This window comes from Tenrec ecaudatus, chromosome 4, assembly GCF_050624435.1.
Source record: "Tenrec ecaudatus isolate mTenEca1 chromosome 4, mTenEca1.hap1, whole genome shotgun sequence".
Classification (NCBI taxonomy): domain Eukaryota; kingdom Metazoa; phylum Chordata; class Mammalia; order Afrosoricida; family Tenrecidae; genus Tenrec; species Tenrec ecaudatus.
This window is the reverse complement of record NC_134533.1, coordinates 198581395-198724366: the sequence shown is the minus strand read 5'-3', so window position 1 is coordinate 198724366 and position 142972 is coordinate 198581395. Positions and strand designations below refer to the sequence as shown.

The 142972-nt window shown below is 51.2% G+C and overlaps 2 protein-coding genes, 1 non-coding gene and 1 pseudogene across 3 annotated transcripts; all 4 read left to right on the top strand.

The window, feature by feature from the left end:
• The first annotated feature begins 9677 nt into the window (after positions 1-9677).
• On the top strand, positions 9678-11461 carry TMEM158 (transmembrane protein 158). The gene has a single exon (XM_075548959.1). It carries the CDS (start codon positions 9835-9837, stop codon positions 10714-10716), a length of 882 nt encoding a protein of 293 aa, XP_075405074.1. The 5' UTR covers positions 9678-9834; the 3' UTR covers positions 10717-11461.
• Positions 11462-81391: 69930 nt separating this feature from the next.
• Positions 81392-139991, top strand: CDCP1 (CUB domain containing protein 1). The gene is made up of 9 exons (XM_075547220.1): positions 81392-81575; positions 111074-111283; positions 115711-116073; positions 117686-118054; positions 126733-126957; positions 128251-128631; positions 130136-130501; positions 133023-133110; positions 136022-139991. The coding sequence occupies exons 1-9, from the start codon at positions 81509-81511 to the stop codon at positions 136446-136448; spliced, it is 2496 nt and encodes an 831-aa protein (XP_075403335.1). The 5' UTR covers positions 81392-81508; the 3' UTR covers positions 136449-139991.
• LOC142447754 (small nucleolar RNA SNORA40) lies at positions 98449-98546 on the top strand (annotated as a pseudogene).
• A 1192-nt stretch (positions 139992-141183) lies between the features above and the next one.
• Positions 141184-141347, top strand: LOC142447325 (U1 spliceosomal RNA). The gene has a single exon (XR_012784066.1). It is a non-coding gene; the product is annotated as a U1 spliceosomal RNA (small nuclear RNA).
• Positions 141348-142972: the final 1625 nt, after the last annotated feature.

Below are 142972 nucleotides of genomic sequence, written 5' to 3'. Positions count from 1 at the left end.
AGGAGCACCTTAGTCCTCAAAGTAACATCCTTGCTTTTCAATGCCTTAAATAGACTTTTTGTAGCAGATGGACCTAATGCCATGTGTCACTTGAGCTCTTGACTGCTGCTTCCATGAGTACTGATTGTGGATTCAAGCAAGAGGAAGCCCTCGACAACTATCTTGTCTCCATGGAGCACGCTGTTACCTATTGCTTCGGCTGTGAGGACTGGGTCTTAAACCACAGTGAAGGATGCAGCCTTTGGTCTTCATCAGCAAGGCCTTCAAGTCCTCCTCACTTTCTGCAAGCAAGGCAGGTTGCTAAGAAACCTCCCTCCAATCCTGGTGCTGGGGTTCTTCATATTATCCAGTTCCTCTGATGATTTGCTCAGAATTCAGGTTAAATAAGTATGATGACAGGACACAACCCTGACGCATATCTTTCTGGGTGTTATAGCATGCAGCATCCCCCTCCCCCCGGCCTGCTCTGTCACACACTGCCTCGTGATCCGTATACAGGTTCTGCATGAGCACGGGGCAGTATTCTAGGATCCCCATTCTTCCCAAGGCTGTCCACATTTTGTTATGATCCGCACAGCCGAGGCCTTTGCATAGTCAATGAAACACACTCTTTTTGGTATTCTCTCTCTTTCAGCCTAGATCCATCTGATGTCAGCAAGGATATCCCTTGTTCCACGTCCTCTTCTGAATCTGGCCTGGACTTCTGGCAGCTCCTAGGGGAGAAGCTCAAAATCCGTAGCTAAAACCAAGCCAGGGGGTGACTGCGGAACAACCCATCAATTGCTTATACATAAGTGCAGGTTGAAGTGGAAGAAAATGAACACAAGTCCACAAAAGCCAAAACATGACCTTGAATCTACCCCACGCGAATTTCAAGAACATCTCAAGAGCAGAATCGATGCATTAAGTACTAAAGACACAGGACCTGATGAGCTGTGGGATGACATCAGGAACATCATACATGAAAGAAGCTGAAGGTCATTAACAAGGCAAGAAAGAAAGACTCTGAGACAAGCTCTTAATCACAGAGTAGCTAGGGCACCTGGAAGAAATGAGGGAATGAAAGAGCTGAACAGAAAAATTCAACAGGCAACTCAAGAAGACAAAGTCAAATATTATCATGAAATGCGCAAAGACCTAGAGTTAGAAAACCAAAGGGAAGATCACACTCAGCAAATCTTAAACCGCAAGAACTCAAGAAAAAAGATTCGAGCCTAGAGTTGCAATATTGAAAGATTCTATGGGCAAGATATTGAATGGTGCATGAAGCATCCACAGAAGATGGAAGGAATACATAGAGTCGCTTTATCTCCCCACCCCCACCAAAAAAATACTTGATATTCAGACGTTTCACGAGCTGGCATATGGGCAAGATCCAATTATGCTGACGGAAGAAGGCCCAGCTGCTCGGAAAGCATTAGCCAAAAACAAGGCTCCAGGAATTGATGGAACACCAATTGAAATGTTTCAACAAGACAAAGAGTCACTCATTCATCTGTGCCAAGAAATGTGGCCCATGGACTGGAGGAGATCCACATTTGTACCCATTCCAAAGGAAAAACGGCTTTAGGGTCCTTGGCCAATGTGCTCTTGACTCTCCACAGGGGCCTCTGACGACCCCCCGTGCTTTCCCTCCCCTGCAAATGAATGCCAAGTCTCCCTCCCCAGCACATGAATGCCAACTCTCCCGTTGCATGGCACTGGTTAGTGGCATCTGGATACCCTGACTTTGATGACCCAGCTTTATTTGCTGTAGTAAACCCCCAGAATGGACAATTATTAATGTTAAATGATATTTTAATTTTTTATAAGGGAAGTATAAAACCCACAAAATACCATTTGCTTAGAGGGTCATCATTACTAAAAGAATTGCTTTAACACTCTGGGGTTATGGAAATGTACATTATTGTAGGCCCACTCAACCTCCCCAACATACACAAAAGGGAATGTGGTTGCGCTTATCTGACTGATTCTAATAAGCATGTACGAGCAGGTGTTTTATGAAAACCACTTTGCTGCCCCATAGTGGGGTTTCAGCTATATCCCTGGCCCCGCTTTATTTTGTCTTCAAAATGTCTCCAAGTCATTTGTGAAATAGAAAAGAACTTCCAAAATTTGTGGGGGAAATGCTGTAATCTTTTAGTTGCTTTTCCCAAGAACTTTTGCAAAATTCCTTGTGCATTATTTTAGAACGGGGTATGATTGAAGCTCCCAGGTATAAGGGAGCTCGGAACTGTGAATCCCAGACTCAGCAAAGCACTTACTGAGTGCCAGCTTTGTACCGGGAGCCCTGCTGGAGCCAGGAGTGCAGTAATGTCAGAACTCAGGCCCAGCCCACCAGTGACACTGCCCCTGGAGCTTCTCACATACACCATTGTACACACAGAGAAGCAGGAAACCCCAAGCCGGAAGGTACCACCCAGAAAGATATGCATCATGGTTGTGTCCGCAGTAAGGGCACATCTGATTGGTAAAGCAATCGCAGGTATGCCAGTGTTGGTCGAAACTATGGGCTGGAGACCAAGGGCAGGGTAGGATGCAGCTGGAAGGCTGCAGAGAGGCTGGGGACCCAGCCTGTGCGTGTGGCCCAGGCATACTGTCCCTGTTTCTTGTGTCAGGCCTTTTAGCAGGATGGAGGTTCACAAAGAGGTGGTGGGGCAAGGTTGCCTCCTTGTATGACTTTGTCCCAGTGACTTAATCCTGCCTACGCCTCATTTCACCTCATGGGTCAAATGGCTGTAATAAGCTCTTCCTCATGGGTCTCTATGAGGATGCATTTCGTGCATGAAGATGGAGGTGACCCCACCCCTTTCCGTCATATCCCACAGGCACTGTTTTCCTCCCCGTGCACCGCAGACTCCTGCCATTGGGTTGAAACCACACAGGCTACTGGTTTTCCCCCAAAGTCTTCGCTGAAGTCCCACCAGACATCCAACCTGATGTTCAGGTCTCCACGCCCTCACAACGCAGGGCGTCCACAGGAAAGCAATTGAGGGAGCAGATAGAATGAAACTGGAGCAGCAATTTAACGCTGGCAACAGTAGCCACATCCCTAGGGGGGCTGTAATTAATTGCCAGATACATTGTATCAGCTCTAATTGCTGCCAGAACTCTGTGAGCAGGTCTCCCTTCTGGCCACAGTGGTGGGCGGGCCAGGGGAACGCACCCCTGGGAGAGCAGGTGCAGACAGTCTGGGGAAACGCGGAGCTACGCAGAAGCAGAAGGCGAGGGGTGGCCAGGGTGTGTGGCCGTTGTTCAAGCCCATAGAGGGGATTCGAATCCCGGCATTGCCGTTTGTAGAGTAGAACTGCTCCTTTTTTTTTTTTTTTAAAGCCATCTGCAGGTCTTGCTTCAGAGATGCCCCGGGTCAGCTTGAAAGGGCAGCCCCGTGGCAAAGCAGTCCACCTCTTCACAGTTTGCACTGTCCGGGGATGCCTTCTTGGTGCAGTGGCTGTTCCCAGACTGCCCCACCCCCACCCCAGCAGAGACCCTGCTCTCAGGTGCGTCTGAGGGTGTCCTAGGCAGGTGCTGCCAAGCTGCCTCTGCCTCTTAGCGACCCTCTCTGTACAGAAACCAGAAGGAAACATTCCCGCCCCTCCCTCTCAATTGTTCTTGTGTCTGAGCCAATGGTGGCGGCCACCGTGTCCATTGTTCCTCTTTCCCGCTGTCCTTCCACTTTACCAAGGAGGATGGCCTTCTCCTGGGACTGGCTTCTCCAGACAACAACCTGTCCAAAGCACTTGAGACACCATCTTGCCATCCTTGCCCCTGAAGAGCATTCTGTCTGTACTTCGTCCAAGAGAGATGTTTCTTCTTTTGACTTCTGTGGTACTTTCGGGATTCTTCTCCAACACCACAATTCAGATGCATGGATTCTTCCCGCGTCTTCCTTATTCAATGTCCAGCTTTCCCACGCAGAAGAGGCGACTGAAAATACCATGGCTCAGGTCAGGCGCGCCTTAGTCCTCAAAAGCAACGGCCCTGCTTTTCAAGCCGCTAGAGAGGTCTTGTGCAGCAGGGACTGTTCTCCGTTTTCCCATGTGGGGAAAGGAACTTCACAGGGAGGAAAGCATGGAAATGATTTGCTAACCATCACCCCTCCCGCAGACACAGCCTGCCCGACAGTCACCACTACCACCAGGGACTCCGATGCAGTGATCAGGTCCTCCCTTTCTCTGCCCTCTGGTTCTTGCTTGTTTCTCAGTCTGCAAAGCAGGGTAATCACAGCCCAATCGCACCTGCATCATCCGAGTAGTCTAACACCTGACTGTCGATGTGGCATTCTGGGGTCATTGCTGAGAGGGATTCAAAGAACCCAGAGAGCCCATCCTTTTTGAAAGTCCTTACTTCAATAGGCACTATAAGGGGGAAGTGAGCTAGTCCTAGCAAGAGACGTAGGAGCTGAAGAGGACAGGCATTTGTTGCTGTTTCCTTTGCAGTCCTCCCTCAACGATCATCTTCTCCCTACACCATCCAAGTAGAAACCACCCTCCACCCCCATCTGAGTTGCAGACACCACATTGGGATTTTGTCAAAGACTTGCATTGATTTGATTAAAAAAAAATCACAAGATGTGGGGAAATGGTCCCAAACGACTGTCATCCGGTTGATTCTGAAGCCCAGCGACCCTGGAGAACAGAATAGAACTTACCTGTGGGGTTCTGAGGCAGTGAGTCTCCAGAGGACCAGAAAGCCTCATCTTTGTCTCTCGGAGCTGCTGAGGGCTTTGAACAGCTGATCGTGTGGTTAGTCACCCAAGGCCTAACTCACTACACTACTTGGGGAATTGGCCTGGGGGGAGGGGTGTAGTGCGGGCCTTATTTGCTTTTCTTTCTTACCATCAACATAAGGAAACCCTGGGTTCATGGGGAGCATAGCAATCCTTCATAGCAATTCAGCCACGGCCGGCTCAGTCCTCAGTGCTGCCGGGCAGCAGAGTCGGTGAGACCAAGTCAGACCGCCACGCCGAATTCTGCCAGGTCACATGGCTCCCCAGTGGGGCCGGGCTCCTCAGCTAACCCTGGGCAGGGCAGAGTCAGACGGCAGCCACTGACCACCGGCTGGTAGGAGTGGCTTTTGTCTCGTTGCTGTGGAGCTGGTGTGACTCTGCCCATAGCTGCTGTCTACATCAAGGCAGTCGGTCGGCCCAGCCTATTGAAAGCACTCAATCCTGTGTCAACTGTGATTGAGCCCCTCCTGTGTGTCATGTACAGCAGCTCCACTCGCAGCGTAGATCCAGGCCTGATTTCAGGGACCAGACATTCCAATGCAGTAAGATAAACAGCCCATGAGAGGTGTCCAGAAGCAAACAAAGCAGTGTGAGGATGGAGAAGGAGGGAGGGGGATGGGGATGATGGGAAAGGGTCTGTGTGCAGAAGGTGATCAGGGAAAGGCTCTCTGAGGGAGGGGGCTGGGGGGGAGCAGAGATCTGAAGGACCAGAGGAAGCAAGCCAGGTATCTGAATAAAGAGCAGTCGACCGGAGGAAACAGCCAAGATAGAGATCTCCAAGTTGGAGTAGCTCTGAGTGGGAGGAAGTCAGTGTGCTTGGACCAGAAGGGGGGGACAGAGGGGAGAGGAGATGGAGCCATATCTGACAAAGACGTCTGTAGCTCAGAGTTCCTAAGCAGTAAGGCTGACTTACTTCTTGGACAACTTCATGCTGAGCAGCCTGTGACCCAGTGGCTCTCTGGGACCCCAGTGAGCAGAAGAGAAAAGCAGCAGGCAGTCTGGTAGCCAAAGGCTGCCACTGCTGCCTGCTAGTTCCTGCTGAGTCCTGGCCAATTCCCAGCAGCTCTGCCGGCAAAGGGCCCCTTGCATTTACTTGATAAAATACAACTTCTAGCTGAAAGGTTAGTAGTTCAAATTCCCTCAGAGGCATCTCAGAAAGCAGTCCTGGAGGGCTGCTCCCCAAAGGTCACTGTCTTGGAATCCCGTGCAGCAGTTCTCCCCTGCAGCTGGAGGAGAGAGCAAGAGTGAGAGTGAGAGCGAGAGAGCGAGAGTGAGATGGAGAGAGAGAGAGCTATTAACACCATTCTTTTTGAAATACAGATCATAGTCCATGCACATTTTAGAGCCCATAGAAAATGCAAACGAAAATGACAATGGAAATGTAGAAAACTAAGGGACCAGATCCTTAGGATCAGAATTTTCTCCTGTTTTCTAATCTTTTTCTAATCTTGTTATATATATATATATATATATATATATATATATATATATATATATATATATATATATACATATATATGCAACACCGTGGATAGGTTATTCTCTCAAAAATAAAGTAGGGTTTCTATGAGATACTCCTTTAATGTCTGCACAGGCTTTGAGACCCAATCCCCATGAGGTGAGACCCCACGATCCCTTTAATAAGCACAACTGGCGCTGACTATGGGAGACTGGACTAGCATTCTAGTTTTGCCATTAACTGCTGTCGGGCCTCAGGCAGGTGACGCACCCTCTCTGAGTCTCACTTTTCTTATTGTCCCGTGGGCAGCAAGTCCATCCGATTGTAGAAGAGTCGAGATCATGTGTGCTAAACATGTACCACATGGAAAGCAATACATAGTAACCACTAGGCAGACTTGCTTCATGTTTGCTTCATCAGAAAATATTTGCTGAACCCCCATCCTGAATCAAACGAGACCCCTTAAAAGTGAAAAGCAAGGTGTTACTTGGAAGACTAAGGTGTGCCTGATCTGAGCCATGGTCTTGTCAATCGCCTCATCTGTATGTGAAAGTGGAAGACCAAAGCCACATCCATGCATTTGAGCTGTGGTGTTGGAGAAGATTATTGAAAGTACCATGGACAAGCAAATCTACTTTGTTAGAAGTACAACCAGAATGCTCCTTAGAAGCAAGAATGGTGAGACTTCATCTCAAGTACTTTGGGCACGTTGTCAGGAGAGACCAGTCCCCGGAGAAGACCACTATGCTGGTTAATGTGGGCGGGGCAGCGAAAAAAGGAGGGCTTTCCAGGCGATGGCTTGTCACGTGGCTGCCACAGTGGTTCAAACGGAAGAGCCATTATGAGGATGGTGCAGGACTGGGCAGTGCTTCCTTTTGTTGTGGGTAGGGTCACGACGAAGCAGAACGGATTCAGTGGCGCCTGACAACAACAACGACAACAACAACATCTGGAACCCTTGGATTGGACAGGTGGTTAACAGAGAGACCCATGGTTCAAACCCATCCACCTGCACCTCGGAAGAGAAGGCTGGCCATCTGCTCTTGGTAGGTCACAGCGATGAAAAGCCAATGGGGCAGTTCTACTCACCCCAGTCAACTCAACTCAATGCCAACTGGTATGAGGTCCTTTTCCCGTGGATGGTGAACACGGTGTACACGAGACAGGATCTAATGGAGTTGTTACTTTCTCCTCTCACACTCCAATTGCCCAAAAGGACAGCAAATCTGTCTGGAAAATATAGGAGCCCTGTGATGAAAGACCCCTGAATGAGGACGCGGTGGCTGAGTCCTGGCACCAGCAGAGACAGTTGGCAGAATCCAGGTGGCTGAGGCACAGGTGAGTCGGGCACCAACTCTCAGCCAACTATTTGGTTCCTTGAATCCAGCCCTATCCTCGCCCTCTCAGTGGAGTGGTTCCCTGCTACAAAGACCAGGCAGGCAAGCCCTGCAGGGGCTCCGGAAGCCCTGGCTTTCGGGATAAAACCTCAGAGAGTACCTCCCCACGTGGATGGCAAGGACAGTGCCCTGGCTCAAAATGAGCCCTTTGAAGACTGGGCATCTCTCAGCCACCCCTCCCAAGACCACCAGACACACCACCACCCAGGTCCCCATCTGTGATCCTCCCTCCCCCCTCAATCTTCAACTCTTCGTCAGCCACAGAGCTCAGACTACACACACTGTGAACCAAACCCGGAACAGACTCCGTCCCTCCCCAGCAAGCTTGAAAGGAGATGTCGTTTTTAATCAAAGCCTGAAAATCTACAGTCCTTTCTTGTAGCACCACTTTCAGGGTTTTTTTTTAAGAGTTAGAGGTGTAAATCAAAGAGGAGCGAGCCCATGCCCTCCTAGGGGGAAAGGAGCCCTTTCTGTAGAAACCAAGGACCAGGCAAAGCAGCCAGCATAGGCTGGACCCACAGTAACTCCACAGGGCAGCCACCAAGTGAGCCCCCTGTGGACGGCTGGCATGCAGGCATTTAATATCACAGCATGCCAGCCTGGCACCTACCACCCACCCCAGTTCAGACCACACAGCTGGAAAGGGGCCTGTAGATTTGGGATCCGCCATTGTGAGGTGCTTTTTTTTTTTTTTTTTAAGCAAAAGGGAAGAAATTTATTGGAGTACATCATACGGGAAACCCTGGGGGGGGGGGCAGCATACCCTACTGTGTAGGCTTGCCCAGCAAAGAGTCATACCATTCACTGTACCCACATGTCCCAGCGGGACTCCCCTTGAGCCAAGCCCCAAAGCTCTGAGACTGGCTGGGGGTGGGGACTGTGTGAGGTGGTTTTAACACCATCCTTCACCTAGGTGTTATGCTTCTTGTTAGAAAACAATGGAGACAAGCTTCTGAAAACCCAGTCAGCCTCCACTCAGCCTGTCCTCTCACAGACCCCCTGTCGCGGGCCGGCGGAGACGATGGCTTTTCAACTCCCTTAGAAAGGGCTTCTTTCCCCTATAAGCGAAGAGGTCAAAGTACTACAGTGTTTTTTAAGCCAGAGCCTGGTGCCTCACTTGCTGGCAGTCCTCCTGCCACTTTAATAGCCTAACGGGAATGGATGGTCCCTGCCTACGGAGTCCAGAACAATTCCTTCATAAACATATTGATCAGTCTCCCCTTCCCCCGCTCCCCGCTGGGCACCCTTTGAGCACACCCATGAGAACGGAGTTTCCTGAGAGTGAAATTCTCTATCAGGCCCTCAAGGGGCAAGGGGCTGCCGCTTCCTCCTGCTACTCCACCCAAACTCCAGCGAGTGACTGGAATTTTCCTCTCTCTCTCTCTCTGCGCGCGCTGGCTAAATGGAGAATAATAGCAATGAGCCACAGGTACTTGGTGCTTCCCACCAGCCAAGCTCTCCGAAGAGATCTTGTGGCTCGGACTTCTGGCTGCGACTCCTGGGGTGGTCTTGGGAAGACTCCTTCCCTGGGTCTGTTTCCCCTTCTATGAATCGAGGGCAGAGTGGGCGAGGTGAGCGCGAAGGCGAGCCCTGAGGGAAGGAATCGTCTTTCCTGGTCCATTCACACCTTTGCAGACGGTCCTCCGAGGACGCAGTCCGCTCGGAGAGTCTTCTTCCCTCGGATCCCCACTCGCAGCCTTTCCCGCACCCAGACATTTCGCGGCTTCCCCCTCCCACCTCCCCACCCCCTGGCCCGGCGATTTCCAGCTCCGCCCCGGCTGGCTGGGCCCACACGCCGGCTTCGGCTTTGGAGTCCCACCCCCGCGCGCCGCCCAGCACCCCGCCGGGTCCCCCTTCTCCCCGCCCTCCCGCGAGTCCCGGAGCCCCGGCCCGGGGAAGGCGGGGCGCGGCGGGGCGGGGCGCGCGGAGGGCGGAGTCGAGCCGGGGAATCCTGCTTGGGGCGGACGCGGAGCCAGCAGAGCTGCCCGGCCGTCCGTGGGCCCCGGCGCCGGGGGCGGCGGGGAACCCCCAGAGGCAGCGCGGGTCGGGAAGGGAGCTGCTCGCTGCGTTGAGCCTTCGCCGCCGCGCCGACCTCGCGGGCTGACGGCGCCCCTCGAGCCCGCCCTCGGCGCGGCCGCCAGCTCCCGCGGCCCCGCGGCTCCGCCGCCCAGCCTCCGGCCGCTGGCCGGCCCCCCGTCCGCGCGCCATGCAGCCGCCAGCCCCGCGCGCGTAGGCGCCCGCCGCAGGCCATGCTGCCCCTGCTCGCCGCGCTGCTGGCCGCCGCCTGCCCGCTGCTGCCCGCCCGCGGCGGGGCCGCGGACGCGCCGGGCCTCTTCGGGGCGCCCCTCAACGCCTCCGCCAACGGGTCGTCCCCGGACGAAGCCCCGGCGCCGCGGCTGCTGGCCTCGGCGGCCCCGGGACCCCCGGCGCCCCCCGGCCCGGAGGCAGCGGAGACGGCGGCGCCGTGCAACATCAGCGTGCAGCGGCAGATGGTGAGCTCGCTGCTCGTGCGCTGGGGCCGCCCGCGGGGCTTCCAGTGCGACCTGCTGCTCTTCTCCACCAACGCGCACGGCCGCGCCTTCTTCGCCACCGCCTTCCACCGCGTCGGGCCGCCGCTGGTCATCGAGCACCAGGGGCTGGCGGCCGGGGGCGCGCAGCAGGACCTGCGCCTCTGCGTGGGCTGCAGCTGGGTGCGCGGCCGCCGCCCCGGGCCCCTCCGGCCGGCCGCCGCGGGGCCCACGGCGCTGCCCGCCTACCCCGGGGCGCCCGAGAGCGCGGGGCAGCTGTGGCTGCAGGGCGAGCCGCTCCATTTCTGCTGCCTGGACTTCAGTCTGGAGGAGCTGCAGGGCGAGCCCGGCTGGCGGCTCAATCGCAAGCCCATCGAATCCACGCTGGTGGCCTGCTTCATGACCCTGGTCATCGTCGTGTGGAGCGTGGCCGCCCTCATCTGGCCGGTGCCCATCATCGCCGGCTTCCTTCCCAACGGCATGGAGCAGCGGCGGACCACCGCCAGCGCCGCCGCCGCCGCCGCCCCCGCGCCAGTGCCGGCGGGGACCACCGCGGCCGCCGCCGCCGCCGCTGCCGCAGCCGCCGCCGCCGCGGCGGTCACCTCGGGGGCGGCCACCCAGTGACCCGCCCCGTCTCCCCCCGCCAGCGCCCGCCCGCCCACCCCGTGTGCGCGCTCTCGGGTGCCTTGCCCACCCGCCGCCCGCGGGGACCCTGGGCCGGTGTGCTTCGTGCCCTGGTGACCGTCCGCTCCTCCGGGTAGGGGGCCGCCCGGAAGGCCCCAGCGGGTTTGAAAAGCAAAGTCTGCGCCGCGCTTCTAGCTCCGAAAAAAAGCTTAGACGTGAGTGAGCCCTGAGACTGGACGGTGGGACCCTCAGCTTTGAAGCCCGAAGAGGGAAAACAGGGGGGTGGGGGTGTGTGGGGCTTTCCAACTTCTGTTGCAACCCCCCCCCCCACCGTCCCCTGTTCTTCCCCGCACCCACGTGCCCCATATTCATGGCAGAAAACGACCAAATCCTGTGTATTTGTTTTATATATTTAATAACCGTTTTAAATGAAAGTTTTAGTAAAAAACAAGAATAAAACAAACAAAAAATATCAAGTTGCTTATTGCAGTAGTAAGAGAAACCCTTTGTACCCGAATCAGTTGTAGTTGAAGTTGATTGCTTTTTTCCTCTCTTTTTAAAAAAGATTTATTTAAGGGGAGGTGGGAGGCATGGGCAAGATTTAACACCGATAGACTATAATTGCTGAAAATGAACTTTATGAACCTTTATCCAAGTTGATCTACCCAGTGATGTGGTCTGGTGGGCGTTCTTTCTTGTACTAATGTGGTTTTCTGGCTTTTAATACAGACTTTTTTTTCCTCCAGCAATGCATATGCAGTTTTTGTCTGTCTCTTGATCTGACTTACTAAAAAGAATCCTAAGAAGGACTGTGTGTACCCCTGAGGCAGAGAATCTCCCCAAAAGTTCCCAAAGGGCTAATTCTGTCTCCCACACCTGGCTGGGAGAGGTGCCCATGCAAAACCCTCACCCCTACCCTGTCATTCACTCCAATAGAGGTGATTTTACCGCTCACTGCTCCCTAACACCCAGCACCTTATCACAGTGCCAACGAAGGTTTTATGTGGTTTGCATTATGGTCCACTGGCTCCAGACTCCTCAGAAATTTGCCACTCAAGTGGCATAAACGGTGAAAGTCAATAGTTGCCCTAAACTGGGTGTCTGCCATAGAAATGACTCGTTTTAAATGGCATATGGATTTTTATTTTACTTTCAAAGGCATACACTTAGCAGATTAGCTCATTTCCAACTTGAGTTACTATTTGGACATTAGTGAGAATCTTTTTCTCATGTGGACTCTTGGGGGCTAAGTGGTTAACGATCACAAGGCCGCCAATGGGGCCTTGCTGCAGTAATTTCAGATCTTTCTCCATTTTCAGAAGAGTTAAGGGTTGTCAACCCTGGTGGCATCAGGTGGGGGAATCGTTGGACTGGCCACCACAAGGTCAGCAGTTTGAAACCACCAGCTGCTGAACCTAGGAAAGGTGGAACTTTCTACTCTTGGAAAAGAGTCACAGTCTTGGAAGCCCACAGAGCAGTTCTTCCCTGACTTGTGGGCTCCTCGTGAGTTAGAACTGACCAGATGGCAGCGAGTCAGTGCAGGGACATTATGAGTTGGAATACACTCCATGACACGGGGTCTAAACCAGGGTGCATTCATCAAACTTTTGCACTCGTACACACACGACCTTGTTTATAGTCTCCCTAACAGTATGTCATTTTACAGACAGGGCAAATGGAGGCCCGAGAAGTTAAGGAACTTGTCTCAGGGTCACAAAGCTGATAGGTTGACAATGCTGGTAGGTGGTAGAATTCTATACCTAGCTCATCTGACTCGATGTCCACTTCCTTCGCCTTTCCGTGGACCCTCCCACGCTGGTCAATCAGTGGTTCCCACTTTGCAAATGGTCAGATTCTCCACTACTAGCTGAAAGGTTGACTGTTCAAACCTACCCAGAGGCACCTAAGAAGAAAGGCTTGGCTATTGCCCTAGTTTCCTGTGACATACATACAGCCTCAGGATAAATCATTCAGGTCAGTTAATCTCACTTCTCACAAGAGAAAGTTTACTCCTGGGCTGGAGCACTGCCTATCCCTCATCCCTGAGCTGAGCTCTCTGGTTTCATTGTACAAGCTGCCTCCCGTCCCAGAGAAGACTGACTTTCATTTGGGGATTGCCTCAGCTGAAAAGAGCCACATTGCGTGAAGCCACACATCACTCCTGGGGCCCCAGTGGGCATGGATTACCCAGAGAACAAGGTGCATATGGATTGAATGGTGCTTATTTACGAATGCATCGAATGCATCGTGCACAACTTGGCCGTAAACTGGCGCCGTGTGTAGTGGTTCGACCATCATCAGCCACGCTGCATCTAGTGACTTGTGGGGATATAAACTCAGCCCTCTTGCCCTGACTTGAGCCAGCCCTGAAACCTACTCCTACTTTCAGAACTCCTCCCTTGCATACCCCACCGGTGTTGATCCAAGAATTCCAGCCCACCTCTTGGGCTCTCTCTGCTGCCCTAGCTACTCCAGAGTCCCAGCACGCTTCACGCTCCATAATGATGGTGAATGTTGGCTGCCTTATCATCATACCTTGGGGATCTTATTTTAGAATCATGTTTGATCGTCAGGAGTTCCTAGGCTCAAGTGAAATTCTAGATGGTTTTGCTTTGTTTTCCTGGTGAGAGAGATGCTGAGTCTCTTGCTCTGGTTTATTAGCAGATCCTCCCCCGCCTCTTATGTTTCCAGATCACTCTGCCGTGTGCGGCTACAGGCTACGGAGGACCACACTGACAAAAACATTCCCCGCTCACTTAATTTTTATTTTTTATCATTTTATTGGGAGCTCTCCAGGCATCATAACGTTCCCTGGCTCAGTCACATCAAGCCCCTGCTCATTTTCATCATAATGAACCTGACTGATTTACTGTGGTTTTTGCACTGCATTGGGAAGGAGAGCCAGAAGAAAGAGGAACGCCGATCCCAGAGAGAGAAGGATGAGAAAACGGAAAGCATCGTCTTAAGAGCAGAAAGGAGACGCCCTTCCTGCCTGCTCCCCACAAAGACACCCCCACGAAGGCACAGAGGCTTATGGGCAGGTGATCTGGAATCACAGCCTGAGAGTTGGGTGAAGGACATGAAATCCCAACTCATTGCCATTGAGTCAACACCGACTCATAGCGACCCCGTGGGACGGGCTAGAACTACTGTGGAGAAGCTGGTGGTTTTGAACAGCTGACCCTGAGCTCAGAAGTCCATTACTGTAGTAACCACTACACCACCAGGGCGCCTTGGGTGAAGGAGGCAGAGGAGAAAGCGCAGCCCAGGCGCAGGGAGCAGGAAAGCCTAGTGGCATGAGCCACAGGGGAGTGCAGTTGGGGTGGTGCTGCTGGCTGCCCTTTTATAAGAGCCACCCCTCCTCTGTCCTGGAAAAGGTCTCTCCTTGGAGCCAGGAGCCCTTCAGCCCGGCCTTCCCAACTGTGTCTTCCCTGGCTGTCACTGTGTCCCCAACAGGTACCCGGTGTCCACTAACTCAGTGCACATCCGCCAGAGGCTCGGGAAAAAGGCACTTTGCTGTTGAGCATCATCCTTGTACTCGTATTTCAACCCAGATAATAGATAGTCACCATAGGAGGCCTGGTTGCATAGTGCTTCCATGTTGAGCTGCCAATCACAGGTCAGCAGTTCGAAACCACCAACTGCTCTGTGGGAGAAAGACGTGACTTGCGTCCCTGTCAGGAGTGACAGTGTCAGGAACCCACAGCAGCAGGTACCCTGTCCTAGAGAGACGCTCTGAGTCGAATGGCTGCCGTGGCAGTGAGTTGGATTTGGTTTGACTAAAAGTCATGGAGTCCTACTGGGGCTGGGGCTTAAACGCTGGGCTGCTAACTCCCATGGACTTTCCACTACCCCAAAATGAGCTCTGATAACATTGTGGTGAATAGGCGCCCAGTCTTTTTTTCCTATCTAGGTACAAGGGAGGTTTCTGGAAATTCCACGATAGTTTAACGCCATTTACGGCACTCGGTGGGCTCCACAAGGGATTGCTTGTAGCAGTGACAACCATGCTGTGGCTCTTCGTTGCTCGACCCTTGTAATGGGGATAAATGTGTGAGAACACCTGCCATTTCTATGACCCACAGAGGGGCAGGTCAGCGACACTTGTGGTGGTTATTATGCTGTGCAGCTGTCCCCATCAACCAGCTCCAAATTTCCCCAACACCCCTAATAGAAGCCAGTGTCCTCTAAGCATTATGTCACCATGTGTTAGTCTGGGTAGACTAGAGAACAAATTCATAGACACTCATATGTGTACAGAAAAAGCTTTATCTAAAGAGCAAGTCTACATTAAGAAAACATCCCAGCCCAGTCCAGATTAAGTCCACAAGTCCGGTATTAGCCCATATGTCCAGTACCAGTCTGTAAATTCCTCTTCAGACTCACGCAACACACACAACAATACTGAGTGTGGGAAGATCACAGGCCAGTGGATGGAAAGTCTTGTGGATCCAGTGGCGATGGAAGCATCTTAGCACTGGTGTGAGCCTCCATGTGGCTCCTCCAGCTCCAAGGCTCTGGCTGCATCAGCATAACTCCATGTGGCTTGTCCACAGGAATGTCTCCAACGGAGTGAGTGTGTGCTCGTCTGCAGCAAGCTATTTATCTCCTTTGAGCCTCCAAATGAGGTCATCCAGCTGCTACTTGATTGACAGGCTGGACTCCACCCCTCCACAAGTTGACACCAAATTATGTAACTACCAAACGCCACATAACTGCTTTCAAAATTTTTATTTCTTTATCAGTCACATGCGATATCATTAAGACACGAGAAAAGGGCCACTCAGAAAATCCGCAATTGACCTAAAAGGAGCCTGGTGGTGAAGTGGTGTGTTAGACAGGGTTCTCTAAAGAAACAAAACCAGAATGCTAATAAGTTTATATATATTTATACAGATAGATAGATAACATAAAATAAACAATTAAATTAGAAAGCAGTACAAATGGCTCAGTGCAACTCACTCCCATGAGACAGCTGTGAGACACTGACAGTCCTTCAAGTCTTGAGGGACGCTGGGTAATCCTCTGTGGAGCAATTCAGGCTATCCGGGCACAGGCAGCCAACAGCAAGGCAGGTCACCAACAGTCAGCCAGATGACAGGGTCGAATAGTCCCCAGCTCAAGAGATGTAAATTCCAGTGGTGTGGCGAAGCAGGTCTTGAAGGAACCTCAAATTATAGCGACACAGTCCATGGGTTGGGTGTCCCACAGGTAGTGTAGCTTGCAAATTGAGGCACAGAACATGCAAGGCAGCTGCACAGTGGTCTGATCATCAAAGAATAAGAGACCAGAAAGGTGAGGCTCACCAAGCCATTTATCTCTCCGCCCTTCAATTCATCCCACATGTGTTTATTGGCCAGGTTGGCACAGTAAACTAACTACCTCAAGTGGTTTTTGTGTCTGGCTGCTAACAGAAAAGCCAGTGGTTTAAACTCACTAGCCACTCTGGGAGGATGCTGTGGTAGTCTGCTGTCACAAAAACCACGCTCATGCGGACCCTATGGGGCAGTTCTACTATGACCTACATGCTCACTGTGAGCCGGAATCTGCTGCCGGGCAAGGGGCTTGGTGTTTTGGAATGAATATCTGCCCATGAATATTCAAATGTGCTGCTTCTACACAGCGCAGCCTAGCAATGACCGTGAAGACGCCTCAGGACCGGCCAGTGTTTGGCTCTGTTGTGTATGGGGCTGTTCTGAGCTGCAGTCAACTTGATGATACCTGAAAACAACCTTGTGGGGACCTTCCAGCACCTTCCCAGAGGAAAAGGAACCCAGAGGGAGGGAAACAGGGCTGCTTAGGAGTGGGTGCCCACCGGGGTTAAACAATGTATAAAAACTGCATGTGAATATGCGTGACCAGATATGAACTGTTTGGAAAAGAGCTGTGTCTGTACCCATTCCAAAGAAAGGTGACCCAACACAACGCGCAAATTCTAGAACAGTAGCATTGACGTCACATGCCAGGAACAGGCTGCTGACGATCCTGCAACAACAGTTGCAGCAGGACTTTGGCAGGGAGCCGTCAGGAGTTCAGGCCAGCTTCAGAAGAGGACGTGGTACAAGGGGGATCATTCCTGATGGCCGTGGTGGCTGAAAGAGAGGCTACCAGAAAGACTGTTGACTGTGTTCATTGGCTGCGCAGAGGCATCGACTGTATGGATCGTCATAAAGTGTGGGTTACTTTGAGCAGGATGGGAATTCCAGAACACTTCATTGTGCTCATGCCCATGGATCAAGAGGCAGTTGTGTAAACAGAACAAGGAAATACTCTGCGGTGAAAATCGGGACAGATGTGCACTGGCACTGTAGCCTTCCACCACAGTTTTTTCCGTCTGTATGCTGTGAACTTCCTCAGAGAAGCTGGATTCCATGAAGAACGATGTGGCCTCGGGATTGGAGGAAGGTTTATAACAACCGGTGATATGCAGGTGACATCACCTTGTTTGATGAAAGTGGGGGTGGGGGGGACTTGAACTCTTGCTGATGAAGATCCAGGACTGCAGCCGTCAGGGTAGAGTACAACTTACTGTAAAGAAAACCCAAATCCTCACCACTGGGCCAATAAGTAGCCTCATGATCAATGGGGAAATGATGGAAGTTGTCAAGGGTTTCCTCTTGCTTGGGTCCACAATCAATACCTGTGGAAGCAATACTCAAGAGAGCAAATGGTAAATCACTGAGTAAATGTGCAGCAAAAGATCTCTTTAAAGGTTGAAAAGCAAGGGTGTGACTTTGAGGTCTCCGGTGCACCTGACCCAAACCATGTCTTTCAGTGGCCTCATATGCCCATGAAAGTTGGACATTGAATGAGAAAGATCAAAGAATTATGGATGCATTTGAATTGTGCTGGAGGATATGGAAGGTACAGTGGACGTCCAAAAGAGCAAACATCTGCCCTGAAAGAAGTACAGTCAGAATGCTACCTACAGGCAAGATTGGGAAGACTTTTTCTCTCATACTTTGGACATGCTATCAAGAGAGACCAATCCCTGGGAAAGGGCATCATGTTTGGTAATGCAGAGGAGCACCAGAAACTAGGAAGCCCCTGGACAGAATTGAGTGGCACAGTGGCCACGGCAAGAGACTGCGACATAAAACCAGTTGTGAGTGTGGTGCAGGGCCTGACAGTTTCATTCTGGTGTGCATATGGTAGCTAGAGTTAGAACTGACTCACGGTACCTAAGAACAACACCAGTCCTGATGTGTTCTTCATGTCATCTAGCTTCTGGAACTATTTGCTCAGCACACAGACTGAACGAGTACGATGAAAGGATGCAAGCCTGATGTGCACCATCCCTGATTTCCAATCATGTAACATGCCCTGTTTGAAGGCCTGCCTTAGTCCTTGGTCTACACAGAGATTCTGAAGGAGCATAATTAAGTGCTCTAGAATGACCATTTTTCACAATGCTATCTTTAATATGAACCATACAGTTGAATGCCTTCACACAATCAATAAAACACACATACACATATTTCTGGTATTCTCTGCTTTCAGCCACGATCCAGCTGCTATCGGTATTGACACCCCTTGCACCACACTGTATTCCAGCATGAACTTCAGGCGGTTTCCTGATGATGCATGGAAGACATGACTGAAGTCATGCATGAAGACACGCCTCAGAGATCTCTGCATTCTGTGGATTGGGCACATATGTGCATCTCTTTTAGTTGGCTGGCCAGACAGCTGTCTTTCAAATTTCTTGACCCAGACAAATGAGTGTTTCCAATACTGTGGCCATTTGGTAGTCCATCAGTTCAAGCGGCAGCCAGCCCATCAGTCCTGACGCTTTCTTTTTGCCAGTGCCCTTCAGTGCAGCTCAGACTTCTTCCTTCAATTCCAGCAGTTCTTGACCATATGCTAACCCTTCAAATGGTTGCACCTTGACCCGTTTTCTGAGGGGTTGGGTGGCCGGGAGTATATGACTCTGGGCATTCCTCTCATCTTTTTTTTGATGCTTTCTGTGTCGGTCAATATTTGGGGACAAGAATCCGTCAACATTACAGCTCAAGGCTTGATTATTTCTTCTTCTTCGTCTTCTTCTTCTCCTTCTCCTCCTCCTCCTCCTCCTCCTCCTCCTTCTCCTTCTTCTGCTCTTTCAGTGTACGATATGCTGAGCACGTGCTTCCCTTCTGACTTTCTGACTCCAGGTCTTTGCACCTTTCATTGGCATACTGCACTTGACTTCTCAGCAGCCCTTTGGAATCTTCTGTTTGGCTCTTTCACTTCACCTTTTCTTCCATTTGGTTTACCTACTCAACGTTGAAGAGCATGTTCCAGAATTTTCTGATAGCACTCTCTGAAACCTGCATTCCTGGCCTGGGGGCCAGAGACCAGCCTCACAACATATTGAAGTCATGAGTCAATGTAAGTGGAAGTTGGGAGTGGGGGGGGGGGGCAGTGGGGGATCTGCTCTCTCTCCCATCCCGGTTCATCATGTTCAGACACTTAGCAAATCCTTGTGCACCTGCTGCCAGAGATGTCCCCATTCTCATGGAGGACTCGATGAGGCCGATAAGGAACGGAACCTCCCAGGTTAACTCCTCCAGCCATCAGTACCTGCCTGCCTCGTATTGTTCGCCTTTATTTGATGTCTGCAGGGCCCACATGAATTCTGAGCTTCAATAAGCAGAAAGGATATTGCTTCTGTCTGCTGCTGTCTGCGGAGCCGCTGCAGCTCCACGTGAGGGTGAGGGCTGATGACAGGGCGTGCAGAGACCCGCACTCAAGAGGGACGCAATCATACCAGAGTCCGGGCAACCAGCCGAGGATAAGAAACATCGGCTGCAGGCAACCACTCCCAAAAGATGGCCTGCGTTGAGATTTCTAGAATGGCTCGTATCTTACATGAAGTACCCTGAAGCAGAGCCCAAGATGGCTGTTCTCAAACCCGAACCCAAACCAAACCAGCCGCCGTCATGTGGAGTCTGAGGCACGGTGACCGTGTGTCCAGAGTTGAACTTGGCTAAATATGGCTTTTTCAAACACAGATCACCAGGCCTCTCTGCCGAGGCCGGGCTGGGTGGACTTGACCCACTAACCGTCTGTTAGTAATCGAGTATGTAATGTTTTGTGCTGCTCGGGGACGCTTGGCGATTCTCATCCCAGTGATTTATTAAGGGGGCTCTTCCAGGATACGGGAGCAAGGGGTGCGGGGCTGAGTAGGGAATTGGGGGGCGGGAAGCAAAGACATGTGCTTAGTCAGAGTCACCCTCGGCCTGGTCCCCTAGGGCACTCAGGGGCAGGACATGCATTGTGGCATTGTCCCCACTCTGAGACAAAGGACCCCGCTTTCATTCTATTGTCTTAGTCTATCACTAACCAAGGTCTGCGTCCACCCTGACAGGGTGGCTGCCATTTAGCTGGGCCTTGTGCCCCAGAGCAGGAAGCAGCTATGACCTTTTAGCAGCTATTAGCTATGAGCAGCTGGGGGTGGGTGCAGCAGAGAGTACGAGTGGATCATCCTCAGACCTCATACTATTACTGCTTGTGAGCCTGTTTCTGGTTGGAGGTCAGCGCATGATGGCCAAGGAGCTCAAAGGTGCCCGTGGAAGGTTAAACCCCAGCCTGGCTCCAGGAGCTGACCTCCCTCCAGCCTTAGTCAGGCTCAGGGACTCTGGCTGGCTGGTGCCCTGCCCCAGTGCCTTCTGAAGTGACTGGCACAGCTGTGCTGGCCCTCACAGATGGAGTCAGAAGGCCATGCCATGAGGCCTTTGTAATGTATGTTCCTAACATGCCCCGCATGCAGCAGACCCCCTGACGCCCCTCTCTGTTGCGCCTGCTCTAGGAGTAAGAGGGTTTTCACATACAAAGAGATGAAGAGTAAGCCGTCTGGGCCTCCTAGACCAGAGCCGGTCTTTTCGCTCTACTTTTTCATCCCTCTAGACAGGAAACATTACACCCACCTTACAGCAGGCAAGTTGTGAAGATGCATTACAGCCAACCCCTCAGACACTGCCGGACACAGAGGTAAGCTTTTATTTATTTTTTGTTAATTCCTGATATTTGGCACCATCTAGACCAGGGGTCCTCAAACTTTTTAAACCGGGAGCCAGTTCACTGGCCCTCAGACCTGTTGGAGGGCTGGACTATAGTTAAAAACAAACAAACAAACAAAAAAACTATGAACAAATTCCTATGCACACTGCACATATCTTATTTTAAAGTAAAAAAAACAAATGGGGCAAAAACACCCAGTGGGCTGGAAAAATGTCCTTGGCGGGTCGCATGTGGCCCCCGGGCTGTAGTTTGAGGACATCTGATCTAGACCAACTGTTAGGAGCCTTGGTGATGTAGTGGCTTATGCATTGGGCTGCAAATTACAGAGTCAGCAGTCTGAAACCAGCAGCTGCTCCTTGGGAGAAAGATGAGGCTTTCTACTCTCATGAAGAATATAGCTTCCGAACCCACTTAGGGCCATTCTACTTTGCCACTGAGTCAGGATGGACTCGATAGGATTGGGGTTTATTGCTTCTGTTCTTGTTTTTTTGAGTTTAGAGTAGTGGATTGGTTATTCCTGGCCTGTGGAAGCCCCCTCTCCCACTTGCTGGAGTCTGGCTCACACTGGGGGCCTTAGAGTGTAGAGAGGGACCTTTTTGGGAGACTTTTGCCTGGGCCTTGACAATCCTACTAAGTCTGGTAGGACCTCAGGACACTACCTGTACTGCCTCTGTCACTGCTCCGGAGCAACTGCCTGCAAAGTGGTTCCAAATTCTTAAGCAGGTAGGGTGGGGGTCCTTCCGGCTCTGCAGGTACTCTTCTCCTTGAAGTCTCCCCTCCCCCAGGGAAGTAGCCTGTCAATCCCAGGGAGGCCCCAACTTGGGTTACAGGTTTCGGAATCTCCCTGACAAAACACATGTTAGAATACGCACCCCTCTACCTGTGAGTTGGGAATAGGCTTCCTTTGTGATGTTCAGGAGGCTGTGTCCCAAAGGGAAGCCTTCAGTGGGAGAAAGCCAGGGCTCTCCGGGGAATGCTGCCAGAGCAGAGGCAGAGAAGGGAAGGGAAGGATGTGTCCCAGAGTGGAGAGTGGAGAGAAGGAGGCTCCCCCTGGAGCTCGGGCTGGAATCCAGGCTTGGAGCCTCGCGGACAGACAGACAGACAGAAGGACAGACGGAGAGAGAACAAATCTCTGTTCTCTCCAACCCCCTACTTGTGTCCCAGCGGCACCGAGGCAGGCGGCTTTACCACAGCAGCACTCAGACACCAAGGCGCCACCCAAACATACCTCTTGACTCACCTGGCCACGGGGTTCAAAAGAGCCCACAGTCCTTAGGATTCATATCCATCTCATCCAGGAGTCCCTGGAGAGCACTTCATCAATCCACCAAGAAGGGCTCCGGCCTCAGCCTGGCAGCGGCATTCACATGGGAGCTGGAGAGCCAGCAACGTCTGACATTTCAGCTTATGTCCTGGTCCAGCAGAGAGGACTGAGGAATAGAACCAGCCGAGAGGGGCAGCAGCTCTGCCCTAGTAGGACCAGACTGTCCAGGTTCACATACTGGCTGTGCCATCTGCCAGCTGCTTTCCAGACCTGAGTTTTCCTCTCTGTACAATGGAAAGAGCAACACTCACCCCATCGGGATGGTTGTACAGATTTTTAACCATTTCATGGACAGATTAGTCTCTGCTTGGGGTTTGTTTTCATTGTTATTGGTGGGGATACCGCGTGTTTCTGGTAATGGGAGGAACAGTTTTGAGGTAATAGAGGATTTCATCTAATTATGTGGGACACCGCATATGTCCCAAGTGGTTTCTGCTGGTAGGATGGGTGGGGTGGGGCATGTCTTCAGATTCTTGCAGTTAGGCAGCTCCCCCACCAGGAAGCAACATGAACTGCAGTTAGCAGTGCTAATTGCTTAGAGGCTGAAAATGTAAGTGGGCGGCATACATCCCACAGGTCACAGAAGCGTTAAAGATAGTACACCAAAGGGTTTTATTCCCCTTCCTGGTGATATTAGTTGCTGTTGAGCCAATTCCAATTCATGGTGACCTTCCCCATCCCAGCACCGAGTGGAACTGCTCCACAGGGGTTCTCAGGCTGTACCCTTTCAGAAGCAGACCTCCAGGCTTTCCTTCTGAGGCACCTCAGGTGGATTTACACCAGCAGCCTCTCAGGAAGTAGCCGAGGGCTTAACTCTTCGTGCTACCTGGAGGGGCCTGCCATGTGCCGCCTTCGGTGAAATACACAGCCTCCGTGTTGTGGTCATTAGAATGGGCGTAAAGGCTGTCCCCGCAGGGCTATGGAGAGGAACAGTTGAATGCCTGTGGATCCTGCTTACATGCACTCTCAAAGCCCCAGCTAGCTCACTGTTATCGAGTCAGTTCCGACTCAGAGCAGCCTTAGAGGGCAGGTTCGGACGACCCCTCTGGGTTTCCGAGACTGTGACTCGGTAACAGGGGTGGAAAGCCACAGCTGTCTCCCCAAGGAGCGGCCGGTGGGATCAAACTGCTCGCTGTGCGGTTAGCAGCAGGACGCGTAACCACAGGGACCCATCACATGGTACTGATGGTACTCTTACACCTGCAGACCTGTGGGCTCATTCCAGATTCAGAAAATACCCCTGAGGCATCTGCTCTATTCGAGAAGTCACCAAATCATGGGAATGGTGAACGCCTTGGGCTATTGGCTGAAAGGTCGGTGGTTCAAATTCACATAGAGGTGCCTTGGGAGAAAGGCTTGGTGAACTTCTCCCAAGAAACCAGCCACTGAAAAACCCAACAGAGTATAGTTTTACTCTGACACACATGGGTCCCCATCAATCTAGGTCAACTTGAAGACAATGGTTGGCCTTCTGGAAGGTCCTGGTTTCTATGCCAGGTGGACCTGCGGTGAACTATGGGTACAGAGTGGAGACGCATGGACCCTGACCTCCTCCGTGTGGAACACAGAGCCTATCCTAGTTCCCCTGAGTAATATTCCCCAAAAATTACATAACCAAAGTTAAATTCACCCAATTCATCTCTGTTCTCAGAGGTATCTTATTGCCAAAAGGCATCAGTGACCATGGGCATTGCCAGTGGTCTGGGCAGGCCCTACCCAAGCCAGCCCCCAGACCTGGGCTGGTCAGTGAGCCCAGCCTGAGAGTCAGCCTGCCAGAGGTAAGCGTGTGTACCATCTCCTTTGTGAAGGATGTTGGAGGTTCTAGATGACAAAGAAAGGCTTATCTGTCTCCAGCAGAGAAGGGGACATGAGCCAGAAAGGGTGGCTTTCATAGCCTTCCAGAGAGGACCAGAAACCGCTCCATGCCCTCCCCCCACCATGCCCTGGGTTTTCTGCCAGCTACGCAAGCAGAATGGGCCAGGACAGAGGGGAGTAGGACATCTCTTTTCTGTCACCAGCACGGTTGGCAGTGGTGGTGGCATTCCACAATGAGGGCTGTCCAGACCCTCCATAGCCATCGTGCTGTAGGGGAGGACTCTCTGGAGGTCTCAAGCAGCCCCTGTGGTTGGATGAGCTCCGGGATTGCATTTGGTCTGGCTGGCAGTGTGTCCGTCAAGAGGCAAGGTTTTCCTGTTTCTGACAGTTCCCTTGCTGGGCACAGAAAGAAGGATGAAGCCATTGCTTTGCTCCCTCCCGCCTGCCAGGAAGAATTGCTTGGTGGGGATATTCCCTTTGTTCCAATGTACTTCGGGGGTTGGAGGCAGCCGAAGGGCTTGGATCCAGTTCATTATTGGGCTCCGACCCAGAGCAGAACATAAAAGATTCAGCCTTGACATTTTACAGATGGAAACAAATTTCTGCACAGTCACGGCTGGACTCGGGGAGAGAGTGTTTCATTTGGGCACCAGATGAAAACTTTATACCTCTGGTTATAACTCTGTGTACTGGCAGCAGCCCCCACCTACAGGAAACTGTGGCAGATGTGATCTAACCAGGTCCTTGGGCCTCTTGCCCCATGAGCGCACCTATGAGCATCTATCTCTTTATCTATAAAATAGGGGGCAGGAGGGTGGACTCATTAAACACCTACTTGGTAGGGCTATTGGCACTTCTAGGACACACTGGTGAATGCTCCCTCCTTCTCGGTCAGCTCTGTTGTACTTGGGTGATGTCTCCTGTTACAACTGATGCTGTTAGCGATGGTTGAGCCGGCCCCAGGCTCCTGGCCATCCCATGCACAAAATGACACAATGCTGCTCAGCCCAGTTACAGAGGGGGGCTATTAGAATCCATAGGGTTTTCCCTGGCTGGCGTTCAGAAGTAAATCACCAGTCCTTTCTACCTAGTCCTCCCCTGTCTGGAAGTTCTGCTGAAACTCGCTCAGCATCATAGGCACGCAGTCAAGCGGACGGGTGGTGACTGCACACGAGGAGCATCAGCTGGGACTTGAACCTGGGGCTCTGACACGGAAGGTGAGAGTGTGACCCGGAAAGCTCTGCTGCCCTTTCTTTTTATTACTCACTGTTGCCCATTGAGATGAGACTGGGAGTCCACTCTGCTCCACGAACTTTTAAAGGTGCCTAGAGAAGACTTGGGGGGTAGGGGGGGTGCCTTCCCCCAAGGACCTTTGCCATGCACATTGGCCCCATTCCCACATGTCCTATCCCTGGAACTCTCAGACCGTCCTGGGACTCTCCTGGCTGCCAGAGCCCTCTCCGCCCAAGTGCTGCATAGACTGCAGCCATGGAGAAATTGGATGCCCTCCAGGGCCAGCCATCTAACGGGGGCTGCTGGGAACTGGTGCACCCAGGCCCAGCTCTGGCACCCCTCTGGTGAGTTCACATGGGGAAGGAGTGCGTGCTGGGGCCCACCGTGGCAGCACTGTGGATACTGCCAATCCTCTCCTGTCCCCAGTGCCCTCTCCCCAGCTGAAGTTTCCCCGGCATCACCATTCAAGGGACACCTTGCCTCTGAACCTCCCTGGGCCTGCTTTGGGGGAAGCCACCCTGGGGCAGCACCCACTCTCAGGGAGGCAGGGGCTTCCATCTCCCTCTACAGGTGACCAAATGGGGGCTTCAAGACAGTCTGTCACTCGGCTGAGGTCCCTCGGGGGGGGGGTGAGGCTGGGGTTCAAATCCCAGTGTCCCAGCGGTCCTGAAGCTCAAGGGGCCAGCAGATGGGACAGAAGGCTAAACCCCACTTGGGACACACGGTCAGGAGAGACCAGTCCCTGGAGAAGGATGTCACGCTTGGTTAGATAGAGGGGCAGCTCAAAGGAGGCAGGTCTTCGATGAGACGGATGGGCTCCCGCATGAGAACCGGCGGGCGGCTGGCGAGAGCCCAGTGTGTGATGTTGGTTCTGTTGTACAGAGGGTCGCTCTGAGTGGGAGCCACCCGATGGCATCTGATCACAAGTCCCCTCCTCCATTCCCTCACCCCTCCGTCCCCCAGCCCAAGGGGAGGGGGAGAGATCCCCAAAGGCACTACCCCAGAGAATTCCCGCCACCAGGTGGCACCTGTATGGGAGGCTCAGGTCGGCTCATCAGAAAACCCAGACAAACTTGGTGTTTGTTCGGTGCGGCAGACCTCCTTTAAGGAAATGAGAATCATCTCATTTTTATTTTTCTGAGGGAGGCTGGTGTCTAAGTAGGCAAAGCCCTAGTGAGGCAGTTTCTCAGAGCTCCAGTTTCTCAGAGCTCCCAGGGAGCTGTTACACACACCACCACCACCACCACCACCACCACCACCACCACCACCACCACCACCACCACCACCACCACCACCACCACCACCACCACCACCACCACCACCACCACCACCACCCCCAACCCCGCCCTCCCTTCAGCTGCCAGCACAGTGCTCTTCTGTCTGAAGCTGTCGGGGAGGTGCTGGGTTCCAGAAGCCCCTTCTGGGGTCCCTCAGAGCAGCAGACCACATTCCTTTGCCAGTTCAACCCCCTGCGCTGAAGGAAAGGGACTGCCCTTACCTCCTGCTCTGGTCCTCCTTCCCCGGCCTCGGTGGGTGACACCGGGGCCTGCGCAGAGGAGTCAGACTCAGCAGGGCAGTTAGTTCAGAGGTGCTGCCCACTGCTCTGGCTGCTGGGTTCACCTGTGGACGTGGAAACCGTGGAAGCGTGGCAGGATGGGAGCATAGAAGAAGCCCCTTTTTGGAGGGGTTTCAAGCTTTGCAAGACGTTCCCCAGGACCTGGCAGCAGGGTCGCCCCAAAAGTGAAAAGTGGCCAGCCATGGAGGAGGTTAATGTTCTGACTCCCGAATGACATGTCCAGGAAATGAATCTGACTTTATTTTTCATTTAATAAGCTATAAAAACCAGCTACAAATTCTTGGGCACACCCACGGAGCCTCTTTCTATTTCCCCTCCCAATTTATTTGGACATTTAAAAAATGTGTCCTCAGCTGTCTTGGGTCACAGTTCCCAGGAGCAGATGTGAGAGGAGCTTGTGTGTGTGCTGTGCTGGTGACTCATGGGGGGGGCGGGCGGGGGGAAGGCTCGCAGGACAGGCAAGCCGGCAAGATACTGCAGGCAACGTCCCCAAGAGGAGGGCTCTGGGGTTTAAAGGGGCACCTCGGAATGCCCCCTTCCCATCCCAGTGCACTTCCACAGAGCTTCCGTATTCTCACATCCCCCCAGGCAATGGTTAAAAATCACCCGCAGGCGGACACAGGTTCTCAGGCAACGTCTCCTCCAAAATCCAGACCTTTAAAGTAGAGGCGCTGGCTGTTGGCAGTGGTGGTGGAGTGCGCATGTGTGTGGTCGGTGGGGTGGGGGTGCGCACGCACACACCCTCAGGGAGCTAAAGAACCCAGGAAGCGCATCAGTAGTGTCCTGCAAGCCAGCCTCATTTAAAAAAAATCATTTTATTGGGGGCTCATACTATTCTTACCACAATCCACACATACATCCATTGTGTCAAGCACATTTGTACCTTTGCTGCCCTCATCAGTCTTAAAACATTTGCTTTCTTCTTGAGCCCTTGGTTAGTATCAGCTCCTCATTTTCTCCTGCCCCAGTGAACCCTTGATAATTTATAAATTATTATTATTTTGTCATATCTTACACTGTCCGATGTCTCCCTTCACCCACTTTTCTGTTGTACATCACCCAGGGAGGGGGTTATATGTAGATCCTTGTAATCCGACCTTCCTTCCACCCTCCCAGTATCGCCACTCTCACCACTGGTCCTGAAGGGTTCATCTGTCCTGGGTTCCCTGTGTTTCTGGTTCCTATCTGGACCAGTGTACATCCTCTGGTCTAGCCAGATTTGTAAGGCAGAATTGGGAGCATGATAGTTGGGGGAGGAAGCATTTAAGAACTAGAGGAAAGTTGTATGTTTCATCATTGCTACACTGCACCCTGACTGGCTCATCTCCTCCCTGAGACCCTTCTGTAAGGGGATGTCCAGTTGCCTACAGATGGGCTTTGAGTCCACAATCTGCACTCCCCCTCATTCACATTGATATGATTTTTTGTTCTTTGATGCCTGATACCTGGTCCTTTGACACCTCGTGATCACACATGCTTCTTCCATGTGGACTTTGTTGCTTTTGAGCTAGATGGCCATTTGTTTACATTCGATCCTTTAAGACTCCAGATGCTATATCTTTTGATAGCTGGGCACCATCAGCTTTCTTCACCATATTTGCTTATGCACGCATTTGTCTTCAGCGATTATGTCGGGAAGGTGAGCATCATAGAATACCAGTTCAATAGAACAAAGTATTCTTGCATTGAGGGAGTACTTGAGTGGAGGCCCAATGTCCACCTGCTACCTTAATACTAAACCTATAAATATGTGTACATAGATCTATTTCCCCACCATCATATATAAATATAATTATACAAATGTCCATGCCTGTATTTAGACCTCTATAAATGTCTTTTTCCTCCTACTTCTTTCCTCTATTTCCTTTTCCTTTCCTCTTGTTCCACCATCATGCTCAGCCTTCATTTGGGTTTCAGCATTTCCTCTTGGCTACATTGCCCTTGATCAAGCCCTACCAGGCCTCCTACACCCTCCTCACCAATGGTTTTGGATCACTTGTTGTTCCCTTGTCCCTGGGTTTGTTAACACCACTTCCTTTCCCCTATCTCCCCCTCTCCAATGGAACCCCACCGGAGCCGTCGGTCCCATTGTTTTCTCCTCCAGATTGTTTATCCAGTCTATGTTATCTAGATAGATCTACAGAGATAATAATATGCACAAACACCAAGACAGAGCAAAACAAAGCAACAAAACAAAACAACAACAAGAACAAACCAATGGCAAGAAAGAAAGAGAGAGAGAGAGAGAGAGAGAGAGAGAGAGAGAGAGAGAGAGAGAGAGAGAGAGAAAGAAACACCTGTAAATAGTTCAAGGTCTGTTTGTTGACCTTTAGGAGTGTTTTCTGGTGGAGTCTGATGGGGTGCCATGCCCTGGCCCCACAGTCTATTTTTGGTGTTCCCTTGGGCCTTCCTTGCTCTGCTGCCCTTGCTGTTCTATTGCTCACCTTTAGTGTTTTGCCTCGGTGTGGTGGGATCAGATAGGGCGCCATTCCCACACTGTATCTCCAGTCTTGTCCGCTGTAGGGCTATGGGTCAGAGTCTCATAGTGGGGCCGGCCATACGGTCCTCTGTGCATTGGGCCAGCCTTACTCTATAGAGAATTCAAATTAAAATATATACATGAGTAGTATGAAAAGAAAAAAGATTAATTGTGAGAGTCCAGGAAACCCGTCCAGAAGGCAGTTTAATAGATGAAAATGTTTCTAGATAAGTCGGCAACATTTGCACTGCGCTTCCCAGCAGCCAACGTGAGAAAGGGAGAACTAACTGAGTGTATGACTTACGGCACCCACAGGCTTAGGTCTTGGTCTAGCCGGTCCTAGGGTTAAGACTTTTCTAAAAACCAACCCCCTGCATTGTCAAATAGGATATAATGCATGCCATAAGTATAAATTGAAAAATTCCAGGAGCTATAATTTAGAAAGTAACCACTTTGTAAAAACCCACAGTGTCCAGGTAGGTTGAAAAGACACAGGAGTGACCTGAAAGAAGCTCTCATGGCATGCATGGGAGAACTTGAGTGATAAACAAGCAGCGTTTAATTATAACCCAAAGAATACAATTAATATCCACGAATCCATACTAATATTAAAATTGGTTGAATAAGTAGACAGGGGCTTCAAAATATCTGTGGAAAAATATCTTTTAATTCCATGATCCCACGAAACTTTTAAAGCCTCCTCATACACAGCTGAGGGAGTGAGATAGTTTATTGTGCCAGCCTTGCCGATAAACACAAGTGGGATTAATTGAAGGGCAGAGAGGTAAATGGCTTGGTGAGCCTCGCCTTTCTTGTCTCTCACTCTTTAATCATTGGACCAGCGTGCGGCTGCCTTGCTTGTTCTGCGCCTCAATTTAAAGGGCACACTACCTGTGGGACGCCTAGCCTGTGGACGGTGTTGAGGTCCCTTTAAGACCACACAATTGAAATTTACTTCTCCTGAGCTCAGGACCGACAGTTGGCGACCTGGCTGATGGTTGGTGACCTGCCTTGCTGTTTGCTACCTGTGCTGGGATAGCCTAGTTCTCTCTCTCTACGGAGGACTACCTGATGGCCCTCAAGACTTGAAGGACTGCCAGTGTCTCCCAACTCTCCCACGGGAGTGAGTCGCATGGAGCCATTTGTACTGCTTTATAATTAACTGTTAATTTCTTGTATTATATATCGATCTGTTTATGACTTAACTGTTCATTTCTTGTATTCTATATCTATCTGTTTATAATGTAACTGTTCATTTCTTGTGTTATCAGCAATCTGGTTCTAGCTCTCTAGAGAACCCTGTCTAACACAGGAAGCATAGATCCACCTCCCATAAAGAAGAATTCCAATAGTTTGTGGTGTTGCTGCTTGGCCCCAAGGAAGTAACTTAGGCCCCACTCCCTCAGGGCAGGCTTGGTATGCTGACTGCCCTCCAGCGAGAATAGCATGGACAGGGAAACGCCTGTCCTGTACGTGTAGCAGAGAAGCCTGACACACAGTCTCAACCAGCTCATCCAGGTCAACTTCCACAGGGACGTGACATGGCCCGAGTGTGTGCCCTTGATAGGATCTGAGGAGATGGAGCTTTCCCTCCGTGATTGCCCTCCCCCAAACCCATAGCCCCAGGCTAGTAATGAGAGTCATCACATAAGTATCCCAATTGAGGGATTCTTTACAAAATAGCTGCCAGCGATGCTCAAAGCCAGCCAGGTGCTCAGGAAGGAGGAGACAAAAATGGATCCCGGATGAGATCGCAGATCAGAAAAAGACATGGGGTGAAAATGGAGGGAATCTGAATCCAGTGCGGACTTTGCTGAATATGAATGCATCAATAGTGATTCATGATGATGAGTAATCTCACTGATGTTAGGATGTTCATCATAGGGAAAGCTGGGTGAGGAATGGATGGTCCTGGCAGCTCTGTGGGAGCCCTGGTGGCGTCTTGGTCATGTGCTGTGCTGCGGTCTGCATGGTGCGCAGTTCGAAACCACCAGCAGCTCCAAGAGAGAAAGACTGGGCTTTCTACTCCCGTCCACAGTTGCAGAATCAGAAACCCACAGCAGGTCAGCATGGACTCTGGTTTCTGGGTAGTGCTGTGGGTTAGACATTGGACTGCTTTCCACAAGGTTGGCAGTTCAAGTCCACTGCATGCACTGCCAAAGAAAGATGAGACTGTCTGCTCATGAATCTGAATCAACTTGATGGCAAGGACTTTGGTTTGGGGGTTCCCTATACTATCCCCATCATTTCCCCCCATAACTCTAAAAGGTTTTTTTCCCCTTGGTTCTCATAATTCAAATCTTCCCCCCCCAACACTTTTATACGTACATGTATAATTGACATATCACACAATTCAGTCATCCAATCACATCAAGAAGACTTGTACAATCTTCACCACCATGTGTTTTAGGGCATTTTCTTCATTATTAGCTCCCCATTTCCCCCTAAAGTCCCCTGTCACACCCTCAAGGAACCTTGAATCCAGGTATTGTCTCGATAGATTTACCTAATCTGGATTTCAAACATATCTAACAATGCTATTTTAAAATAAGTTTTTTAAAAAAAGAGTAAGTGAAATTATTTTAACAATATTTTATTTAACCCAATAACCCAATTTATCCAAAGTATTCTCCTTGCAACATGTCCTCTATATAAAACATCCATTAATGAGGTATCTTATCATCTTTGCTTCATTGTAAACCTTCAGAACCCCACTGTGTCCTTCACATGTACAGTACATCTAGTGTAGCCATTAACTTCCCACCAGAAACACGGATCTGTGTTCAAACTAAAACAAACCCTCTGCTCTGCAGTCATTTCCGGCTCCGACGGCCCCGTCCAACGGCGTGGAACAGCCCCACCTGGTTTCCAAGGCTCTAAATCTTTACCGAAGCAGACGGCCCCAGCGTTCTCCTGAGAAGCAGATGATTCATTTGAACCACCAGCCTTCTGGTTAGCAGCCAAGCCTTTTAATCATTCTGCTACCAGGGGCACTTTGATCTGTACTAAGTTTTCCCAAAACTTCCAGTCCCCAAAAGCAGATTCGTGCATCCATGTTGTGCCAAACACACTCCCCAAACTCAGTAGGCAAATCAAACATCAGTTTTGAGTGGCAATGAACGCCAATGAAAGTAAATCTAAGAGTCCTTCCTGGATCCCGTGAGTTCAAAAGTTACAGGCGACTCATGGCTGCCATGTGGGACGGTATAGGCAGGAATACCTGATCACATGTCCCAGCTCTTTTGGACCAGTCTTGATTCTATCTGTTCTTTCCCACTGCGCCCTGGGCATGCCACGCGGCTTTGTTAGGCTGGGCCTGGGCTGCCAGTGTGTAGAGTCACGGGGGTGGGGGAGCAAAAGGGGAAACTTGGGGTATGAACTTTCCTTCACCGGAGCCCGCATGTTGACCTCCCTCTCAGATAGCTGGTTCTGCCATGCCTTGGTTTGCCTGGCTCCTAGGTAACATCTGAATACTTTCTCCTCTCCTGTGTGAGACCGCAGCACAACCATGAGATGGTCAGGATCATTCCAGAAGGCAAGTTGGCATTACTTATTAAACATCTTCAATACCGTTCTAAATACCTGACCCCGGAGTTTAACCCGAGGAATCTAGAAAGGTGCACAGAAATTCAGGAGCAAGCAGTTGGCATCACAGAGATGGGCTCACTGGAAAACCAACGGAACATAACGGGAATGCCCAGCAACGATATAAACAGGGCGAACAAACAAAGGTGCCTCCGCCCCAGTGAATGGCAGGCAGTTGTTAAGAAAATGGAAAGATTCGCAAAATGCTCCCGAAATAAACTTAAGTGAAAAAGGAACTCCCCCCTCCCGCAAAAAAGTCAACATAGTCAAAGGGAGAGCGATGTAATTGCAGCGTGACCAAATCTTATCCGTCCCACCCTCCAGCGTGAGCCACAAATGCCCAGAACAAGCATTGCTGAGGGAAGCGCTTCTCCACCTGTGGGTCATGACCCCTTTGGATCCAGCACCCAGAAGCACCCAAGCTCCCCTCGCAGTCACCACCCCAAGCCAGATGTCCCCCTTTCTGTATATATCATGCACCTCAATGACTACCCCCCAAGTCAGAAGTCCCTCTTTCCGTACATATGTATGTCTCTCAGTGAAAGCTTCAGGCAGCATAAACTCGCCCTGCCTGTTCCTGAGCTTGATAAAGCAGACGGTCTGCATTCGCTCCTGCCTGGCTCCTTTGGAGCAATATTGTCAGTGGAATCCATCCCGGTGGTGAGAGCCATGGCGCGGTTCCCGCTTTCTCATTCCTGTGGAGTCTCTCACGGCGCTGACGCTCACATGTTTCCCCTTCTACTGCAGGCGGGCGGGTTCTGCAGGGGCAATTGCACACAGGGCTGTTGTGAACCGACGTCTCCTCCTTTTCTTCTCTTTAATTTCTGCGCCCCGTTAGGGTCAATGTATACCTAGGAGTGGAGTTTCTGGGCCACGGGACCTGGAGATAGTCCGTTTTGGTAAACAAACAAACAAAACCCTAAGTAGATTTTGATTCGTGGCGACCTTACCTGCGTGAGGGCTGAGCGATGCTCCGCAGGGCTTTCAGTGGCTGGGTTTTCAGAAGCAGCTCACCAGGCCTTTCTTTGGCGGCACGGCCGGATGGACTCGCCCTCCACCCTGTGGTCAGCAGCTGAGTAAGTGCGGTGGCTGTTGGCACCACCCGGGAGGCCAGCTTTCGCAGATGCAGCCAAACTGAACAGTTACCCAGAGCAGCTGCGCCGACACGCTCTCCAAGCAGCGGTGCATGAGAGCAGCGGCTATCCCGGGTCGTCTCCAACACCTAGGATTGCCAGCCTTTTCATTCCAGCCATCCTGAGAACGTCTGCTGTTAGCTCATTGGGTTAAACACTGAGCATCTTTCTTTCTATTGGGCATTTTGTATATTTTGTTGGATGAAGTACCTGTTGGGTCATTTGCCCATTTTCCTGTTGAACGATCAGTCTTGTCATGGCTAGGTAGGAGGGTTTTGATGCCTTCTGAATCCCTTGTTGGATATATTTGTTGCAACTGCAACCTTTTAAAAGAACCCTGGTGGTGTAGTGGTTATGCATTGGGCTGTGATCCTCTTGGTCAGCAGTTCAAAACCATGAGCAGCTCCTTGGGAGAAAGACCGGGGGCTCCACTCTGGTAAATGTTTACAGTCTTAGAAACCCATAGGATGTTGATGTGAGTCAGCACTGACTCGGTGGCAGTGAGTTTGGTTGTTGTTGTTTTTAATATAAAACTTCCTTTTCATACTCCAGAGGGTACCTTTTGATGCTAAGAAGTTGGACGTATTACTGTCATCTGATTTTAATGTAGTCCGATGTACTGCTTTCTGCATTCTCTTTAAGAAACGTGGTCAGTGTCTTCAAGGCTCTTTAAGAAACCTTTGGCTACTGCAGGGACTTACTTTCAGAGCCACATTTAAAAGCAAAGAGAGGAGGGAGGGGCAGAAATGAGGAGCTGATGCGGCGGGGCTTACATGGAGAGCAAAAGTTTTGAGAATGATGAGGGTAACCAGTGTACAAATATGCTTGATACAATTGATGTATGTTTGGATAGTGATGAGACTTGTATGAGGCCCCAATAAAATGATTAAAAAAACAAAAGCAAAGAGAAGGGGGCTCAGAGGAGGATGGAGAAGAGAAAGTAAGCAACATTTCCCTGTACCTCGGAGTGGTGACGGGACATTTGCAGTACCACAACACATATCTCACAGACCCCATCGGACTCGGGAAGCAAAGTCTACCTGGTGTTGTGTCCCACCCCAACACACGCCCTTTCTCGCATTAATTAGTCATGAGACGTCAGGCTTGCCAGAATCTTAAAAGCTTTGCCTTTAAGTCGTTTGAATCCTTCAACAAAACATTCACTGGGCTTCCCCTGGGCCAAGCTGGTTGCTGGGAAGCGGGGATGTGTCAGGAGTGGGAAGTGAGTCCTGGGCCCAGGTGCTTGTGGCCCAGCAGGAAAGCCGGGCTTCACTCAAGCCATTGGGAGGCCGAGATGGGGGTCCTCTCTGGGGGAGACCGGTCCTGGATGTTGAAACCACGCACCAGCTCACAGGACCCATGTGAGTCCTGTAGAGCTGGGCTCCAGAGGCTCCTCAAGGCTGTGACTTCTCAGACGCAGATCGCCCGGCTTCTCTTCCAAGATCCTCCAGTTGGTGAGAACTGCCAACCCTCCTGTTCGTGATGAAGTGTGCTTGAACACTTGAGTCTCCCTGGGTCTTCATACTGGGTACACACGGCCCCTAGGAACAGGGGACATCTGCGTGGGAAGGAAGGTTGTACAGATTTAATTGTGTCCCCCCAAAATATGTGTTGACATCTCAACCTCTCCTCTTGTCAATAGGACTTATTTGGGAATAAGTGTTTTCTTTTGTTGTGTTCATGAAGCTATGCCAGAGTAGGGTGGGTCTCAGAACCCTTCTGAGTTGTGAAAGGGCTGAGGGGACCCACCCAGGGGAAACCACACAGGTGAAGGAATTCCAAGGAACTCCCAGGGCTGCTGACAGGGAAGGACTCCCTCTAAACACCTGTGCCCTGATTTGAACTCACAGCCTGCCACACTGTGAGAGAATCGATTGCTGTTCCCTTCGGTCACTCACTTGAATTGTATCTTGTTGCTGCAGTCCCGGAGCATTAAAAAGAGAACTGCTTAGGGATTGCATCTTGTTCTGCGGTGGGAGAGTTTTCAGGGTGAACACAGAGGGTCTTAACTCCGGGGGGCAATACATAACCAGGGTGTATATTCATAAAGAGCCGTCCTGGAATGGGGCATTGCGAGCCTGCCTTATGAGACCCTCTGTGTGTTTCACCAGCCTAGATGCCACAGCCAAACCACAGACCTCTCTGTCCTAAACCTGTCGTGGCTATAAGTATCTTGCTAGGAGGCCTGGGATCCTGGAACCCAGCAAGAGAGCATTTCCTCCTAACTGGGCGAGCTCAGGGTGCTGGCCTAGCTGCACCCCTCCTTGCCAAGGGCACGTCGTCTTGCTCGTATCTTCTCTTTTTCGGGAGCGGATGGTTGGGTTAGGCTGGGTGGTCTAGAGAAACAAACAGTGACACTCATCTAAGCAAGCGTTATATAGCAAGAAGACATCCCCGTCCTGTCCAACTCACGTCTGTAAGTCCCATGCTAGCCCATAGGTCCCTCTTCAGACTCGCATAGCTGCAGAAAAGTGAAGCAGGAAGATCACGGGCCGGTGGGTGGAGATTCTCATGAATCCAAGGTTAATGGAAACAGGTGGGCACAGGCAGCTCTCAGGTTGGGCAGCCTACATGGGGCCACCTGTGGAGATAAGCAGAATTCCAACTGGCAGGAAGGCAAGGGGGAGGCGGTGGGGGGAGGCTCCCAATTTCTTCTTATAAGAAGGTCACACCTCTAAGACGGCATCATCCTGCCGTGACCTGGTTGACAGCTTGGATTCTATCCCTACACTTTCATAGCAATTCAAGTTGAAGTAAAATCCCCTAACCACCACAATGGTTTTCCAATTCACCCGGAGAAAGGCCCCTTTGCAGAAAGCCCACGCTGAAAGGAAGCCACGGACAGGGTGGCTGGATTCAGGACTGAATCCTCCGGAGAGATCATGATTATGCCTGTATTCTAACTAGGTTTGGATTCTCCATGCCTTGCTTTGCACAGACACGCATGCCTGGAGACAGAGAGCAAAAGAAAGGAGCGGTGCCCCACAGGCACCGAATAGGAAGAGAAAAGGGGACAGGCGTGATTGAGCACTGGCTGTAACACGCGATCTCATTTTAGCAAGACACAAAGGTGGGGTATCACAATTCCCGTTTACAGTTTCCACAAGCAAACAGAGATTCAGAGAGGTTTTGTGACTTGCCCAAGAACACACAGCTGGATGGTGGCGGTCAGAACTCACCTTTGAATTTAACCTTCTCTCACTAGAATCTCTGCCAAGAAATCAGCAAGGATGAGGCATGGGCGCTAGTTGGTCCCCAGCCTCCTACTTCCTACAGATTCCCCAGAAGAGGAGGGTGCCTGGTGATAAAGTCTCCAAAGGGTTTAGACTTCATGTGATTTCAGGGGAGTGAGACAGTTCCATTAGCAGGTTGGCACCTGACCAGAAGCTCCTCATTCCCCTATCCTTCCTAGGGGCCACCTACTGACCCCCCCCCCCAGTGCGTCCACCCTGGCCTGCCCTTTTAGATCTTCTCCAAATGCCTACATTCATTCTCTTTACTGCCGTTTGTTAAGAATTAAGGCTTATGATTATCCTTAGCCAGGCTGGGTGCATGTGTGGATGATTTGGGAGTGCCCTGGTGTGCCCGAGGGCTGGAAGCTAACGCCCTGAGAGCCTTCCCCATCAATATGCCCTGATGGCATTCTCTCCAGCCTTTGCACCCCCTCGGCCCTCCCCCTCCGCCCACCCCTCGGTGACTGAGCCTCTCCCTGAAGCTTGCCAGTTTCGCTGACCCCCCCACAGACACAGTCCCTGCATCTTAGTCAGTGTTCTGATGGATTTCCTCGTGCTCTGCGCCCAAGGGAACGGTGAGTTTAATGCCTTTTTAGGGAAAGATCACCCAGCAGAAGAGTTATCGAAGTTTTCCTCCAAGGAGTTGCATATTAAACAATCTCCAGGAGATGAGCCACATGATGGAGGAGCTGGGCTGGGGGAAGGGCTGAGAAGAAAGAGGGGGCCGACTGCCAGACTCGGAGGAGAGCTGGGGAGCATACCCTTGCTCCGTAAGGCAAAGGGCATCGTGGGTGGCTCCATTTCCCTAAGATGACAACAGCCAGTCGTGTTGTCCCTCGGCCAGTCTAGACCCTCCCCGGTCTCCCACCACGGGGTGGAGTCTGCCTTTGCCATGAGACCGGGACAAATGAAGGTGTTTGATGATCACCACAGATCATAGATGGATCTTGATCAAAACGAGGAGAAACACTCGCTGTGGAACAGAGCTTCAGATTCTTTTTGGAAACCAGGCTTACGGGATATTTTGAAACTGGAAGAATGCCCAAATCTATCTCCTGGAAACAGCTTTTAAGCCTTGAATTAAAACGACTCCATAAAATCCTCTTTAAGGGAAGTCACAGGGATCACTGAATAAGGAACGCCCACCTTGTGCCTTGTGCCCTTTTAAAGAATTATTCTATATGAGATTGGATGGGCAACATCAACCCAAACCTGTTGGCATTGAGTTGATTCCAACTCACAGCGATGCTATAGGACAAGTAGAACTAGCCCATCAGGCGCTTAGGACTGGGACTCCTCATGGAAGCACACTAGCGCATCCCTTCCCAGAGGGGCTGGTGGGTTTGAGCCAGCAGCCTTTGGGTTAGCAGCTGGGTGCTTAACCACCGTACCACCAGGGCTCCTTCAATGGACAACAGTAACTGTAAAACCCAGATGAGAGCAGTGAGGGAGGTAAAGTCGAAGTTAGGAGTGAAGTGTTGAAATAACATGGGCAAGAGAGAACGATGGAGAGAATGAAGATGTCATGTGAAGTCAATGCACTGTTCATGGAAGTATTGTTGAACGGGTGTGTGTTTCCTTGTGCATGTTTTTACCAAAAATATATATAGATGGATAGATAAGCAAGGAGAGAAAGAGACAGAGAGACAGAGAGAAGTAGGAGTGATCTAGGTACAGAACTAAAAACTTATACATCAGTGTTCATGGCAGTATTATTGACAATACCCCAAAGAGTAGCACCACGCCAAATATCCATTGTCTCCCCAGATGGACAAACAAACTGTAGAATATCCACACAGTGGGATATTATTCAGCCAAGGGAACAAATGAAGTACTGGCATGTGTTCTAACACGGAGGAACCTTGAGAACATTATGCCGAACCCTATACAAACCATGGACTATAGTTAATAATAATGCACTTGTGTTAGACAGAGTTCTCTAGAGAAACAAAATCAGAACACTTATGATTATCTATCTATCTACATAGATATAGATAGATAGATAGATAGACAGCACAAAGGAATATAACAGCTAATTAGTCCACACAGCAGTACAGAGGGCTCAGTTCAACTCACTTCCATGAAACAGTTAATATACTGGAGTCCTTCAACTCATGAGGGCTGCTGGGTCCAAGGTCGAGGAAGCAGACAGCTGAGTCTTCCATACAGCAATGCAGGCAGTCTGGCTACAGGCAGTAAACAGCAGGGTGGTCACCAACAGTCAGCCAGATGACAGCATCTGACAGTCCCAAGCTCAAGTGATGTATAATACACCAGCAGCATGGCGAAGCAGTTCTCAAAGGAACCTCAAGTTTTAACGATGCAATCCACGGGTTGGGTGTCCCACAGGTAGTGTAGCTCATGAGTTGAGGCAGAGAACTCGCTAAGGTAGTCACAGGTTTGTTCCATCACAAGAGAGCAAGAAAGAGAGGTGGGGCTCGCTGAGCCATTTATCTCTTTGCCTCCAATCAAATTGCGACCTTATTAATCCCACATGTTCTTATTGGCCAGGTTGGCACAATAAACCTATCACAGCACCAGTACTGGTTTGTCCAATGGGGGGAGTGCACTGCATGAGTGTCTCGTATTAGAGACAACCAAACAGACACCTTGCCGTTGTGCTGACTCCCACTCGTGGCAACTGATGCCTGTATTACAGAGTAGAGACGATGGTCCACAGGATTTCCTCCTGTATCTTTACAGAAGCAGGTCGGCAGGCCTTTCTTCTGAAGTGTCACGGGATGGATTTGCACCTCCAACCTATACATTAGCCATCAAGCATCAGCTACTTAGGCTACCAGTGACCTTTGCATTCTCTTAATAATAGAAACTGCATGCAGGAGGAAGGGAATATGCAATAGCTTCGTACTTTCTCCACAGTTTTCCTCTAAAGCTGAAATCCCCCAGGATAAGTGACCCAAGACGATGGCTTCCTCAGCCCTACCAGAGCGTATCCCTACAGCAGAGACCCAGGGAGCTAAGTGAAGCAGATACAGGTGACAACCCTGCAGCTCTGAGCATCAAGGGAAGGATGTAGAATTAGATGAAAGACAGACTGGAAGAAGAGCCTGTACACAAACACTGACCAGGGAGAGATGTGGAACGCTGCCAGCCAGCCCTGTACAGCCAGACTGAGCGAGCCTGAGTGAGGAGCAGAGAAAGGCAGCTTCATAGGATTCTCAACAGGAGACCATCCAACTGTGCAGATGCAGACATCCTCAGCATGCAACCAGGCGAGCAAAGGGACCGATGCAAGGAGGGAAAGGACAGAAAGAGAGCAGAACTCCAAGAGTCCTGGTGTCACCGAGCAGGAAGAGAACTGGGAACAACATTCGGGGCCACTCATCAGCCTGACCATCCTGGTGGGTGGAACCCAAGATGTCAAAGAGTCATACATGGCTATCAGAAGGTCCCCCACCCAGGCAGACACTTCCTCGCCCTTGGTCAGGGCCAGGCCCCAATTGCTAACTTCGGTCAACAGAAAATGCTCACACAACCCTGTCCAGTCACGAAGGAGCTTGATGGCTCCTGGTGATTTATCACACGGACCCCTGGACATCTTGCCCACCCAGAGACAATGACAACTTCAAACCAGTGGAAATAAAAGATGTACTTCTAGGGCTTCCATAAGGGGGGAGAAAACCAAGACAATTTCAGAGTGTAACTGACAGTTTTATTTTAAGAGGATAAAGGTAAACTTCAGGGTGACCGCAAAGAAAACAAACACATCTCACCAAAATAAATTAAAAACCCCCAAAAGGCTAGGTAAACACACAAACAATGGTGATTGGAAAAAGTGTCTATATGCTAAAAGAAGTCAGCACAGACAATTGAGAGGAAAAGAACAATCATTAACATACAAAAAAGTACAACAAAATGACAACAATGAATCCATACCTGTTATTTTTTAAACTGGTTCATTGGAATATAATTAATCTATCATATGATTTAATCATTCAATCGTATTAATAAGAGTTGTGCAGTCATCACCACGATCACTTTCAGCACATTTTCTTTTTTTTCTTCATTGCAAATGCTATTTTTTCTTTCTTTTTAAAAAAAATAATTAAATCATTTTATTGGGGCTCTTATCACAATCCATACATACATCAACTGTATAAAGCACATTTGTACATTCGTTACCTTCATCATTCTCAAAACATTTGCTTTCTACTTGAGTCCTTGGTATCAGCTCTTCACACCCCCCTGTCCCTCTTCCTCTCCCTTCCCCCCTCCCCCATAAACACTTGATAATTTATAAATTATTATTATTTTGTCATATCTTACACTGTCCGACGTCTCCCTTCACCCACTTCTCCACTGTCCATTCCTCAGGGAGGAAGTTATATGTAGATCCTTGTAATCTGTTTTCCCTTTCCCCCTCATCTTCCCTCCACCCTTCCAGTACCGGCACTCTCACCAATGGTCCTGAGGGGTCCATCTGTCCTGGATTCCCTGTGTTTCCAGTTCCTATCAGTACCAGTGTACATCCTCCGGTCCAGCTGGATTTGTAAGGTATAATTGGGATCATGATAGTGGGTGGAGGAAGTAATCAAGAACCAGAGGAAAATTACATGTCTTATCATTGCTACACTGTACCCTGACTGGCTTGTCTCCTCCCTGTGACCCTTCTGCAACGGGATGTCAAATTGCCCACAGATTGTCCCTGAGTCCCCACTCTGCACTCCCCCTCGTTCACAATGCTATGATTTTTTTTGTCTTTGATGCCTGATACTGGATGCCTTCAATGCCTCATGATCTCAGGATGGTGTGCTTCTTCCATGTGGGCTTTGTTGTCTCTCAGCTAGATGGCCGCATGTTTATCTTCAGGCCTTTAAGACCCCAGGCTATCTTTTGATAGCTTGGCACCATCAGCTTTCTTCACCACATTAGCTTATGCATCTGTTGTCTTCAGCAATCGTGCCAGGAAGGTGAGTATTTCAGACTGCTGAATTGTTAGAACAAAGTGTTCCTGTGTTGAGGGAGTACTTGAGGAGGGGCCCACTGTCCATCTGTTTCCTGAATACTAAATCTATAAATATATGTACATAGCTCTATTTCCCCCTTGTCATATATAAATATATTTGCTTCATCTTTCCCCTCAGCCTCTCCTGCCACATCCAGGTAATTATTAATCCAGTTACTGTCTCTATAGAGTTACCTATCTGGATTTCATATACAGAAAACCAAACAAATAAAAACAAGTAACAAATTTTTAAAATCCCAACAACTATGACAAAACAAGGAGAAAAACCTCAATCAAAAGAAAGCAGAAAATATTGAAAACCAAACAACTTCAAAGTGGGTCAAAAGGGAGATCAAATAACGAGTTACATCTGCCACCGCTAACTGCATCAGGCAGTTAGTGCACTTTACGATGCTCCCTGTCTCATAGTAAGACTGTTCCCATCTCTGGACGATGCTCAAAAGGGATCACCAGAGGCTTAATCCATGTGGGGCCATGCAAGTGGATTTGGGGTTTCCGTTGTCATCAGGAACCGCTTTGTTACCAGGTGTTCACAAGTTAAGCTGCTCTGATACTATTCCCTCCTTCGGATTTGGGTTTTATTATTTACAATCCTTGGATCACACAGACTGGTGTGTTTCTGCCATACGGACTTAGGAGACATCTCACTTAGATGTAATAAGAAAGCAAGGAAGGCATTAAGATAAATAGATGGTTGTCCCAGGCCACCGTTCACTGGGCACCCTTAAAGCAAGAGAACAGAACCAAAGTCCGGTGACCACCAATTCCATAACCTTGGGATAGCAGTCATCTGCTTCTTCTCACACTAGGGGATTTCAGCCTTTCAGAGAATGTCAGTTACAGAAATCTGGTCCAGGTGAGTTTGTGATAGAGCTTACTTCACGTAGTGGGGTCTCCACATCGAGTCCTTCTGGTGTGGCCCATCAAGGATGTTGTGCATCCTTTAGAACAGAGTCTGAAGTCCCAGTAGTCTAGAACACATGGGCTAGATATAGTCTAGGTTGCCTAGACTAGATATAATCTAGATAGAAGCTAGGTTATAAGTTTCTAATTAGGAGCATAGTACCAGGCATATTTTAAATGCCCCCCCCTACCCCATTGGATGGTTTCTCCACCTAGTTTACCCACCAAACAGAAGGGCAATCACCTTTTCTGAGACATGCACATCTCCTCCTCCTATCTGGACTTGAATTTCCAACAAGGTTTACTTATCACTCTTGTAGGAATAATGTCTGTGGCTTTTCAATGACCTTAGCCCAATATTGTATGGGATCAAGGGAGTGGTCTTCTTCCTCTTCCTCTATCTTGAGAAACTGACCCCAGCTGAGGTGAGGACTCTTTGACAGAAGTGGTTTTTATGATGTGCATATAAATGGGGAGCTGTATAGCTCATGGCCTCCAGGCAGGCTCTCAATCTCATTGGTTGGGGGACCAGTAGAAGATTGCCTGAGCCGAGAGCAAAAGCCTGCGGCATCTTGGTGTTCTTATAGTAGTGGATTCATACAATATTTGTCCTTTAGTGATTGACTAACTTCACTCAGCCTAACAGTCTCCAAGTTGTGTCAGTTCTATAATCTCCTGTGAACTTGACCAATCAGGTCATTGGCTCTCCAGTGAGGTCTCTGTGTGGGCATAGCATTCTCTTGAGGATTCTGGGAACTCCTGCTTTCCTCCCTGGAGGCAGGACACACTCTCTGCTTCTGTTCTTCCTGCTGACAAGACAACACACATGCAGCCATGCTGATGGAGCCAGAGCGCTGGAGCTAGAGGAGCCACATGGAGACCCACACCAGTGCAGAGATGCTTCCACCGACACTGGATACATATGACTTTCTACCCACTGGCCTGTGATCTTCCTGCATTCGGCATCATTGAATGTGTTTCATGAGTCTGAAGAGGAATTCATTGGCTGGTATTGGTGATATAGCTAATATCGGACTTATGGACTTGATCTGGACTGGGCTGGGATTTTTTTTATAGCTACTCTTTGATATAAAGCTCTCTCTTCCATACATATGAGTGTCTCTGGATTTGTTGCTCTAGTCAACTCAGACTAACACTCAAGTCCATCCATATCACGAGTTGTTTCATGGTCTTGGCTGTTTTTTTAGGGATGTACATACAGTGTGTGTATGTGCCAGAGTTTCTTTGCTCATTCTTCTACTGTTGGGCATTTGGGCTGTTTTCAGCTTCTTGCTATTGTGAAATGCACGGCAACGACCATGGGAGACCATATACTGTTAGCAGTCCAACACACAACCCACGACACCAACAAGCTTCAGCAAAGTGGCAGAGGATGAGATGCGCATACCAAATCAGTTAGATGCCTCTACACAAGGAAAGAGAACTCCAAAAAAGGAAATCAGGAAAACAATACTGTTTATGTACCCAAAAGCAAACTCACTGCTACAGAGTAGATTCTGACTCATGGCAACCCTACCGGACAGGGTAGAATTTTCACAACTCTATGGGAATAGAAATCTTTGTCTTTCTTCTACAGAGAAGATGGTGTCTTTGAACTGCTGACCTTGTGTTTAGCAGCCCAATGTGTAACCCACTACACCACCATGTCTCTGAGTTTTGTACAAAAATCCCCCAAAGAATGAAATACCTAAGAATAAAATCAGGTAAACAATTTATACAAGGAAAACTACAAAATACTACTGCAAGAAACCAAATGAGACCTATATAAATGGGAAAAAAGCATACTTTGCACATGGATTGGAAGACTTAACATTGTGAAAATGTCATTACTATCTAAAGCAATCTACAAATAGAACACATTTTCGATCTGAATCCCAACAAGATTCTTTAATAAAATGGAAAACGAACTCTAACATTATACAGAAAGGAAAAGAGGCGCTGGTATAACTAAAGTATTCCTGAAGAACAACAACAAAGAAGGATACCTCACACCTCCTTATCTCAGATGTTACTATGCAACCATGGTAGTCAAAACAGTCTGGTGCTAGTATAACAGACATGTAGATCAGTAGAACAGAACTGGGAACTCAGAAGTGAAGCCATCCATATGTGGACAACTGATCTCGAGAAAGAGTCAAAGTTCAAAAATAGGGAAGAGAGAGCCTCTTTAACACATGGGCGCTGGCAAAACTAGATAATCATTGCAGAAAAATGAAACGAGACCCATATCTCACACCAAACACAAAAACCAACTCAAGATGAACCGAAGACCTACATGTTCAACCTAAAGCTATAAAATTTCTGGAAGATAATAAAGAGACAAAGCTAATATTCTAATTTATATTTGTGGTATACATAAGTTTATGGTATACATAAACTTTGAGGTATAAGTAAAAATACACAAATAACACAAGATAAAAACTAGACAACTGGAATCCCCTAAAAATTAAATACTTATGCTCATCAAAAGATATTTCCAAAAGAGGTGAAAGAGAACCAAAGACTGGGAAAACACCTTTTGGCACTGAATTATCTGACAAGTATCTAATGTACCAAAAAAAAAAAAGGAAACTTCAGTACCTCAACAACAAAAAGACAAATAAGCCAATCAAAATATGGACAAAGAGCATGATCAGGCACTTCCCCAAAGAGGCAGCTAATAAACCCTTAAAGAGATGCTCTTGATCATCCGCCATTCCTGCTACCATCACTGAGCCAATTCCAACTCACCAACACCCTACAAGACAGAGACCAACTGCAAATATTTAGGACAGACAACCTCATGTGCATCAAAATTTACATCGAATACATCTCATCTCTGCAACAATAGCAATGATTCAAGAAAAACCCCATAAAACAACAAATGTTGGTCCGATAGTTAAGTTTTCTGTGCCAACTAGGCTCCTGTAGGAACATGTAGACAGAGTTTAGCCTGACAATCAGGTGGCAGCTTGATTGGAGGGCAACCGAGATGAATGGCTTTTTGACGCCCGTCTCCCCTCTCTTTCTTCCGCGATGCTCTCTGAGCTAGTCCTTTGCCTTGGCCATGTGCTGGGCTACCTGTTCACATGCCTTACAGAGCTAGCGCCTGAGGCTCCATCAGGACCTGCTTCTCTAGCTCCTGTGCTACTGGCCTCTGCTGCACCTCGACTTCTCATCTTCCTGCTGTTGCCACCCCATTCTTCCGTGCCTCTTCATCTTGCCTGAGGGCAGATTCTGCTCTCTGCTTCCTTGACCTTGGACTAGCAGCAGGCTAAGTTGAAGGACCATCAGTATATTAACTGTTTCACGAAAGTGAGTTGAGCTGAGCCCTCTGTACTGCTGTATGGGATAATTAGCTGTTGTATTCTTGCTTGTGTGTATGTATATATATTCATAAGTGCCCTTGTTTTGTTTCTCTAGAGAACCCTGCCTAACACTGTCGTTTAGGTCGTAGGGAGATTGGAATCTTATACATGGCTGGCAGGATTATCAAATGATACCTCTATGGTGCTTCCTTAAAAAGCTAGAAAGAGAAATGCCATGTAATCCAGCCATCTCACTCCTAAATATAAGTGTACCCTAGGGAAATGAGAGAAGTGACAGAGTGGATAGATGCACACCCTTGGCCATCACTCAGAGTAGAGAGGGCAAGAAAAATAAAAGAACCCACCTAAGTGTCTATGGGTGAATGGGCACCCAAATGAGGTGCACACGGAGGATGAACAGCAGAGAGCGAGGAGTCTGAAAACATCTTACAGTGTGAATGCTTGTGGAGAGGACGGTGTGATGAGTGAAGGAGTCCAGCACAAAAAAGCACATTTTCTAGGAGGCCATTTTAATTAGGAAGCAAGACAGATTTGTTTATAGAAAGCAAGCTTCTTGGGTGGTTACCAGGGGGGTAGGAGGCGGGTGGAGGGAGAATCACTTAGTAAATGATAGACACCTGTTAATTCTGGCAAAGGCAGAGGAGGAACGCTGGATGCAGAAAGCACAATCCCAGCCTGCAGGTGAAAGAAGACGCTGAAATGCATACAAGAAAACGGGAAAACTACAGTAAGTGCTGGAGCACATACGCTTTTTCCATAATACAAATAACCAAACCCAACAAACACACTGCTGTCAAGTCCAGTCCATCTTCCAGTGACCCACCCCCAGGACAGAGAGGAGCCCCAGTGGTATAATGAGTGTTGCATCGAGCTGCGAAATGAAAGGGCCAAACCCACCAGGCACCCCGGGGAGAACGGTTCGGCTGCCTGCCTCCGAGACTGAACGTCTTGGAAACCCAGAGGGACAGTTCTACTCCGTCCTGTAGGGTCACTATGAGTCAGGCTCAGTCACTGGCCCTGATTTGTTTTGGGTATAGGATTGACTAGAACAGGGTTTCTAAGACCATACACCTTTATGTAACAGGGTTTCTAAGACCATACACCTTTATGTAATCAGACAGCCACATCTTTCTCTCCTGGAGCAGCAGATGGATTTGAACGGACAAAGTTTTCAGCTAGCAGCTGAGCACTGGGGCATCAGTACTTCTTTTTTTTTTTTTTTTAACAATTTATTGGGGCTGATACAATTCTTTTCACAGTTCATACATATACATACATCAATTGTATAAAACATATCTGTACAGTCTTTGCCCTAATCATTTTTTTCTCTTTTCTTCTTTTACATTTTATTAGGGACTCCAACAACTCTTACCACAATCCATACATATACATACATCAATTGTATAAAGCACACCCATACATTCCCTGTCCCAATCATTCTCAAGGCATTTGCTCTCCACTTAAGCCCCTTGCATCAGGTCCTCTTTTTTTTCCCCCCCTCCCTCCCTTTTCCCCCCTCCCTCATATGCCCTTGGTAATTTATACCTCGTTATTTTGTCATATTTTGCCCTATTCGGGGTCTCCCTTCCCCCCTTCTCTGCTGTCCCTCTCCCAGGGAAGAGGTCACATGTGGCTCCTTGTAATCAGTTCCCCAGTACTTCTTAACAACAGTAAGAGCAGCCAAAAGTTTGTAAGTGGTTACCCAGGTAGATGTAGATGTTACAGAGTTAGGAGAGGGCATATAGGAGTACATGCAGGAATATATATATTATATATAATTGTGGACATTTGAATATACACATGTGCATATGTAGCCCTATATATAAGAGAGCAACGGGGGCAAAGTTATGGAAGCCTCCTAGACATGTGAAAACACCGTGAAGGATTGAGTTATTAGGCTTGAAGGCTAAGGATCATAGTCTTGGGGGACACCTAGGTCAGTTGTCATAGCCTGATTTAAAAGATAAGGCTTGACATCCTAGATTTTCTGAGTAGCATCTGAGAACTGAACAGCTTGTGAGACACCACTCCATCTAAGATACAACTATCGCTCTCCTCCCATCTGGAGCAAAGGAATGTGAAGGGAACCAATGGCTCAAGGAAGCAATAGGAGCCAGAACGAATGGTTCACAAGGCCTCGGCCTTCTCTAGCCCAAGACCAGAAGAACTAGATGGTGCCCAGCTACTGTTCCCAACTACTCTGACCAGGGACACAACAAAAGATCCCGACTAGGGAGGGAAATGGAAAACAAACGCAAATTTCCAAAAAGAATAAATTGGCTTAGAAAATAAACAATACAAAAAATGTCCTCCTTAGAAGAAGCAACCAGCAACAAGCTGAGACCAGAGGAGCAGCATGGCCCCAGAGCAAAGACAGAAGGCAAGGAGGGCAGGGCACCTGGGGGGAAGGGAACCAGGAAGAGGGCTGGCTTGCCTGCAGGGAAGTAACCATGGTCACGGAACAATTTGCATATGGATTGTTGCATGGGAAATTCACTTGCTTTGTATACTTTCCCTTAAAACACAATATAACGTTCAAAACAAAGGGGAAAAAAAACTACTCTAAAAAATAAAATCTATTAAAAAAATAGGGTGAGTGGAAAACACACATACACACACACACACACACAGAGCGATCTAACTTCCTTCTTGACCTCGGGTGGATTTTTTGTGTTTTTTGTGTGTGTGTGTGTGTGTGTGTGAAAGTCATGCCTTGTGACCTCAGAGGCTAGACCATGAACAAGGACATGGACACGGTCCACCTTGTTCCCTGTCATTCTCACTCTTGACGCTGTCAGTCCTAGCTCATCAGTTTGGCTGCCCTGAGGCCCCATGCAATGAGACAGCCTACACTAATCCTCAGGAAGGGCCACAGGGCTGTCCCAATCCACAGGAAGAGATGGGATGCCAGCTCCCCATCCCCTGCTCACGGTGGCCAGGACTCACCCCCTCACTGGGGCCCCTCATCATCAAGCACAGGGCGGGGGTTGGGGACAGACCCAGGTGTAGCACCCATAGGATTCCAGCCCCCACACCCACGGTGTGTTCTGGGCCCTGGAGCAGCTAGTCTTGAGCTCACAGTCTCAAAACATCTCAGCGCAGCACCTTCTGCCTCTGATCCCTCTCTCCTTCTGGGATCCAGGAACAGATCTTTAGCCCTTCCCCTGTCTCCTCCAGGCCCCTCCACCATCCTCCATGCCCAAAGCTGCCGCCACTTGTTACAGATCAAAAGCTCCTACATCCACAAGGGGATGCTGGGTGGGAGCAGACTCCAGTTGACATATCAGGCTCCTGCCCAGCCGGCCGGGGATCGGTGCACTAGAATCCTGTGGGCCAATGCCCCAGGGGTCCACCAGGAGCTTCCAACCTTTGAGGAGACAGAAATTAAGGAAAGGCCCCATTAAATGACATTTCAGGGGAGATCTAGAACAGGCAAAGGTACAGAGACTGAAGTCATATTAGGGGGTCCCCGGGGTGGCGGGGAAAGGGAAAAGGGAGAGGCCTTGTTAGGGAAGCCGGGAGTCTCCATCCGTTCCATGGCGCTGGAAAATATGGCAGCAGGTGAATGCAATGGAGGCCACCAGGTAAATTGTACATGCGGCAAATCTCAATTGGCAAATGTTGCATTGCATAGAAGTACATAGGTATATGCACCTGTATATATGTGCACACACATGCATGCATATGTGTACACCTACATACATGCACACACGTGTACTTACTTGCACACATGTGCATGCACATGCATGCATATATATGTGTATCTATCTTCATAACAACAAAAAGACTTCCACACAAGATAAGCAGCATGTACATTTCAGGGATATGGGGTGATAGGGGTCAGAGAATGGAGATACAAAACCTGCTGGCAGGAAGGTCTTTCCAATGGGACCTCCCCTCACAGAAAGGTCACAAGGAAGAGACGAGTCAGCCAGGGTGCAGTACAGCACAGATGAAACACACAACTTTTCCTCTACTTCTTTCATGCTTCCCTCCCCCCCACTATCATGATCCCAGTTCTGCCTCACAAACCCAACTAGACCAGCACATGCACACGGGTACAGATAAGAGCTCTCGACACACGGAATCCAGGACAGATGAACGCCCCCAGGAACAGTAATGGGAGTAGTGATATCATGAGGGTATGGGGCTGTATCAGCAGGAGGGTATTTCCAGCAGGGCACCCTGGGGCCTGAAAGGACGGTCTGGTTGTACTGGCTGCTTTTATAACCGTGTGGAGCAGGAACGAGGCTGAGCTCTACAGCTGTCTTCGTTTCCTTGGAGCTTCTAGACCAGTGGTTCTCAACCTGTGGGTTGTGACCCCTTTGGGGGGGGGTGTCAAGCGACTCTTTCACAGGGGTCGCCCGATTCATAACAGTAGCAAAATGACAGTGATGAGGTAGCAACATGAGGACCTGTATTAAAGGGTCATGGGATTAGGAAGGTTGAGAACCACTGTCTAGACAAACCATTAAGGATGAGGACATTATTTCTTGAGGCCTACTGAAAATGAAAGACATGGGCAGGAAACGGAAACCGAAAATGCAGCTTGAAAGAGCCTGGGACAAGGGAAGACAGACTCGGGGTTAGTCAATGCATGGAAAAGGAATCCGACATAGAAATGCAGTGGGAGGCCCTGGGACCAGAAAGGACAAGTGAGATCCCATCCCCAGGTGAGAATCGGGATATTCTAAACACCACATGACAAAGCCACTTAGGCAGAGCTTTCCCTACTGTGTGGTTTTCCGGGAAATAGCCAATGTCCCCAACTGACAGCAGTCCTGCACCCCTGGAACAGATTTCTCTGACCCAACCTCTCTCCCCTTCACCAAGAAAAGGATGCTCTCCTTCAACCAAAGCCCTTTCATTGTCCCCAAAGTCATCACTGAACATCCCACGGGGCACCGTCCTGCTTGGTCACATGCTTGGAATCAACTCAAATGCAGCCAGTTGGTATTTGGTGGCAGACACATTGACGACCCATTTGGTAACGTGTCCATCGAAACCCCAGAGTTGTTCTGCTAGGCATGCCTCTCCATAGCTGTGACGGGATACGTGGGTGCGGGATCAGGGGATGCAGCTCTGCTGCCAAGGGAGGGGCCCTCAGTCCTAGGAAGTCGAAGCTGATGCTGCTGGTCCCATCCTGCTGGCCTGTGCTGGCTTTACTCTCCCCAGGAGTAAAGTCTTCATTTTACCAAGTCACAGGATTTACATACGGCGACATAACTCCCCCCTGCCCCTTTGGACAATGTTAATGCTCTTAGAGAGCACAGGTGGGTGTGAGGGTACATATTCTAATGCATGGGCTCATGACCTTCTGTCTTCTCCGTGGCTGATCCCCTTACCCTAGGTTGGAGTGAGCAATACAGGAACGCCTGGCTGCATCCCTCAGCCTCTATGATCTGGGAGCACATTTGCTCGGGAACAGTGAGTCAGGGCAGTACACTCCCCGCCCCCCCCCCCCACACACACCTCAGAAGATTGCACTTCAGAGGACAGCACTGTGGCTACAACTTGGGGAGAGGATCATGTCGGATTAGAGCACCTGGGAGAAACAAAAAGGGATGGAGAGGGAGGAGAGGCCATCCTGGCCCACCAAGTGCTGAGGACGATATTCCTGCTCGGATCAGACAACGTACGGGGAGGACTGTGGGGCTGACCCCACCACGGGACATGGTGTCCCTCACTGAACCATGGTGCTGCGGGGACAGCACTGGAGACGCAGTGTGGGAACAGTGCACGGTCTGGCCCCATCACGCTGGGATGAGGCTCTGAGCGCATGCAGCAAAGCAGCAGGGGGAGCAGAGTGATGAACCCCCCAGGGAATACCACAAATAGACTTGAGGGACAGAGCGTGGCACCCCATCAGACTCGACTGGAAAACACTCATAGAGGTCAACAAACAGACCTTGAACTATTTATAGGCTTTTCCATTTCGGTCAGCGGCTTTCTTTTTGTTTTTGGTTGTTGTTGTTTTGTTGGTTTTGACTTCCTTTGTTGTTTAATTTGGTTTTGCCAGGTGTTTGCACTTGTTAAAGCTCTTTCTTATACACATGCGTGCCTGTGAATTTGTTTCTCTTGTTGACCCAGCCTAACAAAGGCTACGTCCCAATGAGAGTCATGGGGTACCTGGAATATGCACAGCTTTGCCACCCTAATCCCTGGGGCTATTTCCAGAGGGAAGTAGAACTATCCATGTATTACCAAGCCTCACAGGTGCCAGGCCCTTGCCCAGGGCCTTCCAGAAGATACACTCAGAGCCAGTTTGTCCTGCTCCTTCAGCCACTGAAGCCAGCTGGACCAGGCTTGGCCAGGTGAGCAAGGCCCTTTGGTTTGGGCCTAACCACTGGCGTGCAGATTCAGCCCCCTTAGTTTCTCATGCTTTCAAGTTGAGGTCTTGGGTTTGGTTGGTTTGGACAGTGTCTGCTTCTTTTGGCAGGGGGATCCCCAGTCAGAGGGCCCCCTCCCAGGAAGGCAGACCAGACTGTCTCAGAACCAGCCTTCCCTGACTGCATTCCCTCAGAACCGGAGCTCCATTTAAAAGGACAACCCCATCCCCTAGGGCCGGGGGCGGGGAGGGGGGATTGAGACGTCCTTAAAGATGGGCAGGCAGACTCCTGGCTCAGCAGCCGTAGGAGCTGGGGCCTGGTGCATGGGATGACACCCTGGGTGGTCTGCAGCCTGGGATTCTAGTCGCATGCCCAGCTATCCCACTGCCAGGGGAGAGGTGCTCAGGGCAGGGCATGGAGGGAGGGCTTCAGGTCTTGGTGTCCCACTGATGCCCACCCCAGCCCCATCCCTCTGCTCTACAGAAGAAAGTCGTTCAAGTGACGTCTTGTCCCGCATCACCTTGCAGGCTGAACAGCTGGCCCCTGACAACCCTGGGGGCTGGGAAGAAGGAAACCGATTCTCAGTCTGAGTCCAATGTTCTCCAACGGCCACCCAGGAGCAAGAGCTCAGCGGCCCTGAGTGCAATGCAGAGAGCCCCAGGGTCCCAAATCCAGGCCCCTCAGTGGATGAACGGTAATGTCAGCATGCAAGAGGCCTAAAGCCTGTGTGGCTGGGACTCCTGTTCCGACCGGCTGCACACTGTCCTCGATGGTCTTTTCCAGACCCCCACCCCCCACCCCAGGGTGCCCTCCATGGGAGAGAGAGAGACTGAGCCCCAGATGAGTCAGCACATTACTGCCCCACTGACTCAGCCCAGCAGCCTCAGCTCTGAGTCAGCCAACAAACACCCTTTCCATACACAGGAGTTGTGTAGCCCAAGCACCGCCCTCCTAGCTGATACCCACCTAGGTCTGAGGGCGTGGCCCTTGGCTAGCAGCTCCTCCACCGCCCACACCTTCTCTGTGGCTGTAAGCATCCGGCTGCCAAATGCATGGTCAACAGTTCAAAACCACCAGCCGACCTGAGTGAGAAAGACGGGGATTCTACTCCCATAAAGAGTTACACTCTTGCAAACTCACAGGGGCAGTTCTTCCCTGTCCTGTAGGGTCGCTGTGTGCTTCACCCTCACATGGTGAGCTGATGCTGGCTTCTCCCTGGGGAGCACCCACAGCTCTCCGGAGTTGGGCGTGTACAGTGCACACTTTTGAAGGGAGAGGAGGCTGCTGCTGACAACAAGAAGTGAAGACAATCCGCAGGGAACACCGGAAACCTTAGCACGGAGGGAGTCACGATGTTTCCTTGCGCAGGGCCAAGGATTTCTCTATTTCAGAAATCCTGGTTTGAAATGCATCACGGTAACGTACACAAGTCTTGCTCTGAGCCCCCTCCCCTCAGGCAAGGGGTCCAACGACTCGATGCAGCTTGTATTATCCGCTGAAAGAACGTGTACTGCGTGTTTTCTCAGAGACCAAAATGCGTGGGACGTGTTTCTAACCCCATGAGAGGCTACAAACAAGGGTGTGTAGGGCAGAGAGAAACAGAAGGGAGCTCTCTCCTCACCTTGATGCCTTACACAGATGCTGCCGTGTTACCACTGACTCAAGGCGACCCCACACACGTCAGCGGAGAGCTGCAGTCCAGAGGGTTGTGCATGCTGCCGTCTTGCAGTTGGATCTGCAGGATCTTCTGCTCAGGCATTTCTGGGTGGATTTGCATCCCCAGCCTTGCAGACAAAGCAGCTGTATCATTCAGGAACCACAGACGCGGCCTTGACTTCTTATGGTTAGGTAACTTCCAGTTGGTTCCAACTCCCGCTGACCCAGTGTCCAGCTGAATGAACACTGTCCGGTCTGGCTGCATCCGCACAGTGGTTACGTTTGTGTCCATTGTGGCAGCCCCGTGGCCACCCATCTCATGGGTGACCTTCTACTTTTGCCAAGCATGTCCTTCCAGGGACTTGCCTCTCCCAGGCGCACGTCCGAAGTAGGTGAGGTGAAGTCTCATGGTCCTCACTTCCAAGGAGCGCTCTGACGGTTCTCCTTCTGAGACAGATTGGTTTGTTCTTCTGGCCGTGTGTGATGCTGTCGATATTCCTTGCTGGCACACTTCCAGTGCGATCCTTTTTCTTCTGACCACCTGATTCATCATCCAACTTTCACATGCCTCTGAGGTGATTGAAAACTCTGTGACTTGGGTCAGGTACACCTTAGTCCTTAGAGTGACACCCTGGCTCGTCCACATTTGAAAGAGGTGATGTGCAGCCCCATCTGCCCGGTTTGATACGTTGTTGACTTTCTCCACGGGCATCGGTGGTGGATTTAAGCAGAAAGTGTTGCTTAAACAACTTCTAGTGTTTTCTCCATTTGTCTATCGGTGATGCTGTCTATCGGTCCCGTTGTGAGGACTGGGGTCTTCTTGACACGGGTTTGTGATCCATTCTGAAGGCTGCATTGTTGGCTGGGGGAAGAGTCATCTCACACAAATGCGGGGAGGAATGGATGCCACTTGGGTCCTGAGTTAGTTTTGTGCATTGTACTAGGAGGCATTCATGGCCACCATGCCTCAAGACCAAGCCCAGTCTTGAAGGCCTGCTGCTGCTGAGGCCCCGGAGCTGCTGCTGTTGATTCTGCACATACTAAGCCCAGCTCTTGAAATGAGTTCAATGCCTCACAAGTACACTGAAAAGACTGGCAGGCTGATGAGTCCTCCATCCTCAGACGACAGGCCGCGTGCGTGCAGAGTAGATCTTCCCTCGGGGTCTGGGTCTGCCCATCACCATGGCCCTTCAAGTCAGACAGTCCACCTCGCCACTGCAGGGATGCACTCAGCTCCGCTTGTTGGCTGTGGACACACTGAACCTGTTTCCCACAAATGTGCGATCTTGAGGGGCCCAGTCCCAGCCCACCTTGGGGAAAGAGGACTGAGAGACCTAGAGAAGCAGAGAAGAGGATCCGGAGGCAGACGTAGCCATGTGCCAGCCTGGGAGGGGGGTGAGGCTAGAGAGCGGGAGAGAGGCCCCACAGGAGGCACAGTGAACCCACAAACCAAACCCGCTACCATCCTGTCAATTCTAACTTGTGGCACTCCCCCACCCCCACCCAATAGGACAGAGCATAACTGCCCCTGTGGGTTTGAGACTTAGTTAAGGTTTATTGTGCCAACCTGGCCAATAAACACATGTGGGGTTAACTGAAGGGCAGAGAGATAAATGACTCAGTGAGCCTCGCCTTTCTAGTTCTCGGGTCTCTTGCTTTCTGATGGTCAGACCAGGGTGCAGCTGCCTTAGCCAGTTCCCTGCTTCAGCTGGCAAGACTCACCTCCTGCAAGACATCCCTGAGGAGAAGCCACATGGACCTACCCGATGCAGCCCTGGGTGCTGGAGCAGCCATGTGGAGACCTCTGCCAGCGCTGAGATGCTTACACATTCCCTGACTCGGATTTCCACCTGCAGTCGGCATCCTTGCATGTGTTTTGTGAGATGGAGGAGGACTTTGTGGATTGGTGTCAGACATAGGGGCTAATGTTGGACTTGTGGGTTTGGGCAGCACTGGGTTTGGATGTTTTCTTGATGTGCACTTACCCTTTATAGAAAACTCTCTCTTATACAGATGAGTTTCTGTGGATTTGTTTCCCGAGTTTACTGAGACGAACACAGAGACCATGATGTTGACAGGAGCAGACTGCCACACCTCTCTCCCTGCGAGATGATAGCAGTTAAACACTGTAGCTCCTATGGCCCCAGGGTTCCTGGGAGGCAGAAGAGGGTCTGTCTTCAGTCAGGGAGTCAAGGGCAGGACCCCGAGCATACTTTTAAGGTGGGGGGAGGAGCTAAACAGCACTACGGTGATTGGAAACTAAGTCCACCCATTTTTTCATATTCCTTTCTTTAAAAAAAAAATCCCGCAAAGGCAAAATGAATTCCCCTTCCCTTCAGTGTGGGCTGTGCTTAGTGTCTTGTCCCTAATGGGTTGTGGCGGGCGTGATGATGGGAGAAAGCTAAGACGGGGCAGGAAAGGCTTCCTCTCTTGAATGGCTTGCTCTGGGGGAAGCCAGCTGCTGGATCTTGGGACACTCAAGCAGCCCTGAAAACCAGTTGTGAGGAACGAAGAGCTCTTACCCACCTTCGGCAAAGACTTGAGGTCACCCGAGTGAGCCTGCTTGGTCCTGGAGGCCCCAGTCGAATCCTCCAATGACTGTAACCTAAGGCAGAGAGCTGGCTTAGGCTCCAACCTCACGGCCCAAGTCAGAATGAACCAGTGAAGCGGCTCCTGGCTTCCTGCTCCGCGGGGACTCTGAAAGAATGCTTGCTGTCTCAGAGCCCTACGTTGGGAGTCGTTTGCTATGTAGTCATACACAAACATGATGAGGGCCTCTGGTTACAAGTTCAAACCTCGATTCTATTTATCAGCTCGATGATGGCCTTGGGCCATGCCCCTTACAATGGAGCGAGTCGCAGCATGGAGTCAAAGCCCGCCCTATCCGATACCGATACCCTGGCTGAGGGCCCGCCTGTGCAGTGGTGATAGAGTTAGCAGCTCACAGGGAGGTCAGCGATTTGAACCAGCCAGCCACCTGGCAGGGGAAGTCGAGCCTCTGTCCTGGGTTCCACGGCTGGACACTCCGAGGTGCAGCCCCACGACACTGCCCTCAAGGGTCACTGTGAGTCGGCAGGGACTCGGTGGCAACAGGTTTGGGTTTGGGTGTGTGTGGGGGTGGGGACTTTTTCCCTGAACTGCGGAGAGGCCGGCTTTCTTGGGTAAAGCAGCTGGGTCATCTTTCCTTCTGAGCATCTTCTATTTCAAAGCTTGCAGCTCGGAAGTCCAGGGCTTGTCCACTCTCCCGAGGAGAGCAGCCAGCAGGACAAACCCGGCTGCCGTTCCCTCAGGGCCGTCCCCTGGGTTGTGAACTTGAACAGGGTTCTGCAGGGTTTCATGGTGGTGACCTATCAGAAACAGATCACCGGGCCTCTCTTCCAAGGCTCTTCTAAATGAATTTTTCCTGCCAAGCGTTCCCTTAGCAACTGAGCCCATGCCCGCACCCCACCCCCACCTGCAGAGACTCCGAAGGAGAGAGGGCGTTCTGGGAATTCTTTGTCCTGCCCCACCCCGTCGTGATCTGGCAGGCAGTGGAGCACCCACTCCAGGTGAGACAGACCCTGAAGGGGCATTGGCACCCCAGAGCTCCTTCCAGGACCAGCCCAACGCTGCAGTGTCCCCCTTCCTGGCCTCTTTCCCTCCCCTAGTCTGCTTGCTCCACACTGGAAGCACTTCCTCATTCAATGATTTGAACCGAAACCCCTGGCCCAGGTTCTGGGAAACTCTGACCTGAGGCTGGGAAGCACACACAACTGACCTCCAGAGTGTGTCCTGACCTCCGTCCTTCTAAGACTGACTGTTGGTGGCACATGGTCGCCAAGAGGGCGGTGTCCCTTCCCTGTCTTTCCTCTTGGGAGCCAGCTGTCAGCAGGAGGGCGCTGTGTGCCACATGACCACCGCGGAAAGAGAACACTCGGGGGTCAAGGAACAGCCCAAGGCCCATCGCCCAGGTGAATGATAGGGCTGGGATTCGAGCTCAGATCTGTTACTTCAAAGCCACATTCCTGGCAGCACCAGGCATCGGACTGCTCCTTCGCCCCAGGCTGGTTGGACTGGGAGAAGTTTTTACCTGTTTGTTTTCTCTAACCCAGAAGCACAGACCCGTTTATCTGGTTGCCGCTAAGATCACATACATTCCAAAGAACACCCCAGGCAGGTGTCAGAGACGCCTCTGCAGCTGCTCCCATGTGCCCACACCTGGACACTGGGCCCCACAAGGAAATATGCAGGCTGGGGGTGCTGCCCAGGTGGCACAGAAACTCTCTTGGGGTCCTCCCCCACTGGGCCCCCCCCAGGGTATCCTGGCCCATCATCTTCTGGTCTCCTGTGTCCGCTCACACTCGCTGCTCCCGCAAGCCCAAACCCATGCCAATGCTTCATCCCTCTGGGCTTTGGTGGGAGCAGCTCCTCCTGCCAGGAAGGCTGTCCCTCCCCCCCCCCCCCCCACCTCCCGCTGCATTCTGTGAGCGGCTCCTACGCAGCAGGGCTGGATGGTGGTTAAGGGCTTTGGGAGCCAGCTCTGAAAGGACAGAGCTCCACCTCTGCTCCAGGCTCCGCTGTGGAGCAAATGCATGAGGGACGCAGGCACGTGACTCCGCATATCTGTGACCCTGACCATCCGCTCTGTGAGGCAGAGCCACTGGCACCTCTGCCAGCCGCTGTGAGGGTTACATGGGACACATTCTATGGAAAGAATTGGCAAGAGGCCTGGAACATAATGAACAAAATCACATTTATACACCCACACATACATATACACACACAAACATATACACACATATATACATGTGCACATACACCTACACACCCACATATATGAACACATATACACACATACACACATATGCATGCATATACAATAAATCAAATAGTTGTTGTTGAGTTGATTCTGACTCAGAGCAACATTACAGGACAGAGTAGAACTGCCCCAATAGGGGTTTTTATAGGAATTTTTATAGGAATAGAAAGTCTCATGTTTCTCCCATAGAAATGTTAACTCAAGCTCCAAACTCACTGTCACTGAGTCGATTCCAACTCTAGCGACCCTGTAGGCGAGCGTAGCACTGGCCCGGTGGGTTTCTGAGATGGTAGCTCTGCACGGGAGTGGAAAGCCTTTCTCTAGAGGAGCGGCTGGCCGTTTCTACCTACTGACCGTGCCTTGGCCTGTGTGTGGTGACCAAGAAGGTGAGTGTGTGTGCAATTGTATATGTACATGCATATGTGTATGTGCATGTATGTGTATATCTATGTGTGTGTCTCAACACACACGTCCCCTCATTTAAAACTGTGGGTGTCACCATGAGTCAGAACCCACTCACTAGCCCCCGGGTTTTAATGCTACCTAGTGTAGGGTCTGCAGATGCGAGGGTCGATGTGATCTAGGGACACTCCTCGATAAGCTCTTTACATCTGCAGTGGGCTCACTTCTACTACCTCCCACGTCGAGTGACGGAGTGTGGTTGGTGAGACAACACAGTGTGGGGGTGAAGGACTCCAGCTGAGAATTTCTTCACAAGGACTCGAACCCCTCCCCACCCCAGCTCCTCTCTCTTTCTAACTCAGTGACTCTGAAAAGTTTTCCAATTTCATTGCTAGATTTGTCGGAAGCACCAGTGAAGTTTTGACAGCCTAAGGCAAGTACCAATGGCAGATGTTGGTGACAACGCTGGACTCTGTGGAGAGGGAAAAGATGCCAGGGCTGCGTCTCTGATGGTGGGACCCTGAGCAGACTGCATCCAGAAGAGGACGTGCTTTTGCAGGCAGGGAGACTTGCGAATGAGGCCTTAGATTAGCAGTGGTTCTCAACGTGTGGGTCGCGACCCCTTTGGGGGCTTAAGGACCCTTTCCCGGGACTTGCCCGATTCATCACAGTTGCAAAATAACAGTTATGAAGCAGCAATGAAAATAATTTTATGGTTGGGGTGGGGGGTCACCGCAACATAAGGAAAGGGTCGCGGCATAAGGAAAATTGAAAGGGTCGTGGCATAAGGAAGGTTGAGAACCACTGCCCTAGAGGACCCAGCTTTGATACTCCCATGTAAAGCTGGTTCTGGGCTTGGACTAAGTAAGCTCTGTCTGTTCTGAAGGCAGCCAATTCCATGGAAAACAGAGTGAGACATTCTAAAGGAAAAAACACACCCAACAAAACCTGCCATCCAGGAAGCGTTTGGGCCTTTGCCAGGCTCAAGAAGGTCTATAATGGCCCACTTAGACCTTCCAGCAGCTCTGCAGAGCGAGTGCTATTATATCCATTTGACCCATGAGGAAGGGATACACGGTCCATGAGCGAACATCTGGTGTTTCAAACCCACCACTGCTCTGCAGTAGACAGATGCAGCCGCCGGCTCCTCTGAACATCACAGATTTGAAAACACTGGGTGAGCAACGACTCCATGGCCCCATCTCTCTCTCTCTCTCCCTGTCTTTCTTTATCCCTCTCTCGCTCTCTCTCTCTCTTTTTTCCCTTTAGTACAGTGTTTGGACCCAACTGACGGCAGATCCATTTTTATTTTATTTTCCATCGTTTTTGGAAAGAGGGATGAGAAACGACTCACTTTGCTGGGATGGGCACAACCCACTGCCATCAAATCAATGCCAATGAGCAGCGACCCTTCAGGACAGAGTAGAACGACCCTTCTGGGCTTCCAAGAGAGTAACTCTTTACTGGAGTGGAGAGCCCTGTCTTTCTCCAAGAAGCGGCCAGGGGCTTAGAAATGCTGACCTTGCCATTAGCAGTGCTTGTAGTTAGCAGCCACAACGCCACCAGGGAAGGGCAGCGGTGTGCATGCGCTGTCAACTCTCCTGGCTTCTGTCATGATCCAGCCCAAAGGGGCTTCCTCCTCTCTCCCCCTCAGAACAGCTCGTGTCCATGCTCGCGTTGGGAGGGAACCAGGCCGGGGGAGCAAGACGTGATGAGTACTTATAGGTTAGACTTTAATAAGACACATAACATATGCTCCTGAGGCGGGGAGACACGCCCTCTGAAGATCAGGCACCCTCCCATGGGTGATGCTTGTAGGAATCTAGTGGTCTGGGAGCAGATTGGAATGTTCCAACCACAGTGAAGGACACATTACGGCTCCTTAGATGCCCTCATTCGCCCCCATGCCCTCCCCTCACCTGACCCTGGCAGAGGGAAGAACAATGCCTGGGGGGGCCTTGTCGACCGACCCCGCTTGTTCCTCACCTGGGAGTGCTGCCTGCATTCTTGTGCTAAGTGAGGTGAGAGGCCAGCATGGGGGGGGGGGGGAGGGCCTTGTGGGAAAGAGTGCGGACACAGGACGGGCGGCCATTAGCGGCCTGACTCCATGGGGCTTGGGAACCACGCAAGATTATCAGACATTAGAGGTGGAGGAGGCCTGGTAGGGTAGTGGTTACAGGTCAGGCTGCTGATGACAAGGTCATAAGTTCAAAACCACCAGCCGCTCTGCAGTGGTGGAAGGAAGGGGCTTTCTATTTCTGTCAAGAGTGACAGTCTCAGGAAACTCACAAGGGCAGTTCTACCCAAACTCACAGGGTCAGTGAGTTGAGTTTTGGTTTTTGGTTTTGGGGTTTCATACAAGTCCCAGCAGGACGGTCATGCGGTTGATGCCCAGGCTTCTGGAACCAGACCAGGCCACCTGCAGTGGAGAGTCAGTTGTGAGCCTTTTGGAAATCAGCACCAAGTAAGATGGAGTCCCTAGCTGTGGGACTGAAGGTGACTTTGGGGCCAGAGCTGCCGTCAAGAGCTGGGTCCTGTCCAAGCCACCAAGACACCCGGACAGGCAGACAGCAATCCATGCACCATGGAAGTAGCACGCTTTGAAGACTGAGTTCAAAGTCACCCGCACGAGAATCCTCACATCAATCATCTGCCCACGGAGGCAGCAGCCCGCACCTAGAGCCACAGAGAAAGTGGGCCGAGCTTGCCTTGTGGATGGGTTGGCCCAGTTTGGAGAAAGGACTGCAAACGGATCACAGCCACATCCGAGGGAGATTTTGGAAGACAGCAGGGAGACATCCTCCCTGTGGAATGAGGGCCCCAGACCTCAGCTGACAGGCCGGCTCTCCGCACAGCTCCTGAGAGCACGCAGCCCAGGAGACAAGCAGAGGGTCTATCTGTGTTCCGCCTCCAGGGGCTGGAACTGTTCTTGGAGCTGGTATCAGTTGTTTCCACCCAGGATCTCAACTCCTGTGCTGTGGGCACCCAGGGACCTGGGTAAGCAGTGCCCTCGCCCCTAAACACACACACACACACACACACACACACCAAAGTCATTGCCCTGGAGTCGACTCTGACTCATGACAGACAACTCCATGTGTTGCAGGCTGGAAAGTCTCGTAGATCCAGTGGCGGTAGAAGGGTCTCAGCACTGGCGTGGGTCTCCACGTGGCTCCTGCAGCTCCAGAGCTCTGGCTCCATCATTGTATCTCCACGTGGCTTGTCAACAGGAATGTCTTGCAGAGACACCAAGCAGAGTCTATTTGTGGGCCACCACTAGTGAGCTATTTATCTCCTTCGTGTCTCCAAATGAGGTCGTCAAGCTGAGACCTGATTGACAGGCTAACCTCCACCCCTTCACTTTTAATAGTCTCAAGTTGACACCAGATTATGTAACTACCACAGGCTACCCTCTGCTTCTGGCTAGCTGCCTCCTGCTTGTGAAATCACTCTTGTGTAGCACCCACTGGAGTGGTCTTGGAGGTTCAGGGTCGTGGGTGGCGTCACCTTGGCTCACCAAGGCCATAAAATCCCTGCCTCCCACTTTGGGGAACGGAAGCTGAGTCTACACTGCTGTCACCACTAAAGGGTTCATCTAGTAAGACCCTTCATAAACTCTTTTCTCACAACTCTGGAGCTGCCAGCCTCAGTCTGAGGTCTCTGGGCCCCCTCCACATTTGGCAGCAATTCTAGAGTTACTGGTCTGTGTTCACTCTGTGGCTATCGAGTACTTAACTGTGTGTGCCACCCAGGGATGATCAGTCCAAGGAAGACAAATGATTTCACAGAAGTGAGGGCTTCTGGCCTTACCCGGAGGATAAGCAAGAGTGTTTCAGAAGCAACGGGAGCACCGGACCACAGACAGGAGGGGCTGACGGAGGCCTCCAAGCCTAATGCGCAATTCCTGCTGGTCCTGCTAAGGGCTGGCAGGCTGATACTGGAACTCAGCTCTCCAGGGTCCTAGTCCAAGGGCCCCCTCCTCTTCAGACTGACGCTGGCTCAGCCTAGGGGTGGACCCCACATTTCTCTTGTTGCCCTCCATACCTGGATTGGAAGGATTTGTCTACCTTGGAATTGGTCTGTTGACTGTCAAAGAGAGATTGTCACTAACTAGTGTATTCTTCATTCCCTAACGCCCCCCCCCCCAACTCCCTACCTTCACCCCTGTAGGGTCCCAGCGATTTTTTTGGTGCCTGAAAACAACAACAAAAACAAAACATGACCACTAAGTTTTTCTTCTTTTTAAAATCATTTGATTGGGGGCTAGTACGACTCTTATCTCAATCCATCCATCGACCGTGTGCAGCACATTTGTACAGTTGTTGCATCATCAGCCTCAAAACAGGTACTTTCTATTGGAGCCCTTGGTCCAAGTTCTTTCCAACTCACGATGGCCCCATGCATTCCGACAGGGTAGGCCTGAGCTCCAATGGGTTTTCTGGTCTGTAATTTCTCCCAAAGGGATTTCTGAGTCCTTCCTTCACAGTGCCACCAAGTGCGTGGGAACCCCGAGTCTTTCAGTTTGTTTTCAAAGGCAAGCCATCTGCCCCACCCAAGGACTCCTGTCTACTTTAGAACCACTGCTGGCAAGTCAAGTCTGACTCTTAACCAGCCTCCAGGACAGAGCAGAACGACCTCCATAGGTTCCCAAAGTTGTCCATCTTTACGGAAGCAGATGGCCACTTCTTTTTCCCATGGAGCAGCTGGTGATTTTGAACTGCTGACCTTTCAGTCAGCAGCTGAGCGCTTAACCACAGAGCCATCAGTGCTCCTTTTTCTCCATCCATTGCCTCATCATCATCCCTGGAGTGACTTATTCAGCCTCCATCTGTTCATCAACGACTAAGTGTTCCCATAGTCCCAGGCCAAACAAGGACGTTTCAAGAGGTATCTTAAAGCACCATGCTGTCTGCGATAGGCTTATGTTTATCCACATACCAGGAAATCCAATCACTGTAGCTATTATTCCAGTTTATGCACCAGCCACTAAAGCCGGTGTTGAAGAGATTGAAGAACCGATACCTTCCATCTGAAGTGGAACGAACATGCAATCAAGATGCACTGCTAATTTTGGTGATTAGAAGGCAAAAGTTGGAAGTGAAGAAGAGACAGCTGTCGGAAAAGATGGTCTTGGTGACAGAAACAATGCTGGTGAGCAGATGATAGAATTTTGCAAGACCAATGACTTGTTCATTGCAAATATCTTTTCTCAACAACACAAATGACAACTGTACACATGGATTTCTCCAGGTGGAAGATACAGAAGTCAAAGGAACTACATCTGTATGAAGAGACAAGGGAGAGGCTAAGTATATGTAATGGCTAGCAGCCAACTGAGGAACAGACCATCAGTTGCTCATATGTAAGTTCAGGTTGAGGTTGAAGAAAATGGAAACAAGTCTATGGGAGCCAAAATACAACCTTGACTCTATCAAAACAGAATTTGGAGAACATCTCAAGAAAAGATTCGATGCATTAAACACCCATGACAGGGGACCTGATGACATCAAGAATATCGTACAAGAAGAAAGCAAAAGGTCATTAAAGACAGGCAAGAAAGAAAATATTGCAGTGGGTATCACAAGAAACTCTGAAACTTGCTCTTAATTGTAGTGTTGTTTAGGCAAATGGAAGAAATGATGTAGTCGAAGAGCTGAACAGAAAATTTCAAAGGGCAGCTCAATAAGACAAAGTAAAATATTATAATGGAATGTGCAAAGACCTGGAGTTAATCTTAAACCAAAAGAAAAAGAAAAATTAATATTGAAAAATTCTATGGGCAAAATATTGAATGGTGCAGGAAACATCAAAAGATATACAGTCGCTTGTATTAAAAAAATCTAGTCAATATTCAACCATTTCAAGAGGTAGCATATCAATTGGAGTGAAGGAAAAAAATCTAAGTTTCGCTGAAAGCATTAGCCAAAAACAAGGCTCCAGGAATTGATGGAATACCCATTGATATGTCTCAACAAGCTGATGAAAAACTGGAAGCACTCACTCTTCTATGCCCAGACATTTCTAAGAGAGATACTGGCCAAGTGATTGGAAGAGATCCATATTTATAGCCATTCCAAAGAAAAGTGATCCAGCAGAATTCTCCAACTATAGAACACTATTATTGCTATCACACACAAGCAAGCTTTTCCCAGAGATCACCAAACAATGGCTGCAGTGGTCCATTGACAGGTTGCTGCCAGAGGTGCAAGCTAGATCCAGATGAGGATGTGGAACAGAGATGTCATTGCCAAAGTCAGATGGAGCTTGCTGAGAGCAAGCAAGACAAGAAAGATGTTTACTCATGTTTCCTCGACTACGCAAAGGCATTCAACTGTGTGGAGCCCAACAAACTATGGATAGCCTTAAGATGAACGGGCATCCAGAACACCGCATTGTGCTCACGAGGGACTTGCACATAGATCAAGAGAAAAATAAACCCAAAAGCCAACCTCACTGCCATCAAGGTGATGCTGACTCATAACGCCCCTATAGGACAGGGTAGAACTGCCCAGCCAGAATGCTCCTACGGGGCAAGGATGGTGAGACTTCGTCCACGTGCTTTGGGCTTGTTATCAGGAGAGACCAGTCCCTGGAGAAAGACATCACACGTGGTAAAGTGGAGGGGCAGCGAAAAAGAGGTAGGTCCCTCAGCAAGATGGATGGACACAGTGGCTGCAACAGTGGGTCAGACATAAAGCAATGGTGAGGACGGTGCAGGACCGGGTAGTGCTTCCTTCTGCTGTGCAGAGGGAACTGACTTGATAGTACCAACCAGCAGCAGCAACAACAACAGCAACAGCGCTCTCACGCCAGCACCCCGGCTTCTCATCGCCCAGCCTTTCCTGTTGGGCTGTGGTTTAGAAGCAAGTTCTCAGGTGAATCACTACTCATCCTGTTTTCTTACTGATAAGACATAGGTAGGTCCATGATGGCAAATGTTAGAATACCAAGAAAAGGAACACAAACAGGAGGCAAACGGAAACAAAAACACAACAATGATGCTTAGTCAAAACACAGAACAACCTCAAAGAGAAAGCAGGAAACCTTAAAAACTGAAGCAACTTCAAAATGGGTCAAACGGGAGATCAAATGATACGGTATTACATTTTATCTACCTCTGCCACAACCGGCTTTCCAATGCTCTGTGTGCGATAGCAAGGCTGTTGATATCCCTCAACCACAATAGGGGGGATGCCGCTGAGCCGTCGTCCAGGCGGGGATCTGCAAACCCACTGTCACCTGTGGCCTTCAACACATCGGGCACTCACAATCCGCTATTTCTATATGGACATGCTAGGGTGCTTTGTTTTTCTTCTGTTACAGCACATGCGTGAGTTAACGTCATTAGGACGGTGTTAAATTAATTGGACGTTACAGTTTTCCTTGAGCATGACAGCTCGGCACTTCCCACCTGGTTGCAAAACTCTTCATAAATATCAAGCTGAAGACACACATCGTTCCCCTGGCGGACTCGGATGTCTGCTGACTTGCCCGTTATCCCATTGAGGACATTGAAGCAGATTCCAGTGTTTTGCTTTGAAAACCATTTGCTACGAATGCATTCATGAGTTATGACTTTAAAAGCAATTTGTAAGTTGAATACATAGAAAAAATTATGGAAACTCACAGTAGAGGAGTTGACTAATTGGTCTTGATTGTGGAAGAGTTTTGTTTAAGAACTCTTTCCAACGCTCAGGAGTAGAACGCACATCAGCAGTTTACAAAGCTTGGTTTGGCTTCTGAGTTAGGAGGTCTACGGGTTTGACAATCAAGCGCTATCATCTGAGGACTCCCTAGCAGGGAGCCAGGACGCTGGTTCTCTGACAGCCCGTCCTCAATTCTGTGACCTTGTGCAAGTCCACAGCCTTGTGGTGCCATCAGCAGTTCATCTCTGCCCTGACTTGTTCCCATCGTGAAGTCTTTTGTAAACAGAGCCTCCATTAAAGGCCCCCCTGCTGACCACGTTTGACTTGCTTGACCCTGACTCACAGCCGCCTGGGGCCACGAGTCCCCCCAGGTCTGGCACCAGCAGAGAGAGCATGAGACACGGCAAACTCACGGACATGGCATTCACGGTGGCGGGGTTTCCGACGTGCAGACAGAGAGACCACATCCCTCATTGTTGAAAAAATTCCCCAAGAAGAAGGACCAACTCATAGCATGTACATAGATAAGTAGCACAGAGACACCCCCACTCCCGCCTTCCCGAGTTTTCTTATTCATCAGACCTGAACACCGGTTCCTTGAAACCGACTCCAGTGTTTGTGTGGCCCACACCCAAACAAATGCAAACAAATAAATGAAAAGCTAGCACGTACTGGAGGACAGAGTTCAGAGAGTTCAGAAGGCAGGGGGGATGGAAACAGTAGGCGCAGGGGGAAGGACTGGGTTGCATGAGCTGGATCATTCCGTGTAAAACTGGTGCTCTACTCTGCAGCCCTTCACCTAGTTCACGATCAACACTCTTAAACAACACAGAGCCCTGCCGATGGCGTGAAAAGAAACCAGAACTCGAAAAGGGACCAGGACTTGGAAAGCAGCCACGAGTTGTGTGGTCACCGGTGTCGACCACACACATGGGTGCTTACTGTTTCAAAGAAGATGTGGCTTCCTGAACAGGTCATGGTCAGAAGAGAAGTCAGTTTCCCCAGCCAGTGCCTCTGCCCCAGGCTGGAGGCTGACACGTGCGCTGAGCACCCCGCGCCAGCCTGTCTCCTAGCCTCCTCCTTGCCCAGCCCATCAACAGGCCAGCAGAATGGGGGCCCCCGAGAGATGGCAGTCGAAGAGAGGAAGGAGAGGAATGGGGACGAAGAGAGAAGGAATTGGGGTGGGGTGGGGGGGTGGGGTGGAGGTGGGGAATAGAGAGGCGCTTTGGCCATCCTTAAACCGCCAGGATGACCTTGATGAAGGGAGAGCCTTGCTTCATCTAGGATGGAAATATGTGGCTTTCTACTCCTGTAAGGAGTTACAGTCCTGGAAACCCACACGGGGAAGTTCTACTCGGTCCTGTAGGGTCTCTATGAGTCGGAATTAAGTGGATAGCAGTCAGTTTGAGTTTGCATCTAGGATGAGCTTCGTATGATTATACATATTCTCCAGAGGAGGCCTGCCTCTCAGTTGTCTCTGCCTCTTCCAAGACCAATGTGGTAGTTATATAATCTGTTGTCGATTTGAGAAGGGGTGGAGTTTACCTGTCAATCAGGATATAGCAATGAGGCCGCTGTGTGGGCATGGCCTTCCTGAGGATTCTGGGAACTCCTGTATTCTTCCTTGGAGGCGGGGGACTCTCTCTCTTTGTCTCTCTCTCTCTTTCTCCTCACTCTCTGTCTCTCTCTCTCTCCTCACTCTCTGGGAGACATTGCAGCTGACAGGACACATGGAACTACTCTAGTGCCCTGAGCTGGAGGGACATCATAGAGACCCCTGCCAGCGCTGAGACGCTTACACCGCCACTAGATCTACACGACTTCCCACCCACTGGCCTGTGATCTTCCTGCATTCTGCGTCATTGCATGTGTCTTTTGAGTCTGAAGAGGACTTTACATATTGGTATCAGACATATGGGCTATTATCGGATGACTTATGGACTTGATCTGGGCTGGACTGGGATGTTTTCTCAATATTGAATTCTCTTGTATATAAAGCTCTTTTTATACACATATGAGTGTCAATGAATTTGTTTTTCTAGTCTCCCTGGATGAACACAACCAAGAACCTACCCACTGCCATCAAGGCACAGCATCTCGATGAGGAGGCAGAGTTGAACTGCTTCCTGGTGTTTCCTGATGCTTCCAATATTTAGAGGAGCCCAGAACCTTGGAACCACTGTGGGGTTTGAACTGCGAACCTTTGGGTTGGCAGCTCATCTCAGAACCCACTTTTCCGTCAGGCCTCCTTCTCTGCCAGTTAGTGGTTCAGAAAGGCAGGGTCTGCCACAGCCTGGCAGCCTCTGGTTGGGGACCGGACCTGCTGGGAAAGAGCTGAGACCTCCAAGCTGGCCTGGTCTCCGGTTCTGGCACCCTTAATGCAGTGACGCCATGCCCGTGGCCCCTCCAGGCCAGCCAGCATGGGAAGTGCCTTGGCACCAGAGCCTCTGCAGCTCACTCACTGAAATGCACCCACTCGCTCCTTGGTAAGATTTGGAGCAAAGCCTGAGTCCTGGGAGGGAAGCTAAAAAATAGCAGAGTTAATATTTTCCAGATGTCTCTTTCTTATCTGTCCGGATTAATTGTCGGTGACAGAGCCATTAAATTGGACAGAACATGTGGGAGGAGGAATGTGAAGCAGCAGGCCTGAATAATGAGCAGAGGATGCTGGAGCTGCGGAGAGAACATGGCATGGACAGAGAGTCCTCCCGAGGGCAGCACAGGGTGGCACCCTGTGCTGACTTAGGTGCTTGTTGCTACAGTGCTGGAAGCCTTTTAAATGCCAATAGGGCATCCACGTGGGCAGATGTCAGCAGAGCTTTGTGTTAGTCTGGGTCCATTAGAGAAACAAACCCACAGAAGCTCATATGTATAAGAGAGTTTTATATAAAGGGTAAGTGCACATCAAGAAAATAGCCCAACCCAGTGCTGCCCAAACCCACAAGTCCAACATTAGCCCATATGTCCGACACCAATCCACAAAGTCCTCCTCCATCTCACAAAACACACACTATGACACTGACGGCAGGAGGGAAGCCGAATCAGTGAACGTGTAAGCATCTCAGTGCTGACAGGGGTCTCCACAGGCTGCTTCAGCACTCAGGGCTGCATCAGGGTAGGTCCATGTGGCTTCTGCTCAGGGATGTCTTGCAGGAAGTGAGCCTGGATAGCTGAAGCAGGAAACTGGTTAAGGCAGCTTCACCTTGGTCCAACCAGCAGAAAGTAAGAGACCTGAGAACTAGAAAGGTGAGACTCACTGAGCCATTTCTCTCTCCGCCCTTCAATTAACCCCACACGTGTTTATCAGCCAGGTTTGCACAATAAACGTTAACTATCTCAAGCTTCCAGGCTAAGACAGTGCGGGAAGTGGGTGTCCTGGGTGGGATGGAAGACAGTGCTGACACATGGAGACTTTCCAGAGATGCACACCAGCACTCTGTGTACCTTGCAGCCAGCAGAAGGACCACTTCCCTTGGTCTAGGGACCCTCAGCAACTTCTTCTCAAACCTGATTGGCTTTAGGACTTGTCTCCCTAATGACCTACCCAGAAGCAACCCAGCACAGCCATTGGTGATGTCAGCCTGATGGCGTCATCCCACCTTCGGATGCTAGAGATGGCTCGAGTTTTCCTACGAGGTCTTTTCTTGATTCTGCTCCTTCTAAAAGGAGCCCTGGTGGTGTCGTGGTTACACACTGGGCTGCAATCTTATGGTTGGTGGTTCAAAACCACCAGTAGGTCTGAGGGAGCAAGACAGGACTGTCTTCTCCTGTAAGCAGTTACAGTCTCAGAAACCCACAGGTGGGCTCGCTATGAGTCAGCATTGGCTCAATGGCAGTGAGAAGGTGCTATGGTGACTGCTAACCCCATGGTTGGTGGTTTGAACCTGCCAGCCGCTCTGCAGAAGGAAGACGTGGCAGTCTTTGGGAACCCCATGGGGCATTTCCTCTTGGTCCTACAGGGCTGCTTTGAGTTGGAATTTAATATATATATTAGATAGAGAGAACTTGGAGAGGTCTCAAAAGCCTGAATGAAAACAAGGCATGACAGTACTCTTCCCGCTCCCCGGGCGTGTACAGTTTGCACCAGCAGAGCCCATGAATCTGGCTCTCCTTAAGGTCCCCTCGTTGCATGAAGTAGTGCTCTTCAGGGCCCTGATGTGTGGCAGAAACGGCTGGAGCAGCATGCTCTACCAGTCTGGGCTTTTACTCAGCTGAAAACCAGCTGCTCTACAATGACCCTCGTGCAGCAGAGAAGCAGTGTGCTCCCAGGTGATCACCACGCCTTTCTTCGGAGGTACCTCTGACTAGACTCAAACCTTCAACCTTTCCGTTAGCAGCCAAGCGCCTTAACCATTTGCACCACGCAGGGGCTCCTATTAAGCTGGGAGAGGAAGGCTAGTCAAGGAAGGAGAGGTAGAGTCGAGGAGCTAGCAGGCTCCGTGTCTTCCACAGGCTTCGCTTATTACTCCTTCTGAAGACCATCTATTGATGCGATGTGAGTACTGTGCTTCCTGCCGTCTACGATGCCATTACGGAGCTCCTGTGGCACACTACTTAAGGCAGCGTTGGGGGTGGAATGACCCTTTCACAGGGGTCGCCTAAGACCATCCGAAAACACATATTTCCAATGGTCTTAGGAACCGAGACACCGTGCCTCTATCCGTCTTCAGGTGGGTTCACCTAAAAGGAGATATGCTGATCTGGTGAGAAAGAAGCTATCTGAACCTTTGCACTGACATTGGCTTTTTATGCATACTGTCGCAAAAGGCAGCAATGTAGTTTACTGTCTGTTGTTACATTAAGACTGTTGCCCATGCTATGCCGTGCTTCAAGACATTTCATTTACTTGTCATTAGAAATAAATATTTCACAATATAATTACATATTGTTTTGGTGATTCATCAAGATGCTTTTTGCTCAGTTTGTAACCATGAAAATACATCCTGCCTATCAGATATTTAAATGACGATTCGTAACAGTAGCAAAATAACATTTATGGAATAGCCACAATACTTTTATGGTTGGGGGGGGGGTCACCACCACATGAGGAACTGTATGAAAGGGTCACGGCATTAGGAAGGTTGAGAACCACTTCTCTACTTGACCAAGCATGATGTCCTTTTCCGGGGTCGGATCCCGTCGGATGACTTGTCCAAAGCATGTGAAGCAGAGTCTCACCACCCTCGTTTCTAAAGAGCATTCTGGCTGTGCGTCTTCAAACTCAGATCTGTCTGTTCTAGGGCAACATGGGACGCAGGCACGGCCCGTAGCCATCACCGTCATCCAAAGGCACCGAGCCTTCTCTGGTCTCCTCTATTCATTTCCAGCTTCCGCGGGCCGGTGAGGTGTGAAAATACCATGGCTGGGGGTAGGTGCACCCTCGTCTTCAAAACGATATCTTTACTTTTTAACACCTTAACGAGATCTTTGGCAGAAGATCTGCCCAACGAAGTAAGAGACTTGGTTGCCTGGTGGCTACCTCCGTGGGCCCCAGATTGTCCATCGAAGTGACATGAAATCTGGGACGACTTCAGTCTTTCCTCTGCTTAGCATGTGTTGTTCGTGGGCCCAAGGTTTGTTTTCTCTGTTGCTTTTCTCATCCCCACTGAAGGCTGCCGTCTTTGCTCTTCCTCAGTAGGTGCTCCAAGTCCTGTTCGCTTCCAGGGAGCGAGACTGTGTCGTGTGCAGAGGCTTCCTCCAGTTCCTGAAGCCTTGTTCTTCTGCAGACAGTCCCGCCTCTTCCTTCTTCCTCATTGTCCTCATCTGGAGGCTCTGCTGCAATCTACCCACCACAAGCGACCCTGCTGGCATTTGAGACCCAGGGGCTTGGCTTCCCATGTCACAGTTACACGTAAGTCACCACAGTGGCAGGCTCACTGAAGAGGGGTTACTATAAAGATCGTCACCCAGGCAACCCCATGGGACCCTGCTACTCTGTCCTATCAGGGTTGCGATGAATCAGAACTGATTTGCTTTGCGATCTCATTGATTGTGAAGCACACCACTGTGATGGGCACAAACTCATACCCACAGGGTGCTCTTCTCTGACTTGAGAAGCTCTTAGATTGTCCCTCCATTTCAAAAGGCTTGTCCCTGAAAAATGAAACATGGCTCTAGACTCTCAAGGTGAAATGCCTTTGGAAAACCTTGGAGGCAGACAGGCCTCCTTGCCGCAGGTCTTGCGAGAGCTTCCCGTGTGCTCTGAGCATGTGCGCCAGGAGGAGGAAGGAGACCATCCCCACCGGCATAGGCCTCCAGCACCCTCTCCTAACAGAGCCAACCCGGGAGCCAGTGTTCTAAATGAAAGACGGGGCCGACTGTGTGCTGAGTCAAAAAGCTGGCAGCACTGAAATCCAAGGAGCATGGGACCGATACACACGGATAGTAGGGGCTGTGTGGACAACTTGCACAGGGAGCCGAAATGTGGACGAGGGAAGGGAAAGGGGATGGCGAGACACACCGGAGGCTGCAGCTCTTATGAAGGAATCCGGGCAGATGATCCTTGGCCCAAGGGAGCAGGCTGTGAATGTTAAGGGAAGGCTGCCGCTGGCACAGAAGAGAAGCATCCCCTCTTGGTGTGGGCCTTCTACCTCTGGCCCCGCACACCTTCCTGCTAGATGCTAGAAGCCCACAGTGGCAAAAGAACTGAAAGGTTATATCCATAGTAGGACCGCATGTTCAGATCCCCCAAACCCAGTCAAGAAGCGGTCTGTGGCAGGCTTCCTGCCAGCTTCAGCTTCACTTCTAGCGAAGGAAAACTCAAGACCCGGAGCCCCATTAAAAGGAAACTCCTGAACTGGACTGGCTCTTCATCCGCCTGGCCCTGGCAGCCTACCAGCAACGCAGGCATTCAACCGACAAAGTGTTGCCTCCTAGATCCATCCTCGGTGTGCTTTCTCTGAGCCGCACAAAAGTAAGGGTGTTTTTGATCACAGGCAGAACCTCCTGCGGGCTGAAAGAGAGTCTGTAGAATGGGGGTGGGAATGAAGTCTGTTCAGGAAGGAAAGCACCTTGATAGGGCTGTGTCCTGAGGGGACCCCAAGGGGTTGTTAGAACGGAGGCAAAAGATTGAACATCCCTGGCTGCTAAGCTCACATCAAAGAGACAACAGCCTGACAGTAGGGGCCGCCTGACAGAAGTCCAGGTCCCACCCCTGAGGTGGCCCTGCTAGAGAGACTCAAACGTGAGTCTGGTCAATCTCTCGAGCCAAGTGCCCACACTCACTGCTGCGGAGTCCTCCCAGGCTCTGAGCCTTTACAGGAGCAGACAGCCTCAGTTCTCTGCAGTTGGTAGGAAGCGCAGAGAGCCAAAGAACATGTGCAAGGGTATCGGACAGTGGGTCACAGCACAAGGCAAGTGACATGGATTCAAAAAAAAAAAATCTCTGGGAAAATACTATGTAAGAAAGAGAGAGAGAGAGAGAGAGATATTCCACACACCAAAATAGAATTAAAAGCTGTAGTGACTAATTTCCAAAGAACAGAATATACCAGATGAATGGGAAATAGGTAATGACTTCACCTCCTCCACTTTAAGCAAGTGATCAAAGTTAATATCACCTGTATTGTGACGAAGACTCATGTACTCCTGACAGGATCTACCAAGAAGGTTAGGTCACCTCTGTGAAAATTTTCCCCGAGGTTCTGAACCCGTTGAATCATGAGGAGTGGGGTACAGGGTGGGGGTGGGGAAATCTAATAAATCCAAACGTGGGGACATTCTCCAAAACACCTGTACAAAGTCAAGGGGGAAAAGACTGACTACAAAACTGTCGCAGATCTGAGCAGACTAAGGGGACATGATTCTTACCTGCAGTATGACATTCGGGGTGGAGCAGAAACAATTTTAGTGGGAAAATTGGAGAACCCAAATAAGGTTTAGAGCTCAGTTGATGGGACGATACTCAGATTAATTTCTTCATTTTGAAAACAAAATGTAGGCCAACCATTGTCAACAATAAATGTTAACAACAGAGGAATCTGGCTGAAGAGTGCCTGAGAATTCTTCTTTTCTACAAAGACAAACTTATCCCAGAGCCAGCAGCCTGACAGACCAGCCAAGGTCAACACACAAATCTTATTTTGAACCTTAATTCGAATGGAACTACTTGTGTAAATAGCACTGTTGAGACCCATCCTGCCCATCATTCCTTTGTCTGTGATCATCTTACGGTGGCTTTTGAAAAAGCCCTGATCTTTTATAGACACATGCTGAGATTTTTCAAATCAAGAGATCAGGTACTTCAGATTTGCTTTAACGAAAATAGGAAGTGGGACCAGTGGGCGTGGGGGAGGCGGAGGGTGAAGCGGATCGGATTGGCCACGGTTGGCAATTGTTGAGTCCGAGCAATGGGTATCCTGAGGTTCATTTCCAGACTTTCTTCATTTGTAAGCAGGCTTAAAGTTTGACATTAAAAAAAAATCACAGTGACAATGGGGATGAGGTTGGGCTCGATTCTTCACCGCCCCGGAATAGCCATCATTGAGCTGCACGTGCCAAGGCAGACCATATGGGTCAGCGCTCAGGTTTTTAAAGGATAATAACCCAATTCCTGTCAGGTCCATTCTAACTCGTGGTACACACCCCCTCCCTGCCTCTCCGCAACCCGCGTGTCGGAGTAGAATTGCGCTCCACGGGTTTTCTAATGGCCAGTTTAGGGAAGCAGGTCACCAGGCCTTTCTTCTGAGCACCTGGGGTGGGGTGGGGGGGGGCACTCGAACTTACAACCTTTTGGTTAGCAGCTGAGTAGCTGAGTTCACCATTGGCACCACCCAGAGACTCCGTTACCTGGAACAGAGCAGAGACCTCTCCCTGCTGGGGTGTGGCCAAGGGTGCAGATTGGCTTCATTGCCTCCTAAGTCCTTGTCCTGCCATCCAACTGTCAATGCGTCACCCTGAGCTGGCTTGCATTTTGCCACAATGCCTGAAGCGATGCCATCCATGACTCAAGGCCCAGCAGGGTCACCCATGATAGATAGGTTTCAGTGGAGCTTACAGACTAGGAAGAGAGGCCTGGTGGCCTATTCCTGAAAATTATCAAACGAGAGCTCTACGGTTCACAGCAGAATACTGCCTGGAGAGTGCTAGACGGTCTGTCCCTGGGTTGGCCAACAGAGGGAGCGGACCTTTCAAGGAGATGGATTGACGCAGTGGTTGACACAATGGATTCAGACACGCCCTTGATCGTGAAGCTAGTTTGGGCGTGGGTAGCATTTTGTTCTGTTCACCAAGGGCTGGAGCCAACTCCAAGGCTACTACCACGTGAGGCTGGGGTGGGAGGGTCCCATTACCTGGGAAAAGCCAATGACCAACGACTTCCACTTTCTTGATGTCCTGGTGGTGTTGTCAACCCTTTCTTAGCCCATCCTAGTTGCCCTGGGTGATCACTGGTTGGCCTGATCAAGTCCTGGTCTTGGCAGGGTGGCAGACTGGGCAGCCTCAGCTCAGTTCACCATTCCTTCAACCCTCGCCCTGTCCCTACCTTCCTGCCTTTATTCCGAGGCCATCTGCCTGTCCCCAGCCATTAGTCTAGATGGTGTGGCCACGGCATGGGGGCTTGCATCCTCCTGCGGAGAATAGTGCACAAGGGATAGAAGGAGCTTGCCCAGGGCTGGATGGCAGAGCAGCTGGAGGGAGAGGGTATTCAGATGCGGGTAGCCTAAGGAAGATTTCACAAGCTGCTGGATGGACACCAGCTTCTGTAGCAGACCCTCTGTGTGACCTGTCTGTCCCGCCATCTCTTCTGTCCACCACCAAGGTGAGGGCAGGGAGTTCAAAGACCTTCCTGGTCAATAGTGGTCGGTCTCATTTCCTCTCGGTGAAGGGAGAAATTCCCCCAAGCTCCCAGGAAACACAGAGACAAGCAAGCAGCCAGACTGGCAGGCAGGGGCCTCTGACAGGCGTGTGGGTCATATCCGAGGTTGGAGCAGGTGTGGGGGATGGCCAGGCACTGACTTTCTTTGGCCCGGAAGCAAGTGACTTGCTGCAGGGTTACTAAACTTTGAGAAAGCAGGAGCAGCTAGCTCCGTCTCCAGCTCTCTTTTCTTCTCGTTCTGCCCTCTGGCACGTACCTGACCTCTCAGGTGACCCGAGCTGGAGAAGGGATGTAAGTGGGATCCTCAGGTTTGGGCTACTTCGAGGTGAGCTTACAAGGGGCTCTGCTGTCTGCTGCGAAGGCCTTCTGGAGTCTCACAGGATCCGCCGCTTCCCCACCCAGGACTTTCCTGATTCGTCTTACTCACCCCAAGACTGAAATTGTATCACGAGGTTACCCCTTGGGCACATTACTTGGCAAAGTAAGTCATGCTCCAGGATCATCCCTCTCATCCTGACAGCTCACAAAGGGGCTTGTGCCTAGACTGCGGGCTGGGCCGCTCTCGCCCTCCCACGGGAGCTGGCGCCTTCAGGGACAGCGGGAGGGCCCTGTGTGCGTTGTCAAAGGCAACTCTGTCAATTTGCTGAGTTGCTCGGAAAGCAACGTCTCGGAGAGGCTGCCTGGCTCTGTCAGCCAGGCCCTGTTTAAACCCGCTGAAGGCCCTGCCCACCCGATTCTATAAGGCTGGGGTGCTGCCAGAGCCCCCCCCCCCCCCACGCCCCAGCACAAGTGAGACAGTGCTCATTCGCAATGAGCCTCATTCGCAAACCTAGGGCACTTATAAAGGGAACGGCACGATTGTCCTTTCAAGAGTCATGCGTTCCATTCCCAGGAACCCCTCCCCCAGCAGGCCCCTTCATGATCATTCATGCCACAAGGGTTTGCTGTGCACCGGCCCCGTAACAACAACTGTTGGGGATACCTGAAGTCCCGAGATGAATAAAACAGGCCCGCTTGGGAAGCTGCTCCCTTACGAGTTTTGTCTACCTCTGTGTGTCTCGTTGGCTAGCTCTCCTTCTGTCTGCAGGCCTTCAGTCCCCACCAAGCTGGTACCTGTACCTTTCACGGTGCTTACCCTAACTAAGCACAGTGCTGACTGTACGTGTTCATGTACTCTCTCAGTCTCTTTTCATTCCACAGCCTGCTGAAGGCTGCCTTCTCTTAGCCCCGGTGGTCGATGAGGCGACAGAGGCAGGTAGAGGTGAGATGCGTTGCACAATTTGGTAACTTGCCCAAGCCCGCCTTTGAATCCAGGGCAGCTGACCCACAGAGCCTGAACTCACAGTAGTTGAACCACTCCGCCTCTAGGTCAAGACGCCCTGCGCAGTGAGTCACTGGAGTCTGGCCGCCCTCACACGTCCCACGGCACCTGAAATAGCTCGTGTGTTCATCGCAAGACTGGCTTCAGTTATAAGCAGCCGACCTGACGAAGCGGATGTATTGCAGTTGGCTTCAACTCATGGTGTTGTGTCAGCGCAGAACTGCGCTCCAATGGCCTTTCAGTGACCGATTGTTCCAGAGGCCGCCAGGCCTTTCCTCCAAGGTGTTTCTGGGTAAACCCCAACCTCCAACCTTTTCGATGTGGACCAAAGTGTGTTAACCATGCGGGGCTCCCACATGGATCCCACAGGGACCCCGCATCACGGAGTTCTGAAAAGAGAAGCTGACTCCTCCAGGCTCAGAGCTGGTGTGGGGTCAAGTGCACCCACACCGACACTCTTGGCTGAAGTATAGGAATGGGGGGGGAAGAGGGATGGCTCAGCCAAACACCATTCTTTTCATCTTAATCTGTGCATCAGGGTTCATTTTATTCTTTTGTCTGTTTGTTTGAAGTGAACTTGTCTGTCACTAGAGACTCCAAGTCCACTTCGGAAATTTTAACTTGTTCCTCGGGCTTAAATAAGGAGCCCAGGTTGTGCTGTTGGGTCAGCATTGAACTGCTGGCTGCACGCGAGGTTGGTGGTTCTAATGCACCCCTGGCTGCATGGGAGAAAGACTGGCCCTGCAAAGAGTCATAGCCACGGAAGCCCTCTGCAGGGTCACTGTGAATTGGAATGGACTCATTGGCAGCGGGTGTGGTTGTTGTTTTATGGCTTTATTTTAGGCTTCAATTTGTCAAGCAATATTCCTTAAAATTTGAACTTAAGCACTGCCAATTGATGATGAGGTTGAAGTGTGGGAAATGATGGCATAGTTGATATTAGGAAAAGATACTAGGGTCAATATTCCTGCCTAGAACCAGGAGAGTCAACAATGCCTGCTCTCGTTCTCGAAGGTAGCATAAGCATTTTCAACCGCCTAATTGTTAAGTCCGTTCTTACCCTGGGGATCCCCGTGCATGTCTGAGTAGAATGGGGGGCCTTTCAGAAGTGGATTGCCAGGCCTTTCTTCTGTGGCACCACGGGGGAGATTGAAACCTCCAGCCTTTCAGTCAGCAGCCACATGTATGAAGCATTTGCACCACCCAGACGCCCCAACCATTATAAAATACCATGGACACTTCTGTCCAGGTTTCTTGGTGAATTTCACCTCAATTTATTGAGGCGATTCGAGAGCCTCTACTTTGCTCATTCTCTTCCTTCTCTGGAGGCCTCAGTTTCCTCCTCCTTTTAGGCTTCAATGACAGCGGTGGATCCAAAGATAAGCCCTAAGGCTTCTTCTCACTCCCAGCCCTGGTCCTTCCCGAGAGGAAGCCTGGATGGACTCCCACCTCAGGCTGTGGCCAGCCCTCCTCTCCCACTGGTCTCTGGACTTGCTGGGAGGCCGAGTTGCCTTTACCCTCATCCTTGCAGACAGAGAGAAGGACATGATGAAGGCCTAAAGCAGTGGTTCTCAATCTTCCTAATGCGGAGACCCATTAATACAGTTCCTCATGTGGTGGTGGCCCCGTATGTGGGCATATCTGCATGTGGGTGTATCTGCATGTGGGTGGACCTGCCTGGAGCTGGATAGAAGAGTGCTGTCTCCTTTCCTAAGACCATCAGAAATATGGTCTTAGGTGACACCCATGAAAGGGTCGTTCGACCTCCAGAGGGGTGGAGACCCCAGGTTGAGAACCGCTGCTCTAAAGAGAGGGTTTGTCTACCATGGAGATAGGGGGGTTGGGGTGTCCGGAGTGGCTGCTTTCCCACCATGAACTAAACAGGTGCTAGGGCTGGACATCACGTTGATGCTCTAACAAGAGCTGCGTGACTGGGTCCTGTCATCCTCACTTGGTCTGGGTGGCCGCTGGCTGCCCATGGTTCACATGCCCAAGTAGTTATGGGGTCTCTTTCAGCTGAAAGCTCCTGAACCACCCAGTCGTGCTCTCTGGGGTCCTCCAGACAGCCCTTTATCTGGTCTGCAGCGTGGAAGACCCTGGGAGCTGGGGTGCCAGGGAGACCGCGCATGTGCAGCTGGGAGGAGGCAGAACCCAGCCCAATCAACTGCCTTTAAGAGCATAAAGTTCGGCTGCACGCCCACTCACAGCCACGCATGCGCGGTCCTTGTGGGCCTGGTCAAGTTCGTTCTCTAGGACCTTTTCATCCTTCATGTATTCACTTACTCATCCGTTCGTTCTTCAAAAATTAAACGAGGCAACTCTGTTGGAAGCCCATCCTGGGCTGCCTGTCATTTACCTTAATCCTGGGCTGTTATTGACTGATTGGTTGGGAGACTTGGGCAAGTCTGTTTCTTGTGAAACGTGGAAAGGGTGCTATGAGCGCTCAAACCCCTGTGGGTGAGGTGCCTGCCCAGGCTGTGGGCTCAGAGACCTGCTGAGGGGAGAGCATCTCCCAGGGAGCCCAGGGGAGCGGGAGAAGCCAGGGCTTGATGATCCACAGAACTGGAATGGTTTCCTTCCCACTGAGGAGCGCACAGCGAGCTTTTGTCCAGGAGCAACCTTTGCTCCGATAGAGGAGACTGTAACTCTTTAGGGAAGTAGAGGGAAGTGGGAGCGGGGAGGGAGGGGGAAAAAAGAAAAATGAGGCGCTAACTCTAAGAGCCCAAGTGGAAAGCAAATGTTTTGAGAATGATGAGGGCAACGACTGTACAAATGTGCTTGACACAACTGTACGTATGGATTGTGATAAAAGTTGTATGAATCCCAAAGCTTTATTTTACCGGGGCGGGGGGGAGGGGGTGGGTGGTAGCAGCTTCTGGTTTCAAACCGCTGACCTTGCACTTTGCAGTCCAACATGCAAACATTACTCCGGCCCTAGAAGGTGGGGGTCCAACACTTCAGAAGGGCGGTGGAGGTAACAGGGACTCCTGGCTCCGTGCACCGACCGGAGAGGCGGGTCCTGCGGCAGGGAAGGCCCTACAAGGGAGAGGAGGGACCAACCCAGTCAGCCCGGCCACGGCTGCTCGGGGCGGAGCCCGCCCGCCCGCGCGCCGGTGAGCCAGCCAGCGCGGAGCTCAGCGCGGCGGGTGCCAGCCTTGGGGGCCCCCGCGGCCGCCGCTCCGAGCCACAGGTTAGAGTCGCCTTCCTCTGCGAGGCGCTCCGGAGCCATGGCCGGCCTGGATTTCGGGGTCACAGTCGCACTGCTGGGGGTTCTGTTGCTGCCTCGCGGGGCCGGTGAGTGCGGGGCGTCGGGTGCGGCCAGCGCCGAAGAGGCGGGCGGGCGAGCGGGGAGGGAGCGCAGCGATACACAGATCCACGGTGCCCAGGGAACGGCCTGGGAGTGCGGAGGGCGCAGGGCTCCGGGATAGTTGACTCCGCTCTGGGGGCCTCGTGCCGGGCGCTCTGGTCCTGCGAGCTCGCGCTAGGCGCCGGCCGAGGCACTTGGGAGTGTCCCCGAAGGAGAACCGCACCCGGGCCCGGGCCGAGCCTGGGAGCCCTGCCCTGGTGGCGCGCGCTGCGCCCAGGGGACGTCGCCGGGACTCCCAGGAGCCACCCAGCAGGACGTGGGGATGCAGCTTCTGTCTCCGGGCTTACTCCTTGGCCCGGACTAGGAGTGGATGCCCGAACCCCGTAGTTTAACTTTTGATTCCTTCCTGATCGCCGCCCCCCTCGTGCGCGCTCTGCGCTCTGTTCCCACTTTCCGTGAAGCTCCCCCCATACATCTGCGCTGCGCAGGCAGGCCGTCTGGCCAGGCCGCCCTCCCTTCTCACCTAAGGTGGGCAGAGTTGAAGGCAGTAAGGGGGGTCTTACAAGGGACGTGTGTGGATCCAGAGTTGCTCCTGTTAGGGGACAGGAGGCAGGGTGGTGGGGATAGCGGCCTGGACTAATGAGGAAGTGCCCTGCTTCCCCGTCCCCCCCAACCCCCCCAAGGATTAGAACACAGTAAATAACCAGGTTTTGTCACACTAGAACTTGGTTAGGCCCAGGAAGTGATTTGAGTTGTTGATGCCCTTTGCCACACCTCAGGGAGCGCCTGTGTTGGTTGGAGAGGTAAATGAACCGAAAGAATAAAACGGAGCCAGTTGAGATGAACTTCGGAGTCCCCATGACTGCCTCCATTACAAATGGAGAAAGCTTCCTCCTTCCTGTCCCCCCATCACGTGACCTACGCTGCCCGGTGGAGAAAAGTCTAAGACCTCATTTAAACCATTGCAGGCATTTTTACTACCATTTTGTGGGGCAAGGGCGCCCGCCGGGTTTTCAAGATTTCCTCGGGGCAGAGGGAGCCCGCTTGAGGTGAAGGAGTGATTTAAAGAGGGGAAAGTTCAAAGAATGTGTGGTCACCACACTTTGGGAGCAGTGTTGAAACTCTGGGAATTGTCTGCCCTATTTCCAATTGGCTGATATTCGGTGGGATCTGTTCTGGGCAGTACAGAGTGTAAACTAAGACCGTCTCCCTAAGGCTGGTAGCCTGTCCTGAGCTTGTGTTGTGACCTGTCTTGACTTCTCCCTGGACAGGGAGGCTGTCCCTTTGTTTCTTGTAATTGTAGCAAAGTCCCTTCCCTCTTAGAGGAAGTCCTTGACTACTGACCTATGGGTCATTGTATATGTGGGAGGAAGCTTGGGAACTTTCTTGTTTCACTTTCTCAAGAACGGAGGACTGAAGGTGGCCCTGTTGAGCGCAGCTGGCTTGTTGGGAGTTTGTCAATGGCCTGGGCATTTGCAAAGCCACCGCATCTGTCCTGGGAGGGCAGTGAAAGCCGGCATCCTAGCAGAGTGGGTTCATTTGATACATTCCTGAACTCTCTTCGCAAAGACTGGCTGAGTGAAAATGGTCTTCGAGGAGCCCTGGTGGCTCCAGGTTAAGTGCTCGGCTGCTAAGCAAAGGGTTAGCGGTTTGAATCCCCAGAGCGGCTCTGTTGGAAAGAGAGCTGGTAACCTGCTCTCAGAAAGATTACCACCTAGAACATCCCACAGGCAGTTCTGCTCTATTGCACAGAGCTGCCGCTATGAGTTGAAAACTGACTGGACGGGTCCTGACAGCCAGTCATAAGGTTGCTTGGATCAAGACTCATTTGCTCATCTTTCCCAACAGCAAAGGAAAGTTTGCCGAGCACTGGGGTGCCCTTGTGTGAGCTTGGCATTCCAGTGTCAGGGGGTGGGGTGGGGGTGGGGGTGACTGGAATTACAGCTTTGTTCAAACCTCACGCAGCTGTGTTCCAAGAACCACTTAGACACAAAAAGCTGGGTCAGTGACCCCATTCCCTCTGCTATTGCTTCTTGCCCCAAATCCTCAGATTGATCCGGTGAGGTGTTCAACTCAACCTGGGTGTGTGTGTGTGTGTGTGTGTGTGTGTTCATTGTTCTTCACAAGCAACGAACAGCTGCCGGCTATAGGCTGGGATGTGTAACTGGCAGGAGTGATGAGTCCAATCCCACCCCGTGTGACTTCGAAGTCAGAGGAGTGTGCTGCTCTCAGTCACAGAGCTGTGCCTGCGAGGGGAGTGGGGGGAGGGAATGGGGGTGGAGGGAGAGGGGGGCCTGTCTCAGGATTCACCTCTAATGCAGCACTTTCCTCTGGACAGCTGTATGTCTTCCCACAATGACATTCTGGGACTTCTCCCTAATGGTCAATATGGGTGGCAGCAAACCACCCGCCCCCCACCACATGGCGGCCCTATAGAACTGCCCATAGGGTTTCCAAGGACGTACATCTTTCCGGAAGCAGACTGCCACCTCTTACTCGCGTGGAGTGGCTGCTGGGTTGAACCACAGACCTTGTTGGTAGCAGCGGAGTGCTTTAACCACTGTGCCACCAGCGAATGAAGTTTAAATTCCTCACTCTGTTATTTTAAGTTGCATGCGTTTGTACGAGAAGAGTGTTCTAGAAATAAGCACGTGTGTATGTTATATCGTTGTAAGCAAAATGGGGGTGGCGGCGTCTGTGAGCAACCCACCCACCCCCCGGTTGGTTTTGGTGCTTAGACTGTGTATATGTACATAGAATGATCTTCCTGTATGGCTTTGACAATTGAAAAAAAATTCAATGCCATCGAGTTGATGCTAACTCATAGTGACCCTCTAGGACAGGGCAGAACGCCCCCGTGAGCTTGTGAGACTGTCACTCTTTATGGGGGTGGACAGCCTCCCCTTTCTCTGGTGGACCCGCGGGCAGTTTCCATCTGCTGACCTTGAATTTGCGGTCCAGCGTGAAACTACCAGCCACCAGGGCTCATATGCCTTGAACAAGTTCTCCGTTATTGGACATTTAGGTTGCTTTCCATGTTTATGATTGAAAATGGAATATGTTAGGGAATTAAAACCGGAAGAAAAAAGCCATTGTCCATGAGTCAGTTCTCACTCGTAAGCAACCCTGCGGGGCAGTTTGTTTCCTAGCACCGACTTTGAGAGTGGAACTGCCCCACCGGGTTTCCACGCTGCAAACAGACAGCATCTTTCTCCCAAGGTGCCCCTGGGGGTGCAGCCTGCTGACCGTTCACCTAGCAGCCAGGAGCTTTAAACATTGTGCCCTTGGGCTCCTCTTGGCCACCAATAGGGGACTGCTTATGTCACTTTCTATTAGACCTGTGCCGCGAAGAGACATAAAAAAGAAAAGAAATGGAAGATTCCGTCATGGCCCCAAGAGACCGCGTGTAACTGAGTGGGTGGAGTGGCCTATGCTGGGCTGTCCCGCTCTGTGCTCTCTGAATGCGTGCTCCATGCTGCCCGGCGCGTATTCTCGGCTCCTCCGCTCCGGGGGCATTCTGCGGGCTGAAGAGGAGAGACCCAGCCTCTGAGGTGGTTGGATGCATGTTCCCAAGTGCCCGAGATGCATGTTTGTGCAGCAGTGTGTGAGTCCCCCTCACTGCCCCCTGCCCGGGCGGTCAGCATGGGTGCTGGACCAGCACCTGCGGAAGAAGGGTCTCTCGCCCTCTGGTTCCACAGACGAGCGTCTTAGCGGTGCTGGTGGACACTGAACTGCTCGATGAATGTCCGGCCAGATGGCGCCAACAGTCCCAACAGGTGTTGGGGGTGGGTCTTTTTTTTTTTTCCAAAATAAAAGAGAACTTGGCTCCTGACATCAGCCTTGTCTGCCTTTGGGGGCAGTTTGCTGCTCAGAAGGATCCTTGCTTGAAGCCAGGGTGGGTGGGGCTGTAGGAGATGATAGGAGAAACCTGTGCTAAAGTTCTCCACCTGGGTAATTAGGAAAAGTTCCTACCCTTTAATTATCACTCTAAATTGTAAACATTATCCCACAATCAAATGATTTCCAACCACTTCCCACAGCGGCCTCGTAATTAGCGGGCACCTTCTCCCGGCAGCTGGCAGCGGTCTGGTCTCCACTTTGGCCCTGGGTGTGTCTGTGAGCCTCTGTGTTGAAATTGTGAGCTGCTAATGCCTGCGTCTCGCGGACTGTGGACAAGTTCTCCAGAGGAGTCAGTCCCTGGAGAAGGACGTCCTGCTCGGTAACGTGGAGGGGCAGGGAAAGCAGGAAGCTTCTCCTTGGGTGGGGTGGACACAGCGGCTGCAACGATGGACTCAAACGCAGCAAGCGTGAACCTGGCAGTGTTTCTTCTGTGGCCCGTGGGGTGGAGATGCGCTGGACCGGACTTGACAGCACCTAGTCACCACGACTGTCCCTTGTCACAGCCAACCCAGCCGGAGCATTTGCTCCGCACTAGGCACTGGTTTGAGTGTCCACTACGTAGAAGTCTCCCACTTACCACCAGTCATCGTTCTGCCTGGAAACACTAACCGAGGCCCTCCGTGTCATTATGTCATACTAGAAAAATGAAAAGGCCCATTGCATCCCCCTCCCCCATGTTCTGAAAGCATAATGAAATCCCAGGATACCGCTGTCTCATGAGCAGCCAGTCATGGTAGCTGGGGCGTGAGGTGGGTACTGCTTCGGAGTAGCCCCAGCGCTCGTGGGGTGCCTCACGGAGTGGCTTGCGTGCAGGGACTGAGTGCCCGTGCTTTGGTTGATGCCCAGCTGTTCCTACTTGCTTCTGACGGTCTCCTCCTGCCTGTTGTGTTTGGAATGTTAATTGAGATTTTTTGCACATTGTTTTGTTGAGTTGCTTTGTGAGGATACTTCTTATGTGGATATTGGTGCCTCCCCCGCCTCCCCCCAAAAAAACCCCAAAACCTCCTAAATCAGTCAAACTTAGATGCAAGCAACAAATTCTACAAAGCTCAAGTAGTGAACCTCTAAGTGGTTTTCTCCTGGGAAAACGTGAATTGAGGAGTGTGCGTGGCATAGGCCTGCGGGCCTGCCTGTGTCCTGTAAGGCACCTACTCCTCACCTGCCACAGGTGAGAGACCAAGGCACAGAGAGGTGCAGTCACTTGCCTAGAGCCACCCAGCTGCAGGGCAGTGATGCAGATGGTAACTCAGGGAGCTCCAGGAGCGAGTCCCCTCACCCCTTTTCTCCCCCTCCCCCTCCCCCCCCTCCACTGGGCACAATGAGGCTCAATGTAGGCAGCATTTGCTAGTTGTCTTGGAAACAGTATCTACTGTGCTTCAGCTCTGAATACTGTTTTCCTTCTCTTAAAACAAAACAAAAAATCAACCAACCCTTGTTGAGTGGTGGGTTTGTATTTGCCTTAGCAAATGTGTGTGTGTGTGTGTGTGTGTGTGTGTGTTTAACATCCAAATGATTTTAAACTGTTTAGAACAAGTGATACTTGTGGATGGTGACAACAATCCAGATTCGGCATCTCTGCCTCTGGGCCTTTGCCCAGAGGCAGCCGTGGCTTTGTGTGCCTTGTTCCAGAGCTGGTCTGTGCATGGGAGGGTTTAGAGATCGGTGCTCTCCCTGCAGTGGATAGCAGAGGAGACCCACTCCATGTGTCATTTTTTGGCACTTCCCGGTCCATCTTGGAGACCTCCCCTGACAGAACTTGCAGAGCTGGGATGACATACTTGGCAAGACAATGCTCTTCTAGTCTCCTGAGCCTTTATGGATGGGTGGTCTCCAGCCTTCGGTTACTAGAAACCGAGCCGCCCCAACCATCTTCACAGTTAGCCTTGTTGGGCCTAGGGATTGGTTCGTCTGTAGAGGCGATTCCTGAAGAAGGGATTACTGGGCAGAAAGGCTTGCAAAGAAAATCCCACAGAACAGTTGGGCAAACGTGAGTAACAGGGAGGTTAAGGCATCTGCCCAGGGTCACGGCTCCTGTGTGGTGGCGCTGTGTGTGAGTCAAGGCCGTCTTGTTTCAGGGCTGGCTTCCCCTCCCCTTCCCTCTCTAGGGTTTACCACTTCCTTCATCAGACCAGTCGAAACTAACCACACACCTTCGCCCAGGGGAATGCTTCGAATTCCCTTTCAGGTGCTGACATCTGGTCCTGTGATCATAATACCATGAACACGGCGTATCAAGATTTCAGACAAGGCCCTGGTCGCCGGGTGGTTCTTTGCATCGAGGAGTGACTCATTCTCCCCAGCTTTAACATCGCGCGAGCGAGTCTACTTGTTAAGGTGTGAGCACACTTCAGACTGCTCTAACGCAAACACCCAGCCCAGTACCATGGCTCAAACACAATAGATGTTTATTTTTCCCCTCCATCAGAGGAACTCCGAACACAGAGGACTGTCTGTCTCCAAGCAGTGAGAGCGAGGCCCAGGCTCCTTCCGTCTTCTGTCTTCCACAGTCAGCACGTAGCTTTCACGTTCACACAGGACGAGTGACCTCACATAGGAGGCTTCGCTCGACCGCATCCCTTCTATTGTCAGCCCATGAACTCGGGTTTCATGCCCCCATGGGACTGATAGGAAGGGCCGTTGGGAATTAATCTAAAGACATGAACTTTGTTCAGTGGACCAGGGGAGTAAGAGCACCTAGCTTAAGAGCCAGGACATGGGTTCCAGCCACATATCTTGCCAACAATCTGCTCTATGGCTTGGGGAAAAGTTGCCTCCCCTTTCTGGGCCCTAGGTCCTTCATCTTTAACTGAAGGACTTGGACCATGCAGATGATCTTCCACCTCTAAGGTTTTATGAGCTGATTTAAATCAAAGCTGTTTGTGGGCCTGCTGGACACCCATGACCTGGTAGGCCAGCTCAGGGAGACTCAGGTCCAGCTGCCATGAGTGACACAAAGCAGGTACCGAAGGCGTACATTATCCAGGTCAACTGTAGGACTTTGTCTTCCCAAGAGGAGAGGGAGCAAGCTTAGCTGACTTTTGTAGGTCGCACCGCCAGAAGGTGGCAAGGGCAAGAAGGATCAAGACCAAGGTCTTGTGCCAAAGCTGGTGCTCATTGTAGAGAGGAGAAGGGGGCGGGGACGCCATCCCAGCGGCCATGTGTGGGCCCAGATATTGAGAATACTGGACTTGTCAGAGGAGATAGATCACAGCTCACTGGGTCCCTGCAGAGGCTGGGAGAGACCTCCCTGTGATCCAAGCTCTCTGTTGTCGTCACTGTGTGTGTAGAACAGGCTCATAACCGTCTGCTGAGCCATGGAAGTGTGAATCCCAGAAGTCGTGCATGGGGGGATGGGGGGGGGGCTGACAGGAACCCACACCTGGAAATGTTCCAGAAGACCAGCTAGATAGAACACAGTGGAGACTTGCTTGCTGTCTAGTGCTGTACGTGGTGGAGAGCTTTCTGCATGCACAGCACGATTCTAGCCATGCTATCTCACAGTCTTCTTGCGAGCTCCTCCTTGTGAGCTTAGATGAGAAGGTGGTGGTGGTGCTGGAGACTGGAAGGAGGTAGTTAGACCTAGGCGCCTGGTCTCATGAAATGGCTGCGTGAAAGGCAGTAGTGTTGATGACCAGAGGTCCACGATCCCGCGCATTCTCACCCCCATCTTGACCTTCGGTCGGGTCTTCCCTGCCTGGTGAAAGCTGAATGTGTGACAGGTCTTGGTAGGAGATCTACGGGGGCTTTTCGGACGTCTTCTCCAGAAGCTTTTAGGAAACGTTTGTTCTCCAGTGATGCTACTTAAAACGGAGCAGCTTGCACCTGCCCCTCTCTCCATTGCGGAGCCCACACCAGTGGGGGCCACAGGAAGCCTTGCTTCTCAGACCCGCCCCCTGGCACATGGCTCTCCCTGCCATGCTTCTCGATGGCAGCTCAGCTCAGCCACATGTCAGCCAGGCTCCTCCCCCAGGGCACCTTCTTCCAGATCATCACACCTAAGGAAGGTCTTCAGAGAAAAATAAAAACAAACAAAAACCAGTTCCCTCCACACAGCAGGCAAAGCGTAACCCCCTACCTTCATTGCCCTGGGTACCACGTGCCATTGCTGGGCTGACTTTGAGACGCGCCATTGGCTTTCTTTGACCAAGGGTTAGATGATGTTGAAGGTGGGCCGTAGTCTTTGTGTTTGTGCTTGCCCACTGGGCCCCCTGCAATCTTGCATAACACAGGGAGCCCTCAGGAAGCTTCTGGGACATGTGCCAATGGGGCTCAGAGCCCTGGGGTGGTGGTGGGGGGTGGTGGTCAGGGTGTCTGTCCAGGCCCGTGCAGATGCAAGGACATCTGATCTGCTGGTGGGGAAGTGGAGCGAGTCCCCACACAGTATTTGGTATCCACGATGTGTCATCTGGCACAGTTTACAAACCCATGGCAAGCAGACCCTGGGACATCACGGAGTGTTGAAGGGGGTGAGGTGGAGCTGACATATGCCCGGCCCCTGTGCAGAATACATGCTGGCCACAGAGAAGGAGAGGGGCGTGCTGGAACTGAGCAGTGAGGGGGCGCCGTCAGCGGGGACCCTGACTCGGGAGGGCGCAGACTTGGTGGTGGGCTGTCCACCGACCGGGTTGACCACTCTGCTGACCAGCCTTGAGGCCTCTCTGCGACGTAGACTCATCCTCACTCACTGTTTGCTTCTGGATGCTTGCTCATCGCTGTGTTTCCCGTTTCTTCACATTCTGGATCCCCTAGGGCTCCCATTCCTGGCCAGGAAAGGGCCAAGAAATGGAAGGAAGGAAGGAAGGAAGGAAGGAAGGAAGGAAGGAAGGAAGGAAGGAAGGAAGGAAAGAGCAAAGGAAGGAAGGAAGGGGACCAGGAGCCAGGGATCTTACTGGGCTTAACAGGTGCCTTTGTAGCATTTCAGATTCAATTGAGGCATGCGGCAAGCCAACTATAAGCCTCACTGCCATCGAGTCCAGGCTGACTCACAGCAGCCCTGCAGGACAGCGCAGAACCGCCCCTGTGGGTTTCCAAGGTTGCCACTCTTCACAGGAGAAGAAAGCCCGTCTTTCTCCCTCGGAGTGGTTGGTTTCAAACTGCTGCCCTTTGGGTTAGCAGCCCAGCACATTACTACAAGGTTTGAGTAAAGCCGGGTTCAAATCCCGACTCCACCTCTTATGCATAGGGACTTCCGGCAAGTCACGAAACCTGGTTTGAAAATAGGAGCGTTGGCTTTGAGCCTGGGATGAAATAGTGCGGATCCGTCCCTTCACACCGCGTCTGGTCTGGAGCAAATTCTGTAGCTAATGAGAATTGTTATCAACGGGTGATTTGAGCCAGGCCCAAGAGGAGCAGGCAGACAACGGGGGCAGAAGCGCCAGGCCATCGGCTGTGCAACCAGTGGTCCCATTCAGAGTATTTCCAGGTGTTTGCCGTGACCCATTGGGCCTCTCTGTTTACACTATCATCTTCCCAGAACTACCTGGGAGCACTGGTGAAGGTGTCTGTGGTAGTCACAGAATTTCAGGTCAACTTGGTAAATGGGTCTACAGGTGGAGTCTAGCCTGTCCATCAGGTCACAGCCTGATGATGCCTCCTTATGGGTGCGGCCTTCTCATGAGGATTCTGGGAACTTCCTCTCTTCCTCCCTGGAGGCGGGACACACTGGGCTTCACCTTCCTGTTGAGGAACCACACTGGAGAGCTGGAGGAGCCTGCGCTGAGATGCTTCCACTGGCATTGGATCCACAAGACTTTTCACCCACTGGCCTGTGTTCTTGCGTTCAGCACCATTGCATGTTCTACGTGAGTCTGAAGAGGAATTTATGGACTGGTATCAGGCAGATGGGCTAATTTCGGATTTATGGACTTGATCTGGACTGGGCTGGGATGTTTTCTTAATGTACAAGTGCTCTTTGATTTAAAGCTCTCTCTCACACACATATGAGTGGCTCTGGATTTGTTTCTTTAGTCCACCTGGTCTAACTCAGTGTCTGGGGTGGGGTGGAGTGGGGGAGGAGGTGGTTCCCGGAAGTTGAGCTGCTGGATGAAAAACCACACAAAGTTGTTTCTCCAAGACACTGTGTTGTTGTTAGTAGCCACCCAGTGGAGTCCGACTCCTAGAGACCCTATCTACATACAGCAGCAGGAGACACCAGAACACGTGTTTTCTAATTGTTGGGAATAAACACACACCCACACGAGTGAATTTCCTGTTACAAAGACCTGACCAGACCAGTTTGGTATCAAGGCCTTGCCAGGAGAATGGCCCGTGGGCTCCTGAGCACGACAGCTATCTTTGTCAACAGGTAGGCATGAGCTGAGACTGGACTATGGGTCCCAGGCCATGAAACCAGAGCTGGATCCCCCGTGGCGGCTGGCAGGGGCTGCGGCCTCTAATCCCTCTCCCGAAAGTTGCTGACGATCTTTAGCTCGAGCTTGTCAGAACACAGAAGACTTGTTACTTGAGGTCACCGTGGTAGTTATATAATTGTTCATTTGAGAGGATTGTGAGTGAAGGGGTGGAGTCTACTCTTTCAATTGGATCACAGCCAGTGAGGCTTCTGTGTGGGCATGGCCTTCTCCTGAGAATTCTGGGAAATTTGGTATTTCCTCCTTGGCGGTGGGAGACTCTCTGCTCACACTCTGGAAGATGTAGCAGCTGACAAGACCCTGATGCAGAGACCCCTGCCAGCGCTGAGATGTTTTCAATGACACTGGATCCAAAGACTTTCTACCCACTGGCCTGTGATCTTCTACATTTGGCGTCATTGCAGGTGTTTCATGAGTCTGAAGAGGACTTTATAGATTGGTCTTGGACCTATGGGCTAATCTTGGAATTATGGACTTGGACTGGGCCAGGATGTCTTCTCAATGTTCAATTGCTCTTGTATATACATCTCTTTCTTATACACATATGTGTATCCATGGATTTGTTTCTCTAGTCTACCCAGATTAACACAGTCCTATGGCAGAAGCCCACCACAGCCTAATTGCAGCTGGACCCTTGCCATAACTACCCTCCAGCCTCCTTGGCCTTTACCTCCAAGGGGGCCGTAACTCAAATCCTACGGGGAACCTGGGCAGCCAGGGAAGGCATATCCCCTAGACAGGACAGCGTCGGACTCTAGATAAGCGTCTTCTCCTTGCCCAGTAGCCAGAGAGCGGAGCTGATGAGCAAACTTTGGGTTCTGTGCACTTACTTGCCTATTGGAGATTTTCACTTAGTGGAACTCATCGTTGAACCCGTGTCCTTTTGTAGCTGAAATATTCCCGTTAGCTTTCCTAGGGGACACTGCGCTCTGTAAGGGTGATGGACAATTAGGAAATGAACCAGAGTGATGGTTGAGCAACATGGTGAATATAATTCAGGCCACCGAGTGGTACATGTAAAAATGACCAATGTTTTGCGTACATACGTTTACCACAATTTTAAAAATGTAGATTTATAGCTCTAGATTAAGAAAAAAATCATGTATGTATGATAATTTAAATTAAGTTTGAACTTAGAGCAATTGGTTCTAGAAGCCATGGGGCAGAGGGGGTCGGGAGGGGGAAGAGGAAGTCAAAATGTTTCTCTGATGCCTGAGGTGTGTGAGGCCCGGCTGTCATAAATAAAACCCTGAGAGTGACTTCACCCTGGAGCGGAAGTATGATTCAGTTATTGATTACTCCGAATAATCTCACTTTTTTTGATCATTTCCTCTCCCCCGCTTCATGATCTTCTTAAAGGGATCTGTTACCGCCTCTGAAACAACAGCTTGCTAAGGAATCTACTGTTGGGGAAAATGTAATTCAGGGTTAATTCTTCAATGTCTGGATTACATAGCCGGAGAGCAGCTCTCTGAGGAAAGCAGAATTGGGTTGCACGGGGATTAAATGCCTCCTGCCTCTGGAATGTTCCGGCTGAGTTTTGTTCGCTTTCTTTTCTTCCTTGTCTGCAGCCCTTCGCGTAGGGCGCTTGCCGCCGTGCGGGAGGGACATGGTTCCTGCAGAGAAAGTGCTTTGCTGACCCACAGTCTCGCTCCTTGCTCTGCTGTTTTGTCTACCCTCCCACACAATGTCGGATCCAGGCAGTTCAAAAGCCCCAGCTTAGCCTTCCCAGTCCCTCCACTCGGTTTTTCATTTCCCTCAAGTCGTGGAGGAACGATTCCAAGATCAAGGGCTAGGTCAGATGCTAGCATCCTCCCAGTGCCCATTGCTGCCCATTCTGGTCGGTGTTAACACCGACCGTCATGAAGGTCTTTGTGGGCACGCCACCTCCCTCACGACCAAACGCTCTCCGTCGTGGCCATCCTCGTTGACCTGACACCCACCAGGTCAATGCCGCCTGTAACAGAGGCCCTCCAGACAGAATGGCGTTCATAGTAAAGAACCTCCGTGGCCCAGCAGGCGTGCTCAGGGCCTTCCTCCTCCGTGTAAGGCTTCCACAAAGACCGCTTCCATTGATCTGATGCCGTCCCCAATGGCCGACCTCGTTGCAACTCCATCTTCTGTAATGACCATCTTCACAGATGTAACACCTCCCCGGAGGGTGCTCCTGGCGCCCCTTCTGGAGGGAAGAAAATGCTTGTCTGGCCCCAACGAGCTCCTGGACCCGCATTACCCTACAGCTGCGGGGTTTGCCTAAGGAATTGCTCTTGCGATTATTCGTCTAAAGTCCTTGGGTCCTGCTGCCCGTCAACCGAAGGCTACTCTCAGCTCTTAGTGGCCACCAGAGTTATTGCCTTTTGATCTCTTTCATCCAACCAATGACAGATAATCTCCCTCCGGTCAGATCCTCTCGGCTTTCCATGCTGTTTCTGTAGGAAAGGCCCAAGTCTCTGCTGAGGGCCCAACTGATTAGGTCAGGCCCACCATGGAGCTGGTTAGGCCATGGGGGGGGTGGGTATTGTACAAGGTCATGGGGTTGTTGGGAGGCATCTTCACATCCTGCCTACCTCAGGTCAGTGTCAGTGCTCTCTGTCCCATCCATAACGGTTGGAATTGGCGGGGGCAGGGTCATGGTGGTGACCATCTCTGACTGAGGGCCTGCCACAGTCCAGCTCCATTCTCTTGTGTTTTACACGGATGGCCTTGTGGCAGGCTTGCAAAAATCCTTGCTCAGCCCGTGTTTTCCCACATCCATCCGTTGGGAACATTGAGTCTCAGAGAGGGGAGGTGGTTTTGCAAACCCACCCAAACCGGGCGGGTCCCCGCAAGCAAGCAGGTGAAATTCCCGAGGCAGGAAGTGTTACTCAGCAGGGGGGTGACGGAAGCCTGCGTTCTCATGGCCCCAGAATGCCTCTGTCTTCATAGGACCCCCCCACCCCCACACCTCCCCTCCCTCTCCCTGCTCCCTGGAATGTTCAAAAGCTACTACATGAATCAAGGTGTTTAGGTGATGAAGCCTTTTCTGGCCTCCCCCACCCCGCCCCACGTCCCACCCCTGTCTTTAGCACTATCCTCTCAGGGACGGTGAATAATAAGGTAGAAATGGGCTGATAGAACCTTCTGGAAAAACCCATGTTAAACTAGGCTTCCCTTTAGTCTAACTAGCTCACGGCTCTGTTCGGGCAAGAAAGGAAGAAAGGAACATTCCCGCAGCTCCCAATCGCCCAGGAATGTGGTGCTGTCAGCACACTTCTGGAGAGTCTCCTTCCCTCTGGAGCGCGGAGCTGTGAGAGCGAGGGGCGCGGGGCGGTGCGTGAGCCAGGCCAGCTGCCCCCCCCCACCCCAGGGAAGTTCTGACCCGTTTGGTTCTTATAGGGAACTACCATCTCAAGTCACTGGTCACTGCAAGTCAATTCCGGCTCCCAGTGACCGTGTGTGTGTGTGTGTGTGTGTGTTGTGTCAGAGCGGAACTGGGCTCTGTAGAATTCACACTGCTCATTTCTCAGAAGCACATCCCCAGCCACTCTGTCAGAGGTGCTACTGGTGGGACTTGAACGTTCGACCTTTCTGTTCCCAGATAAGCTTGTTAGCTGTGTACCCCATCCGGCAGGGGAATGCTCCCGCTCATTTTTCATAACTTTTCTCCCCATTTCGAGTCCGCTCGTGATGGACGTCGTTTTTCAAGTTTAAAGAAGAATAACACCTTCCTACCTAAAATATATCATTATTTGTATGAATGAAGTCGAGCCTCGGACGCTTTGTCTAATTTGGGCCGCGGGTAGGGGTGGGGAAGTCCTTCTTCAAGGGAATGATTAACCATTGACTCTTGTTGGAAGTCTGCACACCTTCCAGCTCTAAGGCTTGCTTCATAACCTCGCTCTGATGTCGCTGAGGTCAGCACGGTCCTCTTCTCCTGGACACACCCCAGGGCTGTCCATTTCAAGAGCCAACCGCTGCACACCTGCCTTCCCGTGCCCAGCGTCGCTCCCCGCACATTGCCCATCAGACCGCAGGGAACGACCACTTAGTTCATCAAAAGGCGACACGTATTTCGTCTCCGTCTTCAATGTTACACAAGTGACAAAGGTTTGTAGCAGGAACTGGGGAGCCCTGCAAGACCCTATCATCCCGAAGGCAGAGACTCAGGGTCACCTGCGGGTGAGACCCCAGAGCCCAGCATTGTGCAGGCACCCAAAGGGACCCAGGTGTTTGCGGTGTGCCCCGGGGCACCAAGGGAGGGTGGTCTTGCACACCAGGGCTGCTTCACCCTTTCCCATTCGGGACCTCTTCTCACTCAAGGCCTGTAGAACCCAGGAAGCCCCTGGACCCATGGGGGTGGGCTGTCGCATTCATTTCTGGTGGGCGCGGGGCAAGCTCAGAAATCTCTTGCTGTTACCATTTTTATCTTGACTCTTACATTCAGTTACACGACCCCACATGGGGCCGAGACACATGACTTAGGGAGCTTTGTGCTAAACCCTCAGAGACAGTTTCAAAGTACAGCAGTGGTTTTTCTGAGGCTTTAAAACAATATTTTAATAGAAACATAAAATAAAGACTTCAAATCTGAATTGTACATACATCTTCATGCATTTAGGGAGCTTTGTGCTAAACCCTCAGAGACAGTTTCAAAGAGCAGCAGTGGTTTTTCTGAGGCTTTAAAACAATTTTTTAATGGAAACATATAATAAAGAATTCAAATCTGAATTGTACATACATCTTCATGCATTTTACATATATACATAAGTATGTGTGTATACATGCAACATAGATATGTGTGTATCTTGACCAGGAGCCTGAACAGCATAGTAGGTTATGTTGGGTTACTAAACTGAAAGGTCAGCAGTTCGGAAACACCGGCTGCTTCCAGAGAGAAAGACGGGGCTTTCTACTCCTGTAAAGAGCGCCCGTCGCAGAAACTCACAGGGGCAGGTCCGTGTTCCACAGATGTGCCGGCATCAACTAGACGGCAGTTGAGTGCAGATTTTGTAAGCTTCTCCCAGATGAAGAGTTAGGACATTTCCGGGACCCCAGAACTTTTCTTCATGCCCTTTCCTAGTTAATTAACCCCTCTCTCTCCTAAGGTAACCAGTCTCCTGAAATATACACCACATCCAACCATTGTCGTTGCGTCAATTTGACACACAGCAACCTCATAGGCCAGAGGCAGACAGCCTCTCTCTGGATCCCAAGGCTTTCAATCTCTCTGGGAAGCAGATGGGTTCATCTCTCTCCCATGGGAGTGGCTGGTGGGTTTGAACCACCCACGTCTGTCTTGGCAGCAAGGCACTGAATCACTGTGCCATCAGGGCCCCCTCACTGACTCGTCACAGCAGACATGAATCTTACCTTCTTGAACTTGATCCCAGTGGAGTCGTGCGGTGCTTGTAGTCTTGTGTTTGGGTTCTTGTTCAACCGGAACGCGGATTCGTTTTTATCACAGCCTGCCGGGCTGCTCTTTCATCTCCGATTCCCTGTGCTAGGCCCGGAACTCGCTGCAGCCCGGGGAGGTTCAGTAAGTTCTTGCCAACTTGCAGTTCGGGTGGGTGTGCTGCGGTCCGGCGTGTAGGGTCTGTCCCTGGGTGTGCACACGTGGGATGTTTAATGGACTCCTTTGATTCTCCCCCTCTGACTGTGATCCTCTGTCATGTCCCTTCTTGTTTTGATTCACATTTCAGGGACTGACAAAAATGAATCATTTCAACATCGCCTAAAATGTTAATGTGAGGGAAAGTGGGCCTGGGGCATTTCAGCACAGGATCATGAATTCTTTAGTGGCCATCAACTGAGTTTTCTTTGTGGTTCAGCTCTGTGTTTCTGTGTTCCATGCCTGCTGTCATGCAGTGTGCTCTTAGCTGGCCCCCCTCTGAAGCCCTCCCACTCCCAATTCAGTATGGTGTCATACAGAGCTAAGTGGTCCCGGGTTGGAAATAGGAACCTTGGTGGCTTAGTGGGTACGTGTTGGGCTGCTAACCATAAGGTCTGAAGTTCGAAACCACCAGCTGCTCCTTGGGAAAGGAGATGGGGCTTTCTACTCCCAATAAGAGTTACAGTCACAGAAACTCACAGGGTCAGTTCTACCCTGTCCTATAGGGTCACTAAGTCATCATCATCAACTTGAGGGCAGGGAGTTTGGTTTTTGGTTGGGATTGGAAATGGTCATCCTCTGAGGGACTCCTATATAAAGATGTCATGGTTTTTTTTTGTGGCCCCCACACTCACTGCGGGTCCATGTGGGCCTGAGGAGGAGGTTGGAGGACTTGGAGGGAGGCTGGTGGGGGGATTGATGGGCATCCTCAGGGCCTGCTTGATTCACAAGCCAATCCTTGAGTGCCTTCCCAGCTCAGCCACCTGCAAGGACAGGTGTGGGTCTCTGGTCCAGGAGGAAGCATTACTACCAAGCCAAAGCAGAAGCCCCTTTGAGAGTCACCCTCCTTTTTAAGGGGCAGGTGGGGGTGGGCGGTGGTGTGGGGGCAGGGAGATGGATCAGGAGGGGCTGTGAGTGTGGGGCCTCACTTCCTTTCCCCCCCACTCTCCCAACCCCCAGCCCCCAGCCCCTCATCCCTGGTGACATTTGTTTAAAACGAATAACTGCACATGTGTTTGTGTTTGTTTAATTAGTGGACAAACACTCAAAGACAGGTGCAAGAATAAATCCTCTTTGCAAAAAATAAAAACAACAACAATAAAAAAAAACCCGAATAACTATAGGCTTTTTGAAAGTACACGGAAAGGCAGGTTGGTGGATGGAAACATGGGGAGCTCAGCTGACTGGAGGTCTTCTGGTGCTTGCTCCTCCCTGGCCAGGACCAGGCATAGCTTTCCTTCCCAGCCCTTCATTCCAGAATCCTGGCTTCCAGCCACCCACAATCCCCTAGGCAAACCGCACTTAGCTGTGGAGCCGTCCGCCACGCCCAGCTCTCAGGTCCTGAGATCGAGATGGTGCCCCCCCAAGAGAAAAGCACCGTTCCCTGGTCTTTGAGTACATCGTGATTCAATCTAAACTCCACTTTGGGAATATTTTGAAACTGAAGATTTGTCCCTGTTTCACCATCTTCCCCTTTTGATATCTCCAAACATCCCATGGGGAGCCAACAAGGGGGTGGGCGTGGCCTTTGATTGATTGTGGTGAGAACAAGCAGGCTTGTCAGAAACTTCCTGGCTGTGTGTGGAATCCCCTGGGAAGGGCGAACCCCAGGGAAGAGGCCTTGGGGTGCACCGTGCTCTGCAGTCAGACTGCTTGGCCCCAACCGCTGGCTCTTCCTCCTCTTACTGACCTCGGATGCCCAGGCTTGTCACCTAACCTCGGCGAGCCTCAGTTTCTTGGTCTGTACAGTGGGGGTGATGATGAGAAGCTCCTTCCTGGGATAGTTGGAGGGGCTAGACATGCTTATCCAATGCACACGTTAGGGACACTGAGCTTCTGTTAAGAGTATGGGGACCAGGGGGACGAACAACAGAAACATGGGTGAAGGGAGGCAGCGGTCGGTGTAAGATAGGAAAACAATAATAATTTATAATTCATCCAGGGGTCACGAGGAGAGAGGGGGCGGGAGGGAAAAAGAGGAGTGCTACCAGGGGTTCAAATAGAGTGTTTAGAAATGGATGATGGCAACATAGGAACAGATAGGCTTGATACAACTGATGTATAGAATGTTATGTAAGCCCCCCCCACGAAAATGATTTTAAAAATTAATAATAAAAAATAAAATATCGGAGACACAGTGTGGGAATTGCACCTGACCTGATCCCACCACACCGAGGCAAATCACTGGGGGAGTGCAGCGGAACAGCAAGGGAATGGAGTGGCAAGGTCCCCAGGGAATGCTGAAAGTGGACTTCGGGGCCAGGGCATGGTGCCCCAACAGACTGGACTGGAAAACGCTCCTAAGTGCCAGCAAACGATCCCTGAACTAACTACAAGCTTTTCTCTTGTGAACTGTTTTATTCTGTTCTTTGTCAGTGGTTTGTTTTTGTTGTTTTGTTGTCTGGTTGTATACTGTTGCTTTGTTTTCCTCTGTCTAGTTTTCGTGCATGTTAGTGACTCCACAGGTCTGTCTGAATAGGACAGGCTGGATGAACTATCTGGAGGAAAAACAACGGGACCGACAGTTCCGGGGGGACTTGGGGTGGGGGGGTAGGGGGAGTAAGGAAGTGGTGTTAACAAACCCAGGGACAAGGGAAAAACATGGGACCCCAAATGGTAGAGAAGTGGGAGTGGCAGGCCTGGTGGGAAATGATCAAGGGTAAGGTTGCTTAGAGAAGAGGTATACTCTAGCCCAGGTGGCGATGAAGCATGGTAGTAGGGCAGGAGGAAAGTCAAGGGAGATGGAGGAAAGAGCTAGGAGTCAAAGGGCATTCATGGAGGTCTAGACAAAGACATGTACATGCAAATATATATAGGAGGATGGGGAAATAGATCTATGTGTCTATATTTATAGGTCAAGTATTAAGGTGGCGGAAGGACCTTGGGCCTCTACTCAAACACTCCCTCAATGCATGAATACCTTCTTTTATTAAATTGGAACTATATGATGCTCACTCTCCTGACACAACGGCTGGAGCCAAAGTGTGTGAACAAGTAAATGTGGTGAAGAAAGCTGATGGTGCCCGGCTATCAAAAGAGATAGTGACTGGGGTCTTAAAGGCTTGAAGATAAACAAGCGGCCATCTAGCTCAGAAGCAACAAAGTCCACATGGAAGAACACACCAGCCTGAGTGAGCGAGTGGTCCCAAAGGGATCAGTTACCAGGCATCAAAGAACAAAAAATCATATCATTGACTGCACACCTCCATGATAGGATCGCTGAAGACAAATGGGTGCATAAGCAAATGTGGTGAAGAAAGCTGATGGTGCCCGGCTATCAAAAGAGATAGTGTCTGGGGTCTTAAAGGCTTGAAGGTGAACAAGCGGCCATCTAGCTCAGAAGCAAATAAGCCCACATGGAAGAAGCACACCGGCCAGTGCGATCATGAGGTGCCCAAGGGACCAGGTATAAGGCATCATGCAAAAAAAAAAAAAAAGATATAAGTGTGTGTTTGTATGTGTATATATGTATATATGTATGTATATATATGTATATATATCATATTAAATGAAGGGGGAAGTGCAGAGTGGAGACCCAAGGCCAAAGTGTTGACCAATGGAGATCCCCTCATAGAGGGGTTTAGGAGAGGAGATGGGTTAATTAGGGAGTGAGGTAGTATCGATGAAGAACACAGCTTTCCCCCGGATCCTGGTTGCTTCCTCCCCCCAACTACCATGATCCGAATTCTACCTTGCAGGGCTGGATAGGACAGAGGCTGTACACTGGTGCATATGAGGGTTGGAGGTACAGGGAATCCAGGGTGGATGATACCTTCAGGACCAAGGGTGTGAGGGACGATGCTGGGAGAGCGGAGGGTGAGTGGGTTGGAAAGGGGGAACTGATTACAAGGATCCACATGTGACCTCTTCCCTGGGAGAGGGACAGCAAAGAAGGGGGGAAGGGAGACTCCGGATAGGGCAAGATATGACAAAACAACGATGTATAAATTACCAAGGGCATATGAGGGAGGGGGGAATGGGGAGGGAGGAGGGGAAAAAAGAGAGGACCTGATGCAAGCGGCTTAAGTGGAGAGCAAATGCCTTGAGAATGATTGGGGCAGGGAATGTATGGATGTGCTTTATACAATTGATGTATGTATATGTATGGATTGTGGTAAGAGTTGTATGAGTCCCTAATAAAATGTAAAAGAAGAAAAGAGAAAAAAAATGATTAGGGCAAAGACTGTACAGATGTGCTTTATACAATTGATGTATGTATATATATGAACAGTGAAAAGAATTGTATGAGCCCCAATAAATTGTTAAAATTAAAAATAAAAAAAATAAAAAAAATATCTATAAAAAAGAGTATAGGGAAAACTGAGGACAGTTCATTATGATGATTGAACACCGTGCCGGACATAACCTCGGACACACGAAGGTTATAGAAACAGCAAACACTGCATTAGTGTTAGCTGTGTACTTATGGCTTAGTGGTTACATGTTGGTCTGTGATCCGAAAGCTCAGCCGTTCGGAACCACCCCTTGCTCCAAGGGAGGAAAACAAAAATTTCTGTTCCCGGAAAGAGTTACAGTCTCAGAATCCCACAGGGGCAGAACTACTCTACCCTGGCGGGTCATTATGAGCTTCAACTTGATGGCCGTGAGTTTGGGTTTTGGGTTTATATGCTTGCTACAGTTTTTGTCCGTTTGTTTGAAGCAAGGATGGAGTTTGGCCCATCTCAAGTGCTCACCAAGTGTCTACTCATGTTAGAGTGAGGCCTAGCACCCAGATTCCAAGCCTTTTCTGTCCATGAGACACTGGAGCTTGTATTCTGGCTCTTTCTCATTGGAAGATGGGAGGTGAACTTTTTCTAGGTAGGTAGTTCAGTGGTCTCCCTGTTGGCGAGACTGATGGAGTTGGGGGTCTAAGACAGTTGCTCCTCCACAGCTTTCAGGCCTCACTGCCCCAGCTCCACATGCTAGTCCCACTCAGAGTTTACTGGTGGAACTGGTGCCAGCCAACAAGTCTACTCACACGGTAAAATTGGTAGCATTTCCTCCCCTTCTGATGATTGACTGGACCCACCTTGGCGGTTTCTAAGAGGGCAAGGACTGCGGGGCGGGGGGAGGGGGGGCGGAGGAGTGGGCTGAGGGTGAAGCAGCCTGTGCCAGCAGCTTCCTGAACTGTGCGGGCTCGGGGAGAGCCGCCCGATCTCTGAGCCTCCAATGGGCAGTGGAGCCACATGAGTCAGCCTGGCGGAAGGACTTTCAGACACACTCATCAGCAAGGCTAGGATTTGTGTGAAGTGGGCGAGGCGCCTTGGGTGCAAATGGAAGGAAGCACGTACTCTCTCAGTCCCAAGTTTGAACACTGGACGCCTTCCCCATCTCAGCCGGCCCCGCTCAGAGGCAGGCTGATGCCCTAGCACTTCCCTGCTTCATGCCAATCTCGAGTTGTCATCTTGGGGATGTGCTGTCCCATCGTTCTAAGCACTTGCTAGGATTCACTCATTGACGCCAAACAACAACTCCATTCACGAGCCCATTTTCCAGATGAGCAGAGTGAGTTTATAGGCCCAAGGAGACACAACTGGCCATGGTAGAACCAGGAATCCAGCGGACATACTGGTTCTAGAATCTGGCTTGTACCGGTACGCAAACTGCTAAGATATTGGGCTCGCTGAGTGAGGCCCAGCCCATGGCCAACAACCACGTTCCTATCCTGCCTGCCGCATGACCCTCTCTGGCCTCCTCTCCCCATATTTCTCTTGCCAACAAGACAACTTCTTGGCGCGGTCCCGGGAAGCTGTGCCACACCTCTGTGTCTTTCTTTGTACTTGCATGGACCCCTTTATCCTTCCGGCTCCCATCCCAGTATGCCCAGATGACAGCTCCTATTCGTTTTCTAAGACCCATCTTGAGTCATGTCTCCTCTCTGAAGCCTTCCTTGGCCAGGTGGCTAACGATGGACCCACAGCATCTTCAGAGTCTCTTGAACTTACCTGAGGATCTCCAGTTGCTGATTGCCTGGTGGGGGCCAGGGGACCGGACAGACAAGCCTACCTGTAGCTTACGTGAATTCGACAATTGCCCCAGATAGGAGGGAAGGTGGGAGGAGTCACGTAAATGGTGCGGGAATGGGGTGTGCGTGGCAAGTCCCTGTCCCCTTTGCTGGCATCATCACGTCCTTGGCCTTTTTTGGGGTGTGCATCTTGTCAACAATCTCAAAGGATAAGGCATTCCCAGACCTGGTCCCCAAGAATAGCCCCCTCCTTAAAGGGGTGCTTAGGAGAGAAGCAGGGCATCTGCTCCCTGATGGAGGAAGTGCCAAGCCCAGCAGACATGCCAGAGGGGCTGGACGAGGTGTGACCTTCTGGAGCAAGCCGGGGGCTCTTTTGACTCCACACGGCTTTCCCTTCATGGGCTTGCTCTGTGATCTGACTCAGCCTCTCTGTGATGGAAGGTCCCCTGCTGATACCGGGGTACACTTTTCTGGGTTCTATGGGTCTCAGTATCCTCGAGGGAGCCACAGATCTGACTTCTCTCCCGGGCCCAGACTCAGCCTAGACCCCGCTCCCTCCCCCACCCCACCCCCAAACTCCAGCAACTGCTCAGGTCATCTGCACTGACCAGCGGGAGGTCAGCAGTTTGAAACCGCCAGTTGCTCCTGTCAAGAGTTACAATCTCAGAAACCCAGAGGGGCAGTTCTACCCTGTCCTACAGGGTCGCTGTGAGTCTCAGTGTCAGTGGGTTTGGTTTGAGAGACAGAAGGAGGGAGCTGAGCTGAGGGTTCCCCTTGCCCCCACCCCAGGAGTCACACCAGGATTGAGGCAACCCGTTCAAACCCATCTAAAAAGTTGACAAGTCACACTCGGTGTCTCTGGGGAACGGTGCACATGTCTCTTGTAACTATGTGGGTCAGCCTTTGGGAATCCTGGGTGTGACAAATGGCCCAGCCCTGACTGATGGAAAGGGTTGGTGGTTCGAATCTTCCCAGAGCTGCCTTGCTTCTGAAAGGCGGGAAAGCCCACGGAGCACCACACTGCACCCTGCAACACAACACGTAGCTCGCCGTCAGCCAGCATTGTCCACCCTCAGGGTCACCAGGAGTCGGACTCCGCTCAAGCGACAACTGCCCTGGCTGGGTTTGGTTTGGGTCACTGGGTTTGGAAGCGTCACTGGACAAATCAGAAAGACAGTAGCTTCCCTGGTGTCAGCCCGATGGGATTGCTGGAATCTCCTAGAAATGAGCCGCCAGGAAGAGTCGAGGGGACATCTGCCTAATATCCTGTGTGTCATAATGAATGGTGATTAGAACAATTGGAAACTCCCACCTGAGAAGCGACTGGTGAGGCAGAAAGTAGTGAAGGTGTCCTAATAAGGCAAGGTCGGGAGGGGGAGCGAAGACCAGAGAGTGAGTCACCGGCCCAGTCACCACAGCTGGGTTCCCCAGGCGAGCCAGCCCACACGTGGCTAACATGGAGGTGGGCTTGGGTTTCCCTGAGCCGGAAAGACCTTGAGCTCACACCAGAATCTGCTGTGTCGTCTGCGTTTCTGTGCACAGGGACAGTAAGACTTTGGAAACATTGGACCGATGGAACGCCAGGTTCCCAGGGAGACAAAGGACCGGAGGTATTGAAGGAGAAAACGCCTCATCCATTTTCTTCAAATTGCAGTCCATTTGTCAAGTGCTCAGATGTGCCAGGCCTAGAGGGAGGGAGGCTGGCGAGCAGGGGGGGGGGGGGCTGAGCTTTCCTCCACGGAGTTGCTTTTCCAATGGCCAGGCCTGGTGAAGGCTGCAGAGTGGAGAAGAGGAGCAGGAGGCAAGCACATCGTTCATTCTCCAGCTCTAAGCACCTGGGATAAAATGAGCTTGCAACGGAATTGGACGAGCAGGGGCGTCTCCCTGCCATTTCATCACGATAAATAAAAACAAGCCCATGACAGTGGACAGTGGAGTGGGCTCCAGCTCAGAGTAACCCGTACAGAACAGTGTAGGCGAATGCTCGCTGGGGTCTCAGAGGCTGGACATCTTTCTGGAAGCAGATGACTTCAACTTTCATCAATCATCAGCCTGATTGATTCGAACCACCTGCCTTTCAGTTAGTGGTGTGATGCTTAACCAGCTGCACCACCAGGAATGTTACAGTTAAATTAATGCTAACAAATGGGTGGGTGGATGGTGGATACTTTGGTGGATGGGTGGCAAATACATGGATAGAGAGATAGTGGATACATGGATGGACCGACAGATGGTGGATACGTGGATGGATGGATGATACATGGATGGATGGGTGAGTGGGTAGATGGCTGGTGGATACATGAATGGATGATGGTGACATGGATGGATGGGTAGATGGATGGATGATACACAGATGGATACATGAATGGATGGATGGTGGATAGATAGATGGGTGGATGACAGATACAGGGATGGATAGATGGGTGGTTGATACGTGGACAGATGGGTGAATGGACGCTATTGAGTCAAGCCCAATTCATGGCAGCTTACTGTGCAATGGAATAAAATGTTACCATCTTTTGTGTGTGGATCACTGTGGCTTACTGTGCCAGTCCGTCTCATGGAGGAGTCTCCTGGCCGACCCTCTGCTGCAGCAAGCACAGTGAGCATCCTCCTCCCGAAATGCATCCCTTCTGACGGCATGTCCAAAGTAAACCATCCAGACATTGTCTTTCGGCCCATAACGTTTCCGTTGGCTGAGATTGTGAAGTAGATTGCCAGGCCTTTAGTCTCGGTCTGCCTTAGTCTGGCAGATCCACCAACACCTGTCCGCCAGGGAGGCCCATGCTGGTGTTTGGAATACTGGTGGCATGGCTTCCAGCATCTCAGCAACACATGAGCCACCACAGTACGACACAGTGACAGGCAGGTGGCAGATAGGTGCCTTTGGAGAGGTGGGATTAGGAGGGAGGATGGAGAATGATATCTCGAGGATGTGCAAGGATGCTCCCCACCACCACCCTTCTCACACTGACTCTCGCTCTGCAGCTGTGAGGAGGCCTTGACCATGCCAACTATGTGGGTGACGGGTCCTTGTCTGTGACTCCAGTGACTACAACATAGGTCACCGCCATCTGGGCGCTGATGTACTGCATGCATACTGTGGATTAGTGCTTGTTGTGGACTATGAGCCAGGGGAGGGCTTCTCTGGTCTGGGCAGACAGGAACAGTGACTGCCCAGCAGAGCGTGCTAGCTGACCATGTTGAGGGCAGAGTAGGGAAGCGTGCTGATGAGCTAAGAGTCTCACCTGAAATGAGCCCTTTACCTCTTTTAAGGCTTCATTTTTCTTCTTTGCACAAATGAGTTTAGATGCAAACCTGGGTCATGTTGGCCTGAAATAGAGGCGGCTCTAGTAACTCATGAAGGGCCAGGCTATTCTATGATTAGAGCTGGGCATTGACTCTTTGTATGAAGAAATAAAAGTAAATCCTTCTCTCTCGTGAGAAACAACAAGAAAGTGTCCAACTCAGATCCCCGGAGCTGACCCAAGACCTGCTGGGACTCAGGACTCATCGTTTTAAAAAGCTCACGACTGACCATTTGGAAACGTCTAGGCCTGACTGTCAACAGGGCAGGAACTCTGCCTGTTTTTGTGGTTACATTATTTGTACCAAGTTGGGTGCCTGGGACATATTAGCCTGTTGCCTGAATATAGGATTTCTAAAATGAAAAATACATACCGTATATATTCATGTATAAGCCGAGCTTTTCAGCACAAAAAATGTGCTGAAAAACTGGGGTTCGGCTTATACTCGGGTCAGTGGTACCCCAGTGAGGTGTAACATCTCACCGGTGATTGCCGTTTCTCCGCCATTCATTCAAAGCCCTGCTGACACTGCAGGGCTTTGAATGTTTGTTTACTCACATCTAACCAGTCATAGCCATCCTATGACGTGTATCTCTGAATAAGCCTTTTAAAGACCGTGTGCGAAGGATGTGGCATGAATAGATGTCATCTGGTCAAGCCCGACTAACAAAAGGAGCAAATCTCATGAAACCTGACATAGAGTTAATAGCAAAGTGGGTCCGAGGTGCATGGGAAGACATTCCAGAGGACATGGTGCGACATGCCTTCCAGAAATGTAGTATTAGTAATGCTATGGATGGCAGTGAAGACTGAACTTTGTATGAAAATGACAGCAGTGATGGTGATGATGGAGATCTCAGTGAGGACAGCGTCTGTGATGACCTCACACCAGCTGAAGCTCTGCATTGGGATACGGATGATGATGAGGAATCCAGTTTTGAAGGATTTTAACTCTTCACATTTTAGCTTGGTTGCTGATTGAGCTCAGGGAATAGTACTCTTAAGGTATCATTGTTGATACCTTCTTATTTTTGTTGAACCTATTTTCCACTTACTGTGTTAGTTTACTAATGTTAAATGACTTGTCCTTTTATTTATGTTTTTATTTAAAATAAATATTTAAATACATTACCCCGCTGATGTCTCAATTTTAGTAATTTTATTTTCATTTGTTTTGATTATTGAAACTCACCAATAGCTTCTTCATTTTCCACCCTAGGCTTATACTCGAGTCAATCAGTTTTTCTGGTTTCCCAGGTAATAATTAGGTACCTCGGCTTATACTCTGGTCGGCTTATATTTGAGTACATATGGTATACTTAAGAGAAGGAATTGCTGAAACTCAAACTGAGCTCACTTCCATTGAGTCGATTCCACCTTATTCACAGCTACCCTATAGGACAGAGTAGAACTGCCCCTGTGGGATTCCCAAGCTTTAACTCTTTACAGGGGTGGAAAGCCTCATTTCTCTCCCGTGGAGTGGTTGCTGGTTTAGAACTGCAGACCTTGTGATTAGCAGCCCAACGTGTAACTACTACAAGAGACAAACCATCGTGTACCGGGGAGCTCTGCCTGGGCTGACAGGAGGCGGGAGGTATTTGGGTGGTAGGAGTGTGTGTAGAATCTTGGCGAACTCAACTTTGTTCTTTTCTAACTCAACTGTAAAGATATTTGACAATATCGCACATGCCCTTAGACAAAGGACGCCTATCCATTGTCCCTAAGCCGTTTAGCCGCTGGGGTCAGGGTAATTCTTCCGTACCTTTAAGAACCCCACCTTGTCTAGAAATACACTCTTTCCACCACTGTAGCATTTTTTCCTCCTTTTCCTGTAGGAAGGGCATTTTAAAAATCGTGCTTTATCCACCTGTGAAAAAGCCCACAGGACAAGAAGTAAGAGAAATAAGTTGAGGTGCACCTGGCCCGTGCATGGAGGGGGGTGTGGATAGGGAAGCCAGGCGGAGTGAGACCGACCCGAAGCAGTGGATTTACATCCCTGGGAAGTGGGGGTGGGTGCACCAGGCAAGGCTCCAGGCCTTTGGAAACTGTGTGCTCCTAGAGCTTTCTCCAAACAACTGGGCAAGGCATGTTTGAAGGACTGAGGGGTGGCCATGCACAGCCCGGATACAGACCTGACAACTGGGTGTCTGGGGTGGATGTGGAATTCCTTTGAATGTGGCATCTTAACTTTTACGGCTTCTCAGAAGATTCAAAATGGCTTTGCTGCTTGAGAACGAAGCAGCCAAGTACAGGACACGTCTGCCTCAGAGAAAGTTTCATCTCTCTTTGAAGGGCTCCGAGCTCTGCTTCCGGACACGATTTATTAGCTCCAGCTGGAGTGTCTTCTGATAACGAGCTGCCGCAAGGACAGGGACAAGGACATGGGGCTTCCAATTTGCGTCTAGGCCCTGTGGCTGCGTACAGTCGGCTTCCGACTCCAGGCCGCCAGCCCCGCTGCGCACAACAGAAGGAAGCGCTGCTGGGGCCTGTGCCGGCCCCATGGCCAGTTATGGATCAGACCGTTGTGTTTTCACTGGCTGATTTTCAGTAGGGGATCGCCAGGCCTTTCTTCCTGGTCTGTCCTTAGTATGGAAGCTCTAAGGGAGCCTGTTCAGCATCATAGCAAGACATCGCCCTCCCTCCCAAGTATGACAGCAGTTACACCTGAGGCACGCTGGCTAGGCATCTAACCGGGGCCTCCTGTACGGAAGTGGAGAATCCCACCGAGGAATCAGCTGATGTATCCATGGACACGTTGGGGGGCTTGGAATATTCTGCCTCCACCCTGAGCCAAAGGGACAAGTCCCAGCTGCTGTCATGCAGAAGCTGTGTTGTGATCCCACGCTGGGGAACAAGCAGGCACACAACAGCGGACCATCCATAGGGGGACAGGCAGAGGGCTGGGGCGGAGGAGGCCGCGCTGGGGAGATGACCTTTGGGCTGACAATAGACTCAGAAGCCAAGATCTAGCGCAGGAGCAGTCTGGGAACGGGGCCAGCAGACACAAAGACCTGAGCTGGACAAGACCTTGGCACGTGAAGAGAGCGGTTGGATTCACCGCACGGTGACCGTGGCGGAGAGGATGCCAGCCGAGGCTGGAGAGGCCGGAAGCCTTGCTCTCACGATGAAGGCCTCCGCCTTCCCAGAAATTGTGGCAGAGCCCCAGCCACGCTGTCCCCCTGGTCCTGTGAGAGGCGACAAAGTCACTTTATTATTTTTCTTCACATTTGAAGTTAACGTCTGCGTCCCTTAAGACTCCAAGCCCACTTCACTTTTCCTTTTCCTTCCTGTTTTTCTTGCCACTCAGACCAATATTTAGACCCGAGGAGCAAGGATCTGGAGGCTTCGTGGTTGCGGTTGTTTCTAAGGCTGTGAGACCTTCACTCATTTTTGTTTTCACAACAAGCATACATCGTATAGTGACCCAACCCATCTCGGCAATTGAAACCCTGCGTGCCTTTGCTGAGAGCCAACCCCATCCGCTCCCTCGCCGGTCCTTATTCCAGTGTGTTCGCGGCATCCCCGCCTCTGGAATCCACCTGCTTCGACTCAAGCCTTCGTTTCCAGTTCATCAGCGCTCTGTGTAGAATGTTCCCAAGGGGTTCCCGGCTCCTCCCCTGGTCCGAGCTGGGCAGCCACAGTGTCTGGGTGGGAGACAGGGAGACCCGGGTGCTCCCTCTCCACGGATGCAATGTGTGTCTGGAATTTCTCCTCTTTTCTGAAGACCCAAGGAGCAGTTTCTCTGGTTGTTATCGAATCCCACACCCTAAGGGCACCTCTACTCCATCCTCTGGGCTCACTGTGAGCAGCATCGACTCGCTGCCAGGGAGTTTTGGTTATTTCCCAGTGCCCCGGTGTCCGGGTATAGAGGGTTACACATTGCGCCGTGTGAACCACAAGATCACAATAGTAGCTGGAAACCACCAGCTGCTCCAAAGAAGACATACGTTGCTTTCTACTCCCGTCGAGGGTTAGAGTGAGAAACCCACAGGGCAGTTCTACTCTGTCCTGGAGTGTCGCTATGAGTTGGCATCGACTTGCTGGCAGGGCATTTGGTTTTGGAGTTCTTTAATGGGGTGTCAGGGGAAAAATGTTCCACTCAGGAGTGATACTGAGTTTGTAATGTGTGGACAAAGTGGTAAGCCAAAGGAGAAACACATCTTACTATCAAGCCAGCCACCCTGTCCTTTCCCATTGGTGAATCGAGCTATGACGTACGCATCACTTTACAGCCTCCTCTTTTTCAATGAAGCTGTCATCTAGGGACACACCCAACCCTGGTCCACAGAGATGGGATCTGTAGCTGGTTTGCAGACAAAACTCTGCCTGCTCACGTGCTTTCTCTTTGTTTCTACAGAAGTTTTTGAGATTACTCTGCCCCCCAAGAGCGGCATGGGCGTTTTCATAAAGGCCGGAATCCCACCGCTGCCAGCGAAACCCTGTCACATCATCATTTCCAAAAGATACCATCTCACACTGACTGTCAAAGCTGGGGAAAGAGCCGTCTTTGACTTCAGTTGCCAGTACCCAGAGAGGCACTTTGTCATGGAGATTCACAAGAATGTTGGTGAGTGACGACACATACATGAGAGAACACACGTGGGCCCATCACTGCATGGGCAAAGACCCGAGATATTTTTGTTGTATGAAACAAAGATGTATTTGTTTTGTTTTCTTTCTGTTTGTTATCACTTGTGGGTTGTCCTGGTGTTGATTTTGACTCAGAGCGACCCCATAGGACAGAGAAGAACTTCCTTGTAGGTTTCATAGGCTGTCACCAGAGCAGGAATGGCGCCAGGTCTTTCTTCCACAGAGCCTTTGGCTGAGTGCAGACTGCCAATCTCCAGTGAACAGCTCAGTGCTTCACCTCCAGGGCTCTGTAACAGACGGGCAGTGTACAGACATCAGCCCCACTTCCTTCAATACACCTGCATGTCAGCACACAGACACTCCCACATAATCACAGAGTCCAAAGGGCAGAGAGAAAAACACCCTTATAGTTCTCTATGTATGGGAGTAGGGCAGCCTCGGGACTAGTGTCGTTCATTTGCCTCATTCACTTTTTCAAAAACAGTGGTTTTGACCTATCTTTTACACAGCACACACTTGAATCATTCGGTCACATTAAGAAGAGTCCGGCAATCATCACCACCATCAATTTTTCATTCATTGCTGTCTTTTGTTGTTGTTTGCTTTTTACACACATGTATTATCGCCACATTTTGTTAAACCAGTAAGCAATAGCCACCTTGAGAAAAGGAAAAACGAGGTGGATGCAAAAGGGCTCCCAACATTCGTAGAAAAATTTAATTATCTTTTAAAAATAGTTTTATTAGCATGCACTTCATATATCATACAATATAATCCCTAATCGCATTAGGAAAGAGTTGTACAATCTTCACCACAATCCATTTCAGAACATTTCATCTTTATCGTACTCATTTCTCCCCAACCTCCCCTGCTAGGCCCCTGGGTAATTATTAATCCCGTTATAATCTCTATAGATTTCCCCATCCTGGATTTCATAGACAGGAAGTCATTTAAAAATCCCCCTTATTTTTTAATTCCATTTTCCCACCAACTTCTCGAAGTTTCCCTCCACCCTCCCAGGTAACAAAGCATTTGGCATTTCAACCACCCAACCTCTCACCTTTTCAGGGCAGCCCAGGGGCCTGGGGACCTAGTGCCAGCAGAGGACAATCTTGGGACAAAAGCCCAGCTCTGTCTGGTCGACCTACATTCTGTTCTCACCACAGCACAGCATGGACTTCACTGGTCAAGCATTCGAAGCCATCGGCCTCTCAGCCCTGGGAGACTGTACACAGTTCACTCCACATGGGCAACCCAGGCTGGAACCATAGGGAACAAATAGATTAAGATATTACTTCTTAACATAAACAGTTCAGGGACCTGCCTATCCTACCTTTTTGAAACCTGTTCCCAATAAGCATTCTGAATGTTAGACACCAAACTTGAAGTCTTTTGTTCTCTCCTGGTTTTTGAATAGTTCTACTGACGTTCATGAAAGGACAGGTCTGGGCTGGGAAAGACGAGCTAACTGTCGATACAGAAGCGACACTTCTCTATAGGGATCATTTTGGCTACTTAAAATTGTGTACTGGATGGGGCAGTACGAGAGAAGACTCGGAGGTGGGCCAGCATTTTGGCAGTGCCTGTCCATCCGAGGGCTGCTGGCAGAGGCAGGGCTTCCAGAAGTTAAATCTGAATCTCTAGGGCAGGGGTGGGGAACCTTTTCTCTACCCAGGGCATTGGGATCTTTATAACATCATTTGCGAGCCATTGCCAGTCAAATGTTTAAGTTAGCCCCCATGAGGAGCCCCAGAGAAGTAGTGGTTACCCAGTGGACTGCTAAATGCAAGGTCAGTAGTTCAAAACCACTCTCTACTCCTGGGGGAAAGATGGGACTTTCTACTCCTGCAAAGAGTTACGGTGTCTGGAGGGGAATGGGGTGCTAATAACAATGAGTAGGAGAATGAAGAAAATGTTCTAAAATTGATGGTGGTGATGATGGTACAAGTCTTGTTGATAGTAAAATGTTCAATTGTATGGTTTGTAAATTATATGCCAATAAAGCTTTTAATAAATCAAATAAAACACAGTGAGATGTTAAAACCATCACTGCCATCGAGTCAATTTTGACTCCTAGCAACCTTTAAAAAAAAAGAGAGTTGCAGTCTCAGAAATCCATGGGGGAAGTGCTACCCCGTCCTAGGGGGTTGCTATGGGTTGGCGTCGACTGGAGGACAGTGAGAATGTCATGGCTGGAACTGCTTCTCTTTGATGGACCATGCGATAGGTTAGCTGGTAGTGATGATTTTGAGGGCCTTCTGTGACCCACGGACCAGATGTTCCCCACCCTGTCTCTAGAGGATGGGAGCAGAGATGCTGGCCCTTTTAAAAGCCCTCTGGGTAATTCCAGCGTGGAGGCAGGTCTGAGAAACACTGCTTGAAGAAGGTCAAGGGATCCCTCTCAAGCAGAGAGCTCACCAGGGACCTGCAGGGGTGCCCTGGGCACCGTGGGAGTGTGTGAAGGAGGTTCCTAGAGCTCAGCTTCAGGAGGCAAGAACTGGTTTGATAGAACTAGCCAAATGTCCACGCTTCCTAAAAATCAGGACGGTATTCCACACCACACAAAGTCTGACCCTGTTGATTGGGTAGGCAGTGCAGTGCACTGCTGGACAGAACACTGATGACCACATGCAGCTGAGTCTTGTCCCACGGTGGTTGTCCACTACCAGGGCTGGCACTGGTCACCAGGCCTCCAGGTGACCACTCTGCACAGATGAGAAGTTCGGATTGTTTGAAATGGCAAATAGCTTTGAGATATATATAAAATCTATGTTAAACTTCCTGCTATTGAGTAGTCAGTTCTGACTCATATCCCCCACAGGACAGGGTAGAACTGCCCCGTGGGTTTCCCAGACTGTCACCCTTTATGGGAGTAGAAAGCCTCGTCTTTTTCCTGAGACCTCTATATTTGCCACAATTTAATAATAAAAAAATAATATTCCTTAATCCATGTCTTCTACATAGAGAATTTTTTTGGCTGACAGGATGTTAAATAATAGTGGGGTGCTTCCGTTGGATGTAAAGATCAGTATCTTATAACTCAAACATCTCAATTTCAAACAACAATCAAAGAAAGCAGCTTGGCAGGAGTAAGCCGGAGGTCCTGGACATCTCTGAAAGCCTCCGTCCCCCTTCAGGTTGGCAGGACTGTTAAGCATCCCAGTCTCGACTCACCGTCATCGCGTTGATTCCCACCGGCAGACTAGAAGAGCCCGCGGGTTTCTGAGACTGTATAGCATCGCAGGCGCAGACAGCCTCCTCTTCCTCCCCGGGAGCCACAGGAGGGCGTGAACCGTGTGGCCAACTCCCCAATGCGCCACCCACCGTGACACCCATCAGCGCTGCAAGAAAGCTTCACCACACGGTTACAGGGCCCACAGTCCATCAACACGTTCCCGGCTTCCTCGGGGACAGTGGCATAAATGCGGCCCCCCCACCTGGCTTCCAGAAGGGCCTGCTCAGAGAGGCCTGCCAGCTGGGCTCTAGCGATTTCATCTGGAACACACAGTAGTTAGGAGAGGTCTGAGGTCAGGGTCCCTCCGAGCCAGACCCAAGGATTCTCATGTACGCCATTTACCTAGAGAGAGCCCTCCAAGGAAACCCCAGAAGAAGCAAGGGAAACAGGATGCACCCCAAAGCAAAAGCAAAGATGGAATCCTCAGCTGCAGTCTCCCTCAGCCTCACTGGACAGCCTTCTGAAGTATGAACGGCTTCATCTGGGGATCCCGCCACCCCTGTATCAGGGAGCTCTGGACAATACGGGATGCCTTGGGATGATGGAGGGGCTCAGACAGAGAAGCGGCCATGCACTGGGCTGCCAGCCGCAAAGTCAGCAGTTTGAAACCATCTATCTACTCTTCGGCAGAAAGAGTAGGCTTTCTACTCCCCTACACAGTTCCAGTCTTGGAAACCCACAGGGGCAGTTCTACCCTGTCCCACAGAGTCACTGAATCAGAATCGACCCAATGGCAATGAGTTTGCTTTGGTTTGGTCAGGGTCCAACTTACAGGATTTCTGGGCCAGGAAAGCTTCCCTGAATGAGGCGCTTCATCAAGAAGGATGTATCTGCCCACTGTTGGCCACCAGCACTCACAGCAGCTGGGGTTCAGGGTCAAGCACCGCACTGCCATCGAGTTGATCCCAACTCAGAGCGACCCTGTAGGACAGAGCAGAGCTGCACCTTTGGGTTTCTGAGACTTGGAAATCTTCAGGGGAGCAGACAGCCTCGTCTTTCCCTCATGGAGCTACCAGTGGGTTCGAACCACTGGCTTTGTTGTTGGCTGCTGAGTGCATAGCCCACCATATGACCAGGGCTCCTTGTGGGGTTGGGGTACCAGCAGGGGTCTGGGGGCGGCTGGCCCTGCAGCGTTTGTGATCACAATTGCTTTTGTGACTGTGTTTCAGACTGCATGTCGGGCCCGTGTCCTTTTGGGGAGGTTCCGCTCCAGCCCTCAACATCCTCATTGCCTACCCTCAACAGAACTTTCATCTGGGACGTCAAGGCCCCTAAGAACATCGGCCTCGAGCTGCGCTTCTCCACCTCCCACCTGCGGCAGATCGGGCCGGGCGAGAGCTGCCCTGACGGGGTCACGTACTCCATCAGCGGCCGCATCGATGCCACCGAGGTCCGGATCGGAACCTTCTGCAACAACGGTACCGTGTCCCGGATCAAGGTGCAGGAGGGAGTGAAAATGGCCTTGCACCTACCGTGGTTCGACAAGAGAAAGGCCTCTGGCTTGAGCATCGCCAACCTGACTTCCATAAAACGTAAGTTTGCCCTTTCCCTCCCGGCTGCCTGAGCAGGTCAGGTTGTTCTAGGTTAGAAATGGTGACGGGTCCAGAATACTTCGGTACCTTAAAGGAAGCATCTACTCTGGTCCCTTCACTACGAGGGGTGGCTTACTCGTTCCTCGTGTGAACCCCTTTTCTCTGTTAAACGAACGGGACAGCCGCTTTCCTCTGTCCTGTGTGCAGGGGAGGTTTGTTTGCAAAGAACAGAATGGAGAAGTCTTTACAGACTCACCTTGCTTGCTCAGTTTCTTAGTTTCTGCTTCCTGTTCCCCGTCTCCTACGCATTTTCTCTGTGTCGGCGGCATGCGGAATCCATCAGCACCCTCTGAATCCCCTCTGGCTAACAATGAGAGCTGGCTGTTAGGTGCTTGGGGATTTGGGAAGGTGGTGTTAACCAGAGCCTTTATTAAAAATAGAGTTATATAACCATACAATTAAACGAACTCTATGCAAAACCAAGCTAATGAGTTCTGAGAACTCGGCACATCCTGGTTATTTTGCTACTTCCTACGATTCCCTGTGCCTCTGGAAAGGGGCCCTGCTCAGCTGCTCACCCAAAAGTTGGCAGTTCAAGCCCACGCAGAAGCTCTTCAGGAGAAAGCACCTGGCGCTCTGCTCCTGATGACAGGAGGAGAGGCTGGGAACTCTGGGTCCGTTCCACTCTGTCACACATAGTCACCGGGAGTCCCAAACCAACTCGATCGCATACTTGAAGCCAAACACAACCGTGTGCTTCCTCCTCTTCTAGAGAACATTTCCTGTGCCCTCGGCGAACGTTGGCACGGCACGTCAGGTTCCCGTGTGACAGACCGTTCAGTGACATTAGTTACATCTGTCACAGTCCGTCAGCGTTCTCTTGCCCTGCAGTCTGGCTGACCCCTTTTCAGGACTCTCATTTCCCTGCCCCTCTATCTGACTTCTAGCAACCATGCTTTTCCAGGTGGCCTGTCAACTGTGGGGGTGTGGGGGGACGCGGGGTGTTAGAGATCCTCTATCACGGTGTGTTCCTGCACATCTTGCCCCAACTCCTCAATCACTTACCTCACGGGGGTCGTTTGGAATCAGTGTTGGGATTCAACAGTTGCTACAGTGCAGGAGCCCTCGTGGCCTAATGGTTATGTGTCGGCCTGGCCTGCTAACCATAAGGTCAGTAGTTCAAAACCACCAGCCACTCCAAGGGAGAAAGACGGGTCACTTGACTCCCGTAAAGAGAGAAATTTTAAAAAAGAGAGAGAGAGAGAAATTTGCAGGGGCGGTTCTACCCCGTCCTACAGGATCGCAATGAACTGGCATCCCCTCAATGGCAGTGGTCGGTTGTGTTTGTGTGGTTTTGGGGTTGACAGAATAGGGTCTTCCTTTTCTTTTGGTGAGTCTGTTCTTGAAGAGTGGCTTTCTTCCAGCAGCTGTGTTCTCATTACCAACCTCTGGACAGACCATGTCCTATTGAACTTAAACTCCTTCCAGGAGGACTCCACTCTTCTGTGGAAGGGCCTGGGAATCGCTGAGGGTCTGGGAAGCCCACCCGCACCCATGGGCACCGAGGCCAGGGTCTGACTACCCTCTCTTCTTCCCGGTTGGCTCCCACCAGGACTGTGCATCGTGGAGTCTGTGTTCATGGGCGAGGGCTCAGCCACCCTCATGTCTGCCAACTACCCGGAAGGCTTCCCCGAGGACGAGCTCATGACCTGGCAGTTTGTGGTCCCCGCGCACCTGCGGGCCAGCGTCTCCTTCCTCACCGTCAACGTCTCCAACTGCGTGAGGAAGGAGGAACGAGTGGAATACTACATCCCGGGCTCTACCACCAACCCAGAGGTGTTTAGGCTGGAGGACCCCCAGCCTGGGAACATGGCTGGGAACTTCAACCTCTCCCTGCAGGGCTGTGACCAAGACGCCCAAAACCCGGGTATCCTCCGGCTACAGTTCCAAGTCTTAGTCCAGCACCCACAAAACGAAAGTGGTAAGTGAGGTTCCTCATTCCTCCTCCTCCTCCTCCTCCTCCTCTTCCTCCTCTTCCTCCTTCTCCGGCGCCGTCGTGTCTTGCTGGGAAGCCTGTGTGGGGTGAACTTCCCTTCCTGTTTCACCCTTGGGCTTCCGGAAGACTTGGACTCTGAACCTCTAAGAGCCTCAGGGAGTAGGTTGCGTGGCAACGTGGCAGGCCTGTGGGCGGCACCTGCAGGCAGGTCCATCCAGCATGATGGAGAGTCACCAGTCACCCAGTCGTCAGGGTGCAGTGCCAGTGGTGGTGGTGGTGGCGACGGTGGTGTTCACTCCCGCACCCCAAAGCATGGTGCCCCCGTGCTCAATGTGGTGACCCAGGCCAAAGTCAGGGTGTTCAGTTGTTTTTCATCAAGATTTTGGGAGGGTACATCCTGGATCTCATATCATCCTGACCCCACAGTGAGAATCAGGGTATCACCCGCTGCTGCCTTCGTCGCGATAGCTAAGAGTCCCCATTGCTGAACCAGCCCGGTGCTGTGGGCACACACTATACACGCCCACCCCGACGCTGAGTGTGAGAGTACCAAGACCAGCTCACGACGAACAGGGGTCAAGAGGGGCGTGGTCCCCATTAAGAAAATTCTAGGTTAAGAGATAAGAGATAAAGATAAGGGAGGCAGTAGATGACATAAGATATGAAAATCATAATCATTTATCAAGGGTTCATGAGGGTGGGAGGGTGGGGGAGGGAGGAAAAAAATGAGGAGCCGATACCTAGGGCTCAAGTAGAAAGAAAATGTTTTCAAAGGATGATGGCAACATATGTACAAATATGCTTGACACAATGGATCTATGCATTGTAAGAGCTGTAAGAGCCCCCAGTTTAAGAGAGAGAGAGAGAGAGAGATAACAGTTGGGGCACAGGGGGTTTCTGAATCATAGACACTTCAGGGTCTTGAACTTTATTCAAGGCAGGCTTATGAACAGCTCTTGTCACGTATCCTGCATTCTGTGACAAGTTCTCACACAAAGGGGTTGTTGACAAACAAGGAAGCAAGGATATCTTTAGCCAGTTAGACTATGGTCTGGAGGGGCACATCACGTGCTGTGTCCACCCTTCCCCAGGGAATGGGAGAGGAGACATCCCCCTGATCTTAGTTGAAGGTCAGACTTTCAGAGTCTCGGCTCCCTGGAAAGAGCTGGCGGTGTTTCCGCACAGCCTGGCTTAAACCGTGGAATATGGTGATGGGCCTGTTTTACTTGGAGAAGGAAACTGCGACTCAACCTGTCCCCTAAATGCACCCCATTCCACAGAAGCCTGGGCATTCTTTTCCCAGAGTACACCTGAAGACAATTCACTCTCGCAGCTGACATGCTGTCATCGCCCAGGGTCCTTTCGCCACCTGGCAGTGGGGTGGGAATGAGCTTCCTTCACTGGTGAGACCAGAGGTTGTGGAATGAGTCCAACCTCACACAGCCTGTCAGGAGCAACCTGAGCTGAAGACTCAGGGTCTGCGGTCTGGACCCACGGAACCACACTGACTATGATGCCAAGGACCTATTAGAGAAGGAGGGGTAGGCCCAGCACCAGGGGGAGATGAGATCACTAGGGTGCAGAGTTCCAGAAGGTCTCAGGTGCCTCCCTCTGGAGGGGTTGCTCCTTCTTGGGGGACCTGGGGCTGAGTGCCTCCTTACGCTTTGCACCCTGTCTTCTTGCCTCACCTCATTCCGGCCCTGATACAAATGGTGTAGATGTTGAGCCAAAGGGTGGAGGGTGAGCTGAGCATGACCGTTCCTGGCTCACCTGTGAGCGCTGGAGTCTGCGCCGAGGAAGCGGTGACAAATGGCCTTGGACTTGGCCCCTGTGGGCTGAGGAAGTCTTCTGCCAAGCAGGCGCATTCTCATGCTCGGTTTTATCATGATTTGCTTCCAGGACGGAGGCAGAGAGAGCCAGGCAGAAATAGTAAGTGGGCGTGTGGGATGGCAGAGTGTTTGTGCCCAGGAGGCTGATAACCAGCTGAGAGTGACAGGGCATGACCCACCCAAGAGGCCACCTGGGGAATGCTCCTCAGTGCCCACCGGGAGTGGGCTTCTCAGGACAGCTCAGCTCGGCCCCTATCCTGACCCGAGATCCCCTCTCCTTCCTCATACCAATACGGACAGCAACCTCTTCAAAAGGCAACCTAGCTGCCCACTGAGACGTTTTCACAATCCCACTGTCATCATCGGTGGCCGTGGCTTGGTGGTCCTTGGCTTTAAGCCTGTGTGGCGACAGCGCTGAAAGGCTGTGCACAGGCAGTGGTGTCAGCTGCAGGAGGTGGAGGGATTTGGCGATTAGCTCAGTCTCGGTGAGTTCATTCCGTCTCCCGTCCTCAGAGTGGTGAACATGCTACATGCAGCAGAGTGGATGTAGTTGGAGGTAACGGAACACCGGTTAGCTGCCGTTTTGTGCTGTTGAGGGAGCAGGGGCTGTCGTATGCGGTGTGCGCTTCTCCTGGCAGAGGGAGTAGGCTTGGGCGGCAGGAGTCCGCACCGACTCGATGGCAGTGGGTTTGATTTTGGTAGACCTGGCTTAATTACCGCATTGTGTCCTGGAGGAAATTAAATAACTAATTTTGGCCCTCTGGGAGGGTCATGTCCCAAGGGAGCAGGCAAGCGACTGACCTCATGGGTCCCTTGCAAGCCTGCTTTGCTTTTTAAAACAGACTTTCTGAAAGACTCAAGTGGCTGGGCTGGTAGTGATTCTGTCTGTCTACCTCATCTTCTTCATCCATGGAGAGCACCTGCCAGTCTGCTTGCTCTGTGTAGGTACTGCTTCCGGAAGGTACTTTGAATGGCTCTGAGGATACCGGGTCCTCTCGTGTCTTCAGACCCTGTGGGTCTCTGAGCTGTCCTGACTGAGACATTGGGTAAATCCTGGTTAGGAAAACACATTGTTTCTTGCTCAGTTTCCATCACTCCCGCAAGCCACCCAGGACCTTTAACTGCTCGTTGAGGTTTGGCTTGAGTTGTGATTTGTTCAGTCCAGTAACTCATTCTGCGAGTTGGCCCTCACAGTGTTAGTGCCTCGTGTGTGCCTCTGTCTTACTCCTGTGTAGCCCGCTTCCAGTGGAAAGAAAGAAGTCTGTCTAGAGCACTCTCTGACATGGGGTCAGTGCCGTCCCACTGCAACCCTAAAGGACAGGGTGGAACTGCCCTGTTAGTTTCTGAGACTCTGATTCTTTATGGGAGTAGAAACTCTCATTTTCTCCTGGGGAGCAGCCGGTGGGGGTGGATTCAAACATCTGACCTTACCCTTCGCAGCCCAACACGTGATCCCCTACACCACCAGGGCTCCTTGTTGTTGTTAGGTGCCATCTAGTCTGTTCCACCCCAGAGCGACCCTGTGCACAACAGAAGGAAACCCTGACCGGCCCTGCGCCAGCCTCACAATGGTCCCCATGCTTGAGCCCCTTGTTGTGGCCAGTGTGTCCATCTGTCTTCTTGAGGGCCTTGCTCTTTGGGCTGCACCTCCACTTCACTGAGCATGCTGTCCTTCTCCAGGGACTCCTCTGTTCTGAACACATGTCCAAAGAAAGTGAGACAGTCTCGCTGTCCTGGCCTCTAGGGAGCACTCCGGCCGGACTTGTTCCAAGGCAGATGTGTTTGTCCTTTTGGCAGTGTGTGGTACCTTCCAATTCTTCGCCAGCATCACAATTCAAATGCATCGGTGCCCCTTCAGTCTTCCTCATTCAGTGTCCGACGGTTACATGCAAATGAGGCCATTGAAAATACCAGGGCTTGGGCCAGGCGCCCCTCACTGCTCCAAGTGGCATCCTTACTTTCAGTGCTCTGAAGAGGTCCTTTGAAACCCCAGTGAAGGAGCTTCCAGTCACAGAGCCACATGCCAGCCCCGCCGTGCAACCAATAGACAGACAGGTGGCAGAGAAGCAGTCATAGAAGTTGTTTAAGATGTGCAGGCAACTTGAAAAAAAAAAACCCAACAACCGAAAAACCTAAAATAATTGAAAATAGCCCTTTGGAGGAGTGAGAAATAGAGGTAGGAAATGGGAAGGGAGTTGAGTTATGTTTGCATAATACACTTTGTGAAAAACAAAACACTATTTGGTTCTTTATACCCAAAGCAGTCCTGTCCCCCTGGGGACATTTGATGATGTCCAGAAGATAAACTTGGTTGTCACGTCTAGTGAGTCGGTGTCAGGCATGCAGCTTAACCAGAACTGTCCCCACCACAAAGTTCCCCCCCCCCCCGGCTTGCTCAACAAAGAATGAACCCCGGACATGAGTTCTGAAAAAGAACATAATGCTCCTGACTGGTTGCCTTAAGGCTTAAAGAGGATCCCCGGAAGTCCTCTTAAAAACCAAACCGTTAGACATGATGATGAAACTGACATGGCACCGGATCATGAGAACCAAAGAAAAGAGTTAGCAGACCCGCCGACCATAAGATCTCAGTGACTTCTCCGAAGATGTTTCTGATTTCAAACGGAGCTACTTGGCAGCCAGGTCACAAGGAGAAATCCTATTAAGCACAGGTTAACCGGGATGGAGGAGGCCTAGCAAACACTTTAGGGAAATGGAACTTTCCCTAGTGAAATTGAACTTCCTCTCGGGAGGCCCGGACAGTAAGGGGCATGGTCTCCGACCTTGAGCTGCAAAGACAGTGCTGCCTTGGGTGGGCTGGGCGCCTTCCCAGATTGATGCCCTGTGTAAAGCAGGATGGCGTTATTAAAAAGCAATTCCGTGAAAGGGGATTGTGGGCGGAGTGTAATCCTCTAGAAAGGACTGTAAGCGCAACAACTCTCACAAATCTACCCGGCCATCTGTCCTAAGGAGTTGAAAAAATGCTCCTCTCCCACCCAGCCATCGTGGTTCTGCGACTTTATCCCGAGGCAATAAATGTGATAGGAAAATAAAAGGGTGCTTGCTGGAGCCCCGTTTTCATGGCAAAATCATGGAAAACACCTCCAATGACCAACCAGCTGGTAATCTTTCTTTTTTTTCCCCAGCTGCACAAGAAATACCCAAATATATGCTGCTACAAACATTCAAATATTACAGACAAGTCAAACACCCCTTTGACACTCCCTCCCTGCTCCCAGGCACTTCTCCTGGGGTCACCACATTGGGCATCCGATGCCTGCCTTCCAGGTCCTTTCTTGGCTCAGGTGTGCCATTTGTTGCATGAGAAATAGGTATTTTGTTCCATGAAGGGATTTTACTGTCTCCTTGGTATCAGACGCCACATGTTGTTCTGCAAACGTGCGCGGCTTCTCGGTCACTTTAGACTGCCCCCATTTTCTCAGGGACCCCGTCATAATCCACCCACGAGTTTAGGCCACAGTTCCAGTCCCAGGTGGTTTCTGGTCCCCCCCCCCACCCCCGTCGGAGTCCGTGGGTGGTGCGAATGGGTGGCACACTCGCTGCTAACCCCAGGGTCAGCGGTTTGAGTCTGCCCAGAGGAGCCTGGTGGTCTACTTCAGCGGCATCCGCTGTCAGAAACGCCTTGGGGCCAGTCCTGCCCTGCGTGCACGTGGATGGACGGTGGGATTCTACTCCCGGACAGGGCTTGCTCTCGCCTTCTGTTTCCCATGCGCCACGCAATGCGAGGAATGCAGATGGGCTCTACCGCATCACAGGCGTGGGCGGTGGGATGCCAGGCTTTCAGTTCCCTCGTCATTCCCAATGTACCACCACAGAAGGTCCCACGCTCCCACCGCAGTGGGAGAGTGCCACTGTCCCGAGCGCTGGGTGCTCCCAGACACGGTCATTCCTGCCCACCCAGCCCTGTCTGATGTGGGGGCAGTCAGACTTTGCTTAAGTTTATTTTCTCTGATTACCTGTGAGACCTTCCCCGATTTCGGCTCTCTGAGACGTTGGATTCTTGTGGGAACTTCAGGATCGTCGTGCTTTTGCTCGTAGCTTCGACCTTGAGTCTTGCCTTTGCCCTTGTTCCTTTGTGAGGGGCCTTTACACTCAAAACCACAACCCGAACTCACTGCCATCGAGTTGATGCCAACTCAGAGTGACCCTATGGGACAGGGTCAGGAGCCCTGGTGGCGGAGTGGTTATGTGTTGGGCTGCGATCCACACGGTCGGCAGTTCGAAACCACCAGCAGCTCCTCAGAAGAAAGACTGGGCTTTCTACTCCCCTAAACAGTGACAGTCTCGGAAATCCATGGGAGAATCGTTCTGAGTCAGCCTTGCCTCGATGGCAGGGAGTGTGGAGTTTTAGGATCAGACCGTAACTAGTTGCAGAAGTAGATAGCTTTATCTCTATCCTGAGGAGGGAGTGACTGGTGGTTTCAAACTACTGACCTTGCGGTTAGCGGCCCAATACATAACCCCTATGGCTCCAGGGCTCTTTTGTATCACCATATAAATGACGCACATCCTAAATGCTTTTGCCCACACAAGTCCCTGTGAGTTATTTTTATCAGCATGCCGTCCCCAAATTCTTTTGCCCGTTGATGGCTTTGATTCCTTTTTCTTTTCTGTTTACTCATGGAGACTGTTGAGACAGCGCTTTGGTCCAGACAGCAGACCCTCATCAGCCTGCCCTCAGGTTGCTCAGGCAGCCTCTCCCCGCAGGAAACCTTCTCTGGGCTGTATACTGCTCTTTCCAGGGGAGGAAGAAACGTCACCAGAGGGCTGGCCCCAGCCCAGGAGGCGAGCTGGCCTGTGCCCCCCTGGACCAGGTAGACCTCTCGTGCCAGCCGAATCTATAGCTCAGATGACACTGGGGGGCGTGCTTGAGGGCCTCATGGACAGAGGGTGTGTGTATCCCTGCTTGGGTGAGCTGGACTCTGTGGGGCCAGGATAGTCAGTCCTACTGAAGGCCCGGCCCATTCTCACACTGCAGCCGCCCCAGGCAGCTCCTCTGCCTGACTTTTAGCCAGTGCACCAGTGCACCGGTGTAGACAGGTGACAAAGAACTCGGCGGCTGCAAAGCCAGCTGCAAACAGTTCTGGAGCAGATGCACAGGTTCAGAGGTTCGTTCTACAATCGCTTGGGAAAGCCCCACAGGCGATCCGCGTCCCACTGACCATGGCTGAATGGCTGACACCTTCATTATACACATAGGATCCAAGCCCCTCTTCAGGCTGCTGAGCCCAGAATTCACTTCCTTGGAAACGGCATGAGCTCCCCTGGAGAGTGTGTCTGGGAGTGAGAAACCGGAACTTTCTTACATCCTTTAGTCCTTCCAGTCCCTTATGTGTGGGGGTGGGAGGTGGGGAGCGGGGAAGACTGCTATTTATGGCAAAGTACGGTAGCTGGGATCTGAATTCGGGGCCTGCTTCCTATCTGCAGCTCTTTTCTCTCAGTGTGTGCCTTGCCCTTTCTTTTTACTCGAGGTGCCTAGTCTCAGATATTTGCATCGCCCCACTCACCCACCCACACACCTCTTTTTGGCTTTTATCATTGTGTCTGCTCTGAAATTTCTAAGGGTCTGCTCTTTGTTTCTATTGGGGGAACTGCTGGGAGGGAGCGATCTAATTTTCTTCTGTTATTAATGGAGAGCTCAGTTCTCCAAGCCCTGCTTATTAAGCAGTTCATCTTTTACTGGCTGATTGGAAATAGAAGGTTTATTAGAGACGCAACTGTAATATCGATGGCTCTCCCCTGGGTGGCGAATCTATTCTTCTTCCTTCGCACGGTGCCCCACTGCTGGTAATTACCCTTTGTCGTTGGGCAGGGTTTATAAAAAGGATGGTAAACCTGACTTGGTTGAGTAGTAGGTACCCATTGAGGAGAATGAATATTATTCTTAAAGGATTACAGAATAGGAACACTCTATGGTTAAATAACAAAAGGTGTATAAACCCATAAAGCAAAAGCTCGAGTACGCAAGTTTCTCTACAAACTGCGTGGACACACACAGACAGACTCTGCAGTAGGTGACCACACGCAGGCGCAAGCGCTCTGAGGGGTTTGCACTGTCTCCCAAAAAGAAGCTATTTGTAGCTCTACCTGGGACCTGCGAACATGGTTCTGCTTGGAAGTAGTCTTTGAAGATGTTACCAGGCGACGTGAGTTCAGCTTAGAATGAGACAGACCCCCATCCAATCTAACGGACGGCCGTAGAAAGAGAAGAGAGGAGACACGATGACAAGCAGAGAGAGACACAGGCCATGGGAGGATGGAGGCAGAGATGGGCATTCTGCTGTCACAAGCCCAGGAACTGCTGGTACCACTGGACTTTGGCAGAGACAGCATGGTCCTGACGCCACCTTGATGCCAGGCTTCTAGCCTCCCAACGGAGGGAAGGAAGTCTGGCATTTGTTTTGTTTTTAAATTAAAAGATCCTTTTCTTGGGTGCGCCCACAACACTGATAACAACTCAGACATCAATTGTATCCAACATTTGTCCATATGTTGCCATCATTCTTTTCTAGACACTTGCTTTCTACTGAGCTCTTGGTATCAGTTCCTCTTTTTTCCCTCCCTCCCCGCCCCCACCCTCGTGACTGCTTGATAAATCACAGATGATGAGTTTTTTCTATCTTACACTGACCGCTGTCTCCCTTCCCCCACGGTTTCTGTTGTTCATCCCCCTGGGGGTGGGGGTGGTTGTGTGTTGATTATTGCAATCAGTGCCCTTCCTCCCCTCCTCTCCCGACTTTCCCCTGCCCTCCTGGTATCCCAGCTCCCATTCCTGTTCTTGGACAACTTCACCGCCTGCGCTGTTTGTTTCAGCGACGACTTACCTGGTTGACCTGAGCAACGAGCAGGCCATGTCGCTCACCATCGCCCTGCGGTCGGACAAGAAGGGCCGCCGGTTTGTCCCCGGCTGCTTCGTGTGCCTGGTGTCCCCGCGGACCTGCAGCACCAACCTGACCCTGACTTCCGGCTCCAAGCACAAGATCTCCTTCCTCTGTGACAACCTGACCCGCCTGTGGATGACGGCGGAGAAAACCATAAGTAGGTCCCCCGGAGTACCCTTCCCCTCTGGAGACAGTCTCCTCCCTACCCCACCCCACCCCACAGGTGTGGTTCACTAGGTCCAGTGTCAGGAGGGTCATCAGAAATGTCCACCCACTGTGCAGGGAGCCTGAGAGGCAGAGGTGAAGACACACACACACACACACACACATACACACACACACACACACACACACACATGTTCTAGACTCAGGCAGCCCTCGACGGACAGAGGTCCCCATACCATGCTTTCCCATGCCTAGGTCCAGCCTTCCACACTCACCGTCCGTCTTCTCTCACATGGCACTGACAGGCTTGAGGTCAGGCGTGGGAGGCTTGAGCCACATGTCTCCTAGACACCCCTCGCTGTGCAGGATGTGTCCCCAGTACCCCGTGAAAGGCTACCCTCTTGGTTTGAACACAATCGTATCATCATCCATGGGGGGCCCTCCTCATTTTTCAGACCTCCCCCAGCCAGGAGGGGTGCACTCCTTCCTCGGGGCAGCTTTGGTACGAAGTCTTGCAGTGTCTGTCAGTGGGTGAATAAATGAATCAAGGGCTGCAAAAACCAGCATTCATCACCCTGCTAGACTGACCCCCTCCCCCCCAGCCTGCTCTCTGACACAAGGGCTCTTAGAGTTCCCACGTAGCAGAGCAGAACTGTGGGTTAAGCGCCCCCTCCCCCCAGTCCCCTTCACTGCTCCCACCACTAGACAGAGCTGCCTCCTGAAGCGGATCTGTCTGCCCGTTTCGTAAACACTGAAATTAGGGGAGGACGCCCTGGGGGGGAGATCCGAGTGGTTAATGGGACCGAGTACTCACCAGCCAGGGTGCCCCAGAAGAAAGATGTGGCGCTCTCCTTCAGGGACCCACTGGAAACCTGATGGCGTCATGGCGGTGGATAGTGGTGGGACACTGGGTCGCACATTATCGGTGTCATAGAATTGTACATGTGAGACCTTGTTGGATCGGTAAATATCTTGTTGTACGTTCCGATGCTACCACAATAGAAAGGAAGAAGGCAGAGAGGAGAGAGGGAGGAGAGGAAAGGCAGGCAAGCCTTTCGGAGCACGGATCTGCACAGCCGGTCACTGTGAGCCAGAGTCCATGCTGTAACATGTGCTCTGGTTTCCCTGGGAGCGTGCTGCAGGGAAAGCCAGAAAGGGGGCAGGAAGGAGCTGGGCGGTGGAGGAGAGACGAGACCAAAGGGAAGCAGCCAGATGTCCAGCCTGGGCCAGCTCGGGAGGATGGCTTCTCCTCTTCCCAGGGGTACCAGGATTTTCTTTCTTCCAGGCTGCACCGACCATCGGTACTGCTACAGGAAGTCCTACCCTCTCCAGGTGCCTGAGCACATCCTCCAGCTGCCCGTGGACCTGCACAGCTTCTCCTGGAAGCTGCTGGTCCCCAAGGACAAGCTCAGCATGGCGCTGGTGCCTGCCCAGAAGCTGCAGCAGTCCACCAACGAGAAGTTCTGCAACACCAGCTTCAGCTACCTGGTGGCCAGCGCTGTCCCCGACCAGGACCTCTACTTCGGAGCCTTCTGCCCTGGGGGCTCCATTGAGCAGATCCAGGTGAAGCAGAACACCTCTGTGACCTTTCGCACCTTCAAGCCCAGCTTCCGCCAGGAGGTCTCCAGGCAGGGCCTGACCGTGTTCTTCATACCTTATTTCAGAGGTAAGGGGGCTTCTCACTCTCCCTCCACCTTCCTGCCCCCTTGGGCTTCCTCCTGTGGATGGTCAAGTCTTTGTAGCTCCATGCTCGCCTTGAGGACAAGAAGGGACGGCAAAGCCCGGTGGAGGGAACTCCTGGGAGAATTTTCTTACCTAAGGAGTCGGACGTGGTTGTTTTGAGGTGGAATGGTGGGGTGGAAGGGAGTTCTCATAATAAACCTTGGGAAACAACTGGGTTCTTATTGAACTGGGGGTTCTCTGTCAGAAGCTGTATGACGTCTTCACCTTGGCTGCTTCCCCCTGAGCCTTCCATGGAAAATTCCAGGCATTAGCCACGGGGAAGATGCTTCTGACAGTGGGAGTGATGGGTGGTAGGCAGCAGAACAAATAATCAGGGTCAGGTCTTTTTTTGGAAGCAGGCAGAATAGACATGAGCACGAACTGAACATTCCAGAGTGCCGAGTATGTAACATAAAAAAATACGCTCAGGCAGACATTTTTATGATTCTTTACAATTCAAAGTGCGCAGCGGAGAGCCCGGAGACAGACTTACAGCAGGGAGGAGAGGGGCATTGGCCTCATGGATACTGAAGGTCCTGTTCTCCAACCTGACGGGCCTGCAGTATTTTAAAGCAGTAAAGGTTGTCTACCTAGCTCACGGCCGTGGCATAAATATGGTCTGTTTTAACAACCACGGTCCTCATTACCATTTACGAAAAGGTCCGTGGGGCTAGCAACCATTTTTAAAGTCAGCCAAGACCTCCCCCATGCTTGTCCCTGGAGGCATGCGTGGGAGGGAGGACCATCTTTGGCTGTAAGACGAAGGTCGGTCCAGGCTGCCTGACATCTCTGAGGTTACCTGAAAACTCCGCTGAGGAGCCTCTGACACTCAAGCCTATTCTCTTCCATGCGGACCATGGGCTTGCTAGGTCCCCGCAAGGTATCGCATGGGTTCCTTGAAGTGTCAGCAGCCTCTTCAGTGGGGTGACTCCAGAACTCCCCCCAGAACCATGAGTTAGCTTGAATCCATGACACAGAAATCAATATAGGAATCCATCACTCTACCACGCAGCGGGGACCTCCGATGACTGCTTACCATGTTTCTGAGAGGAAGGTCTGAGGTGGCCATTGGTTTGGCCAACTGACCCATTGAGCATTTGCCTGTTGGTTTGGCTCTTTCCAAAAGATCTGACCACCTGACTGAGCCTGTCATTTGGCCCTGACCAACATGGTAGCCATTCGCCACACGTGACCATTGAAATGTAAAATTATACACATGCAAGTCAAGTCCAACCGATAGAGATATCTCTTCAGTCACAGTGGACACATTTCAAGCAGTCCATGAATACATGGGGCCAGGCTGCCAGAGTGCCTTTCCGTCACCACAGAATGACTTAGCGGTCAGCACTGGTCTAGAGAGTTAAACGTTGTCTCCGCCATGACCGCTGGCTCCCTTCCTGTTGCTGTGCACGTGACAGAATCTCTGGATTTCCTCCCCTTTGCTGCAGAGGACGGGATCTTCACCGTGACCCCGGACACAAAAAGCAAGGTGTACTTGAGGACCCCTACCTGGAACTGGGGTCTGCCGCCCCTCACCTCAGTGTCCTGGAACATCAGCGTGCCAAAGAACCAGGTGGCCTGCCTGACCTTCCTGAAGGAGCGGACCGGCGTGGTCTGCCAGACGGGACGCGCATTCATGATCATCCAGGAGCAGCGGGCCCACGCCGAGGAGATCTTCAACCTGGAGGACGAGGTGCTCCCAAAGCCGAGCTTCCGCCACCACAGCTTCTGGGTCAACATCTCCAACTGCAGCCCTGTGAGCGGCAAGCAGTTTGAACTGCAGTTCTGGGTGACGCTCACGCCAAGGAAGACAGGTAACGGCATTCCCGGCCTTGCAGGGATGGGGGCTGACGGCAAATTGGGCACATGAAGGAGTGAGGTTGGAATGGGAGTCAGAAGACTCAGATTTTCAACTGCCCCTGAATCTGTCCGCTATCTTCGCATCCCTAATGCTGCATAACTGACCATCTCAGAACGTGTTGTTAAGTACGTGGGGTTGGTTTTCAACTCAGAGGCCCCCCCCCCCCCCGCACCATGACAGAGTAGAACTACCCCTGTAGGATTTTCCTGGCTGCGTTGGACTGCGATCCAAAGGGCCGGCAGTTCAAAACCCCCAGCAGCTCCTTCGGAGAAAGACTGGGCTTTCTACTCCTGTCAACGGTTACAGTCTTGTAAGCCCACAGGGGTTCTCTGGGAGTCAGCATCGACTCAGTGACAGTGAGTTTGGTTTGAGTTTTGAGAAATGTACGGAAGCAGGACACTGGTCGTTCCTTCTCCTGGGCAGCAGCTGGGTGGATTCAAACCCCTGGTCTTTGAGTTTAATAGTGCCAGAGTGAGCAATGATAGCTCAAAAGCTATCCATGATTGTCTGCACGTTGGCTGGGCAGTTCTGCCCTGCACTGGGCTTACCAGGGCCCACCTACACACCCGTCAGCAGCTGTAGCTGTCAGCACCTAGCTGTCAGGCCAGGTGACTTCTCTGATCTTGACTGGACACTCTCAGGAGTCCTGGGTCCAGTCAAGGTCAACAGAGACAACTGGCCTGACTTGACTCTCTTCTGTATGGCCTCTTATTCTCAGGTGTGTTCTCGTAGCAAACCAGGGAGGGCCAGGAGAGAAAGGAGACATCCAAGAGTTCTTCATGTTTACTTGGAGTGATCCGTCACCACTTCTACCACATTCTTCTGGCCGAAGGAAGTCATGTGGCCAAGCCTCATGACAGGGGCTGGCAATAGAGTCCACCTCTTAATGGGAGGAGCAGGGAAAAGACTTGACTCAGGGAGCAGGGAGAATGAGGACATGTTTGTAGTCAGTCCACCATGGTGCTCAGCAGCTGTGTCTTTATAGCTCTATGATCTTGCTTCCTCCTCTCTAGTGGGTACGTGCTCCTAACTGCCTCATGAAAGTGCTGGGGGGCTTCTGGCTTGGCGATGGAAATGTTGGGGACTGGAAAGCAAGGATGGCATGGATACTTGTTGCTGGGATTGATTCCCACCCTACCCCCCATAGTCCCACTAGAATACTGATCTGTGAAATGCCCTCCGCAGAGAATGAGGAGTTGGCCTATAGCCTTGACGGTTCAGGAGCCAGGGAAGACTTTGAAGCAAGGGGAAAGGCCATATTTGGAGACAATCTGCTGCAAGGGCTTCTTTGATTAACCCCCTAAGTCCCTTCCTCTCCCTCCCACACGCGATTTGCACATGTGCTGCTACAGTCCCTGGGGTGGCCATCTTTACTGCATGATGGCCAAGGGGCATCAGAGTGTTGGAACCAGGGACTGTGGGGATTCTCTCCGCAGGACCTCCCCTCTCTGGCAGCTTGGAGCGCCACCTTAACACAGGTGCCTGTAGCTGTGGGGCACCCAAAGCCACAAGGGGTAAAGCTCTCCCTCACTCTCAACTAGTTCCTAGGCTTTCTTCTCTTACACATAGTTTCTGTCTTCTTGTCTTATTTCTGTGTTCACTCGGTCTCACGTTTTGTTGTCTTGGAGACAAGCAAGAGATTCTAAATCTCTGTTTGGCGTAGTGCTCTCTCTCTCTCTCTCTCTCTCTCTCTCTCTCTCTCTCTCTCTCTCTCTCTCATCCCCTTACCCGTTCTAACCCATGCAGGAGCAGGACAACACATGCAAACCCTCCTCCTAACGCCTCACGTCTTACTGTTCACTCCCTCCTGCTTTTCTCTGCTCCTCTCTTCTCCACAACAGGCCGAAGCCCCTAAGAAACAGCTGGTTCATGCCAGGAGTAGTCTTTGGAGTAGGTCTGGTTGGTTCTCACCCCCACCCATGATGTCCCCCCAGTTTGTTTCAGCTATCTCTTGCTGCGTAATAAACTACTCTGAGACACAGTGGCTTTCAGACAATTAAAACTCCGTTGATTCACATTCCCTGGGGGAAGAATTCAGACAAGACCCAGCAGGGTGACTTGTATCTGCTCCAGGTTATCTGGGTCCCCAGCCAGGTATCTGAAACAGAGGGAGACTGGCTAGGATGGTTCAGCTGAGGCCACGCCCAGGGTCTGGGTGCTCACGTCTCAGCAGGGCCCCTCGTTCTTTCCCCACCTAGGGAGCCTCTACCTGGCTAGCATGGGCTTCCTCACAACCTGGCGGTCTCGGCAGAGTCAGGTGTTTTGGGAAGGATGAGAGGCTAGGCCCGAATCACCACATCCTAGTGGGCAGTCCAGCCTGGAGAGGGAGGACATAGACGGCTCTTCTGGGAGAGGCAGTCTACGAGAGCCGGGAGAAGTGGAACTGACGGCTGCCGTCTTGGGGGACAGTGGACTGCAAGTTCCCCTTTGCCTTATCCCCTAAATCCCTCTCTCCCTCGTGTCTCTGCTCACAGATCTGACTGTGGTCCTCATCGCGGCCGTGGGAGGCGGGGCCCTACTGCTGTCTGCCATCGGATTCATCATTTGCTGCGTGAGAAAGAAGTAGGTGGAATTCCTCAAAACTTCCTTCGGGATTTCGTGTCTCCCCCACTCTAAGCCGAGCAGATGTAGCATTCCTTTTCCACGCGGTCTCCTTGCTTTTCCCTCATCCCTCAGTGGCCCGCATTGACTCATGTTGCCAGAGAAGAGTTGTGCTTTGAGGAGTGGGGCGGGAGGGAAACCCTGATTTAAGGGGAAAACATGTTATGGCGGGTTTTGGGGTTTTTTTGCCTTATTTTTGGCTGTGCCTCAGCACACGTTCCCTGTGAATCACTGACGGCGTGCTCATTGGACGGTGATGGTGGAACGGAGTCATCCGGGCAGGAACGTGCTCACACAGGCCACACTCGCTGCCCCCACCCCAAGCCACTCCCCGGGACACCCTGAGGGGAAACAAAGCCAGGTCACCCTCACCATGTTCTCCTCCACTTCCTTAAGCAAACCATCTGTCACCTGGCTTGTTTATTCCTTTGCAGACAAGCACCCAAAAAACCAGCCCCCCAGGCTGAGAGGGCAGGAGGCCCAGGTCACTGGCCCCACCTTACCTCCCAGCTCCTCAGGACACGGCTTTTGTTTTGTGGCCCGAACATGTTGACCTTTTGAGACACTGTCCCATGAAAGTCATGGTGGGAGTGGGGTGGGGTAGTGGATTGGTTTTCCTTAGCATGACTCAGCGTTCCCAAAAAACAAAAGGTGTGGGGGTGGAGGGAGAAAACACTACTGGTTCCGTTACCTAGAACCCTGAACAGACAACAGCCTCGTCTATTTCTGCCACTGGGCTGCCTGCAGGCTTCCGCTGATGAGACAGGCCCGGCGCACAGCAGACGCAGGGAGCAGGATTTGGAACTGAGTCCATGAACTGGGGCTGCGCCTGGGTCACACGCCAAGCAGAAAGGATTTCTCTTAAAGCTCATTTGATAGTTTCCCTCGGGATTTTCTCATCAGGGTTGCCCCCAGATGGGAAAGCGTGAGCACCCACACAGGGTCTGGCCTCCCTCCGCATGGGTGTGTGTGTGTGTGTTGGGGGGAGTGGGGGGTAGTGGAAATTCATCTCTGAACTGGCTCAGTCCTGGCCTGAGTGAGCGGGCAAGGTCATAGGTTTGCACAAGGCCCTTGGGGAACTGGAGTGGGAGATGGGAGGAGTCTTGGGGTGAGAATGAAGCGGAGCAACACCATCACACTTGTTCCTGAAACATAGGAGAGGGCTGTGAAGCATTTGTGGCAAAAACAGAGAGAAAGGCAATGGAATATTCCACACGTTTGCAAAATCTCTTCCAAGAACCAGAAGGTCTCCCAGGCACGGAGTACTGTGCTTGGTGCTGGAGAGCCAACCAGGAGCAAGACCCGGGCTCTTCTAGTGTGGAGCTCCCGTCTATAGGGATGGAGTGGAAAGTGAGGCAGGCGCCCAGTTGGCCTCAGGGCAGCGGAGCGGGAAGGGACATGCCAAGCTTGGTGGGAGCATCCAGGAGGGGGTGTCCATTTCCAGGTGTCAGGAAGGAGCTGTGAAGCCCATCACCCTGGCCAGGGCTGCAGTGTTAAAACCTCAATGTACTAGACTAATTTTTATCTCAAAAAAGAAGAAGAAATTAAAAAAAAAAGAAGAGGAGGAAGAAGAAGAACACCTACTACAGGGATCCTGTTCACAGTTAGTGAACCGACAGCCTGTATATGAGATAGCCCATTATGCTAATGGAGATAATGTTCCCCGCTTGAATTTCCCCCAGAGGTGTTTTTCCATGCAGTGGGTGCTGATGGCCGCCCGTGTCGAATGACCAAAGAACATGAACGACTAACGTGAATGGTCTTAATGAGGAACCCGGGCACCACAGCCTGAAGTTTGTCATTAGCTCTTCCTGTTGCTGGAAGGGACTGCTGAGGGGCTCCATGTCCCTCTGTTCATGCCCTCCCCCCAAACGAACTGAAAACTAAGCCACACCTACCCTCCCGAGTCTTCTACATAAGCGTTGATAATCCAGGCGGCCGGAGCGCTTACCGATGTCAACGATGTCAACGAAGAAGCCAAGCCCTCTGCTCAGGGAAGCGCCCTGAGAGCCTCAGAAGGCTGATGTGGTCGCAGCGAGCCTGATGGGTTTAGACACAACGAAAGGGGGCAAAGTGTCCTCACGCTGCTCCACCATTGGTCACCGCGTAGCTGACTCCACCATCTAATGTGAGCGTAAAACTAGCCCAACCCATTGCTGATGAGTCGATTATGACCCATTGTAACCCTATAGGACAGAGTAGGAACCCCCCCCACACACACACACACACCTCCATAGGGGTTCCAAAGCTGTAATCTATACGGAAGCAGACGGCCCTGTCTTTTTTCCCCACAGAGCGGCTGGTGGCCTCCATCTACCGACTTTGGTTAGCAGCGGGGCACTTAAGCTCTGCGCCACTAGGGTCTCTTCATTCGAGCACAGATCATCGCGCTAAGCCATTCTCTTCCAACTGGGATCTCCGTTGGCTTTGTTTTTGTTTTCACCTTAAAAACTGGAGGTCAAACACTGGGCCCTTCTGAATGCCCAAGAGCACCACAAGGTCGGCGGTTCAAACCCACCAGGCCCTTCAAGGAAGGAAGACGTGGCGTTCTGCTTTTGTAAAACTGACAGCCTTGGGCACCCTGCCGTGCTGTTCTGTGCTGCCCGATGGAGTGGCCACGAGTCAGAATCGTCTCCACGAGGACAGGTTTCTGAGGACAGTGGTCTCCAAGGCTACACTGGTGGAAGGGATAAGTTGGGAAGCCTAAGTGGTTGTTTGTGGAGTGGACTGGAGTCAGCTCCTCATCATGGTGGCCCCGTCCGGTGCCATCTCGGTGATCACCAGCATGTATGAGCCCCTGGGTTATGGACAGGCTGTGCCTCTTAGACGCTTTCCTTCCTGACTGTCTCTCTCATTCCTTTTCACCCACTAGGAAAAAGGATGTGAACAAGGGCCCGGTGGTAGGTATCTACAATGGCAATATCAATACCCAGATGCCAAAACCGCAGAAAAAGTTCCAGAAGGGACGAAAGGACAATGACTCCCACGTGTATGCCGTCATCGACGACACCATGGTGTACGGCCATCTGCTACAGGAACCCAACGGGTCCTTCCACCAGCCCGAGGTGGACACTTACCGGCCCTTCCAGGGCCCCATGGGGTCTCCTCCTTCCCCACCCCCCACATGCTCCAGGGCCCCGACTGCAAAGTTGGCCGAGGAGAAGCCCCCCACTTACCCTTCTCCTGAGTCTGTGAGTGAGCCGTACACCTTCTCCTATCCCAACAATGGAGAGATGGGCTGTGGGAACACAGACATCCCCTTGCTAGACATCCAGGGGCCAGCAGACCCGGGGGAATAACTTGGACCAGCCTCAAGCCCTTCGCTGAGATGCATAGAGCGGGACATTGGGACACTCTACAGTGATCCTCGCCAGAAAGCTCAAGGAAGAAGAACCCCAGAGAAGGGAAAACTGGAGGTTGTTCTGGGCACCGCCAACTTCCGATTTCCAAGGGAATGCATCCAGGCTGATGATGAGACGTTGAGAATGACGAACTCTGTTCCGGACACAGTTGTCCCTGTTCGTGTCCTGGTCAACTCGAGTGGTAACGCAGCCCGTAAGGAGAGGAGAGCAGCGGCATGAGTCCCCCAGCCCAGGGCTGCAAGGCCCCCAGATTTGGAATGATGCACAGCAGCTTGTCCCCTTCAATACGACCATCCCAAATCCTGGCAGCCCACCCCTGGTCCCTACGCTCGCTGGGATCCCCTGTATGAAATGGACAATGTGCTTTTTATTATTATTATTTATTCCGTGGTCCTATGTATTTAAGAGGTCAAATGTGAAGCCATGCCGCTTTTGTCACCTGGCTCAGTGACAACGCATGCTGACCGGTTTGGACAGCTGGGACTTTTTGGAGTTCTGCTGACCACTTGATAAAAGATGGGCTTCTCCTTGGGAGTGGGATGACTTGCGGTCTGAGCAGCCAGTAGAGGGTGGGCGGGTCTAGGCGGCACGCCCCACGGCTCCGCTTTGATCAAAGGCATCCTGGTCTCTACCTATGCTGGTTGGTTATCTCCCTGACCAAATCCCAGCGTTCTGTCTTCCTAGAAGCAAGAGACATTCCCTTGAGTTATCATAGGCAGCTCCCCAGCTGTAGCCCTTTCGGCCGGAATTTAGAGAATATCTTCATCTTCTGAAAATGTTTAGAAATATGCCGGAGAGTGGCTACCTGCAGCTGTGGCCGACGGCTGCTTTAGCAAATTACCACCAACCTCATGGCTTAAGCTACTTGGGCGTATAGGTGTGCAGGTCAGAAGTCTGGGATTGGTTCCACGGGGCTGAAATGGAGGTGCACGCCGGGCGGCGTCCCTTCGGAAGCAACACAGTGTTTTCTAGCTTCTCAAAGCTGACGGCATCCCTTGGACTGTGGCCCCTTCCACCTTCTGGTCTAGTTTTTCCTGAGCTGCATCCCGGTGAGCCAGACTCTCCTGCCTCCCTCTCACTTCTCAGCCCTACCCATCTCAAGACCATGGGCTGAATCCCATCTGTGAAGTCCTGTTTGCCATTAGAAGGTGACCCCCCTGCTGCTTCCAGGGATTAGGACACAGACACCTCGGGAGGGGCCAACGTTCCACCTTCCTGCTTCCGTAGCTGCTGTGGAGTCGCGTCTGACTCATGGCAACCCGCTGGACAACACGCCAAGCCACTTCCCTGCCCTGCACCGTCCTCGTGTCCTCCCTGTGCTTGTGAGCTCGTGGTCAGAGTCCCCCATGGGTCTTCCTCAACTCCGCTGAGCCCTCCCTTGACCAGCATGATGTCCCTCCCTGGGGACCAGTTCCTCCTGATGCCATGTCCAAAGTACATGACACAGAACCTCGCCATCCCTTTCCTAAGCATTCGCCTGTCCCCTTTTCCTACAGAAATGTGTGCCTTCTCCTGGCAGAATCCCATGGGGATCCCAGAGACTTCACCAGCTCCTTAACACAAACAGATCCGTGCTCCGAGGAGAGATGGCGCATTGGCCCAGCCCTCTAGTACATTGAATTGGGCATGCCGTCGTTTAAAGAAGTAATTGCTGACATTTGAAAGTTTACGTTTTTTTACATAAAAACCCACATCAGAGAATCTGGCCATCCAGGGGGCCCCCTCTCTCCTGGCAGCAGTTGCCAGATGCTGAGCTGCAGCTCCACCTTTTAGATGGAGCCAGGATTCCCCAGGTCACTCCAGTACCCTCCGCTCCCTGTCACCTCCCACCCTGAGCTGGAGTGCCTTGCAGGGTGGTATTTTGGTTGAAAGGCCATGGAAAGTGCGGGACCCATATTCCTTATTAAATCAGAAGGTAGGCCAGGAGGCTGATGTGCTTCAAGGATCGATTCCCACTCAGCCTGCATATCCTCCCTCATGCCGATGACCAGCCCGGCCCCTGCGGACGTTTGTCATGCATCCCCTGCTCTTCCCTGCTAGTTGACCATGGCATCTCCAGCTGCAGCCTACGATTTTTGAGGTCCGGCCATCTATTTGTAAGGTTGCTTTAAGCAGGTCGCCACACCCTCGGTTCTTTCTAAGCTAGGCCCCTCTCGCATTTCCAGCCAGCATGGCTACAGAGTAGGTCTGGGGTCTCAGGGGTGAGGGGATCTTGGGTGGACAAGGAGCAGGCACCTGGTCGGGATCCCTTGCTGCAGAGGAGAGGAGATGCAGTCCGAAGGTCCAGTCTGAAGTTCACTGTTTCTTTGGTGAAACGGCCTTTAAGAAACAAGCATGCCTCACTGTGCCCCACCAGGGAAGACCTTGGAGTCCCCACCTTGGAGACCCGCTGCCTCAATTGTTGGAGGGCGACTCTGTCTCCGTGGAAAGGGGTTCTGATGCACTGCTGAGCTGCGGGCACTCCCAGACCTCTCGAAGTCTCCCCAGTTTGTCTGGTTGGTTTGCAATAAACTCTCGAGGGCATGGGGGTTTACAATGCCCCTGGTGCTGCCAGGGCTATGTTGGCCTTCCTGCAAGGCTGGCGTCCTGCCCAGCTACCCTGGGCCTCTTGACCGAGGTGCTGCCGAGCCCCTGCCAGGAAGGGCCGGGGCGGGGCTGTGGTTGCCCGCCCTCTGCTGACATGTTGGGTTTGAATCACTCCTTAGGGTCCCAGGCCTCTATTCTCTGGTCAAGGTCTCTGGCAGCTTGCATTCAGCCCAGAAGTGCCCCAGGGCTTCTTGGGGCCAGCTGCCATCGGACACATCCTATCCTTTGCAAGAAAGAATCCCATGTGGTCATGTTAACTGGGTTCCAAACACCAGGCCAAGTTGCTGTCTCTGCCCAAGCTTCCTCCGTGTGGACGCATTCCCTGTGCCTCAGTGAGGGGGCCCAGTGGGGTTCAGCCCTGCCTCTTCCTCCAAGCCTTGTTTGCTGCCACCCAGCCCCTCCCCCACCCCCTTCTCCAGGCACAAACACTTCCTAGTCTGGCGGCCTCCCCAGAATCCACTGCAGACCAGGCAGTTGTGGTCCTTCGAGTTTTCCGAAGTGCATCACCAGGCCTCTCCTGTGAATCGGGAAGCTCTGTCCGACCCTCAGAGGGGTACACAGGCCTCCCTTGGCAGATGGGTGGAGACTGTGCGTGAGGGGCATCGGCCAGGAATCTAACCCAGGTCTCACCCACGGGGGGTGAGAATTCCACCACCAAGCTGCCGATGGTCCCCTCTGCCATCTAAGCACCATGTAGGCAAACTACATCTGGGCCACTGGGAACCAGTGAGGGAGCACAGTGTCTGCTGGGGCCCAGGCAGTGCCCACTCCCATCTGCTGCCACTGTAAGGAAGCCTAGCGCCGGCAGGACAGCGACCTTTGCACAGACAGGGAAGATCTCAACCAGAGGCCAGGGGATCTCGAAAGCCCACTGGACGGAACCTTGGCAAAGGGGTGAGGGCGGGTGGGTGTGGATCTGCAGTGCTTACGGGGTGTAATTTTATTTGTTGTCAATAGAGTTTTTAGTTGATATTTTATTCATTTCTTAATTTTTTTAAATAAATAAATGTACGAGAAAACATTGGTCTCAGCTTGTTCACATGATTTGGCTGCTTGTCTCCCGGTTGGTTCCCCACAGTTCATGCGACCAGCCCATCACGGGCTTAGCGGATGCTGTCTTCTCCGTGCCTGTGGCTTAGGAGCCTGGACACTCTCTCTTTCCATCTGATCCTCTGCCCTGGGGAAACAGACTTGTTTGTTTGTTTGTTTTCAGTCAGGGAATAGAAGAGCCTGGCTACCCCTCATTTTCGTTTCCAGAGTGTGTCCAGGGGGAAGGTGTGGAAGCAGGTCGCCCACAGGTCAACCCAGAAGCCAGTGCGTGTTCTGCTCTGTTGTGCAGAAGAAGCAATGTCCCCACTGTTCCCACCACTCTGACCACCCTGAGCTCCCCCCTCACAAGTCTGGCTTCATAGGCAAGTGACAGCTACCGAAGGCTCTTTCCCTAGAAGGGCCCACCCTTGGTTAAAGGCTGTGTTGTTGCCATTTGAAATTCTTCATAAATGTCCTTAATGTAGTTTGCACTGGGCCTGCAAATTCTGCTGCTGGTACTGATTGGGGCCAGGACAGTTACAATGCCTCCTGACAGAAGAAGCAGCAGGCTCTGAGGTTCAATGATTTGACTAGGCCCTTTAGCAAAGAGACTCATTGTCACTGCCATCGAGTCAGTGCTGTGGGTTTCTGAGCCTGTAACTGCTCACAAGAGTAGAAAGCTCAGGCTTTCTCGGAGCTGCTGGTGGTTTCAAAACGCCAACCATGTGGATCACAGCCCAACGCATAACCACTATACCACCAGGACTTGAGACGGAGCCTAGTCATTCTGTTAATATATAACCAAACCAAAAAGCAAACTCACTGCCATTGAGTCAATTCCAACTCTTTGCGATCCTATAGGACGGAGTAGAACTGCTCCGTAGGGTTTCCGAGACTGTAATTATTTATGAGAGTAGAAAGCCTCATCTTTCTCCTGTGGAGAGACTGGTGGATTTGAACCACTGACCTTGTTATTAGCAAGTCCAAATGGGTAACCAACTAAGCCTCCAAGGATCCTTTCATTAACATATAGGGGGAAGTAAAAAATATCACTACTATACTTACCTGGCAGGGGAGATACCATGATCACAAAGGCAGTTTTCCCAGGGCGAGGCTCATCCATTGCATTTCAGATGTGCTGGCCCCTACGGTTTCCCCAAGTGTGGGAAACTCGACTGCATCATTTGTGGTAGTGGGGGACTGTATTTGTGCTCTCCTCTGGAAAAGAAAAAAATAGATTGCTCCTGAAGTTTCAGTTCATACATGTGTGCGTTTATTCCAAATAAAGCCTGTTTAAACGCGTCTCTGTCATCAGTGAGTAGCTGTAGACAAATTTTTTCAGTAACACACTTGGCCTGTCTTATTAAAAACAAACAAACTTAACCTATAACCCCCTCCCAGGGGGAGGAACAATGGAAAAGTGGGTGAGGGGTGACAGAGGATGATGTAAGATATGAAAATAATAATCTATAACTTATCAAGGGTTTGTGAGGGTGAGTGGGGGAATAAATGGCGAGCTGATATCAGGGGCTCAAGTGGGAAGGTTTGAGAGAAGGCTCAAGAATTTGAAAATGATGATGGCAGCATTTGTGCAAATGTGCTTGACACACTGGATGTATGTATGGATTGTGATAAGAGATGTAAGAGCCCCCATAAAAGTATTTAATTAAAAAAAAAAGAAAAACAAACAAGACTCACTGTCAAGCATCCATTCTGACTCAGCAACTCTAAGGACAGAGTAGAACTGCCCCTGTGGGTTTACAAGACTGTAGCTCTTCCATGGGAGTGCAAAGCCTCATCTTGCTGCCAAGATGCCTTCCCAAAAAGTCCAATCAAAATAGTGGTTGCTCTGGGGATCTTCGGGGATCTTCTCGGGATCTTCCAGTTCAATTGAAGGCAGAGCGGTCAGCTCAAAAGGTGTTGATGACTATCTGGGGGATTCCCAAGGGGTAATCTTGATAGATTTTCTCAAAGGACACAGACCAATCAAAGGAATTATGACAATTGAAAACAGCATTAATGAGTAAAAGGTTAGAAAATTGCACTAAGCAGTGCTTTCCCATCACGCCAATGTCCCTGCTCCTTCTTCAAGGGTACTGAGGGCTGTCCAAGGGGAGTTTTGTTGGGAAACCTCACCACCTTCAGCCCTGCTCATGCCCCTTCATGCTTTTTGCTCCCAACCTCAAAGAACATTGAAAAGGAACACAATTTGAGTCCCTTGAGGAGACCCAAGCTGTCATCTTGACATGGTGTCAATCCACAAGCACTGAATTCTTCAGGAGAGGGTTAAAAGCCCACTCCTTCCACCGGTGAGCTACACTACCTGTGGGCCAAGTCAACCCATGGATCGTGTTGCTAAGGACCTGCTTTGCTAAGCTCCTGAGTTACTGACTATTAGTGATCCACCCTGCTGCTTGCTGCCTGTGGGCAGACTCTGCTTGCCTTGCCCAAAGGAGGACTCTGGCTGTCTGCTTCCTTGACCTTGAACCCAGCAGCCCAGATGAGTTAAAGGACTTCTAGTATATTAACTGTTCGACGGAAGTGAGTTGAACTGAACCCTCTGTACTGCTGTGTTGGACTAATTAGCTGTCATATTGATTCTCGCTGTATAAACCTATCCATATATATATAATCATGTAGCCTGGCTTTATTTCTCTAGAGAACCCTGCCTAACACAGCATTTTCAGTAGCCTCCAATGCATGTGAAAGTAGGACCTTGAGTAAGCAGGATCAAGAAGAGTTGATGCATTTGTAATATGGTGCTAGCAAAGAATATTGAAAGTACCATGGCCTTCCAAAAGGACAAACAAATCTGTCTTGGAAGAAGTAGGGCTAGACTGCTCCTT

Coding starts and splice junctions, on each gene's coding strand:
- TMEM158 (XM_075548959.1), top strand. CDS start 9,835: ATGCTGCCCCTGCTCGCCGCGCTGCTGGCCGCCGCCTGCCCGCTGCTG.
- CDCP1 (XM_075547220.1), top strand. CDS start 81,509: ATGGCCGGCCTGGATTTCGGGGTCACAGTCGCACTGCTGGGGGTTCTG. Junction 116,074..117,685: donor CAACCTGACTTCCATAAAAC/GTAAGTTTGCCC, acceptor GGCTCCCACCAG/GACTGTGCATCGTGGAGTCT. Junction 128,632..130,135: donor CTTCATACCTTATTTCAGAG/GTAAGGGGGCTT, acceptor CCTTTGCTGCAG/AGGACGGGATCTTCACCGTG.